At 42.7% G+C, this 144,179-nt stretch overlaps 5 protein-coding genes across 10 annotated transcripts in view; 3 read left to right on the top strand and 2 right to left on the bottom strand.

The window, feature by feature from the left end:
• The first annotated feature begins 13,149 nt into the window (after positions 1 to 13,149).
• LOC310860368 (fetuin-B) lies at positions 13,150 to 22,300 on the top strand. The gene is made up of 7 exons (XM_083767238.1): positions 13,150 to 13,492; positions 14,077 to 14,187; positions 14,360 to 14,447; positions 14,971 to 15,137; positions 19,969 to 20,076; positions 20,707 to 20,787; positions 21,364 to 22,300. The coding sequence occupies exons 1-7, from the start codon at positions 13,271 to 13,273 to the stop codon at positions 21,877 to 21,879; spliced, it is 1,293 nt and encodes a 430-aa protein (XP_083623364.1). The 5' UTR covers positions 13,150 to 13,270; the 3' UTR covers positions 21,880 to 22,300.
• Positions 22,301 to 25,128: 2,828 nt separating this feature from the next.
• Positions 25,129 to 46,105, top strand: LOC310860185 (G-protein-signaling modulator 2-like). 2 transcript variants are annotated; one of them, XM_083766978.1, is made up of 15 exons: positions 25,129 to 25,266; positions 33,530 to 33,751; positions 34,083 to 34,218; positions 34,804 to 34,943; positions 36,335 to 36,458; positions 37,053 to 37,168; positions 37,445 to 37,600; positions 37,793 to 37,901; positions 38,411 to 38,573; positions 38,956 to 39,026; positions 39,481 to 39,666; positions 41,036 to 41,201; positions 44,053 to 44,238; positions 44,321 to 44,427; positions 45,042 to 46,105. In XM_083766978.1, the coding sequence occupies exons 1-15, from the start codon at positions 25,241 to 25,243 to the stop codon at positions 45,207 to 45,209; spliced, it is 2,076 nt and encodes a 691-aa protein (XP_083623104.1). In that variant the 5' UTR covers positions 25,129 to 25,240; the 3' UTR covers positions 45,210 to 46,105. The 2 variants fall into 2 exon arrangements, with proteins under 2 accessions (XP_083623104.1, XP_083623105.1); XM_083766979.1 differs by having other exon boundaries at positions 44,339 to 44,427.
• Positions 46,106 to 47,220: 1,115 nt separating this feature from the next.
• Positions 47,221 to 53,578, bottom strand: mcoln3b (mucolipin TRP cation channel 3b). 2 transcript variants are annotated; one of them, XM_083766386.1, is made up of 14 exons: positions 53,501 to 53,578; positions 52,309 to 52,526; positions 51,475 to 51,651; positions 50,733 to 50,886; positions 50,244 to 50,322; positions 50,009 to 50,105; positions 49,601 to 49,700; positions 49,357 to 49,469; positions 49,071 to 49,220; positions 48,865 to 48,966; positions 48,324 to 48,446; positions 47,664 to 47,870; positions 47,436 to 47,572; positions 47,221 to 47,305 (listed from the first exon to the last, which is right to left on the bottom strand). In XM_083766386.1, exons 2-14 carry the CDS (start codon positions 52,522 to 52,524, stop codon positions 47,260 to 47,262), a joined length of 1,701 nt encoding a protein of 566 aa, XP_083622512.1. In that variant the 5' UTR covers positions 52,525 to 52,526; positions 53,501 to 53,578; the 3' UTR covers positions 47,221 to 47,259. The 2 variants fall into 2 exon arrangements, with proteins under 2 accessions (XP_083622512.1, XP_083622511.1); XM_083766385.1 differs by having other exon boundaries at positions 47,238 to 47,572.
• Positions 53,579 to 54,440: 862 nt separating this feature from the next.
• dnai3 (dynein axonemal intermediate chain 3) lies at positions 54,441 to 85,268 on the top strand. Of its 2 annotated transcripts, XM_083767184.1 has the most exons (23): positions 54,441 to 54,548; positions 54,663 to 54,710; positions 55,234 to 55,293; positions 59,780 to 59,964; positions 60,697 to 60,801; positions 60,942 to 61,097; positions 62,228 to 62,427; positions 62,902 to 63,018; positions 63,628 to 63,818; positions 65,012 to 65,136; positions 66,066 to 66,155; positions 67,074 to 67,166; positions 69,757 to 69,879; positions 71,981 to 72,054; positions 72,251 to 72,401; positions 72,590 to 72,686; positions 78,058 to 78,182; positions 78,447 to 78,510; positions 79,289 to 79,419; positions 80,299 to 80,503; positions 80,818 to 80,909; positions 82,070 to 82,192; positions 85,013 to 85,268. In XM_083767184.1, the coding sequence occupies exons 1-23, from the start codon at positions 54,500 to 54,502 to the stop codon at positions 85,226 to 85,228; spliced, it is 2,820 nt and encodes a 939-aa protein (XP_083623310.1). In that variant the 5' UTR covers positions 54,441 to 54,499; the 3' UTR covers positions 85,229 to 85,268. The 2 variants fall into 2 exon arrangements, with proteins under 2 accessions (XP_083623310.1, XP_083623311.1); XM_083767185.1 differs by lacking the exon at positions 66,066 to 66,155.
• Positions 85,269 to 100,510: 15,242 nt separating this feature from the next.
• Positions 100,511 to 144,179, bottom strand: part of syde2 (synapse defective 1, Rho GTPase, homolog 2 (C. elegans)) — a 55,647-nt gene continuing 11,978 nt past the window's right edge. For 2 of the 3 annotated variants that reach the window (XM_083768154.1, XM_083768152.1), the window contains exons 2-8: positions 141,543 to 141,841; positions 139,527 to 139,959; positions 128,145 to 129,346; positions 121,899 to 122,025; positions 109,540 to 109,721; positions 109,054 to 109,285; positions 100,511 to 104,665 (exon numbers count right to left, since the gene is read on the bottom strand). In XM_083768154.1, the coding sequence (XP_083624280.1) occupies positions 103,851 to 104,665; positions 109,054 to 109,285; positions 109,540 to 109,721; positions 121,899 to 122,025; positions 128,145 to 129,346; positions 139,527 to 139,959; positions 141,543 to 141,841 (3,290 nt within the window). In that variant the 3' untranslated portion in view covers positions 100,511 to 103,850. The remainder of the gene's footprint in view (positions 104,666 to 109,053; positions 109,286 to 109,539; positions 109,722 to 121,898; positions 122,026 to 128,144; positions 129,347 to 139,526; positions 139,960 to 141,542; positions 141,842 to 144,179) is intronic. The other variant, XM_083768153.1, reaches the window with a different exon arrangement.

Genomic DNA, 144,179 nt, shown 5'->3' on the forward strand with positions numbered 1-144,179 from the left:
GTTCATCCTCAAGGCTGAGTTAGTGGTGCTTTTAAGTGCCAACATCAAAGGGGCCTGTCTGTATGAGTGCATAAATAGGCTTTGGGGGGGTGAAAAAGTTTCAGTTGTCGTGAGCTTGATTTCCAGTCGGTTACCCAAGGTCACAGATTGTCTGTGTGACTTTTTTCTGGCCTGTCTCACTCGCTCTTTGCGCGCGCACGAGCACACACACACACACACACACACACACACACACACACACACACACACACACACACACACACACACACAGCAAATTGCACTCGACTGCAAAACTTTATGGATTAGCTTTGATATTATAGCGCAATCAGACCTAGTTACAGACCTAGTTACTCGCGGTTGCAAGTGATATGCAATTCATGGTGCTGCCTCAGAAGCCACAATCCATTCTTCGTGAAGTCACCCATGAAGATTTAACAGCAGCCTAGCTTTTGATGTTTTCCTGTAAAATGTCATGGCAGCCCGTCAGCAGAACTGCCACTGTGAGTGTCAGTGACCTTGTATTGCTACATAAGGATCATTCCCCCGTGTCATATGGATCAAACTTATCCGCTGAAAAACATGGAACTCTGTGGATGGTTGTTTCGTAGAATTTGCGGCTGAGGAAACAGAGTTAACTGTGTGCAACCAAACCGAACCAAAACTAAGAGTGGAAAACAGCGGCCTTCAATGGTTCACAGAATGCCTGTGTGCCAACAAAGCACACCATCTACACTTCCATGTTCTGGGTAAGCCATATCTCTCACCCAACACTGCAGGGAAATCCCAGTGGGATAACCCATTTGTTTGCGGTTTATTTGATTCAGTTGTTTTGAGTTCTTCATTGACACTAATGACTTGAGATCCTTGCCTCCTTAGCCTGCTGGCAACATATAAAAGAAATCTGACGCTGATCAGCCTAGTAGTTTGCGATATTAGCTGCGTGCCAAGGCAGTCTTTTTCACATTTTGTGAATTACTTTTCAAATTTCACTACTACTACCCACAAAAAAAAGCCTGACGTTTATTATTGTGAGGTGGAATTGTTGCCGATACTTTTACAAGATCAAAACTGCCAAATGAAACAACATATTATTGGAAATGCTGGTGAATGACGTTTTGTCTGACATGCCTGTCCAGTGCCATCATCTGCTCGCAAATGAGGCAGGCGGATGTTCCTCAAGCTGCAGACTGGTGCTCATGGCTATTGTTGTGAAGGATGCAGCACACTCACAATCACAGTACATTTTGATGTGTGCCCGGTTGTAAGCCACTTACATTTGTTGGATTCATAATCCGTGTGCTTCAGTTAACACCAACCCAACTCTCTAAAGATGCTAATAATTTTCACTCGAACTGCATGCGGCTAGTATTAGCAGTGCACTGGCATTTGTGAATAGCCTGTTCATTTGCATATAAAGGGTCCACTTTTGTGTCACATGTATATTATCTGATTTCAATATTGTATGTGCAAATGGCACCAGAGCACATTTGCTTGGTAGTGCAATTAGGGGTTGCATTTCACCCTGTTTCTAGAATTACATGGTTTCCTTTTGTCTTAATTGTGTCTGTCTAGCTGCCATAAAAGCCGCTCAATCCTTTTGAGAATTAGTCTGTTTTAACTTTAAATTAGTTAGGCTACCGAGTGTAGGCTACAACTCTGAGACCTCTTTTCCACCGGTTGGTTCCCAATGGGTCTCTGAAAGAACATTTATTCCATGTCATGCTTAAATTATCCAATTAACCACTTAAACCACAGCCTTTATTCTGGGGAATACACCTTCTCAGAAAATAGATCTACAAGCTCACTGCGCATCGCAGCAAAGTTAATGTAGAGCAAAAAACTGAAATATAGAGTATAGAGCCCTGGATTAATATAACAAAACCTAAAATATCATCATCCCCCTTGGTTAATTGTGGGAAAAGTTTAAGCCATATTTCTAGTAGAATTATTCATACTATTCTTTTCTAGATGTGTCAGCGCTTCAGACTGCTGTGCTGTGGGAGCAGCAGTGGCCAACAGTGACTTTGTATCGCCTTAGTATCTCTACAGGATGACATATTTTGGAAGCAAGCAAGCAGAGAGCAGATTACTCTGTCCTCACATCAAAAGAGGTCTATATAACTTGGTCCGTTGAGCTACCAGAACGAGTCCTCCGAGCAGATCCAGCATTCTTATCTCTCCCCCACAGACCTTGTGCTTTCTGCTGCAACACAAACTGTCTGGCAGTAATACACACGAACACACAAGCACTGCTGCATTGCTTGCCCACATACACACATACTGTAGAATGTAGATGCACGCGTTTGTCTCCAATGTACTGTACTCTGGCCTATGCTTGTGCATGCAGTGCACACACCCACACAAAAACCACCAGCACCAACCATGTTTGCCAATACGCGCAAAGTGTTGTCAGGCACACACGTCACACGCCATGTCTGGCATTCACATGCACACAGTCACACACACACTCTCTGATATTAGCTGCATTTGTTATGCCGACTAGTCTGACTGAGCTTCTCAGTCTCTGTCGAGTAGCCTGTGAGCGTGCTCATCCATTGGTCGATTAGTCCACCGTTTCAGTTACTCACCTTGGACAGAATCAAGCCCACTACATACTGTATGCTACTGCATTTGGCGGCAAATATCTGGCTTCAAATAAATGCTTGAGTTATTCTTGTTTTGTTTCACCCAACTCTTAATCGGCTTCAGGGATAAACAAAGCAGCTATAATACAACATACTGAATAAGAATAGAGGCCAGATCGTTTTTGCAGGAGTGTATGTCATGCAGGAAACAATACTTTAGTACCCTGACCTTAGGGTGACCAGATCCAAACTGTTCATTTGAGGGACAGAAATGTCGCTTTTGTGGGACGGGGTTAGAAACGTATAACTTAAAGGACCACTTCACCACTTTTCAACTTATCATTCATATAACTGGTCCTCACTAATGTCCATGATAAAATACATTCTACTCTATTCCACTACTGTGTCTCATTAATAGGAGGGGTGTGGGCAGTTCAGAAACCTGTCCATGTCCACCAGTGACATCATCGTTAGGCAGATTTGTTTTTTAGGGGCTCCAGCCCCTCCTATACACAGGTTTAATGTTTGTCTTTAGTTCAATGTTTGTTTTGTAAATGCCATTGACAAGGGAAAATTTACGTCATAATGTGCCTCATTACGACATATTGTCTCTCTTTATTGTTAATGGCGTTTAATGTTTGTGTTTGCACAGTTTGTTTTACATCACCATTACATCACCTAATCAACATGAGATAGACTTTAATATATTAGCGCCCCTCACTTCACACGGGTGTGATTTTTAGGAGTTAAAAAAATATATATTTAGATTTGTATTATCGTGAGAATGATGGCTTCCATTATCGCATTGCAACTTTTCAGGAATAGAAAGCCGCAGTTTCTATTAGCTTAGATCATAGGCTCTGGAGGGGAGGGGTCAGAAGGCCCCGCACTATTGGGAGATGACTAGTTTAATTATTTTCCCGACCCGGCGCTGGTTATAACACCGTTCCCATTTTGTTGCACAATCGTATCAGACAAGCTAATAACCAACAATCATCGTTCTTTGTATATGCTGGCTGTAGTAAGTGAGACAACAGCAGGGGCTCGGGCTGCTGCTGCACGTGACTGGCTGACCAGGGATCAGATCTGAATACTGCAGCGAAAGTTAGGCTATTTCCCCATCAGTTAAAGTGAAAGCCGAGAGAGCACAAAACGCATCAAACCACCTTGGACTCAATGGTGTGAGTGATCATGGATTACTTTATTCATAGAGGTGAAAACATGCGATTGAATGTCATTGTCATAATGTCATTCAGAGGTCCATTAGGGTTTGGGTCCATTTTGTCCATCATATCATTTATTATCTATAATATGAGGTTCTGAACTTTTGCAAGTAGGCCTATGAGCTTGAATGTCCCTTATTAAATAGAAAGTCAGGACATTATTACTTTTACAATGTAGTCTTTAACCAGCTGGTGCTTATTATATAGTTAGTTAATTAAATTCCAAGAAGCCCGAGGACTCCATCCCCAAAAATATTAAAGATGGAGTGCCGTGATTTTTTTCCACCCTAAAAAATGATCATCAGGTCTTATTGTTATATAAGGAGGTATCATTTTTTCAAAAAAAGTGAACAGTATTGGTTAAAATGTTGTTTTTATGTGGGCACCCACACCAGTTCATTAAGTAAGCCTGGTTCGCCTGGTGGGTGGTGATGGGTGGTGATCCATCTGAACTAAAGCCGCACTCACAGCTGTAGTTGTATGATGAATGGGGGGGGGGGGGGGTAGGGGAGGGGCTGATAATGTGACTATATTACTGTTTATTTCATTGGCCCGTTTGACTGTCAAGGGTTCAGCCTCCAGGAAGAAACCCTAAATACAAAGTTAATACACCATTGCACATAAAAACGACTCCAGGGTGTCAGTGAAGTACTGTCACCTCATAGACACTTGAAAAACTTGAAAAATAAAAAAATTGTGGCACTCCATCTTTAATAATAAATTGTCCCCGCACTTTTGAGCACCTGTCAGCGCCCCTGGCTTGGATTCCCCATCGATGATGTCACTGGTGGACGCAGGTTTTTGAACTGCCCACTGCCCTCCCATGGGACAAAGACCAAGTAGAAAAAAATGTGGCATTTTATCATGAATTTGTTTTAAAATTATAATTATGGGGGTGTGGTCGACTTAAATGACCACTGTTGCCAAGGGATATTTATTTTAACAGGCTTTAAAAAACATCTTGCTCGAAAAGAGATATGAGAGAGCTTTAAAACAGAAAGCCAAATATTGAGACTTAAAAGTGTTCAAATGCCCTAATAGTTACAGTCACAATGTGGAACAGGGTCTCAATTTGTGGGACAACGGACACCTGAAAAGTCTTGGAAATTAGGGCCTGTAAGTAACACGCAAAGGGGGACTTCTGGTCACCCTATGGCAGCTGAGCGGGCCCACAATCATGAAATTATACATAGTCATATTGCAAACCTTTTTTTTTTTTCTAAATTTTTATCCCACGATTTTGTAACCCAGTTTTCTTTTCACCCAGTGCCAATTATCTAATGTAATCCTGGGCGCTACACTTCCTCTGCCAACCTGGGGGGGCAGCGGACTGACCTCATGCCTCCTTCTATGCATGAGGAGTCCAAGCTGCTTCTTTTCACCTGACAAAGGGGAATTTCCCCGGCCGGACGTAGCGCGTGGAGGGAACACGCCGCCAGTGCCCACAGCGTCCCCAGCGGGAATCGAACCCAGGACCTTCTAGCTGTGAGGCGACAGCACTACAAACTGTGCCACCGTGCCCATATTGCAAACCTTTATTAAAGTTATGAAAAATACCCAAATCAAAAGCTATATATAGAGCTTTTTTACATGAGAGCAGGAAGATGCATAGTTATTATTAATTAGGCTTCTCTGAATAACTTACCCAGTTCTGCCTGGGGAACAATCTGTAAAGCAACACACATCACTATCCGCTTACCCCAAAACACTCAATACAGACACACAGTCACACACCGACATCTATTGGTGAGACGCTCACATTACAACAGAGGAATCACCAGGTTATGTGACAATGAGCGTCAAATAACTTTTTTAAATGAATGAATGAATGAATGAATAAAAAATAAAACAATATAACTACTTCATTACAAGTAAAAGTATGGAATTCAAAATGTAATCGAGTAAAAGTACAAAACTATTCGTATCAAAATGTATTTAAAGTATGTATACAAATCTCTTGAAAATAGAAGATCTACACCCTCACAATGCATCGCATCGCGACACATTGTGAGCTTGTAGATCAGCTATTTTCAAAATAGCCGAAATGTATAGGGCTGAATGGGGGCACGTTGGCACAGTCGGTAGTGCTGTCGCCACCATCTATTCTATATTGGAGAAGTTGTACCCAACACATGGCAAGAAACCCAAAGCCACAACAGCTACGTCGCTATTGCAACACCCACAACACCATCTTACACACTACACCCACACACACTCACACGGCAGTGACGTCACACACTTACCTTCGCAGTGTTGCAACGCTATCTCCTCCTATCGCGCCGCGGCGCCGAACGCCAAAACTCGACACCACCCGCAAAACACTGGCACTGCCACCAAAAATGCCTCCCTTCCACACTCACGCCGCCAATGCATTTGTTTACTACAAACATTATCGCCCGAAGCACCCACACCCCCGGAACACTGTTGCCCTTTCACCACGCTAAATTCGCCAGGTCTATGCAAGTGAGCACAAATTACATGTGAGAAAATTCATTCACAAGCCCACAAATGCCATTCAAATGCCATTCAACACACACTACGACTCGCTTACAATTCGCAAACACTGCCCTGTCTTCTAATAGGCCCACACTAGCTCTCAGAATCTGATTCTGATCTCCCGCAGGAGAAGAGAAACGAGGAAGGGGAGAGGAATTGTAGCCTCACGATTTTGCTTATTCCTTCTAAATCTCTGTATATAAAATTTAAATCACTCAGCGAATCTCTTAGTTACATCAACATTGTTCTTTGTCAGAAGTTGGTTTGTGCTAAGTATTCACGATTACACAGATCGCATTGGGCTATTTCGCCTGCAAGCCATACTGCAGAGTACTTTTGATTGCGCACACACACACACACACACACACACACACACACACACACACACACACACACACACACACGCACGCCTGGCTTGCACACACACACACACACACACACACACACACACACACACACACACACACACACACACACACACACACACAGGAATAGCCATGCAGGCTATACGCGGCGCCAGCAAGACAGGACGTTATAATCTTGAGTTTCATTAAATAACTGTCTTTCTCCGCACGTGCGCACACAACATTATTCAAGTCAAATGCGTAACGGCAATATTGGGCTAATATAGGCTACCAATACAGGACGTTATAATCTTTACTTTCATTAAATAACTCTGTCTTTCTCTGCACGCGCACGTGCGCACACAACCTTATTCAAGTGAAATGCATAACGCCAATATTGGGCTAATATACATTGCAGAAAATAGTTACAAAATTTAATTGAGGCTACATACAGTGGTGTCCCCTTCGTCTGTACCAGGCTGACTTCTATAGGTTTTGAAAGGTACCTTTCTTTTTTTTTCTTTCTTTTTTCTTTATTTACCCAGGGAAGTAGCTGAGCACAGGTGCTCATTTTCAGCAACGCCCTGCACATCGAAACACACACACACACACTTTTTTTAAGTTATTAAGTTAGGGAGTTTCCCTGGTTGGACGTAGCGCGTGGAAGGAACACGTTATTCCAACCAGTTCCTTTCCCCTCCATCAGGCGCCCCGGCTGGCCAGGGGGAGGCAGTTTAGTGACCAGGATTACTGCATTTTTTTGTGAGGGTACCTACCCTAGGGGACACGGGGAGAATTGCCAACCCCGCCTTCGGGTATGGGCACTGATGATGCGGAGGAGGAAACACGCCGCCAGCGCCCACAGCGTCCCGAGCGGGAATCGAACCCAGGACCTTCTAGCTGTGAGGCGACAGCACTACCAACTGTGCCACCGTGCCCCGTAAGTAATTTTTTTACTCTTTATTTTATTTATAAAGAGTATAAGTTTCTTTTTTTTGTATTTAATTTTGTTTTACTGTATGTGTGCGTGTGTGTGTGCATGTGTGTGCATGTTTTTTTGTGTGTTTTTTGCGGGCCCAGCCCAGCTGCACGGGTTTCCTCATCATGAATCCACGGGTCCGCCTGCAGTTCACGCTCCAACCACTAGGGCCGAGTGCTTCAATGCTGGAGAGCCTCACTCGGGGATTGGTCGCCACATTTCCACTGGGGACGCTGTGGGTGCTGGGGGCGTGTTCTCTCCTCCACGTCAGTGCCCATACCCGAGGCGGGGTTGGCGAAAGGGCCTTTCTGTGTGGAGTTTGCATGTTCTTCCCGTGTCCCCTAGGGTAGGTACCCTAACAAAAAACATGCAGTAATCCTGGTTTCTAAACTACCTCCCGCTGGCCAGCCCGGGCGCCTGATGGAGGGGAAAGGAACTGGTCAAAATAACGTGTTCCTTCCACCCGCTATGTCCGGCCGGGGAAACACGTCCTAAACCTAACCTCTTTGGGGGCTGAGCGTGTGACTGGAATTGCCATTCTTGTAATGTACCTTCACCTACTTAACAGCAGGGTTTATAGCTTAATTCACACTCTGTACAATGTGTCCCTTCTGACAAGAAGTCAAGACCCGATTTCCAAGCTAACTGCATCTCAATCTAATTGGCAAGTGACACTGTTGTGCCAAAGGAGTATAAATTAAAGCCTGATTTATACTTTGTCATATGGAGCATGAATTGAGCATAAGCCTTAGTCATCTAAAATGATGTTAGACTGAATAACTGGGACACTCTGGCTGGTCCTCTTATTCTATTTTCAATCACAGAGGCTTCTAGGTGGAAATGAGACTCAGGCCTGAAGGGGTCGACGTCCTTCACGAAGTAAACAGCAGAAGTGTGAGTTCTGCCCAACCTTTGGTAACAAACAAGTTATGTGGTGAAGTGTCATAATGAGGGTTTGTGGAAAACTCTGAAATGATCTACATTGACTCAGTGCCTAATAATCGACAGCAATCTTTTCTTTTGTCAAGTGAAGTGTCACATGATATGACACTTTTTCACTGAAGCATAAATTAGGCCTTTGGTTGTAAAAGAAAAAAGAAAACGTATATGGGCATAGCTGTGGTAGCTATTTTCTGGTTCCATATTCCTATTTGAAACACTGGGAGGCAGCACAATCAAGGCACAGCAAATAGTGTAGAGGACCACTACTACATCACCATCCAAGAAAAATAGAAGGTGTATACAGTTCATGGCCATGGGATCAGTCCATTTTTGACATGGAATCCTGTGCTTGATTTCAAAAGTAGATAAGTTAGATCAGAAACATATGTTTCAAACTTCCAGGCCAAGGCTTTATCCATTAGAAATGGAATATAATCGCATCTTTGATGTTTTTACAAACTTAACTCCCTGGACAACCAGTGACTTCCAGGAAAGTGGCAACCGAGGAAGGTCGGTGACGCTGGAGAGAGACAGCTGACCTCCAGGAAAGACTGGTGGGGTAACAGGAGCCAGCAACCCCTGTTGCAGCACTCGCAAAAGGGCAAGCACCAAGCAAGCTATACAGATCGTACAAATGAGCAATACCCCCAGAGTCTCCTGAGAGGTGCAAGTGAACGCGAGCCTATCGCAGGTGTTCTCAACGTTTTTGGTTGGGGACCCCCGAAAATGCTTTGGCCATGTCGTGTGACCCCTGCCCCACACCCCTCCCCACCACCAATACAAATTGACCACTACAATAACCTTAATAATAGAGAAAATACATCATTAACTAGAAGAAGTGCCCCTCTGAGCACAGGTCTCCAACAGGATTGATATTTGGATAAAATAATATATAATATTATATAATAATATAATAATATATTATTTTTTATATATATATTTTGGGGACCCCCCAAAATAATTTCGGGACCCCTGAGGGGTCACGACCCCCAGGTTGAGAACCCCTGGCCTATGGAGTCCAAGAGGCAGACAAAGCCTGGCACAGTGAGGGCTCTAGTCATCACTTTGTCTGTGTGACTTCTTGCTCATGGTGGTAAGAACACCAAGGTGATGATCGTCAAAAAATCTCCCATGGGGAATGGCTGCGCTAGTGAGAGAGAGACAGACAGACAGACAGAAAAAGAAAAGAGGTGAGTGTTTGTTTGTACAGCAGCTGAATCTCAGAGCTCGCCAGCGCATTGCAGCACTTAAAGACGAATGTATGAAAGGGGGGGGGGGGGGGGTCGAAGGAGGAAGGGCATGGGGGTGTATGGAGGAAGGTGAGAGGGCTCATCGAGGCATCGAGGCACCATGAGACATCAATCGTCCGACCTGAACAGCACAAGCAGCTTTCCTTTGGAGGACAAAGCAGTCCGGGTCACACTGATGTATGGAACCACTGTTGAATCGTATTTGTTCAGCTTTTTACACATTAGCTTTTTACACACTGCTGCTGCTGCTCCACCTCCATCCTGACTCTGAGAGGAACTGCTTGGAAAGGCCTGCCTCATTAATCCAGATCGAGTATGGGTGGATAGTAGCAGGCTGTTCCAAACTAAAGCACTTATAGTTTAGTAATTCGTTTACCTCTGTGCCTGATAAATAAAAGTTAAAGAGTCAGGACAAAGACGCCGCTTGCCCTCTCATCTGAATCACAGTTCTACAGTTTCACAGTCTACCTGTGTCCCTTTTATGCCCATATATGGAGATCTCTGTATCTGTCAGTCCTTGTCCCCTTAATGCCCATATATGGAGATCCCTGATGTACCGGTAATCAATATGCCCATATATTACAATGTCCATATATGGGCATATTGGTTGGATCGGTGGTTCTGGATCTGGACAACTGGACATCCCAACTACTCGACAGAGGGCAGTGGGCACCACACCTGGCTCTGCACCACACTCCCTCCAGTCCTTGCCACTGTGAGTGGTGAGTTTGAAGTCGGTCTGTCGGACTCTGCCCCATATATTCCATGGTGGTCGGATCTGTGGCTCTGGATGACCGGATCTCAGTATCTGTCAGTCCTTGTCCCTTTTATGCCCATATATGGTGTCATCAGTATATGCCCATACAGTATATGGGCAATTGGGCACGCTCTCTTTTGTGCCCATATATGGTTAGACAACACATTCTATTTGGGCTTGGCTGCATTGGGAACCCCTTGGCTGGGTCATAGTGACATACGCATGATGTCAGAGGCCGGCCGGTCTTCCCTTAAGCCAATTTTAATACAGGATAAAAGCTTTGGTTTTGCATTATTGGTTTTTATCATTCATTTAAGCTCACTAGCAAAGCAGCAGAAACAGCAGAGTACAGTTGAGGGGCAGGCCCACTCGTTCTCCCACAACGGCTGTGAAGATGAAACATCTGAAACAGTCATGTCCAGCCCTTGCATCAGGACCATCTACTTTGCCCGTTTACCAGCCCAACCATGAACAATACTCTGTGTATCCTGCCTACGTCACTCTTGAGGGGGGAATGAAGGCGGGCCATACAGCGCCCGCGCAGTATTACACGCAACCCTGCGAGATGACGCTGTCAGCTGCCGCCACAGGAGACAATGCCTTTTTTGAACTGCATTACCCCGACTCAGGTGTTCCAAACCTTCCTCAGATGTCGGTCAACGGGCAAAGCCTTGGCTCGAGCCTTTCTCAGGTGGCAACCGTGGTCAACAACAGCCTTCATCAGATGGCCACTGTGCAAAGCACTGGTTCAAGTCTTCCTCAGATGTTCCCCGTGCACAGCCCTGGCTCAAGTGTTCCTCAGATGGCCACCACGTACAGGAGACACCAGGAGCCTGCCATGAGGACGCTCTATCTGCAGAAGAACAAGGAGCAAGCCAAACGCCACAGAGAGAAGAAAAAGGAGTATCTGAAGTCGATTGAGAAGCGTGTCGACACACTGGAGGCCGAGAACAAGAGACTGCATCACAGGGCGCAGTACTTGGAGGCTATCTGCCGTGAATTTGATTATTCTGTAGACCATATCTATAGACCACATGTATAGACCACATCAATTGTCCGGTGGTTATTTTCCAATACATGTCCACGTGCTGCCATGATTACAGTTAGAAGACATAGTTCAAGGGGAATTCAATTCACATCCTCAGGGTCTCAAACATCCATACTGTATATGGGCATAAAGGGGACACAAGACGACAGACAGATATCGGTACATCTAAATACATGGGATCTAAATTTGGATATATGGGCATGCCCTTATATGGACACTGATCCCATATGAGTGACCATATAAGGCTATAGTGGTTGGTCTCGGACAGTAACAAACTGCAGGTTGAAAAGGCCCTCAGCTCTGAGCACCTGAGCATCTGCACCTGGCTCGCTGATAACAAACTATCTTAATATCTTTACACCTGGGAAAAACTGAATCCATTCTCTTTGGATCAAATAGTAATCTCAGCAAGGAGATCACTGTTTTTCCCAGTTTACCTCCTTTTATGACGATTTCCTGTTTTTGGTTATATAGAAGTGTATATTTGTACGTCTCTAAATCTGATTAATTGAAAATGGTGGACCCTATTGTAAACAAGTGTAATGCGTTATGGTGTCGTCCACTCAGCTAACAGTTTTTGTATTGAGTTGTGCTTGAAATGTACTGTAATTCTACAAACTGTTAATAAATACTTCCATCAATCAATCAATCAATCAATCAATGCACCTCATGGTACCATAGCATAGCACCACAAAGGCCTTAAAAACAAGGCTTCAGCCATCCAAAACAAAATCAGGTTACACCTACAGTACAACTCATTTAACTCCTGCTAATTTTGCTCGGGTAGGATGGATCAGGGTAGAGGACAGAGTACAGCAAATTGCAATGGGCCTGATCTACAAGATACACTAGTACACCGTCACCACAAAGACAAACTACAAACTACAAACTACTTCTTCTACTACTTAACCCAGATTAGGCTCAAATATTCAAGCAAATGTTCTACTGCTATGCCACCAAAATGTGGAATGCCCAGTCATACAACAGTTTGACTATCTAGCATAACTTCAGTATGGACTAGTAGAAAGGTGTGCTAGTATACTATAGACCGATGCGTCTCAGGGGCGGACAGCCAGACATATATCTCCTATCCTATCTGAAAAAGTCCATAGACATGTGACGTCACAAAAGCCAGACAAGAAGGTGCTGGAGCAGTTTGGGTGATTGGAGCCTTTTTTATTTTAATAGCAGGGTACCGAGCACAGGAGAAAAAGGCAACATTTCAATGTCAGATTACTGTGCTCTGCACCCTGCTATTAAAATAAAAAGGCTCCAATCATCCAAATTGCTCCAGCGCCTTCTTTATTCACTCTGTGAAGTAGACTTCAAAGACAGAATGGGATTACCCAAAATAGAAATAACACAACATAACAAAAATGGGCTGCATGTATTGGACCCTTTTGTTACACTATACATAATGTGCGTCCGTTTGAAAACGATGTCTCAGCCAATGATTTATGTATATATATTTCAACATTCATTCACAATTTATTCACAAGCTGGCTGCTACCATCGTAAACTTTGTCCTTGGCTTCTGTTCAAAACCTTTTCTGTTTTGATTCCAAAAGTACACTCCCCGGGGACTAAATGCAAACAGAACAGAACAAACTCCAGCTGCTTTTCTTCTACTGTGAACCACAACCAACATGGAGAAATCAACCTGGATATTACCCCTGTTATTCCTTCAGCAGCTGTGCGTTTATGGTGAAGGTGTGGGACTGGCTCCCATTGAACTAGCTCCTATTCCTTGTAATGACAAAGCTGTGGAGAAACTCTCTCGTCTGGCTGTCACGTACATCAATGAGGATCGGACAGACGGCTACAAGTTTGCCCTCAACCGTATTGCTAATGTTCATCTGCATGCACAGGTTAGTACCGTATGCAATGTTACAAAGTGCTGATGATCTTCCAAGTTGGATTCAGTGACTTGTTCGTATTCAAGAAAAGATTCATTTGTTTTCTTTCCTCATATACCAGTAAACCAAAGGGATACCTTTATAGAAATGTAGCTACTGTTCAATAGAAAGTGTCTATACAACTAACAACAAACAAACACACTTAAAGACATTTATTAATACGATTTAAGAAATGTGTCTCTGCATCCTCTTTCAAATGTCTCTTGGGATGTCTGCCACTGGCCAGGTCACCTCAGTTCAGTGTCTCTCACGACTGGGACAAACACTATTTAAACATAATGACTGCTGCCTGGACAGTACTGTCAGGCGGAATAGAAAGCTGGCGTTTTAACTTTTTAATAGTCAAATTAGCAAGGTATTTTGCCTGCCATCACTATACAGTACCTTTCGCTCTCTATTGGAATCATTATACTGTGTGTGTGTGTGTGTGTGTGTGTGTGTGTGTGTGTGTGTGTGTGTGTGTGTGTGTGTGCGTGCGTGTGTGTGTGTGTGTGTGTATGTGTGTGTGTGTGTGTGTGTGTGTGTGCGCACGTCAGGGTCCAGCTGGGAACGTGTATTACTTGGACCTAGACGTGTTGGAGACAAAGTGTCATGTCGCCAACCCTAAACCATGGAAACGCTGTGACATCAGAGCTTTCATGGAAACGGTAGGATATACAATTAGATTGTTGTTGTTTAACACCATACTGCCTGTTTAAACAACTCAGTGTCCTGACCTAAAAGACCACATTTCCTGTGCGTTTCAAAAACAGACATGCTTCATACAGTATATTGTTTTATGTCTCCTCTTCACTTCACTAATGGTCCTATTGCTTGCAGCAAATCTCTGGAAATTGTAACACAACCATTCTCCATACAGCAGAGGGCTACTCTTACCTGTACAGCTATGACTGCACTCTGGTCCCAGGTACAGTAACATCAGCATGAACACAGATTCAAATAGTTGTATACAAAGCCCCATACCATATGTCAAAACAATATAGCATCATCACTATTATGGAAATATAGCTTATATGTTGAAATGTGTGCTCAAGTGTTGTAAAATGTATCAAGGAAGAAAGAAAGAAAGAAAGAAAGAGGTTTCTAGATTGTACAATTGTCGACAAAGTTGATGCTTTTTTCCTACAAATCCTGCCAGACTCGGGCCCTAGCTGGGTCATCTCAATTTGCCCACTTTATTAAACTTCAGTATGGCCCTCTGGAAGAGGAAGTAAATTCTGCCCACCCATGCCATAGATTATGATAATATTATTAAATGTATTGCCTGTCATTTTAAACAACCTGGATATTGGATGAAAGAGGACTGGAGAACTAATAATCAGATTACATGAATAGAGTTGGGATAATCAAAAATTACGGTACATGATCATATTTTGCAGCAGGTGATCATATTATATTTGTTGTGAATAACCTCCCTGACTCCGGTGCAGACCCCCCAGAGATGTTACAGCAGACATGTCCGACCTGTCCTCTCCTGTTGCCTGTGGACAGCCCTGACGCTGTGAATGCTGCGGCAGTCACACTGCTTTCCTATAAGAGACAGTCTACACTAGGGGCAGAACTGGGGGTGAAGACAATCACTAGAGCTGCATCACAGGTACAATTAAACCTCATTTATACCGTCTTGCACCTGTAGAGGGAAGATGCTGGAAGACCCAGGGGTCTTCCAGCATCTACCAGATTAAATGACCCAGTCCCGTTGATCAAACTTAGAAATAGTAATTAATACGCATGAGACCTATATAGCAAGCAGGTTTGAGCAGCAATAGGGACAGAGTATCTACTCAATATTGTAGGAGCCACACGCACATCTTAAATTCTGGCCCTTTTAAACTTTATTTAGGAGTCTGTTCCAAACAATAACGTCATAAGACGGATTTCAAATATTCTCCTGGTACTGTTTATCCAAAATGTTCTTTCCATGTTCTTTCCTTCGTCTATCTCCCTCAAAACATCTGGTGAGGTATGGTCACAGGCCAAGGCCCCAGTTGGAAACCATGTACTGCACTCATGTACTGATATTATACTGATTATATAATTATATATTATATTACATGTACTTTTATTGTTTACCACCAAAGCAGCTGATTTACAAACCCATATACTGGGACATAGTATATTATTACTAGTAGTAATCAGGTAGGTATATTGGTGAACACCTACCTGTCCTGCCCATATGGAAAAAAAAGTAGAAGAAACATATGTTGTCCTGTTGCCTCCAATAGTAAGTATTTACATTTTTGTCTCCACCAGGCCGAAGGCATGTGGGGAGAGTATGTTTTGCACTCCGTCCGTCCGTGTGTCCGTCCGTGTGTGTGTCCGTCCGTCCGTCCGTCCGTGTGTCCGTGAGCAGCTAATCTCGGCCACCGTTAACCCGGTCGATGCCACATTTTGCACACACACTCCCTGGATGCCAACGATGAACCTCTGCCCCAAACTTTCCAGAACGGCCTGTTATAGCGCCACCAGGAGGCCGCTTTGTGCAAAACAAGTTTTTGCACAGTACACCTACAGATTTTCTCCAAACATCACGCAAATTGGTACACAGTCTCTCTAGAGCCATTCAACGAAACGGGTCTTTCAGATTTCTCACACTCCATCCTGATTGGTTAAGATTGGCTTCCAAAGTTCACAGGAGTGCTCAGTTTCAAACAAAATGCTGCAAATCATGAACACATCGCGTGATTTCCGTGAAATTGTGCACCCACATTCCCACTAGGCCGAGGACGAAATGCCACATGAACAATTTCAACTCAGACTCAAGGTGGCGCTATAACTGGCCGAAAAGTGTTTTTACCTCTAACTGCACGGATCTGTGGATAACTTTGTATGCCAACTCCCTAGAGGCCAAGGAAAAACCTTTGCCTGGAATTTTTCACATCTGCTCTTTATAGCGCCACCAGGAGGCCCACATATGTAAAACACATTTTCTATTATTACTCCTTCAGATTTTATCCAAATTTCACGCAAATCGGTATACACTATCTCCATAGTCATGTGATCAACACGGAGCGCCACCATTTCCCATCTTCCATCCTGATTGGCTAAGATTGGCTTCCAAAGCTCACACGATTCGTCCATTTCGAAAAAAGGCCACAAATCACAAACACAGTGTGCAATTTCCGTTAAATTATACACGCACATTTTCACTAGGCCGAGGACGACATGCCACAATCTTTTCCTCAAAATCAGCCTCACGGTGGCGCTATAACAGGCCAATTCCTGTTTTTAGCTATAACTGCATCGATCTGTATACAACTTATGTATGCACACCAAGGTTATTATAGTTAACTATAACTAACGAAAAAACGAAAACTAGAATTAAAAAAACATTTTAGTTAACTGAAACTAAACTGAAACTAAAATAAATTAAAAAACGATAACTAAACTAAAACTGTATTGTGTGTTCACAAAACTAACTAAAACGAACTGAAATGATAGACAAAATGGCATTCGTTATCGTTTTTTTATCAATATTTATATGCCTTACGGACATTTAGAATATAAACCTTTTAAATGAATTCGGTTCTTTTCCTTATTTCCCGAGCCGTTTTTACGGCACTTTTCAGCACCGTAAGGCAGCATGTCACAACGCTTTACGACCCGTGTTTACATTCTGCAGTGCAGCCCCGTGGTCGCTTCAAGTTTTAATGCTGCTGCTTGCATCTCGCAAAAATGGCAAAAGTTGGCAGAAAGAGTGGCAAGACGTCCGGTTTCACGCCGGACAGTCCGGTTTTAGAACCACCTGTCCTCCTCCCAACTCAACCTCTGGCCGGACACATAATTGTCCGGTTTTGTGTGATATACAGTGCTTGTGTCATAACTGTCATTTACGTTGTCTCTGTATTAAAATCTCCGCAGAGCTGCTCAGCTCCGCAGCGAGCCAGCCACACTCCCTCTGTCTTAAAAAGAGAGAGGAGACGTTGCCATGTCCGCTTAATTATAAGCGACTTTGGCCTTGTTTTATAAAATAGCCTACTAAGCCTAGTCAGGCTTCTTTTGGGCTTGTTTTCATAGACATGGTTGCTTGTTTCTCTTCCAAAACCTGTCAACACTGCCAGTGGGATGGTCTGTTTGTTTTTTGTGGAATGTGTGTTCTCACAATCACTTTAGTATAGTTAATGCAGGGATAAATAAACCAAAAATGCAAAATGAAAAACTACATTTAATGAGCAATATGGCTCGACATCATAAAGAAAGGGAGGCTAAAGCACTGTGAACATAGGCTACTGGCTTCATTCTATGTCCCACACCGATGACCATAAGACTGTATAAAAAACCCCACAAGAAAGAGATTCAACATAAAACATATCTAAACATGAAATAAAATAAATTGATTATAAAAGGAATGACCTTTGTGGTACCCCATCATTTAAAAAGGTTAATTGAATTAGCAAATATATGTTCTCTGTGGACATACTGCTGGAGATGATGGTGGTGAAAATCAGGTGCGTGCAATAGTATAGTAATAATAATAATATCTGGAATTTTATAGCGCTTTTCTAAACACTGTGTGTGTCTGTTTGGGGGGGGGGGGGGGGGGGGGCTGGGGAGAGAGCCCCGCAAAAGTGTCCTCCTTTCTGAGGTCTTGCAGGTGGCCACCACAGCCCAATATGGGATTTCTTCGAATATGACTGTGTGGGAGATGCAAGCAAGTGCCTTGTGGATGAGGATGGGAAAATATGCGAAGTATGTCATGGTTGATTGTCCAACAGAGACTGAATATATATACTTTTAAATGGTATCTTTTGTTGAGTTTTTATTACACAATACTTGCTCTGATCTTTTTTAATCCTATACTTCGTTACAAATAAACCAAAGTACGAAAAAACTAAAACTAAACTAAAACTAAACTAAAACTAAACTAAAACTAAGCATTTTCACAAAATAAAAACTAAACTAAAACTAGCAAACCCGCTCTAAAAACTAACTAAAACTAACTGAATTAGAAAAAAATATGTCAAAACTAACTAAAACTAAACTATAATGAAAAAACCAAAACTATTATAACCTTGATGCACACATGGAAAAACATTGTACCTGCATCCCTCCAACACGAACCTCCGGCCCAAATCTTCCTCAACAGCCTGTTATAGCGCCACCATGAGGCCACAACCTGACCTGCCCTGGTGGAGACCTGTGCCGATTGGCACTTTGTCTAGTTTATGTATGTAATTTACATGTATGACATGTAAAGTACATACTAGATTTTATATGTGAACTCTTGAAAGTGGCCCATTTCATACAATCCTCATATAAGACAATAAAGTGAATTATGTATGAATCAAGTAAACAACATGTATGTGATCTATGAGGTAAGTACATGGCAAACTGTATTTTCCTTACATGTTCCATACAATGTTTGTAGTTTTAAATTATATGAGATATATCCTTTCCATATATAAAATGTATATGTAATGTATATAAATATATGTATTTTATGGTTTGTAACCATTTAATTTACAAGAAAAGTATGCTTCTTTTATATGATTTTTATAACATTGTTATATGTCAGCCAATACATTATACCTTATAGTTATAAAAAAACATATGTTTTATCTATGACTATATATAAGTTTTTATATGTGAAGTGTATGATAGGTATAAAAAACATTACGCGCTATAGACCCCTGGGAGATAGTTGCTGAGATGGAGCACCACACCTACTATACCATCAGCTCCAAATTCTTCCCGCATCACTTGCCGCACCCAAGCCGTGCTACTCATACGCTGAGTTGCCAGTGCCCAGGATCGAACCCACAAACTTTTGGGTGGGGGGATCTTAAATAATGTAGGAGTCATAAAATGTAAAAGGGAATACAACTCATTATTTTGTCACCATGTTATTTCATTGTAAGGTTTCTATACAATATCCTATCAGATTTTGGTTTCACTGATGTTTGCCCAACTCTACAAGTTTGACAACACACAATTACTAAGGATTTTGTATGTGGATTTACTGCAGTAATTATTTATAAGTTCATATATATTTCAATTTATACTAATTTACTAAGAATATTGTATGTGGATTTACCGTCACATATAGTTCTTATAAGTTACAAAATTATATAGGTTTCACTTTACAAAAACGTACTATGGCTCTTATATGTGCTTTGACTGTTATATATAGTTCCTATAAATGACAAAATTATATAAGTTTCACTTTACAAAAAAATACTATGGATCTTATATCTGCTTTGACTGTCATATATATTAACTACAAGTTTCATGTAAAACATATACAAATTTAGTTATTTTTTTTCCATATGGGTGAAGTTAACGTTGGTTGTTTCTGAATTTGGGATTCAAAATCGGAAACTACATTAACAGAAAAGCACATTGTCGTGTGTGTGTGCAACTGTGCATGTGTGTGTGTGTGTGTGTGTGTGTGTGTGTGTGTGTGTGTGTGTGTTGTGTGTGTGTTTCAGGTTATACCAGTGAAGGCCAGCTTTGTAGAGTACACAGTCCAGGAGTGCCCAGAAGGACTGACGAATTCAGGCACATGTCAACGTATCTCACTTGAATCTGACACAGAGGTAGGCCTACAGCATACAGTAGAGCGGTGGCTCTCAACCTGTGGTCCAGGGCCCACTGATGGGCCATCACGATATTACAAGTGGACCCTCAAATAGAGGGCAAAACACTACGATTTTAATCATAATACAACGTTTATACAGTATAGAGCGTCACAGTCCCGCCCCCGACGAGCGGCTCGGAATAGAATTTCCCATTCATTTTTGTCATTTCAGAAAGTATTTATTTAAAGAACTGTAAACCCAACTTGGATGGTGACAACTCATGACAATAAATAAATTAAATTGGGCTGAACAAATAATTAGAAAGAAGAAAAAAAGGGCAGGGTACAACACTTTTTGTTGTTTTTCTTCTTTCTAATTATTTGTTCGGCTCAAAAAATGTGGTTTATTGTCATGAGTTGTCAGTTTGTCATCATCCGAGTTGGCTTTGTACGAGGCTTACAGCACTTTAAATAAATACTTTCTGAAACGTCTATTGGAGAAATGCATGGAAAATGCATGGTTAAGTAATCAATTAATCAATCAAAAATTGCCACTGCTGTCCCCTGCTGCAAGTGTGCTGAATAAAAAGCATTTTGTACCTGCTATTTCTTGACATAGGTGGTTTCCTTTTCAACCCTCTCTTTTCAGACTGCGGGTTTCTGTGCAGGCTCCATGCGTGGGGACATCCATCCTGATGTTCAGGTGTCCTGTGAGATGTACAAAGTACAGGTACAAGCAATGGTTGTCAGTCTTTGTTCCACAACAATCTGCTTCGTATACATTTTTTCTTGTTTCTTATTAATAGTAGTAATTAGAGTAGCCATGTAAAGCCTCAACCACATTACATTATGTACAATGCTGAATCTGATGATAACTCTGAAAAATAAAAACAATTATAAAAAAACAAGAATTGATGACATCAATTCATTACCAGCAGCCTTATGGCTGAGAGGTCGGCTAGAGGCAAAAAGTGTGTGGTTGCCTAGAGACGAGGCAGCCAATCAGGACGATAGAGTGTCAGTACAGCCAATGAGAAACATAGGTCTCAACTACAGCAAGTGGCCGTGAAAGCACAGCAGAGAGAACATTGACCAGCTGTGGTTACACAGCAGCTGCCATTTTTAAGTAATAAGTAAATCACCCTCAAAAAGTTATTATGTTTTCTTATCTAATCCTCCATACTGTTGGGGTGTGATGTCATAGTGTACCTGTCATTGTGTTTAATCCCACTGGAATTATAAACGTTGTTATATAATTGGCTGATTTGGCTCGCTTTGCTTTTGCTTCTCTCCCCTTCTTCGTTAGAACGTTGACATCCTCAGACCAATGCAGCCTCAGGGCCATGACCTTCAACCTGACCTCATGATCCCGACCCAACCATCTCTGATTCCTGACCAGGGAAATGATGCCCAGCCTGTTCCATCCGATCCCACACTGCCCCCTGCTGTTCTTCCAGAGGTCCCAGCACCCTTTGTCCCAGTGCCTTTTGACCCTGTGCCCTTTGAACCGCCAGTTCATTCCAAGCCCTCTAACCCTTTAAGCTCCTCGTCTAGCGAGTCAGATGAAAGCGCAGACTTAAGTACCGAACGACAACCACAACCGCCACCATCTCTGCCTTTTGTCTCATCCTCTGAGGAGATAGGGGGCCCCGTGGCACTGCGTCCCCCCCTTAACTTCCGCTACAAGAAGACGTATCGCAAGAAAAGGCAGGCCTTGCTGGAAGCAGCGCCGCCTCATTCCCCCATCTTCATGTCCGTTTTCCCCATTGGTTCATCCCCTTTCCGTTCCTGTCCTGGTCCTTCCAGGTATACTACAGTCTAATTGGTGTTGCATGCTGGCAAAGTTGGTTAAAGATATGAAAGGTAAAGGGGGGCAGTTAAAGCTCTTTTCTTAGATTTTCCCTCTAAGGCAGATACTTTGTGCAACTGAATAACTATAACCTTTGCCTTCATGTAAAATTGTTGATATATACTAAAGCAATAGGCAATTATAATTATATTACTAGCTATCACTGTGGTTCTTATTCTGATATTGCAAAATATATATTTGAAAAGGAATGTTTCAGTACTTGTGCAGAGCTTTACATATCTGGCACATATTTTAAGCACATTTGATACCAATTATGTTTTGATCAAAACGGGGTTATACCACCGTAAAATACCAAAATAAAACACTATTAGTGAAACATCTACATACGTTTTCTTAACTATTCAATAAAAGTGTTTATTGATGAACAAATTAATTTAACTCTTGATGTCATTACTGGATTGTGACTGTATGTACTGTGAAGATATGTGATGATGTGCCTCATTGTTGTATGAGCTGCCGGCTGCCCCTTTCAAATGTTTTCACACAGGCAACTCACCAGTGGTGTAGCCTAGCTCTGATCCATACGTAGCTCTAATTTTGCATTAGAGCTATGTTACTATCAACTTCCGTCGCTCGCATGAATGCAGACCAGCCTCTCCTCTTTAGCATAAATAAAAAGAACGCTTTTGCTACTCACCAAAACAAAGGCGAGTTGTGTCATTAGAAAGCCTACTTTCCTTAGTGGACGCACTCTGAGCCCCCCACCACACGTATAAACTGTACTTTTTGGCCAAAAGGGGATTTTGTTTCCACCGAAAAAAAAAAAACATTTTTAGTTACTCCGCTGCGCCCTCTACTGATATTGCCCAGAGAACTGCCTCATAGAGAATATTTTTCCTCCGGTGGAAAGAAATCCCTTTCTGGCCAAAAAGTACCGTTTATATGTGTGGTGGGGGGCTCAGAGTGCGTCCACTAAGGAAAGTAGGCTTTCTAATGACACAACCCGCCTTTGTTTTGGTGAGTAGCTAAAACGTTCTTTTTATTTACGCTAAAGAGGAGAGGCTGGTCTGATTTCGATTTGAGATTTAAAACGGAAAGTTCCATAGCCTTTACTGCGCATGGCAGAATCGTAGAAGCAGTAGAAGGCTATGGACCAGAGCTAGGTGTAGCCTAGGTATTTTTTACTTTACAGGAGTATTTCCAATCTTCAGTAATTTACTTAGAACTACTCTACACTAGATCTCAGAGACAAATTATACTTTTACTCCCCAATCCCCATAAAGTTATTTGAAAACTTTAGTTACTTTATATATTTTGATTATTATTACAAACCATACATTAACAACCGCCCTATATACATTTCGGACATTTGAAAATAGCTGATCTACAAGTTCAAGTGGCAGAAATGTACAAATACCTCTGCTCTACAAATAGAAGATCTACAAAAATGTGAGTACTTTTTCGACCACTGCAACTTGCAAAGCTATGATGGACATTGTGGAAAGGATGGCTGATGGCACAAGGCTCCACAAAGTATATTTTGGGGTATTTTATTTACCTCCAAACGTTCATTAGACAGTGCAAGCTGGCAACAAATACAAAAATAAACACTGGCCAAGATTACGTTCCAAAAATAGGAAACAGAAATGAACACTTATAGCTACACTTAAGAAGACTGCTGACAAGCTATGCCTTCCATGAGGACCTGGCAGCTCTCCCCAGATGTTATTCCTGGCTAGTCAAACTGTCAATCTCCACAGTTCTCACTTGCAGCATACCTGCTCTTAAACAGGTGGGACAAACCAAGCCAAATCACAGTAATTGGTATCAATAACTCAAACAACAGGCGAACCAAGGCCCCTGGGCTTTTCACTGCTTTTCAAACTTATTTTCAATAAATACAATTAAATAAATGTTTCAGGTGCCAAACATACAATAAACATGCAAAATAACATGAACAAACACCTCTACAGTGCTTGGCCCCTTCCAATTAACAGGATTACATTACCAGCACTGCAGAGGAGAGACAGGTGACCAAATGAATATTTAAAGTATTTTAATCCTTGCGTGTTAGTTTAAAATGTTATGTCAGATGTATGTGCATAGGGCATCTGCAGAATGTGCTCTAGAGGATTTCTGGAGGGTTCTGGTACCAAAATGTCATTCTACAAATCCTAGTGGACTTTATCTGTGAGAAATGACAGATAGGCCTATATTGGCAAACAGGCAAGTTGGTGTTGTAGGGCAGGCCTATGGAGTTCATCATGGTATTGGGAGGTATTCCCTTTGAAGATCAGACCACTAGACACAAGGGAAGACCAGAATTCATCTAGGGAAGCGGATGTCCACATCTGCTGCAGGCACGCTGGTGAGTAATGAGGCCTGCTTTTGACCGGCAAACTGCCACAACGGCTGCAGGGAAACGAGTGCTCTTATGGTTGTGCTGCATTCCAGTTTGGAAAGACAATCTAAGCGCAGGCCAGCACTCAATCTGTCTCAGGTACCCAATTTATATTTAGACAAAAACAGAAAGATAAGATGAGGAATTATCATTGTTGCACAATAATAATAGGAAAGGAGTTTTGACCAGATGAAGAGCCTTGGCTCGAAACGTTGTCAATAAATTTATCTTTTGGAGCATCTCTTTTCCTATGTCACTTTTTGAACCCAGCACCTCCACTAAGTGATGTGTGTATTTTACTATAGTTTCTGTACAATAATAATAGCCTATTAAGAAATAAGAATACATTATGACAAAGAAATATACTTTGGAATACCACAATGTAAAAGTTGATTTAGAAATAAATGCAAAAAGCTCTGTGGGGCCATTGATAAACAGGTAACGGGCCTCATGAATGCAACTGTGAGCGTAATATACAACCAGGCCTGTAGAGGGCAGACTTGACCCGCTTGATTCAGTTGATTGGGGACACTCCTCAGACTCGGAGATCAGACAGAAACTATTTAAAAGTTAATATTAATATGTAGTTGATGATGCACGAACTAAACATATGCTTTTGTTGGCTTATTGTTGCTATGCTTCATTCGCTAAAGGAATTAGGACGGCAACTCTTAGAAGAGGATTAAATATAGAATATAAATCAAAACCGCCCAAAAATCTAATCGATAAGAAGAACGGATCACAGTGTTGTAGAATTTATAGAACTACTAGGCTAGCTGGTGGCTGGATTTGATTTCAAGGCGTGGCTTCGCTTCTGGCTTGTTTTCTAGCTCTGCTTCTCTGGGATACCCGTTTCTTTATTAAGGTGGGCAACTGGCTGCTAAACATCTGCATGGAAGCCAAACGTATTAACTAGGTAGCTGAGTTATTATCATCCTGGTCCCTAGCTTGTCCTTGAAGGCATACATTCATATGGACGGGCGCGCGCACTTCGTGAGGTAAGATTGTGTTTTGTTTGTATACTGCAAACGTTACTATTACGTTTCTGTATTTGTTGTAATGCTGTCTCAGGTTTCTGTCAACTCGAACTATTACTGCGATGCGGTGCCGCAGCCAAAAACATTGAAAAGTTCACTTTAAGTGGAGTAACTTAGATAACAGAAGTGTGTACAAACTTGTACACCAATAAACTAGTGTCTTCACACCAGTTTTTCCAGTGAAAGAACGTGTGGCATCATGTTCTGGCTCCAACGTCCCCGTTGACTGGAAAATCGCGAGGAATTATGTAAAAGTTCATACCAAACATGTCACTGATGTCAGCGGCATGAACTGATCCTACAGGATATTAACCATGATCCCATAGCATAGATTAGAATATAGGTCCTTGCTTGTTTGAGCACCTCGTGTAAAAAAAAGTTTTTCATTTACCTTGGTCAAACTCAATGGAGCTTTTGTGGGTTTAGGGCACGACTCCAACTTCCTTTTAACCACTTGAACCCGAGCATCCCTTGGCTTTTGGGGCGAACATTCTGCAATAATTTAAGCAGGTCTGTAGACTGGGAAACGTAGGCTCCCTCGCCGCCGGTGTATCCGGGACCGCGCTACCCCGGACCTGACCTCAGGGGGACACGGACCCCCCCGGTCAAATAAGGTGGTTATTTGGAATTGCAAATTGCAAACTATCCACTCAACGTTTCCACTCCACTCCAGTCCAGTATGACGCTTTAAAATAGTCAAGATGAGTCTATAAGCTATAGGAGATAATTATTTATATTTCACATCATTTGTCAGTCACACAGGAGCAGCACAGGCCACCAAACTTTACATAATCTGTGTTACCTCTCATGTGAACTTTCTGTACTGACCTCAACCCCAGTCCCCAACCCTGAAGGAAAATAGGGTTGATATTTGAGAAACATATTGTAAGTCGAACCTCCATGGTACTATTTGTTACAACAGGTTATTGTTTTGTCAATTCATTCATCCTGTCAGTTTCAAACTTTCTATTATACAGTAACCTATATAAGTTCCCTATTTCTGAGTGAGTTTATTCAATATGAAACAAGATGACCAAATGCAAAACAGAAACATTTCCTGTTAAGGGCTGTGACCAGCTATATAGTATTTATTGATGGACTTAGTAGGTAGTTTGTAGTATAAGGAAGAGTCTACTGACTTTAGTTCAGATGTAAATTGGCCACTGGGACATTTAGTTTGAATTTAATTGAAATATTACATGCAGTTACATCAGTGGCCCTGAGTTGTGTTGGTTGGGTAATGCCTAGCCATGGTTCACATGACGCTCGTACTTCACGAGCATGACAGTCATGTTTCAGGGTAATCATGACAGTCATGTTTCAGGGCTAGGTAATGCCATGAGTTGTCATTTACCAGCATTAGGTGAACACATCCTTTCTCGTATTTCATCTCCAATTTCTAGAGTGAGGCGGGATAGAGAGGGATTGAGGTGTCAGGTGTGTTGTTAAGGTCTACTCTAGTCTAGATCCTCCCACTCTGCCATTGGAGGTGGTGTTCAACTTTCACTCGGAAGGCTTAGTTTCAATGAATTTGAGATCGGTCTATTTCGAAAGCAACAGAGACACTTTGGTCACTCATTTTGTCGTGTGCATTGTCGTTGACAGGGATGCCTCATGTGTGTCCTCTGGCTGTGTTTATTCAGGGTGTCACTAGGACTGCTGAACTGCCCAATATACTGCCATGTATAGTGGCACTTTTCTGGACAGGGAGGTGAGGGAGCACAAACTTCATGCGCGCCACAGGTAGGCAGTGGCACTTGACTATGCATCTCTCTGGTGTTGTACAAATCCTAAGAAAAACTAGCTGATCAGGTGTGAGATTTGACAGGACTAGGCTATGCTTTCATTGTACACACAATGACTATTAAATGGTAAATGGTGTATTTATATAGCGCCTTTATCCAAGTTGCTTTACAGAGATTGTGCATTACATTCACCCATTCACACACCGATGCCGGAGGAAACCATGCAAGGCACCAACCTGGTCCTGCACATCAGGAGCAATTTAGGGGTCCAGCGTCTTGCTTCGACACTAATTCTGGGGGAGCCCGGGTTTGAATTGGGAACCTTGCGGTTCCCATCCGGTCACTACCGTTGAGCCACTGCCGACCCCAACTATTAACATTAAGCCTTGTTTTAGCTGACCATTGCTTATTTCTTTCAATGTGTTGGAAGTCTTATAGCCTACAACTTTACATGCCTGAAATTCAGATTTCATAATCAGGCCCAGAATCACTCTATTGTCTCTCAGTTCCTTGATATTCATTTTAGCTTAAATTACAATTCAAGTATCTGGTTTATACTAATACTCACTGCAGTATGGCATCTCCTTGTTAGCGTGAATGATTTTATTAGTATGAAAATATTAGTTAGATAATTTCTAAGAAGAAAAGGGTTGACAATGTCATTATTGCTGTTGCTGGTCATTGTTTTATTATACAAATCTACATGTAAAAAAAAAAATCAACATTATAGTTATCCATTTATAGATGGAAAGAGGGAGAGAGAGAAAAGGGGAGAGATATGCAGCAAAGGTCATCATGAACAGGACTCGAACACGCGACACTGGCATGCGCCAGGACCACTCGGCCAGCGGGCGCCCGGACCAGTTAGTTATTGACCGGTGTTTACTGTTTACAAGGCCAGTCATGATAGGCTGGGCTGGACCATGTCAATATTTTATCATGTCAGAATTTAATATAAAGAGTAGATATGAGACTCTTTATGTGATCGTTTGGTTATGAGTTTAGTTTACATAGATTAGCCTTTCAGCAGAACTTGTGAATGGCCAATAATATTTTGGGAATATTTGTGTTGACACCCTACTACTTAATGGAAGCCATATTGAATATCTTGTTGTTTGTCACAGTAAAACCCTAGTCTTGTACTGTATTTATTTTCCAGTTCACTGCAAATTAAATCACTCTTAAATTAAGCCACTCAGCTCCACAGAAATGCCTACTGGATGCATGTATAGTCAAGTCAGTAGCACATTGGTATAAATTCTTGTCCCTATAAATTCCAGTTTGATGCAGTCACCTGTCTTCTGTACTGTACATTATAGATACTGACATGGATGGTCTGAATAGTCGCTACTAGCAGATTTGGTGGCTAGACTGCCTACAATCAACAAAAAAAATCCCCAATTTGCCTCGGCTGTACTACAGAGGGCCCTTGGAATTGTAGCCATACTAGCCATACAGGCTAAGCCTGGGCGATAAAAACTGTAATAACGCACAACTAAAAAGACTTACTTCTTTTCAGTGCACCAAATATTACAATTCTTGCCAATAAATATGCAATAAATAATAAATAAGTTAAACAGTGAGCAAAAATACAAATCAAATGCAAAATGTGGTCAGCAAAATAGCTCTCCCAGCTCACCCTACCTCCAAATTCAAACAGCCATCAGGTGACCAGGTGGTGAGACAGGTGAGTGCCATTATTTATAGCCGCTGGAGGTGACCCACAGCCTCTACCCCTCACATATCAATAATTCAATCCAGTGCACAAATACAAATAAACACCCTTTTTGGCTCCTACACTAGCCAATGTAGCCATGCTATATTAGCTGTGGGCTGTGTGAACTAGCTGGCATCATTGTCAATTGAGGTTACTGTGTTGTTATCACCTGGCTCATCTGAGATTCAATTCGAAAGCATGATCAAATAATTGAGAATTAGTTTTTACTAGTCCTTACCCGTTATATTATTGCCCCCCCCCCCCCCCCATAAATATTTAATTGCAGTTCATTTTAACTTGTATAATATATTTGTGTGGGGTTTTTTTTATGAATAAAACAGCACTATAACATGAAACTATTCGTACAAATGCATGGTAGGGAAATATGTTCATGGCAAGGACCACAGCATTTACACTTATTAGACCACAGACCCCCATTTGAAAAGTATGAAGGCCCCCCAGACATGCACCACAGAAACTATGGACAGTCACACAGATACTCCCAAGTGTATTTTGTGAGTCGCACAGATGAAGTTATCGGTGCATTTGTGTCCAAAATGTGCACAATTCTGAGCTCTGGCTTGAGAAAACTCATGGCTTTTGCAACCTGTGATGTTGTGAGCTTGTAGATTAGCTGTTTTCGCCGGAGTGCGCACTTTATCTCCCCAAGCATGTTTTCGTAAGTGTAAGTGGATGGGTAATTGTAATGCACTAATAAATAAATTATTAATCAATAATTTGTAAAATTGAAAAAAGGGCTTCGTTAAGACCTCCATATTATTATGGCCAATGCCTGTGTGAAAAGTGGGAGTGATTGGTGCTGTCAGTGAGGAGCTACGGCAGTGTTTCTGACACACAGACAGACAGACAGACAGTCATTCATTCGGTTGTATGATAAGGAACTGATTAGAGTGTTTTTAGCTCTCCTGGAGGGGACCTTGCGTTTGTCATCCTAGTTAATTGGGACAAGTGGATTTCTCTACATAGGCCACTTGGCCTTGCCATGGATGTAAGGGTGGCACCCTACATATGTCCATGGCAAGGGAGTTATATAATGCAGTGAGTGACTTTGTTTCTCTGTCCTCCATCTGGTACTCTGGTAGTCGAGCCCGCGGCACACTGCCAGACTGGATTACCAGCCAAGGTTCCTGGACTGATGATTAGAGTGCACCTCAGTGACCTCACTTAACACGGTTGTGATTTTTATTATTTTGAATCATACCTTATACCGTATATGATTACACAGGAGTATAATGATGACAAACCCAGGACAAAGTAAATGCGCCCTCCCACCCTGGCAGGCAGGCGGTGACTGACTGTATGATGATTTCACAGGCTGTTAATAACATGGTCAAATAAAATGGTAAATGGTGCATTTACCGGTACTCTATTTCGCACCTTTATCCAAAGCGCATTACAACATGCATTTACATTCACGCATTCACCCGCTGATGGTGGGGGAAACCATGCAAGGCACCAACCTGCTCATCGGGAACAGTTAGGGGTTCCGTGTCTTGGACACTTTGACACTAACACAGGGGGAGTTGGGATCGGACCGGGAACCTTTTCCCAAGCGGCTGCTTTACCTCCTGTCTGAGCCACTGCTGTCCCGGCTGTTGTTTCAAAGAGCATTAGGACTCCCCACAGCCACTATAATCACTATTCATCCTCAGGGCTAATTGGAAGTGACACACCATCAGGTGGCTCAGAGACACATGCTACTGACTGTGGGCGGAGGTGTCAAGAATGATAGCTCTCTCCACACTAAATCCATCTGACCACCCCGTTTCTCTCTGGCCACCTCTACGATGGAATAAACCACAGTTAAGCTACAATTAACAAGACTATGCCTCCTCACTGACAGTCGAGGTGAGTTGGAAGTACACAGCAGATTAAGTCCTTTGTTTTGCTGCAGGTTGGCATGGCACCTTAAGAGACGGCAGCAGAAAAGGAAAACTATTTTAATGGGCTAGTGTGTCACTGTGGTAGTGTGCCTTTATGTTGCGTATGCTCATCAAGGAGAGAAGCTGAGGGCTGCATTTTTCTTATCTTCACCGAGTGTGATTCAGAAGCTTAAGATGTCTATCATATCACGTTGTCTAGAACGTATCAGATCAAGAGGCATAGAACGTATCGGATCAAGAGGCTCAGACAAGAGGTATGTGGGTCAGAAATTTGATCTATTTGTAGTGAGATATTAATTAACTTTAAGTTGTATGGTATTTTGGTAGGACTTATTGTCTCCTCCATGCCGAAGGTATGGGGAGAGAGTGTGTTTTGCAATCCGTCCGAGTCTGTGTGTGTGTGTGTGTGTGTGTGTGTCCGTCCGTCTGTGTACAGCTAATCTCCAGCACCGTTAACCCGGTCGATGCCAAATCTTGCACACACACTCCCTGGATGCCAACGATGAACCTCTGCTCCAAATTTTTGAGAACGGCCTGTTGGAGCGCCACCAGGAGGCCGACCTTTGTAAAACACTTTTTTTAATATTACTCCTCCAGATTGCAGCATGCAATTTACGTGAAATCTTTCACAGACTTTTCTACTAGGCTGAGGAATATATCCCACCCTTTTCACAATGGCCTATTATAGCTCCACAAGCCCACAACCTCACCTGCCCTGGTGGAGACCTGTGCCCAGCTGGGCAATTTATCTACCGGTAGTTGTGTCTTGGAATCTCAATGTGTTCTACCGTAGTAGTGCATCCTACATTTTCACTATGAACTTGTCCAAAGATTATAAATTAATTAAAGTCTACAGTTGTCACAGTACTTCTCCTATGGAGATGTTGTATGTATTGAATTGTACTGTACGTGTGTCATGGATGGAGCAGGAGCTGTGGGGTATCTGTCTGCCAGTTTAATTCACAAGAGGTGTCTTAAGAAAACGGCCAATGACAAGCATGTCATGGGATTTTTCTTTTTAAGACGCTTTATCAACTCCTGAGCCAGTTTGTAGTGCCAAGGGACCATGACTGTACACCAGTATGATGTGTGTGTGTGTGTGTGTGTGTGTGTGTGTGTGTGTGTGTGTGTGTGTGTGTGTGTGATAAGACGTATGCAATTGCATTGCTTATGTAATCCTTTTGGCCTCTGTAGCACTTGCACTTTTTTCTAGGGGATCAATGTGAGCGTCACATTGTAGCCTGTTGTTGGAATTGTTTTAAATTCTGACTGAGTTGTAGAATAACTGGTTTTGATTTACTTTGTATTTATTTTTTTTATGGGCAGAAGGAGGGGAAAAAAGAAATGGTCTTAAATTCCACAGGAAGGGCGTGTAAGATATAAGATGCTGGTCCTCACCACAAACACGTCTGAGTCTACTACTTTGTGTTCATGGTGAAACCTTAGGCATACATTTTCATTCCAAGGTATTTTTGGATTCTTTGGAGTTCCCTTACACAGGAAATGGAACATCCTTTTTAGCCTCTCATTGTTTGTTGTTACAAACTGTCTAAAAACTGTCTACTTGCATGAATCCATGAATGCTGCCAATGAGGTAAAGGAGCTAACGGTGGGGATTTTACAGCAGACTCTGCTCTGACACCCCTCCTGCATGTCTTAAAAGCTGCCAGGCTGGCTCAGTAATCATTGCAGAATAAGTACAGTATTTTTCTGTCCCATGACAATTATTACTTATTCCTTGGACAGATTTCAAACAAAATGTATTGTATATCCTTTGATATTTCTGTGACCTTAATTTAAACTATTAATGTCGCCTTCACACCAGGATGTTATAATGTGATTAAAACAAATCCTGCTGCGTACTGTCGAAAGTGTGCTTTGTTTGGCAGGTGTGAAGGCTCATTTGAATTCTGGTGCGCATCAAACAATCTCATTCTAGTTTGCCAAACAATCAGGGGTTTCATTTCGCTTCCAAGTGCACCTGACTTTGATTCACTGCAGGTGGGAATGCAGTCCGCTTCAAATAAAGTAAATGAAGCAAACAATGCGGCAGATGAATGAGGAGTAAACACAGCAGAAGGCATATTTTACAAAGCGCGTTACCGTGGATAGACGTGGTCAAATGAGGACACAACTCAATGAGAGTACTGTACATTGTAAATGTCTGATTCATTTTGCGCTCATGTCTCCACTCTCCGCTGTGCCTCCGCCATGCCTCCGCCATGTGCCCAAAAGAACAGTGCGCGCACACACTCACAGTAACGTCCAGTCCCCGACGACCCACTGCATCCACGTTATCCTCATTTTCCGTCCTAACTATTACTCCAAGTATATTTTTAACACCATATATTTAGTTTATTAATTAAATGAACACATTAATAAAGTTCCTTGCTGTGGTTCCCTGCTGCGGTTTACTTGACACAGTGTGAATGCAAACGCAGCAAATAAAAAATGCAAGAATGATGCAACTTCACCTCCCAGTCGCACAGAGTCTACCGAAGTACAGGTCTGAATGTGACCTTGACTCTCGGGTCGAGCGGACTATATGCTGCATGTGACTCCCCTACTACTCTCTGCTTGGTTCTCGTTTCTCCAATACTACAATACTATCAAAGTCAGAAAAAGTGTGTGATCTGAGCTGTACTTACATTTCCAAACTCTCACAATATGTATCACATTTGAAATGTTACCTGTCTTCCCGGTTCAGATTTATTTTCTCTTTTTAGTTTTTCTTCAGCATCTTCAGTATTACATTTTGTGTTGCTTCCATCGTTAACTGTTTTGTTGTTGGATAAATGACTTGTACATGCTTTCAGCTACACTGAGTACTCTTTCCCTCCTGATCATCATCTCTGCAGGATGGAAGCATCGTGTCTGGAACTAGCTCTAGAAGGCGAGAGGCTGTGTAAGGGTGGTGACTACCGTGCTGCCGTCTCTTTCTTTGAGTCTGCTATCCAAGTTGGAACAGAAGACCTTCAAATCCTCAGTGCCATTTACAGCCAGCTCGGCAATGCCTACTTCCACCTACAGGAGTATGGTAAAGCACTGGAGTACCACCGACATGACCTCACACTTACCAGGTAAACCGTTCCACTACCTTATTTTCACTGGGTAACCTTTCACTTGCTGTAAACAGTCCCACAATACAAGCTTCCTGTCATTAAATGCTTATTTCAGAAAAGGTTCACAACCTTGGTGCAGTTAGCTAAACACTGCCATTGTCATGAGTGACCTTATACAATAAATAGTATCCGCTGACATGATTTACTTTCATTACAAGATAAATAGTGTGTTGTTCACACACACTGTGCATTTTGAGAAATTGTGTTTGTAACTGAGAGTAATCATTGTAATCTGAAACCAGTGCAATGTCATTTTTTTCATATCAATCATAGTTTGTCTTTCCCCCAGGACGATAGGGGATGATGTTGGAGAAGCCAAAGCCAGTGGTAATCTTGGCAACACATTTAAGCTTCTTGGCAGGTTTGATGAAGCAGTAGTTTGTTGCCAAAGACACATGGAAATTACCAGATCCATGTATGATAGGGTGAGTATAATAGAAAATAATCCATGTTAATTAATGTCATTAGTAATGCAATTGGTTTAGGATTAGGATTAGTTTAGGATTATAGGAAGCTATTTTTTAGATGTTCAAATTCAGATAACAGCCATTTGATCAAGCCATGTTCCATATCCTGCAGAGAAGAAGCACATCAGTTCTGTGGTTTCTAGGTTTGTAATCGAGTGCTTTGAGTGAATGTGATGGCATTCAGTCATTTTAACATTCATGCTGAAAGCAATGTGGTAAAAGGTGGAAAAACTAAAAGAAGCACATTAATCTTGCTCTTTTTAAAAGATGGACATGTGGTTAGAAGCCCAATTTGCTTTGATTATGCTTTTACAATTAAATTGATCCTGTGATGTTGTTTTAAATCATACCACAACATGGCATCCAGCCACGGAATAGTTTTGGTACACAGACACACCATGCCTGTGGAACAGCTGCGTATCAGCATCTTGAATAGCTTGCCAGCCCACTTGCAAATGGAGGGTCTGGCGTCAGTGTATTTTAAGTGTATAATTACAATGTTGGTTACTCTTATTCAGTGAAAATCTTATGTGCATGCTGTAGGTTGGACAGGCTCGAGCGCTGTATAATTTCGGGAATGTTTACCACGCCAAGGGAAAGAGCATCTGCTGGATTGGAGCTGAGCCTGGCGAGTTCCCAGAAGAAGCCAGGATCGCTCTGAAGAAAGCCACAGAGTACTATGAGTGAGTTGGTGACGGTGTTTGCGCCAGTTCTAAACATCTGATTTTGATTTGATTTAGGGCTCCAACTATCAATTATTTTCTTAGTGGTTTGTTTGTTAATACATAAAAAAAGATGATATATCAACGAATCAATGCAAAAGCAATCCCATTTTGGACTGAGGCCGATTCTAAAAAAGGCTTCTAAATCCTGCATACTGTACAGAACCCCAAAAGGGGTTTCCGCCCCGGAAGGGTTAAAACACCAAAAGGGGTACACACCCAGAATGGGTTAATTATACACGACTAAATCGATTAGTCTGATCAACCACTTAAGACCAGGGGGGCAGTCAGCCAGATATTTTGTGAAGCCTCATTTGAAATCGGTAGTTCATATAATGGCCTCTTGTGGCGCTGGACTGGACCCAAAAAGCCCCATAGCTCCATAGAGGCCCATGTATTTTGGCCCAACTTCACCTAGACTGTATTACCTTAATAAACATGGCCATGAATACTTTCTTCTTCCAGTCACTAGTTTAAAGTCTAATTTCTAATGTCATAATATTCTTTTTGGAAAATTATGGTCCCATTAATTAAAATAATGACCATAAAGTCGCGTATGTTCTGAGGGGCGTGGCTACCGTTACCGTCTATGATCGGGATTCCCCTCCCACTCAAGAGTCTTCTCCTCCCACTCGAGTCAAAATAAAAACCAACGGAGAAGAAGGGGGGAAGTCCCGCCTCGTTGTCTGGGCAGCCAATGGCCAGCTGGACCCAAACGGAGCCTGCCAATGGCCAGCTGGTCCAAAACGGATCTAGAAAGATGGCGAATTACATGCAAGGGATTTCAGGCTTAATTTTACGTTCATGTTAGACCCGGGGAACGCTTTGTCCATATTTTTTACAGTCTATGCTTAAGACCCATTTTATTTTTCACCAATATATTGGCCATTATTTTATCATTATTATTTTATTATTTTCAAAGGTTTTCAAAAATAACAGATCAACAACCTTATAACTTATTGTGTTTGTGACTTGTTGCAAGCTTGTAGATTGATGGTTAATCAGTGAGCTAGGATTGCATTAATATGTAGCATACTCAATTCACTGCCTTGAAACCAGATTGGAGAGAGCAGAATGGCAGGTGGGCTGGGTGTGATCCACTCAATGTCCTTAACATTAAACATTTTTAATATATAAAGTGCAGGGTGCGATTCAGTCACTCGGTCTGATTTCAAATGGGGGAAATTATTACCCCCAATGCTGGATGGAGCTGTTGGCATTTTTTTATGTTTATTATATAGTTTATAATGCAAACGTTCTGAATATGAACGTATCAAAACTACACGTATCTGTCATAGTAGTTATGTGATAATGTAATAATAGTTGTGTGCTTTGTGTTGGTGCTTCTGAAGAGCAAACCTGACCCTGGTGACGGAGCTGTGTGATAATGCAGCTCAGGGTCGCACATATGGGAACCTGGGTAACACCTTCTACCTGCTTGGGGATTTTGAAAACGCAGTGGCTGCCCACGAAAAGGTTGGTACTACATGTATGTGTTGTCTGTTGCACATCTGCAATGTCAGCTACCGTAATTGGAAAGGAGAGGGAAATGATTACATACTAGCATATTTAAAAATGTACGTGTTTTAGATTATTGTGCCAGTTGAACCACTTTCAACCTGGTGTCCCTATTTTGGACGTCATATTTCAAAGAAATATATTCAAAGCTTTGTGTTCTTTAGCCATTTCTTCACAATAGGCTTCAAAGCTTTGCGTTTTTTAGCCATTTCTTCACACTAGGCTGAAGGTATGCCTAAGTGAGCGGTGCTCTTTGGCCCGGAAAAGTCTTGGAACCCCTGACCTAACCAACACCCATTAAATTGTTGTGTAACCTAGTTATTTTTGCTTAAAGTTACATTACAATAAACCTTTTTAATTTAGCTCTTTTTATCATCTTGTTTTTATCATCATCACTAACATTATCCAGATGCATTTAGTATTTTATCCCCCCCAAAACAAGTGGCTATGTAGGCATTTCTTTCCTTCTTTCTTACCTCAAAATGTTTCTAGTTTATATTGACCATAGTGGTAGACTGTAATGTGCACCCTACTGTTTTCCCTGGTTGGCAGCGCCTGCAGATCGCTAAAGAGTTTGGGGATAAATCTGCTGAGAGGAGGGCCCACTGTAACCTTGGAAATGCATACATCTTTTTGGGCCAGTTTGACAAGGCTGCTCGTCATTACAAGTGAGTTTACAGGACTTCTCCTCTCCCCTTGTGGTAAAGATTGCCAGGTTATTTTTAATGAATAATCAAAGTATTCTGATTGTGGTTCTCAGTTGCAGCATTTCAAAATGTCTGTCCTTTATTACTATCTGTACTATATACACAGACAATACCTCTGTAGTCACTAGTCAGCAGGGAGAGGAAGAAAGACAAAATATCTGATCATGCACTGTCCCCACCCAAAACATTCCTCTGACCTACCTCTACTCTCCCCCTCCCCCTAATTTTGCCCCCTAGGAGGACTCTGCAGCTAGCCAGGCTATTGAAGGACAGGGCAGTGGAAGCCCAGGCCTGTTACAGCCTGGGCAACACCTACACACTACTCCGGGACTATGAGAGGGCCATCGATTACCACCTCAAACACTTGGTCATTGCCCAGGACCTCAAAGACAGGTACATGCCACAGGCCCCTAGTGTTGAACACATTGCACGGTTATCATACCGGTTCCCTATTTTCATTTGAATCCTTTCACTATTCAGTTACTGCACAGTGTATGTATGTAACCCTTTCTGCCTTCATTGTTTGCTTTACCCATACCCAAATTGGGAGTTACTGGCTCATTTCCCATTTCTGTCTATCTGCAGGGTTGGAGAGGGCAGAGCATGCTGGAGTCTCGGAAATGCTCACACTGCCCTGGGGAATCACGAGCAGGCCATGCACTTTGCTGAGAAACATCTGGAAATTGCCAGAGAGGTGATTGTTGACTGTTTATTCATTGCATTCTTTGTATGAGAGCACAATCAGCTGTGCCACAACCCCACCTGGTGGGCATCTGGAGAACAACAGGGAACCGAAAATGAGTGCAAACAGACAAAATAACTACATGCTTTTGTGTTTGTTTTGAATGACATTGAGAAGTGGGGAAAGGTTGAGAGCTAGTCCATGACACACAGAAACTTTCACAATATCGCATTCTTAATCTTGATACAGAAATTATTAGTTTGATTGGTAGTGTTCAGTTGAGTATTTGTGAAAATGTGGCAATAACTTAACATTTCTGGCAAAGTTTTTCATTCTCAAGACTGAGCCTGATTTATAGTTATATGTGCCAAAAGCAGCATAGCTTGTTCATTTGCTATTTACTGTACTGAAAAAAAGAATCACCTGTAAGCAGTGGCACTGACACCAGCAGTGTGTCTAATTTCCTGTGTTGACGTTTCAGTTGCTGTCTTACTCAACATTTCATCATGTCATTGCTCTAGATTGGAGACAAAAGTGGCGAGATGACAGCAACGATGAATCTGTCGGACCTACGACTGGTTGTAAGCCTCAAGTCCAACACCAACAGTCACTTCAACAGTCACTGCAACACCAACACTAACAGCTCTGCTCTGTCGAACCACCGGGGTTACTACCCCCTCTCAGGTAACTGTACAGTGTCATTTCTCAGTGTCGGCTCCCGGGACCAACACCGGTTCAAATGGACACTTAAGGGTCTGTAACTCCAAGAGTGTACAATAGGTTATCTCCAGGACCCCGATCCTCGCAGTAAAATCCAGTGTTAATTTAACTCTTGAGTGGGCCGCAGCTGGTCCCCGGACCTGATGTTGAGAACCAGTGGGTAGGAACACATGTTGAAAAGTAGCAGCAGTATAGTAAAAAGTAGCATTGAATAGTTAGAATTACACCAAATTGGGCAGGTGCATAGAACAAAAATAGCATATGTTGAAGAATAATGCAGTCCTACATACTGCTGTAGCAGTGATGTTCCCCTGACGGAGGTCTGGGTGTGGTGTCTTTGTTTCAGGTGTGGAAAGCCAGTCAGAGGAAGGAGACGGTACAGAAAACGTGGGACCAAGCCCTGACATAAATCCTGCTGTATGTATTCATCCATTCCATATTTAGTATGGAACGACACAATGCACAGTTCTACGCAAGGGATAATGCTTACAATGCAATATTATAAGAGAAATGAATGATGCACAAAATAAATCAAGAACATGTCACGAAGACATGACTAAATTATAAACTCTATTATCCCCACTTATTATTACATGTCAGGGATTAAAAGACAAGCTTTTATTTAGCTTTTTTTTATATTTAAAAAGAGTCCCTTTGCCTGTTTCATATTTCTGTTATTGCCATTATGAGGCTGATTTAGGGTAAAACATTTGCAAACTTTGTTCGGCTCTACTGGAAGAATAATATATGTACAACTTACTACAGAGTAGTGAGTTACAGTAGCTCTTGTTTGAATCAAAATCGTATTAACATACCGTGTTCAGATGTTCTTTGTTTTTAACATCAAGTTTCGTGTATAACTGATGAACAGGAACAAGATGAAGATGATTTCAACAAATCTCCCAAACATAACTCGATCAAGGCTTCAACCAAACGCTTCCTCTTCCACCGCCTGAAAAGCAAGAAGCAAAAGAACAGCAAATCTCCTTCCAAAGACGAGCAGGAAGACAGCAACACACCTCCATCTCCTGAGCTGGCCAGATCAGCTTCACCTAAGGTACTGTATTTCTTTACCACTTTCAACCTGGAGTCCTATGTTGGGCAAGTCAGACTCATTATAGTCATAGCCAGATTAGCAGATCTACAAGCTCATTACCTGTATATCCAGTGGTATCAATTCAGTAAAAGCTAAGGTATGAGATTTTTGCTGTTATTTGACTCTTTTTGCTATTTTCCTCCATTTTATTTAGCTTATTTGACTTCTTTGACATTTCCAACATTCATCAAGAATACATAGCAGGCAATTGAACGTCGATCCCAGATACAGTTGTACCAGCGCATGCACAACACAAGCCACAACCAACAATAGTCCTTGACACAAAATAGTTTGAGAGCCACTGATTTAGAAGGCATTTGTAGAATCGGCCTCAGGTCTTAATGGGTTAAATGGTGCAAGCAGGCACATGTAGGTCTGAGTAACCTGGACAGGAGTAGTCCAGGTTGTAAATTGTAACCAGGTTTTAACAGTCCACTCTCCCCTTTCTTTATCATGTACGTAGAACAGCGGTTTTCAACTGATTATGAACCAGGAACCACCACCCAGACTAAGAATCAACCTAGGGAGCTTGGAATGAAATATTGAGGGCTTAATTTAATTGGTTAATTTGAGGTGAATTAAATCAAGTTAACAGGCATTATTTAACTAACATAATGCTAGTGGCCCAGAGCAAAAAGATTGAAAACCACTGATCCATTCCTTTCCCACGGTTGCCCATATTATGTTCTCTTAACCTTCCATATTTAACTCACTTGAATTGATTCATTGCAACTTATATATGACGAGCAAGCTGACACATGATTGGTGGTTATATCGCCAAACCAGTCAATCCGGTACACTTTCCCAGGTCATTTAGTAGTGCACTACTACTACTACTTCAACTAGTCGTCGATAAAAACAAATCTTCCAAGTTCCTACATTACTAAATGCATGGTCAGGGACCACATGCAAACCTCTGATGCAGAATGTATCTTTGTTGTCAGACGTCTATCAGTTGTGTAGGGGCACTGACTGTTTCTTCATTCATATAACCCTGCAGGAAATACTTAATATAATATTTTTTATTAAACTTAAAATATATTGAAGAGCACTCTTAATGTTAAAATCTTGCTTCGTTGTTGTGCCCTGGTGGTGCAACTGGTAAGAATTAGAATCTGACACCTTTCTTACTGACACTTTTTTATTTTCATTTTATCAAAGCAGAAATTATTGTATTAAAGCAGAAATACCGATAATTATTTAAAAAATATTTGCATGGCTGTTGTCGTATGATAGATGACAGGTTTGTCTTATATTATATGTGGTAGCTTGTGTGGTGTTTTGCTTTTTTTTTTGCTGTTACTAAAACTGTTTGTTTACCTATTTGCAGACGAGACCGCCAGACACGCTGGGTGAGGATGACTTCTTTGACCTCCTGTCACGTTTCCAGAGCAACAGAATGGAAGACCAAAGGTGCTCCCTATTGAACGGCCAGAGCCACCTCCCTGCCACCCCCTCCCCCTCCTCGACCACCCCACCTGTAGCTGTGAGAAAGTGTGAGTTTAGCCTCCTCTGAATCTGCCTGACCTCGTCTTCTGCCTTCCCCTCATTTTGGAGTAAATGTAAACCTTCTGTCTTTAGACCCTTTCCACACAACGGTTCGGGCTGTTACCCGCACAAGTTTTTAGCCGGCATCAAAGTTTCGAACGTCCACATTGCGGTTATGTTAATTATGCACGTCATCCAGACGAGAGAGGTAGCGCTCGAGATACCAGAGAAAGCAGAAAGCTGTAGTAGTATAGGCTATATTAGAATAGACATGTATGTTGATGTAGCCTATATTGTAAAATATGCATTTAGGATTTTAGGGCCTGGTCTCCTCCAGGGCTGTTGAAGAGGGGCGCAACAACGCAAGCGTGAAAAAAGAAAAGCTAAACCGAATCCAGGTCTGGTGAGTCGCGGTCATGTGCACGTAACAAGCACGCGCACAACAAATTCACAGGACCGCGCTCACGTAAATACGCTTGCGTTGTCTTCTTCGAGCAAAAACGCAGGTCTCATTGAAAATTAACTATAGCCGCGTTTTATCGCTCCCTGTTTGCACGGCCCTTTACACACAACATGACATGAAAGACAATGGAGATGACTTGACAGTGGAGATGGCGTCTTGACATGCAGCAGAGATCGACGGTATAGTTGAAGGTGAATCAATGTAAGGCTTATCTCATGGCCCACGTTTATTATTATTACGTTTATTTTACATCTGTTCTCCGAAAATAGCGCATCTACAAGCTCACGGGCTGCAGATCGGCTATTTTCGGAGAAGAGATTTATAGACATGTGCAAATATAAAATAGCTGTGATACTTATGTAAGTGGTTATGGTGAAATAAACCATTAGCACTTAATGAACAAATGCACAAACAATATTAAAAGCTTCCCTTTACACTACAGGTCAAAAAACACCATTCATTCACATACAATATACACAATATTACACACAAGTAAGACGCGCAAACGCGTGAAGCGAACGCAGCTTGTGTGTGTGTGGTTGTGTGTGCGTGTGTGTGTGTGTGTGTGTGTGTGTGTGTGTGTGTGTGTGTGTGCGCGTGTGCGTGTGCGTGTGCGTGTGTGTGTGTGTGTGTGTGTGTGTGTGTGTGTGTGTGTGTGTGTGTGTGTGTGCTACAGCTGCGCCCTGTGTGTGTGTGTGCTACAGCTGTGCCCTCTGGTGGCGGGCGGGTGGTGTAACAGTGGGACAGACACACACACAGACACACAGACACACACACAGACATTCAGCCCTTGCTGTCATAGTAAGTGGCTCACTGCGTTCGCAATTAATCAATAACCATTAAGCAATTAATACCAGTGAGCTGGCGGTTATGAAAGGCTCGTCGTAAACCTGCATCATTTTAAGTAAAAAAGAACGTTTCATGTTGCTGTAAAAAGCCGGCTGATTATGGACACAGCCATCAGTTGTTTTAGAGATGGAAAGCCTAGTGACGTGAGGTTAGTTTGGAGGGGACTATGGCGTCACTGTTTCAGCAAATGGGCGGCATTCACTGTACACACGAGAGATGACAAAGTAGCGTCTCCGAAGTTTGTCACTCTGGGGGCAGATTTAAAAAAGTGCCCCAAAACGCTGTCTCCGTGTGGCAGAAAGGGCAGATCGGCTAATTACTTGTGCGGGTACGTCCTTGTCTGGACAGCACTTTAGAGGAATCTCACAACATGTTGAGCTTGTAGAAACTTGCCATTTTTGAGAAATGTGGAATATGGCTGCAAGAGCATTGCATGTAGAACATGAGCATTCTTTGAGGTCAAGTAGCACTAAGTGCAAGTTGTCAAATCCCACTCAAATATGATTTTACAGTTACTCCTGTATGATATGAATGCATCATCTGCAGTTGTGCAGCAATATACTTTTAATACTTATGTATATCTTACTGTATTTATTTACTGAATTGTTCATGTTCTAATTTCAAACTTCTTAGTTTTTGTGTCCCTCTGCTCATCTCTTTCCATGTGTGCATAATGTTCCAGATTATACATGAAGTTCATTCGTAATTTCACTCCTGAGTGCTTTCTCCTTGTTGCAGTATTATGTGTGTTCTTGTTGCAAAATAACATTTTCATTGTTTTGTAAAAACTGTGGTAGAAAGGGTAGAAACATTATTTTGTATCATGGCAATGATGTTTCTCTTTGCATTCTGTCTAAGCAATTGTTATTTCTTCTTTTTTTTTTTTTTTTTTAAGATATTTTTTTTGCGGCTTACGCCTTTTTTATTGATTTTTGAAGGGACAGACAGTAGGCTGACAGGAAACGGGAGAGAGATGGGGGGATGACATGCAGTAAAGGCCGTGTCGGGTCCGGGAGTCGAACCCGCGGCACACTGCGACTGGATTACCAGTCCGGTGCCCAGACCGTTACGCTACGGCCTGGGCCCACAATTGTTATTTCTTAAATTGTTTAACTTTCAGTTTGGTTAGTGTTCAATGTCAGGGGACTACGGATGAAATTTAGCATCTTTGTTAATTCCGGTGTATTTACATTGCATTTATTTGTAATGTTAATTAATATGCTTGTCCCGTCAAAATAAAAATAAAAAATAAGTAAAATAATAATTCTGATGAGAGCACTCCCACAGCAGAGCATCAGCGTGGATTTACGAACGCACCATGTGAATAATTTTCTAAAATGTTTAGTTACAAAATATGCCAAGTTGAAGTGGTTAAGTGTAACTCTCTAGTAGTGCCCCCGGCCTAAAGCAAAGGTCTTCAACGTTTTTCAGGCCAAGCTGAGAGAGAGATGAAGCAGGGACCACACCACCACCTATTAGATTCATGTTAAATGTGTGTTTTCAGGCATTTAACAACTTAAACGATAATTGATATCTCTCGTGTGAAGGTATTTTGGGCGGCGAGACGGCGTCCCAGGAACCCGGTCATTTCCTGGAACAGGTGGCCAGCTCCCAGGCCCGTCGGCGGGACGACCAGAGGGCCAGCCTCAGTCATTTTCCTGGTTTGCGACTCAGCATCTCCGAACCGCCTCACACACCGCCCACCTCCAACACAAATCCAGGCAATCCACAAGGTAATTAAAGGCCGGGGGTTTTGAACGCTGTGCCATTAATGTTATCTCCTTTTTTTTTTACATCCATATTTTGGCCTTCCAGGCCCTTCCTCCAACACAGATCCTCCATCCCTCTGCCAGCGTCTCGAGGCCGACTCTGAGCACCCAGATGGGGATGATGTCTTCTTTGATATGCTTCTCAAGTGCCAGGTAATGTCCTACATCAAGACTGAGTGTCTCTTAGTAAAGGCCCCGTTTAGACTGGTAGCCAAATCCAGCCTAAATGTAATCGGATTTATGACATTTCCAGATTGGAATATGATTTGTTTTATGAAGTGTGGACAGAAAAGTCACATGGAATCCGATTTGAACAAATCCGACTTGAGCCTCATTCAGAGGTGGTTTCAAAATGTAATTTCTAAAGATGCATCTCAGTCTGAACGCTCTAACCACCCTTTATTAAACTGTCCAAGACGTAACTTGCAGAGCAACCCGAGCGCCACTGGCGTCATTAGTGATAATTGATTTAGATTTACGAGAGCGCAAGGGGTAATCATAATGAAAATAAAACAATATTGCAGCATAAGTATTAAATAACTGGCTAAATGATACGTTGTAGAGGTTGTTGGATACAAAACTAAAATGTGAAAACTGAGCATTTTTTGTAGTACCGGTATTTTCTTTATTCCTGAGGAGAAAACGATCACTCTTATCGGGAAAAATTTATTGTTCCATCTTTAACATAGAATATGTACAGACATCTAAGTCCCCAGCATGTTCATTGAGGCTGCTTCTTATCGCTCATACTTCTTTCCCTCTTTCAGAGCTCCAGACTAGATGACCAGCGATGTGCTGCTCCACCTCCTCCCACTAGGGGTCCCACAGTCCCAGATGAGGACTTTTTCAACCTGATCCTGCGCTCACAGGCCAGTAGGATAGAAGAGCAGAGGGTGCCACTGCAGCCTGGCTCCACTCAGTCCAAACCAGACTGACCTGGCACATCTCTTTGACATCCATCCAGTGTTCCTGTTCTTCCAAAAGCTCTACCATCGTTTATGTCCTGACATACATTACATGTCACTCAGCTTACATCTACTACTGATGCCTTTCAGGGATGCTATGAAGGATACGGTCCGGAGCCTTTGGTGTAATGGACATTTAGACTATATAATCAAAAGAAATCTCACTTAATTTATGTAGTAGCCTTTGTTTTGTTTTCTCAGCACCACTAAGGCCTCTACTCTTAACTATGCAAGTTAAATTATGCCACTCCGATCAACCACCAAACCTAGAGGATGTAGTTTGTTTTTCTTTGGGTTTCATTCTGTATCCTGAGATCAGAAGTGATGGCAAATATTTATAATCACAACCAGGGTGAAGATTAAACCACAGCCTTTCAGGAAGTACCCAAGTGCATCCTTCAAATCAAAAGGAAGGACATGTTCATTGCTTCTCTAGGAAATTAAATTTGAGACCCAGCTTCCACTCCTTGGATTTGTTTTGCGGTCGATTTCTTTTGAAGAAAATACCATATACAATTATGTAGACACAAATGTGCAATGAATTGTTCAAAGGGGCTTGGCCTTTTTGACCAGCTCAAACCCTCGAGGATTTTTGAATTAAAAATGTGAGGGAGAAAATGTCTTTTTATATTCACTACTTCTGAAAGAAATAAAACTCAATTTATGTGGAAAAACTGCAATGTTTAACATTGTGCATTTTATTCAACCTTGATTTATGGATACAGTAGGATTTCTCCTGTTCGAAAGGCAACACTGCAGTCTTAGTGGCTGGGTAGCAAGCCATATTGCTGACTGTAGCAAAGTGTCATGTGATTCTTTGCCAGCCTAACTACACCCAGCTAGATTATAGATGTACTGTGACCAGATTTGACTGAGGGACTGCCATTGGATCTTTTTAAATTCGTTTTCATGTTTCATGAAAGCATGGAATCATGGCTTCAAATTGACATTGGTTCAATTTGAGATATGATGTATGTCTTAGAGAAAACAGGCTTGAAAGGTTCACTTCTGTGGACTAACATTACACCTAGCTACATCTTTAAGCATTTATTTCAGACATGCTCTAGTATGTGAAGTCTGCCTGTGTTAACTCATTTTGGATTAAAAAAATAATAATTTCAGTTTTTCTCCTGTACAGAATGGCATCCTCATGTAGACCCAAACCAATGGCCCAGATTTAGAATATAAAAATCCAAGAGAAGTGCAATACAAGTACAATAAATTAGTGATAATTTATTGCACATAATTTATTGCACTTCGACCTTACTTCTTTTTTAATTACACAGCTTTATTGGAGCTTAAAATCTGAAACAGTTCATGCTTCAATAGGCTTTCGGTATTCACATTCAAACAGGTATTATGTTGCTTAGTCAATAGTCTGTGAACACAGGCCTTTCTTTAAAGTGCGTGCAGATGAGTATACAGTACATGTAAAACAGAAATTCTTCAGAAGGAGAGCCAAGGTTCAGGCACATGAAATGAAAGAAGCCTTGTACTCAAATCTTCACCGAGCCTATCTGGAGGAGCAGCAGAAGTTGAAAGGAAAAGTTCAAGCAGACGAGATGCTTAAAAGCCTGGACGACTATCCATGAATTACAAACGGAACTTGCTGGAGTTGAACGGGATGATTTTAAATGCCACTGAAGCCAAAGCAACGTGGATTGGAGTCACAAGGGAGACGGCTGATAACAAAAGACAAATGTATGAACTGGAGATTCAGAAGAAACAATGTGGACAAACTGGACAGGCTCAACTCTGAGACTCGCGATCTTCACAACATTGGACATGCTGAATGAATGGAAGCTTAAGGAGAAGACAAAACCATGCAGTGTATATCTTTCTGCACAACACATGTATCTAGAGGTGGTGTTTGAGGAGCATCATGGAGACTATACTGATGCTTGTGAGAGGAATATATCAGACATCACTTTGAAGCTTCAACTAAACTATGAAAAGTCACTGTGTCACACCCGCCTTGTTCATGCACAAACTGCTGTCCCAGTACATTGAGGAATTGATGTCATGCCTCAGAGTCAGAGGTCAGCCTCTCTTCATGTTCCTTGCATCTGAAAGGAAAAAAAAAAAAAAGTTTGACACTTTCACAAAATGGGGAAAAGAAAAAAGCCAGACTACATTTCCAACCCCTTGAAAGCAATCTTTGGACCAAGTAACACGTGACCTTTATCCATACAGTACCTAGGCATGCAGCAGTTAAAGAAGCAGCCACTCTTAGTTTTGTCCTTTAGTCGGTATACCCCCGATTTTGGTTGATCTTTACACTCCGACAAGAACCATTGTACCTCAGATGTTGGATCTCCACTCTCCTGTTGTTGCTAAAGATATGAATTAAAAAAACTTGTCATACAAACTTGGAACGTGAGGAAATGGGGCTTAAATGGTTGTCTAGAATTCATTATGTTTTACCTTGATGGTGTCATAGGTGTTGGTTATGAGAGTGATGAACAGGCTCAGGATCATGTAGATGAAGAGAGACACAAAGGTATAGAGGTACACCCTGCTGAAAATCCAGATCAGCCTGCTTTTATGTTGCATGTTCTTAAAGGTGGGGAACATGTCGTCACCATTGATCAGTGAGAACAGACACTCTGACACGGTGTTCAAGGTCCGGAACTAGGTCAAACAAAAGAGAAATAATGTCAGCAGGGTCATCAATCATCGCTTCATTTTCAGAGTACTGCATCAGCTCTGTTGGACTTCTATTCTATTGTGGTCCTGTCAGAGTAGCTCAGCCTGAAGCCCAAAAGCCTAATCTACCCTGACCGGGGAGATCTCTCTTCTTGGCCTAACAGTAGATTGAGTTTGAATCTTGAGAGACTCATTTCAGAGCAGAAGAAGTTGGAACACAAAACCCACCCAGGGAAAACTAAATCCACCAGGTGAAACCAGAACCTACAGATGGAGCTGGGAATAAATGCATAAACCGGGTTGGATGTGGCATGTGTGACAATGGAATAGGAATGCTTAACTACTTGAACCCTAGCGTCCCCAGTCTAGAATCTAGGCATTTAATAATGGGCAAACATTCGCCCAAAATAGCATAGATATAATGTGAACACTACTTGCCTTCTCATGATATGGGCCAAGGACAATCCATCCACAGAAACAGTAGCTCAGGTAGATTATCCCAGCACAGCAGATAAAACGTATAACATTTGGGAAAGCAGCCCTTAGCGTCAGGATGAGAGTCTGGGAGATATTCACAGAGCAGAAACAACACACTATAGAGAACTAGATCCCCATACAGTACAGAGCTGTAGTGTCTAGTATACTGCATGTAAAAAGTCATAATATCAGTAGGCCTATATGAGAATGAACAATCATGAAAAGCTAAAACTAACTCCTGAGAACAAAACACATTGTTTATATCAAAGTAGCTTTATTATAGTCTAGTATTATAAAAGGTACAGTGAACACACCCACCAAAAGTCTTTATGTATTCTGCCTAGTGTGTGAACACCCTTAGTCTAATCATTATTGCAATGGCATCATACGGTTATTGATTTGATTGCTGCTATTACTTTGGGTTTGACACTCAAAAAGGAATCATATCAAAGGAGCAAACGTATCAAAAATGTCTCAAACATAAAAAAAGACCCAGTCTTACATTGTACTTTTTAAAGTAGCCCATATAGCGGATGACGCCGATCCAGACGAACATGGTGCCTGTGCCAAGAAAGATGCTGCACACGTCATAGCTCGTCAGTGCCTGAAAGAAAGTGTGCAATCAGACTGGCTGTTACTACATCCATTTTTAATTGACCTAGAAGTTATCTTAGCCCTAATAATAATAATAATATAACATTGAATCACCTTGGTCTGAATCTCAATTTTGAGAACTGAGCCAATGATGGTCAGTGAGTCACTGAAGATGATCATTAAATACCAGCCATTTAGAAACTCCAATCTGTCTGACCAGGAGACATCTTTACCATTGTGGTTCCTGTAGTAGATTGTGTACTCCTATGAAGAATAGAGAGGGGAAAAAATACAATGCAACAAGTAGTTTTCTATAAGGTAGAGAACATTGTGAGGGGTGGTAAAAATCACAACATGGAGTGACTACCATCTTATGTTCATGCGTGTTTAGTTGACTTACAAACTGCAGCTGTAGCCCATTGAGCACAGATCGAGTGCAGAGGGTTAGCGATATGATGCACATTATGATGATGAAGCAGTCAAACAGGACTGTTATGTATATGCTTCTAGCATCTGAGAACACAGAAATGTTGATTACTTTTGTTCTTTATAATATGTATGTGCAAGTATCAAGACTGCAACCTTACATAAACACGGAAATTCTGCCAGACCGCAGATGCCTTCTTACACTAGTGTATACTTACATACCCCGGTTACTTTCCAGTCTCTACATTCATTGATCTCCACATCATTGTCCAGGTCAACCTTTATTCTGCCACTGTGGGCTTGGTTGTCGAAAAAGATCTGTTACCCAAAGTGGTATTCAAAGGGAAGCAGATCATTTTACAAAGGATTACATTCAAACAGGCAAACCCCATTGCTCAACATGCCAAACCTTGTAGCTCCACACACTTATGAAAGATCCCTCAAATAGTTGTCCTCCAGTTAGCTTAAATGGATTATGCAATGAAACGTACATACCACATTGTATACTCATGTATAAATAGTAAATACCTCACAAAACTATTGTTACTTGTAAAGCAGCAAGAGAATAATCTGCGTCACATGGAAACAAATGAACTCGAGCCACAAAGACGGGTCAAGTGACATACCGTCACATTGAAGTCATAGCAATCTGGCAGCTCTCTGTGTCTCACTGTCTGCAGGTTTATAGCCTTGAGGAGAAAGGTGATTGTCACAGACAGCAATCTGAAAGTCAAATCAGGCAGGCCAAGTTAGGACAGACAGGGATTGTCACTCGATTTAATACACCAATAACCGATAACGATGTTCCAGTTTCTCTCACACACATACACACAAATAATATAAAATGAAGTGTTTACCAACCTTTTAAAAGGTAGTTTGAAAGTTACCGGTAGTGCATCTCTGGCAGACTGATGGGACATTGGATAAATCTGCAGGCAGTCTAGGAGGCCGGATGTTTTTTATTATTACATTCGAATGGGAATCATTTTTCACTTATCCCATTATTTAATTTCAGGCATACATAAGTATTTCATCAAATATAAATAGAGGTGCTCCGATCAGGTTTTTTTGGGTACCCCCACCTTCCCCGGCACCTTCCGCAGCACTGTGGCAGTTTACGGTGCCGTGGCTCCTGACGTGCGTCGTCGATAAGACACATGCATAGCTGGTTAAAACTCACCTGTGGCTCCCGACATGCGTTGCCGGTTAGAAATCACCTGTGGCTTCCCTGTGAGGTTAGGGTGTCAGACTTATGTGCCGGAAAATGCGCACACATTTGCAGTGAAAATGGGCCGATCACCGATTGGCGGCCGATCGGAGCACCTCTACTAATAAATATCCATATCCTACCAGTTTCCACCGTGGCATCTACTTCAAAGGTCTCATTTCCAGGATAGATGGTACCATTGCTGTAGTATGCTTGACACAGAGACATGGGGGTGTACATTCCACCGTTCATCTCATACTCATGATTTCCTACAGAGATGTTGCGAAGCCGTCCATACTACAAATATCAATGATAGAAACCCCTCAGATGGCATGTACAGTACTGACATCAAACTTGCGTAAACACACGATGGCCACTGTACACCATAAAATATGCAGTGTTATGATCAATTTGTTTAAAAAAAAATACACTCAGGATTTTACAGCGTACCCTTTCAAACTTAACCCGAGATAAAGACAGCCTACCTACATGATATCCACAGAATACCGGTAATTGTTTTGTCCTGAAGAGTAGTTTTATTTGAGATAATCTTATCTGAGCATAATTCACTTCAACCGTAATTTAAGCATAGGCGAGTAGTGACCACTGACCAGGTCAAAGTCCTAGAACTTTATAGGGGTTTCGAAGTCCTAGAACTTTATAGGGGTTTCGGCTCCTGAAGTAATAAGATTCCATCAATAATTGATGACAATACAAAACAAAAGGTTCGTATTGTCACGCCACCAAAACATAAAGATTCAGGAATAAGGAACTACTTGCAGACTTTGACTTCCAAGGGGTGTAAAAATATTATAAAAAGTAACAAGCATGACATCATTTTGTAGTTCGAATAACAAGAAACCAAACAATATTGCCTCCAAGTACCTGTTCAATAATGAAGTAGATATGGTCATAGACATCTGTCTGTTTGTAGAGAGCATATGTGTCGATGTAGGCCATACCTACATCGACATAATCTTTCAGGAAGAGGTTTTTGAATGTCATCAGATTTTCTTCCTTGAAGGTGACAACCATCTGGTTGCTCAGTCCAAAAGACACCAACTGGCATGAGAACAATTGAGTCAGTAACACGTACAACTTCAACTTATGCTTCTAAATAGGGATGGGCAATGAATCTGTCATCAAATCGGTATCTGCCGTTATCGGCCTTAAAATGCAATATCCGTAATATTATATTGGTTTTAGCAGATATATTTCATAATAATTAGGTTAAAAAAGGGGGGGGGGGGGAGCCTGTTACGAGGAAGGCTGCAAATTCTATCAGTGTTTTCTGGGGAAGCTTTCAAAAGAGTCAACAAGTTTGAACATTTTTAAATAAAAATATTACATTCAAGCTATTTATGTTGGGATATGGGCCAAGATTAATAACAGTGCAACTCTAGTTTTGGAATAAAGAGGCATTGCTTTTTTCAAATTCAGTGTTTTCAGAATGGACAAAATTATAAAAATGTAATACAGAATGAGTCAGATCATATCGACATCGGTTATATCGGTTATCGGCGATAACAGCAGCCAAAATGTCTCATCAGTACATCCCTACTTCTAAACCAGTGTCTCTCAAACGTTTCCTTTGGTTCCATGTTTGCCAGAGTTACAAACCCGTACATGTCCATTTGGTACCCCCCTGAGGGCCCCTGGACCACTGTTCTAAACAGCAGTCACAGACCCATTTGCTCAAACCACATTAGAATGCACTACCTGAATTGTGATTATGGCGATTTTGATGACCTGCAGGATGAGTTTCCACGGTTTACGGCCACGAGCCTGGTACTTCTCGCAGGGGTTCATGAAGTAGTATTTGATCTTCCTCCTGAGGTTCTCTACGTTCTCACGGTCCAGGTTCTCCCAGGAGGGGAGGCCATTTGTCCCACACACTGATGAGTACAGGTCACTGGACTGAGTGGACTCCTCCATGTCTGAAATGACATGACGCATGGAACACATTAACATTTGAGGAAATAGGCAAATGTGGGAGACATGATGTCATGAGGTACTACGTGGCTTAAACATCTAGGCTATAATGTTACGCGTTTACATTTAGTTATTTGAGCTACATTCTAGAATAGAGAATGAAGCTCAAATAACTAAAAGATGCTATCAAAATATCTGTGGTGGGATCAAACACAAGTAAATACCCCCCAAAATGGTTAATAAGTTACTATAGGCTATATACATAACTGTACAGAAACTGAGCTTTTTGTTGACTTGGATTGCCATTAAAATGCCAGAGGGCAGCCAGCTGTATCAGGTATGGCTGTTGCTTAAATTGCAGTGTTCAACAGTTCTTTAATGTAAATGTCTGAAAAATACACAAACATGAATCCAACATATTAGCCAAGATAATGTGTTTAAACAATACACCTGCAGGTTCACTTGGATCCACTAAAAACATGTGGAATACTTCCAAGGTAGTCTCATATCTCCCAGTCTCAACAGACATTGGTGAGACAGTGATCAGTTAAATATGATGATAGCTTTGAAAGAAAGCCTCTCATGAGTCTCATCAAGTTGAAGTTGCATATGTGAGGCTTCCTCATAGTTATAAGCTGTACGTGAATTTAACTAACTGAGGTCCTTCCTTGGCCTGAAAAGCTGGTGTTGAACGTGGACTGTTTGTTGTTTTGCAAATTGTAGGCTATAATTAACTTTACCTCCACTAGAGTTTGTCTAAAGTTTCAGGGCTTCAATCATTGATTCGAACACTAGTAGTCTTACCTGAGCTACCGTGTGAGCCGTGCTGAATAATAAACAGCATCTCGCGGTTAGATAATTTATCATGATGATCATCTACCATTGCGTCTAATCCTAGTCATCTATTATGCTACACTATATCTGACAGCACCATGCAGTCCAGTGGATAACTAACAGTGGTGTGGGTAACATCACTTACCTTATAACGTGACGTAGCAGGTTAGTCAATGTCAATTTGATTGATCGCCTCCACCTGTGCACCTGCGGTGGATCCTGCCTTCCTTCTGTTCTGTCCAGTCCTCTCTGACTTCAATTATGGGTTTCACTTGCTGATCGGTTGGTATTGATCCATATTCAACTGTGCTGCACCTGTTCTGAAAGCTGTATTGTCTCTTCCCACAAAAGCTCACCAGACACAGACAGGCAAGTGAAAGGGTCATGAAAAATTAAGTAGATCGAGGTGTGCCTTAAAATGGTGGACGTGATTGGCTGTTGAAGCTGTCAGTATAATTTACCGATGTAACTATAGCAACCACACTAAACAACTCCAAGGATCTCGGCACGACAGCACTGCAACTGCAACTGCAAAGATCTGAAGGGTAATTCTTATTAGTGCACCACGTACGTAGCCTATAGCCGCTATGTTCTCTGTTGTGAGTGTGGGTGTATTTCTGAAAGAACATATTATTAACTGTAAACAGTGCTGTTTACTGTTTAGATTAAATTGGTCATAACTCTAGTCATGACTCATAAGCTACATATAGCCTATAGGCTACTCAGACCCCTCAACCCTGCACTCTAGTTATTCTGTTGTTATTGTTAACATTATTGTTTGCATCAACATGTGGACAGGCCAGTTGTTTGTTAGCAACGTGTAACTTTGTGACGTTATTAAAGAAACAAACAAACAAAAAAGGCAATAAGCTTAATTAGAAGTAGCCCACTGTGTACCATGAAATTCTATTCGCCCCAGTGAACGTTTCAGTTATATACCACAAGATGTCGCTCTTGCATTGGGAATTGATGTATCAAAACTACAAAAGTGGGGTAGTCTGCTGTGTGTAAAAACGTATTCATTTTCATAAGAAGAACGTATAAAAAATATATGATAGGATCATTCATTATTAGAATGACTATTCTAGATAAACATGTCATTACTGCCCCTTACAGTATAGTCAAGCCTCCTACAGGAACAAACATGCCCTCCAAGATACGAAAGAGCGCTGTCAGTGCAAGGAAAAGCAAAAGTGAGCAAGTTGACTATAACATTAACATTTATACACATTTATTTACGTTTAACAATTACCAATTAAAAGCGATATTGCTAATACAAAGGTGTCTTTCTTTCATTTCACTCTTAGACAAAAAGGAAGATTTGTATTCTGACATGGAGAGTGTTGCAGAGTCTGGTAAGTTGTAAGGAATAGAAGCCTTGATGTTCTCTACTGTAACATTAACATATAGAAAAACAGTACGCCTAGTTTATTGGTGGTAGCTCATTTCTCCCTTTTTCCTGGTTACGAAAAGAGCACACGAACCATCCAACATACTGCTTACATGTCTCCCCTGGTATGATTATAGATTTATTTGTATTTTCTTTTGAGATGTAGTAGGGCTAGGGCTTGTAGCAATATCATACATTTAGGTGTGAGGTGGGCCTCTCAGGAGAATAAAATACTTCATATAGTTATCTTAAGCATTACATTTAATTAAGTACAATTGTATATGACGGTCAAGTGGTTGTGTGTGCTTGTAGGCCTATCAAAAATAAAAACGCACTGTCAACCAAATGCAGGTCATCATTGTCAGGCCTAAAGAGCTAGCCCTGGATGACCATAAAAGGTCTAGGTTACACTCAGTGTTCAAATGGACTGTTATATACTACTAAATATCTTTAATACCAAGGTGGTTTCCTTTTATTTTCCACTTTAGACCAAAAGGAAGATGTACTACTTACACCACCTTCTGGCATGGGGAGTCTTGCAGAGTATGGTAAGGAAACTTTCCTATGTAGCTTACATGTGAAACCAGCCAGTATATTTACTGGTTACACATGTCTGACTGTAGATTTCTTTCTGGGTGACAATACTGCTTCCACTGTGCTATATCCAATAAAAGCAGAACAATACAAGTGTGTAACAGTAAAGCCCCCAGTTATTTTATCCATTTGTAACTCTAAGAGTGTACAAATGTAGGCTAACCAAATAGACCCATAAGGGTTACATTTGTACACTCAGAGTTAAATTACAGGTGGTGTAAGTGATATTTGTTGTTGTTGTTGTTGATATAAGTGTTAAATGTCTCTATATTGCAGTAGTAATCACCAATATAGAGTGTTCAATAACAGGGGGTCTTCCTGTTTCTTCAGTTAGCAGAAAATACACTTTCAGGTCAGGATAATAATACAAAAAACATATATATCATACAGGATAAGTATGTGATGTTGCAGTGATTAAATAAAACCAATTTGGACCTGGAACACTATAAACATGCAGTTGAGAAGTTGTGCTTGTGGAGTTATATCTCCTCCTAATTGGATGAAATTGGTATCCCAACCTGAAAATGTATTTTCAAAATGTATTTCACTTTTGAACATACCGTAAACATTTAGTAATAATAAAATAATACACTACTCAAAGAAGTAGTTCACCCAAAAAAATCCTAGGCCAATTATTATTGGCTCAGGAATGCGACACAAACAAAACAATCATGAATTCAAGTCTTCATGAGGTCTGCCTTTTGAAAGAAAATAATTAATTTTGTGGGTGAACTACTCCTTTAACACATGTTTTACTGTGTAGTATGTCATGTCAACTTGATGACTTAAATGAAGTCATCAACATGACTCACTATAATAATGAAGAGTGGGAAGATGAGGGGAATTAAAAAGGAAATGAGATGCCAAAGGAAGTTGAAATCACAATAATGCAGCTGGCCTGCTATGAGGTCGAGTGGATCAGTAACAAGCTGTCTGATATAAACTCTGTAATCTAAATTGGTTCATACAGCTGCAGTGTTCTTGTGTTTCTCTACTGATTCCCATGAAATTCAATAAACCATTAGCAACCTGAACTCTGCTCTCTGAATAGACCGGCGGAGTGTTTTAACACAAAGAGTCATGGGAAAACAATACAGTTGATCTCCAGTCAGTTTTCACTATAAGGTGAACATACTAGAACAAGGTGAAAACAGTAAATTGAGATGTTTTGACGTTTAGTTACCTGCTTTGTCTGATGATTATTATACCACATACCATAATACATTTAAAATAATATTGACCTAAAATGCAGTTAAACCCTTTCAAACAAATATTGAATTATACTTGTATAAACTTAATTATCCACAAGTCAAGACTATGATAAAACAAAACATTGTGAGTAGTTCTTTGTCATTGTCATGTCACCCACTAAAAGATAAACTCTAGAGACTGTGCCACATTGTGAGCTTAGGGATCTGCAAAAAAAATTTCTTCTTCAAAATCTGAGAAATCTTGACCCATTTTCTTTTATGGGGGTACCTGGAACAAAATAATTTCAAATGGAGGCCTGTGGCCAAATTCATATCAATTTGGTTGTCCTTGACATGACAATGTTTGAGATCCCACTGGCCTAAGGCACAAGCCTGTTTTACTATGAAGTGGTGATGTAATGAGCATGACACGGCCCAATCATCAGAGCTATCTATGAGAGCTATAGGAAAGATATATGCATTCTTCTGCTGTGAGCCCATGTATACGGTTGCATAGCCTTTGGACATGCACATGTCTACAGGTAAGCTTATTATCTCTACTCACTCACGGTTCCTCATTGTTGGGGTTTCTTTTATATTCAACGGGCCGGCCCTGAAAATATGCTTTTGGTCAAATACGGGTCAAACGAACAGTGTATCTTTTTACCGCAGATTAGGTCATATAGCTTTTACGTGGGTTGGTCGTAAAAATGGTAATAGAAGAGTTCTTAAAGTCACTTTGTGGTGGTGGTGGTGGCAGCTAAGATGGGAAGACACACTCTCACTCTCACGCACACATACTGTAAACAGTGAACACACACACACACACACGCACGCACGAACACACACACACACACACACACACACACACACACACACACAATTTTGGCCCGAGGATGGTGCTAAAGGAAATATCAGGAGGTCACTCAAATACATAGAGGTCATCTTCCAGGGAACGTGAATGTGTGCATCAAGTTTCATGGCAATCTGCCCTTTAGATTTTGAGATAACTTGTGTGCAAATGGAAAGTCAGCTGGCCTATGATTAATCTCCCGGGAAACATGAAGGTGCCCAGAAATCTCCATGGCAGTCCCAGCAGTAATGTTCGAGATTATATCGTTTGGGACCAAAGACTGCCATCCAGCCATCCTTAGAGCCCCACCACTACCAGGGCTATAAACAACATGAATTGTCTCAGACTGTATGTTTTTAGTAAAATATGGTCTGTGCAGCACAAACCAGGCCCTGACTAATATAGATCCCCTGTGTGTTTGTGATATAACTTTTGAAGGGTGTTATACAAGGCTGTGGCACATTGCACCTCATCCTGTCTTTATTCTCTCGAGCAAATATTTCCCATGAATAGAAGTGCCAAACTTGACACATTACTGTGTGAAATGAAGGGTGTGAGTTTCCACTACAATGATTTTGGCATGGGCCCTTAGTGGTCTGCGTAGAAAAGGCTGACACACCCAGTTGGGAAGTGGTTACTTAAGCTGTACTTCAGCATTCCCAGCGTCCCCTGAGCAACCTTATGGAAAGACTTTGAAGAGACCACAAGCGGGATGAAAACTATCATTATGCAAAGCCTTGTTTACTGTAGCGTGCACTGGACCCAGCCGATGCTTATATATCCAAGGGAATCTCCATACATTGTTTATTGAAACGGTGGCTGCAGTTCTCTCATGGACCTTTACATTAGTGCAACATACTGGTCGAATGTCTTAACTGGGCCGATTATGTGTATTGAGTTTATAGATCCATATCTTGACCCACGTAAAAATATGATGCAGCAAAAAATTGTTAGTTTTAGTCATTGGATCCAGTCTATGATATTGCAGGTAATGTATATATTGCAAGGTGGTCCATCCCTCAGGGAGGGGAAAGATGAGGTTCACAGAGGTTGTATGTTTGATCAGGAAAGCAGGCGTGAGACTCTGTCACTTTGTGTAGGTTGGGTGACTCAATGCTAAGCATTTTGCGGCACCCCCTTTGTACGTATAAGGTTGCTGTCGGTGGGGTGCAGTAGCTGTTTTGTATATACATCTTTAACTCTCTTTTTGTGTTATTGTACATTATGTGTTTTAACTTTTATTATAACTGTAGTCACTTCTTCAGTCTGCCATAATTATGTTAACTGTTTTCTGTGCTGTAAATTGTCTGTTAAGCCTGATGTATTAGTTGCGCAGCAGAGTTGCGCACCGAAAATAGCAGATCTACAAGCTCATAAGCCCTCCTATAGATCATCTACTGTATGTTCGGTGTGCGACATGACATGCAAACCGATTATAAATCAGGCATAACTCATTCTGTTTTCTCTAGTGTGATACTTTACAATCTCTTACCTTCATTCAGCATACATTATATATGTTGAGCTGCTCTGATTCTGTAACCACCTCTTTTTACCTCTTGTTTAAATAAAGACAAAACTACTGTAGAAGCTGAAATGCCATGCTATGATTAAAACAAAACAAAGGAACAGACAGAAGCAACAATTGAAAGGGGGCACGGTGGCACAGTCAGTAGTGCTGTCGCCTCACAGCTAGAGGGTCCTGGGTTTGATTCCCGCTGGGGATGCTGTGAGCTCTGGGTGCGTGTTCTCTCCTCCGCGTCATCAGTGCCTATACCCGAGGCGGGGTTGGAGAAAGGGCCTTTCTGTGTGGAGTTTGCATGTTCTCCCCGTGTCCCCTAGGTACGCTTACAAAAAACATGCAGTAATCCTGGTCTCTAAACTACTTCCCCCTGGCCAGCCGGGGCGCCTGATGGAGGGGAAAGGAACTGGTCAGAATAACGCGTTCCTTCCACACACTATGTCCGGCCGGGGAAACACTCCCCTGTCAGGTGAAAAGAAGCTTGGACTCCTCATGCATAGACGGAAGCATTAGGTCAGTCCGCTGCCCCCCCAGGTTAGCAGAGGAAGTGTAGCGCCCAGGATTACATTAGATAATTGACACTGAGTGAAAAAATGGGTTGCAAAATCGTGGAATAAAAATGATATAAAAGGGGGAAACAAATAAGTGACAATTGTGACATCCAGGTGTTTTAGCATGCTGGGATGCATACACCATGTATTGTAGGTTAAAATCCCGATAACCTTTGAGTATATCACAGCCATTCCATGAGCCCACCTGTCTAGTGTACCTGTGCGGTAGCCTATCTAACAAGTAGATTATGTAATACATTTTCCTATTAAAGAAAAGGAAAGATAGAAAACGTTAATAATAGCTTGAGTGCTTCCTGTACCACCAAGGTCACCCCGATGACATCCTCCCCATGGTCCTGACCTCAGCCACCCAGGAGCTGTTTGACTGTCGTGCCGACGAGGACGTCACAGGGGACAACCCCTACAAGCTGCTGAGAAAAGACGACATAGTACAGGACATGAAGACGAGGGCGGCGGTGTCTGATTTCAGCCCTGTGAAGCAGATTGTGCTGGTAAGACTCATCCATTGTCACACAGTACCACTCAGACAAAACCCCTAAGCCATGTTGAAGATGCACAGACCCTAATGTTGGAGGACCATGGGAACGAGCTTAGCATCCCACTCACTCGGACAATCTAGGTCACCGTTTGTCAACCAGTGGCTCACGGACCACTGGCTGTCCAGAGCACAATTACAGGTGTTCTTTGGCAAAAACTAAAAAAACTAAAAAACAATTATGTTGACATTATATTTTTCAAGTCCATCAAACTTAAAAAAAAAAAAAAAAATGTTTGAACTAATGGCCGGAGAAGAGCTTATTAATGAAATAACAAGCTTGTAGACTGTCTATGTTCGGGGCGAGACACCGGACTGCAACACATAAATCTGGTGTTGGGTCATTAATGTTAAATATAAATTTATATATATAGTGTGTGTGTGTGTGTGTGTGTGTGTGTGTGTGTGTGTGTGTGTGTGTGTGTGTTTGTGTGTGTGTGTGTGTGTGTGTGTGTGTGTGTGTGTGTGTGTGTGTGTGTGTGTGTGTGTGTGTGTGTGTGTGTGTGTGTGTGTGTGTGTGTGTGTGTGTGTGTGTGTGTGTGTGTGTGTGTGTGTGCGTGCGTGCGTGTGTGCGTGCGTGCGTGTGTGCGTGCGTGCCTGCCTGCGTGCATGCATGTATATACATAAATATGTTTTATAATATAACGTATGCTGAATGTATCATCTATGTATTGTTGGTATTGTATAGGATTACCCAGAAGATGAGATCCTGCTGGTGTTTGACTCAGACTTCACATATGGACAAAGCTTCTACCTGGTCCTCACGCCAGAGGCCAAGGAGAGAATTCTCGGTGTAAGCCATGCAAGTGTGATGCTGATGATGCTAATAATGCTAAACATTAGTTACAGCACATGAGGTTTTCTATTAGCTAATAGCATATTATGTAATGCCCTCAACAGCAATCTGAACATCTCCTTTTTCATCCCCAATAGTTGCCCAGCCCTGCTCTAGAGGCTGGAGACGAGGAGGCCGTTGAGGATGAGGTGTCTGAAGTGTTTGTCCAGAAGAGCCCAGAGCCCCAGACATGGATATCACTGGGCAGTGAGCTGGAGATAGAGGGCCAATCTGTCACAGAGTCAAGATCAAAGGTACTGGACAGTAAGAGGAGTTACATTAACACTTTGTGTCACTATTAAATAGTCCTATCAAATTTTGATAGGACAGTAGACCGACAGGAAATGGAGAGAGATAAGATGATGAGATGGAGAGTGACACGCAGCAAAGGTCATCGGGATCGGGATTCGAACCCGCAACACGTTGTTAGGCGCCCAACCGCTTGGGCCTATTTTGGGGCTCTTTGTGCCATTATTATTGATAGGACAGTAGGCTGACATGGAAATGTGGAGAAAGTGGTGGGGAGCGACACACAGTAAAGGCCGTCGGGATCAGGACTCGAACACGCAACGCTATCAGGCTACATTGAATGTAGCTTAGGTGTCGTAGAGGTCCGGGCCACATTAACACTTTTTTGCAGCACAGCCGTAGAGTTTAAAGCAGAAATAACATGCATTTTAAAACTTTTTTTTATATTTAATATCATATTGTCTATGTCCCTCAAACTTATTTATAATGGTTTCCTCAATCACCACTCTGATATAACCAGTCCTTGTCATTTCTTTCTGTACTTTGAAAGCAGTTTTAGCTGCAGTACCACAATGTCCTGAGGTGGTGGGGGTGCTGATATGCAGATTATTTAATATTTGATGCTAGATAAAACCAGGCTTGTTTCCATTCCATGCCAGCTTGGAAAATCAACAATGGTGGACATTGTAAACAAAGTGGAAATGCAAATTTGGAACTGAAGACTGAGGAAGAGGAGGAATTATACAAAGTAGGGTGACATTGATGACATCATGATGAGGCCAAAATCAGTTGAGCTCTTCCTGAGAGCAATTTCCATTAAAGCACTTATGATATGAAAGCCTGATTGTTCAAAATTGGTTATTTGTGGGGATAGAAAACACATATGGGAGCCCCAAAAACACAAAATAAATTGAAAAAGTAGAATTTTATGCTATAGGTCCTTTAACGGCATGTCCTCCTGTCTGTAGCTATCTTACTTTGTGTGAATGAAGCCACACAAATCACAATGCAGCGTTTAGTGCAAAAGACTATATTCATGATCATTATTTGAATGGATCAATTCTTTGATTCATTAATCAATGAGTTGATTGTCTCCGTACCATTTTACGCCTCTGATCTCTTCGCCTCCAATCAGCTGAGGTACAGGTTCTCCAGGATAAGGAGGGAGTTTGGTGCGCCTGTTCATTTTTCTGACCGGAATGTGGCAGATGCTAAAGATGGCTTCATAGAGTGTACTCCTTACCAAGACCTCAACTTCAGCATCAAGCAGACCGAGAGGCACTATGGGGTCCAGGCCATCTCCACCGTCCAAAGCTCCAGCACGCAGACACAGTGGTACAGTCAGTGTGCTTGGAAATAATGACGCATGCTCATGCTTTAATCATCATCTGCAAATTTCATCGAATACAGGTTTTATTGCTTAAATATGACTAGCTAGCACATCTGCAGTGGTTGGAAGAGGCCTCCCTACTATTCCATTTTAGACCCTGATTCATGGTGTAGCCCTGTTAAACATCAATGTCTCCCCTGGACGATCAAGTATTTAAAGGTTGGTCTCCCACTTGAAAGACCGGAGTTCAGATCTCGGGTATAGGACATGATTTTTATGTAATGCAGCTTTAAGACATTTGCAATGCATATACTGTACAGTGCATTTATTCCTGCTTTTGTACCCTCAAACTGAACGTCATAGTCCTATAATCTCTATGTTCACCCGATAGCATTAATAATACGATCATCTGTCTATCTCTATTGTTTAATTGTATTCCTACTCTACTATTCTTACTAAACAAATGTACCTTTTTACAGGAAATATCCAAAGAATATGTGCACCCAGTATGAGCCACGAGAGTTTAGCGAGGAAGAAAAAGAAAGGCTACTTCAATCTGAGAATCTGAAGAATTTCATCAACTCTGTGGCCTCTAGGTAAAAAGGAGCAATTCAGTGATTGATGTGTCCTTCAGCTTCTTCTTAGGGGCAATATTTTAATGTATGGGTTGAGTGAAAGCCAATTCAAAAAGGTATACTTTACTGCACGTGCCTCAAGGGGACCAATGAACATCCATTATTAAAATGTGAGCCGTGTCAAGATATTCACAGGTATATTAGGACAATGACTCAGACCATTTACCTTGCCAGCCACAACACATTTTGTATTTATGTGCTTGTCTGTTCTTGCCAGACCTATAGAACGATGCCTGCAAAGGTGAAACACTGCGGTTTCAATGCCGTGTAGGCCTACCATAAGCTTTGTAAACAGTGGTTCTCAACATGGGGTCCAGCCAGGGAACAGTTGGGAACCAAATGGACCCTAATGGGTCTGTAACTCAGAGAGTGTTCCATAATAATAATCACTGACATTTGGCCTCACTCACCACACCCTGTGTGTTATGTACATAACTGTGTGTACAGATTGTTGAAATAAAAGATCATGATCCACATAGAAAATCTTTACTCATTTCACACTCAAGACATTTAAATGGAAGAAAATAGTCTGCTCACCATTCAAATGAGTTTGTCAATCTTTTATTGCAGGTTTGATATAGCCATCCAGCAGAATGAGATTATGGATGTATTCTTCGATGACCTCAAGGCCCTGAGTGAGGAGGACAGTAGCTTTGGAGGAAAGACTGACACTCACCTAAAGGAGTATCAGTCCTTCACAGACCTCAACTACAGCAAGGAGAAGACCATCAGTGACATCAAATGGCACCCCACCATCAACGGTGAGGTACACATGCAGGTCACAAAAGCTTTCTTTTCGTACTAGCTCAAATAAAAAGGTAGTAATAGAGGGTATGCGCGTGACATCATCATCAAACCAGGAATGCCTACTGAGTGGCAAAAAACTACTTTTCTGGCCTTGACAGCCCAAACATCCACACAGAAAAGTCATATCTGATTGCATTAAACAACGTTAAACAATGTTAAACTCACTTTGCATGTTGCTTTGCCACTCGATTTGCCACTCGGTGTGCCATTCACTTTAAGCATGCGCATACCCTCTATTCCAGAATATATGCTCAGTAGGAGACAGCTTGTCGATAAAGTGCTGTGGTGCAATGCACACTGCCATGTGCCCGTTTTTGAAAAAGGTTCAATATCATTATAGATTTGTTATTCGAGATGGATGTACATGTAGCGCTTGGAAAGAAGCTGTTCTGGAACTGTCTTTTTGGGCATTTAAAGACACAATTGTGTACGCCTCATCATAGCAAGGAGATGCTTTTGAAGGTTCTTGGTGCACTAATTATTTCATGGGAATGGCACTAATTCTTTCTCTCATGGGATGGGAATAGCTCTCAGAGAAAACTAATCATAATAAAAGGAAGAGCCGTGAGCCGTGATGTTTTCAGCCATGTTACACTACCAGTCCATACAGTACATTTAAAAAGCTACTAGATACAATCTATATGGCGCCTTTATAAAAAACTATAGCACACTACTATCCTGGGAATGGTTTGTCATTGGATGGGTCAAGAAAGAAGTTATTGACTCTCCATGCTGGTTGGCTACTTGACTTGGATCTGCCAACTTTGTCAACGTTATCATCACGATGTCCTGGTACATTGATTTCTAGCCTTTTATTTACATGGGAAATTGTGATTCCGCCAGTAGGCATACAGTACATGCTGGAAAATTACCATGACGTTTTCACATGAGATGGATTTAAAAATTTCACACCATAATTCCTGCACTTTGGCAGAAGAGACAAAACCAAGACAGCCATAACTTCCTGTATGTGTGATGTGGGTGCCCTGCCGTTCCTTTAGGAGACGGAGGTCGTGAGTAATTCCAATTTCCACTTTCCCAAGAAAGATTAAGAGAGGACGACTGCGGTGGGAGTATAGTAGAGGGGTGTTCTGTCCAGTGAATTGACGATGATGTGTGGTCGGCTCTCGGCTGTGCTATACTGTAGGTGTGATAGCAGTGGCCATGACAGAGAGAGTGTCCTTTGAGGAGCGGATCGACCACTCTACCAAGCTGCTCCTCAACCCCTCCCTCATTCTCTTCTGGAGTTTCTCAGACCCCATCAACCCGCAGGTATGAGAATCACTCCTCTCTCATTTCACTGTCTATATTTACACAGCCACAAAGGATTTAATTCTTTCGTCTTTTTTTCTTTTTTTTCTCTCTCTCTTGGCTCAGATCTGATCTGGGTGTCTATGGGACCAAAACACAAAACACACTCAAGATCCTTCTTTGCCCTTGTTAGACAGTGATGAGAAGATCAAATGCACTCCACAAAGGGTTAAAACGTAGATTTGTCTGCTCATGCAGTTACACTCTCTCCCGCTCTCTCTCTCTCTCTCTCTCTTGCTAAATCCTCACTGACAGCTTACAACCAGTTTCTTTCTCTCTCATGTCAGATCTGCTTTCAGATGACCTTTCATAAGAAATGGCTTGAAAGACTTGCTTTCTGCTGTCATTCATCACCATTGTTTGGTTTGGCAAAAGTAACGGAGGTGCTCAATCAATAAAAATGAACTGCAAAACTACTCACTGAGTAATGTGAGTTGTGCATGCACGCTCTGCACTGCTGCATGCATCACGGTTAGGTTTCACTGTCTGGAATGACTATGAGAATAGCAGTAGATCCTGGATAGAGAAACGAGAGACATTATATATAGGGGGGACGGGGGACGACGACATTTATTTAGTTCAAGATTTCGTTAAAGGATTTAACTACTGGAGTTCATTTTTGCAGCTGACTTAAATATCTCCAAAAGAATGAAAGCATAGCACTGAAAAATGAATGCTTTTGTAAAACAATCCTGCAAGGTATTTTTTCACGTCTGGTGAAATAGGATCATGCCGTATATGCTTGGCTTGCAGGATTAAAAGCTGAACTTTGTATGGACTAGAATAAATAAATACTTGAGATGGCAGAGACCCAACACATGAAAGTCTCCACTTTGAAATGTAATATCTCTGCAATGTGTGTGCGGGTTTCTCATTTGTGTCGCTCACAGTTGCTGCTGGAGTGCCCAGACGACGTCTTTGCCTTCGAGTTCTGCCCCTCGGATCCAAATATTATCGTTGGCGGCTGCATGAATGGCCAGGTGCTGACCTACACTCTCTGCCTGCTTGCCTGTCTACGTAGCTACCTGTCTGTCTATCTATCTCTCTCAGTTGCTCCTTCCCTCGCTGTCTCCCTTTCCATCTCTTAACCACATAGATATAGACCCTATAATGGGCAAAATAAGGTGAACATTTGCCAAGAATAGCTGATATAGAAGCTGACAACACAACACGTTGTGGAGATCTTGTCTAGTTGAGATTTACTTTAGAGCAGTGTTGATTTTGTCTACTAAAACGACGAAAAATGTTCGTCGACTACCTTTTTCCACTGATGAAAACTAAATGGAAACTATGCTATGATGAAAAGACTAAATATACTGACAATTTCGTCAACAAATAAAAACTAGACTAAAATGTTAGGAAGGGACTAGTGGACAAGAGATCCAGTAAGTCATTTTACACATGGTTGCATGCAGAAAATAGCCGATCTACAAGCTCGAGCTTGTAGATCGCCTATTTTCAGCAAGTGTAAACAACAGTCATTACGATGACATCAAAATACATTTTAGTCGACTAAATCAACTGTAGATTTAGTCGACTAAAATATTATGATATTTAGTCAACTAAAACTAGACAAACACTAAAACATTCCAGGTGACTAAAATGTGACTAAAACTAAATGAAAACTATTCATAACAAACATTGAGACACAACAAACATTAAACCTGTATATGGGAGGCGCCCCTCAAAAATATGAATTACATTTAGAGAATAGGCCCGCCCTATCAATATGCTATTCATAATCTGCTCTCTATTGTTTCCATACGGAAACAAGGTGTAGTTATGATGGATGGATACAGTATGGGTGATGTGCTTTATGGCAGGATGTGTGCTTGGCTACAGTTTCGCTGCAGGTAATTGATCCCCAGTAATTGACTTTGCATTGTTTGTCGTCTCAGGTTGTCTTATGGGACATTTCCGCTCACAGCGAACGGCTGCTGGGGATGCAAGCTGGCAGTGGAAAGAACACCTCTGTCAATGCCCACGCTTTCGTAAGTACCCAATATCCTCCTATGAGTTGGTTTTAAATGGCCCTGGGGTGCACAGTGATGCCGTAACAGCATCCGGCATGCGTGCTGTTGCCATCTGTTACTCTACTTCCTCGACTGCTGGTGATGGTGCTTTGGTTTATATACCAATATGGATCATGGCTTTATTAAAGACTTGAATTTTGGTATATTTACCGTAAGGACAGGCTGTGCTTTCCAAAGGTGCTGTATGACAGGGAGCGTTGATGATACGCTGGTCTCTCTCCTCATCCCCAGCCTTTCATTAGATGGGAATGCAGTGCCCGACAGTCCTTTTCAAGCCAGCCACAGCTGTCACAACTAGTTCCAACTAAACTACTAATGGCCATGTGCCTCGTCTCTGCTACTTTGTAGTTGAAAGATCGTAATCACTCCTATCGGCACAGTTTACAGGCAGCCTAATAGTATTAATAATAACACTGATTTGCTTTGTTTTTAGCGGTCCATGCATAAACTGCTCACTCAGACTAGAAGGACCTCACTGATATGGGTTCTGCTCAAAACCTCAAGTAAATCAACAACACAAGTGGTTGTGTATTTCTTGAATGTATGATTATCTAAATGCCAACAACCCAAACAGTTCAGCTGCTTGACAGATTGCATGTAATAATAGTCATCGTCGGTAAACCCCTTATGAATCAGTATTTGTATTTTTACTTTTCATTTTCCTTAGACGGGTGGTGTAAGACCGGAAAGGTGGGAGAAAGTCAGGAGATGAAATGTGTCAAGCGGTCATATTTACCGCAGTCGAACCCACAGCATTGTGATTACATGACAGTGACTTTCAATCACAAGTGCACGACATGTGCCCACTGCACCACCCAAGACGGCCCTCAGTAAACTAGTACTGTCCCTCAAAGCCTAACCTCCGCTGACATCTTCCACCGGGTTGCTGTGCTTAAATAGACACATATGCCACCATCATCCAGCCCTCGTTTGCTTTGTGTGTTTTTTATTGCCTCTGCTTTGGAACAGCTGTCTCTCCCTCCTTCTCTCGCTTTCTTTATCAACCTCCCACCGTCCCTCCATCTTTCTCCTCCCTCATCCTCTCTCTGGCACACTTCCCTGCTGTCTCGCCGTCTCTCGTCTGAATCCCATCCTCCACGTTCACGGTTCACCTCGCTCACCCCCACCACACACACACACACACACAGAAACCACTTCCATTCTCTCTGCCCCTATTTACTCTTCATTCTCCGGAGTCAACATCATCTGCCCAAATTGTCCAGCTGTTACACAAGGCAATTGTCTCCCCCCCATATGTGCTATCCCACGGCAGATAACATGGGCAAATCAGACCAACACTCCCACCCTGTGTGTTTGCAGTGCAAACAGTAGCAGTGTTATCTTCTAAAAGCCATTATGTAGGCGCCTAGCGCAGCAGAACGGTGCTCTCCAATAGCACCTGTTGCTAACTTATCAAGTTATCAGATGAAGAAAGCCAGCTAGGGTACATTTCTGTTTTGTTCCCACTTATTGTACATGATATATCAAACAACAGGTGCTCAACAGCAACAGCATGGCCCAGCTAGTAGTCAATATATACACAGATTACACACACACACACACACACACACACACACACACACACACACACACACACACACACACACACACACACACACACACACACACACACACACACACACACACACACACACACACACACACACACACAGTTACCCAGCACCAATTCCAGTGCACTAGGGTGGATTTTAGCCAGTGATCCCTTTTAATGAGAAGCAGACACAGTGACAGGCAGCAGAAAAGCCAAAGTACAAACTGGAATCACATGCAGAGATTTAGACTTTCAACAAGAGAACGCAGTTTTTTTCTAAACAGCGTTCTCTTGTTCAAAGTCTGAGCTGGTATTTCCACTTAGTGAATTTGACAATGTGTAATAGTTGTGCCTAGAAATCTACTCTATCACTGGCTTGCTCTTTGACTGTTTATTCCATTATGGCAGTGGCAGTGCCATAAATATGGCCATTGTAGAAATTCCACTTTTCACTCCAAGATGCAAGCAATGCCACAGCAAGTGCTTGCTTGCGCTATACTGTACCTGTCTTGTTGGAAGGAAACTATGGTCACAGCACAATTTTATGGTATACCCAGTTAGACTAAACTATTTGGTATTTTGAATATTTTACACGGGTTAAACACTTGAAGGATCGGCTATAAACAAATATTTATTTTAGTGTTTTTCTCATTGCAATTGTGCTTACTATTCGAAAAAGAATAAGGTGCTGCAGACGTGGCAGTATTAACAACTTAATAGCACAAAAAAGCAACTAACATTGCGATGTGTTGTGGGCTCGTATTTAAAAGAATATTTTATAGATGTTTTTGTATAGATTTGTTTTCACCTACATGCCCAAATGCCAGGTTGAAAGTGGTTAAATATGGAAACATGATGAGGAAGGTGGGGTAGGTACTTTATGGTACCACTTTTGGAAGCTTCTGCATTTTAGGACTGAATTGTCAGAGGTCTCCAACTCTCCATCCATGCTGTAACATTCAATACTGCATCCTTTCTTTGTGTCTGCCCTCCCAGAAGGACTTTGAAGAGAAAAGAGAAAGCGAGACCCCTGTGGTGCGCTACTGTGCCGTCTCTGCCATTGAGAACAGTCACAAAGCACCAATTACTGATGTCCAATGGCTGCCGGAGACCTTTGAGGTACAGGGGTCGTATTGGGGATAAGGGCTGAAGGGGCCTGGAGAGTCAAGAGAGCAATATTACTGTAGATGGAAGGAACTCTGATTACTTGGTGCGTGAGTCATTAATGGAATGTTACAGTAGCAAAGATTAGATAACTTGTTCTTCTGTCAGGGGAAGATGTGATATGAAGTAGAATTAGCCATATATACTGTTTATACATATCTTTGTAGATTTTTACTGTTGAGTATAAATACATCGTGATAAGGTGTTTTATTTGTAGGACTACTTCTACATCCTGGTGAACATTGGATACATTGTTCAGTGATTTCTTGATCTCAGGCCCACTTGGCTTTGTCTTATCATATCTCTAGTAAACACTTTTACAAAGTCTCCTAATCACCAAGTGCAACTCAACACATACAGTAACAGATGCTTTTCAGCCTTCACACCTAATTCATTCGCTGATAGTAAAACACTTTTGACTTAAAAGGGTTCTCCATCTAATTTTGGGATAATGACTTCAGTGATTGTAATCCAACCAGGCTTAAAAGCCCCTTAACCATAAACAGTAAAGATCTTGACAGAAGGTGGGGTGCCAGCGGCCACATGAAAGGAGGTGATAAAGGTGAGAAGCCAGTGGCGATAGGCAACACAACACTGAAAAGGAATGTGGTTCTGGGAAATTGTGTGGCATGTGCTTTATGGAACATAACTGGAATTGAAAAATATGATGGGTCATAATCACGGTTCGATTTGCATTTTCTTAACCCACTTAGGCCCTATACTACACTCACTATGCTACTATTTCTTTATCTTGAAAAAATTAGGAACGTCATGGTTAATGTGGTTAACATATTTTTGTATTAATATTTTTTTAATTCTGATTATCAGAAATAAATAATAAATATAAAAATAAATATAAACATATTTTCCCAAAATGAATTGCATGTATGATGAGTAGTTTATTTCGATCTTTAAGAGGGAGACATTACACAAAAACTTACTTTTTCTTTTTTAGGTGATCGAAAAGGCATAGGCAGAAGCTTAAAGCTTATTAGTGCCTATCCTTATCTCAACGTATTCCAAAATACTGTTGAAGATATGCATAACTTGAAGATATACTGTATTTTATTCAGTCATATCCCCACCAGTGAAACAAATCAAGAGAGGGGGTTATCAAAGGCAGAGGCATGCTCCCCCCCCCCCCCCCCCCCCTGACTCCAATTGCCTTAATTGGCATCAGTGGCACTGCTGACATTTATAAATATTGCTCCTTGTCAAAATACCACATGGGGTCAGTTGACTCCGTTCTGAGTTCTGACATTAATCCTCTGACAGACACTGACAGATGGTATTGGAGGAAACCACATGAAACCCATAATATGACATGCCATTATCACCAGGCTTTTCCAGCAAATCTTATTGTTGGGCTCAGTGAGGTGCATGCAGCAACCATGGCTGACAGATACAAACAAGTCCCTCACAAGTTTTGAGCAGGATACCGCAGCACTGCAGCACTTGCAAAACTCCACTGTATCTCCATGTTTATCCCTCAAATATCGTGGTTTCTACATCATGACATGACAATAAATGGTGCATTTATATAGCACCTTTATCCAAGGCACTTTACATAGATTGTGCATTACATTCACCCATTCACACACACATTCATACACCGATGGCGGCGGAAACCATGCAAGGCCAGCCAACCAGCACATCAGGAGCAATTAGGGGTTCAGAGACACTAACTCTGGGGGAGCCCGGGTTCGAAATGGCAACCTTGCAGTTACCATCCGGCCACTCTACCCCTGAGCCACCGCCGCCCCCAATGAAAGCACCACTGATCTGAGACGTTTGGCTGGTTGGGATTTTGAGGAGTTTCGTAAAAAGCTTGTATTCTGTCACCGTGCAGCCTACTGTCATACATCAAAGAGTCATAAAACACACAGACAGTCATCTGTTTAAGTAAAACAAGGCAATCATCAAAGTGCCTCCAGGGAACATACAGTACATACTTACATACATACTGTACATAAATCTACGCAACAGCCTTGTTGGTTCTAGGAATAGTAGGTTCTACGATGTTGCTGATTCCTTAACCCTCTCCATGGCTTACTAGGTGACGAGGATGGGGGTACCGGTCGAGAACAGCAATAATGTATGTGTTCAACTTGTCACCTGCGCCCCCGACTGGTAAGGAGACATTGATCATAATGAAGAACTGTCTGCTCACAACTAATGCAAGGGATGTGTGGTTGATTTGAATTATGATGTACAAGTATGCCTGTTCATTATACTGATTGAAATATTATCATCTGTCTTCATATTTGGCCAGTAATATTTCTATATGTCATATTTCTTGTGTTTCTATTTCATGTCCTCTGTACAGTTGTGTGATGTTCTGGGACATCCGGGCTTCCCAGAGGGTCACCCCAGTGACAGACAGGAAGCAGAGGGTTGAGGAGAAGATCCTGGAGAATCCCCACGGTGTCCCAGAGACATTCAGACACCTGGACCTGATCTGGAAACCACTAGTCCGGGTATGATATACTGTGATGATATACAGTATGATATATACTGTATAGCCAGCCAGTCATTCATGTGTACAATATGTCTGTATGTCTGATCAGTTGATTAACCTGACACAACAAGTTTGTGTGTGAGCGTGCGTGTGTGTGCCTGTTAATACTTGTGAAGTTAAAATTGTTCTTCTCAACACATTTGGCAGGTTGCTCTGCCAAAGATTGATAACAGTGGGGAATACAGCCCTTTGAAATTTAGCCTGGAAGACAACAGCTGTGACAGTCATACAGGTAGCAATGCAGGTGAGGGAGTACATTTCTTGTGTTTATCTGTCTCCTTCTCCCACCTCTGCTCTTACTTTTAGTATTCACACTAATTCCTCCATTCTTTACATTTCCAACTCTGGCCCCCCACCTCCTAACCTTGCCCATCTTTCTCATTCTCAAAACATGCATCACTTACTTTTCATTTGCATTCCACACAACAAGGTGGGAAAACCATGCATGTGTATAGCCCATTGTGTAAATGAAAAGTGTGTTCTTCTTTCGTGAATCTCAGCCTGGACCACTTGGCCAGCGAGCGCCCCAGGCCATACGCTTGTAGACAAGCCTTCAGAGACAGAACGGGGCAGCTGCCTTGTTGTGCAGCTGTGACTGGCTGACTGACTGACTGACTGACACTGACTGACTGACTGACTGACTGACTGACTGACTCATTGTCGAAACATGCAACATGCAATCACATACTGTGTGCACATACTCATACAGTATGCTGCAAATGGTGATGTGCAGGTAAAGTGCTTTACAGAGTCGAACATAATCGACGCAGAAAGCACTAAGCAACGGAGATAAATTCCTCCCCTTGCGTCCGTCAGTCTGGGAACGACCCCCAATGCAACGCAAGCAGCGGTCCTCGACGCAAGCAGAGGAAAGTACCCCTGGCGAGCTTTGGCAGCAGAGAGCAAGAAGGCTTTTCCTCCTCTGCTCGACCCCCTCTTTCTGAAAGAGGATGACACTTCCGCCGGCACCTTGAGTTGTAAACGTAAACACGATCGGCATGGATAGATCACATTGAAAGTTAAACAGGACAACATGACATCGTTCGAAGCACAGCTTTGCAAACTCGTCTATGATTATCAGGCCTGGACTGGCCACTGGACGTAATGTCCAGTGGGCCGCCCAATGAATGCTTTAATATTTTTTTGGGCCAAATGTCAGGGATGAAGTTTTGACCCAGTCCAGCCCTGGTGATTATCAGTCCCGAATGGAATCCGCGGCCGCGGTGTTCAGACGAGAACTCTGTGGAATTACAGTGGAGGACAGAGTGTGTACAAGCTCTGATAGTTGTGTATAATTTATCGTCTCCTATGCTTCCATCCTGCAGATGATCACCCACTAGTAATGAACTTCATGTCGCATAGCTTCCTTTGACAATAAATGGTAGACTGCATTGTTTAATCTGCCCTGTGTGAACGCAACATATTTATATGTAGCCTAAAGAGTACATGAAAGGATGGAAAAGAAAAATCCTATTTTACACAGCTGGTGCCAAATGATTAATTGATTACATCACTAGCAAAAGACGCAAAAATGGGTCAATTCAATTAGAATAAACACGTTTCAAGCTTGCAAGGTGTCGGTGTGAGCTTGTAGATTGGCCAGCACAGGCAGTGGTATATACTTCAATATGATAATATAGTGAAAAACTAGTACAGTTATAACTGCATCTCAAGTTTCTCAACTCAAAACAAACTAAAGACTAAATTTGACTGAGGGACTGCCATTGGATTTTTTTGAATTTTCGTTTATTCATGTCATATGAAAGCAGGGAATCATAGCTTCAAATTGACATATTGGTTGTTCAGTTTGACCCACCAGTTTTGGAGATATGGCTTATAGAGTACACTTACACCTAGATACATGTTTAAGCATTTATTTCATATTTACATGTCGATTTCAGCTCTGACACTTATTTCAGACATGCTCTAGTATGTGAAGAGTCTGCCTGTGCTATAAACTCATTTTGGAAAAATAATAATAAAAAAAGTTTTTCTCCTCTGGTGAAAAGCTGTAATTTGCACGATGGCAGTCTCTCAGTCAAATCTGGTCACAAATATAAAGTTGCACTTGTGTCAGTACAGTTTGTACATTCTGTCATAGCTGCCATCTAGTGGATGAATAGTTGATTGCACATTATAGACCGACGCAAGCCTACATTAGCGACGTAACTTACGTAACCTTGTGTGGGTTTTTTTTGTGTACGTTTTCTCTCACCCCTCCGCAAGGCAAAACGGACTCTGTCGAGGCCTGTTCCCCATTTCCTCAATCTTGTGCTCTTATTTGCTCTGCTTTAGGAGCTGTCTACAGTAGGTAATTGACCTGACAGAGAAGTGAAGTCGAGAAGGAAAGTCCTTTCATTTGCCAGGATATACGCATTTGTCTTTATCACCTCGAAAGTCGAAACACAACACTTTCATTTTTTCAGGAATGACTCACCTTCCAGTTTACCAGTCCTGCCACCAGAACAGATATTAGATCACAAATATGAACGATGGCTTGCTGTATTGTAACATACAAGTGAGTCAATTCAGCTCAGGTCCGATATGAAAAGCCAACGACCATGACGTATGCGGAAGTGCTGTTAATGCCTGTGCTGTCACCCATTATACGTCACTCACCTCACCTCTGCGTCTTCACCCCAGCTTTTGCCGTTTCCGTTTCAATTAGGAAGCAAAATATTATTCTAAGCCTGTGTAATAAACATTATTTTTCTTCAGAAGTGTTAATATTGTAACCGCAGTGCTGCAAAAACTCTGAAATGAGCCCAGAATGTCCGCGTTCTGTTCAACCACCGTGGCTGCAGCCTAGAGACAAAAGGGTCAAAAGCTCAAAACTCAAAATCCACCTAATTTGATGGTTGCAGTGTCCAGGTTTGGCTGAACTTGCATTGTCTATTGTATATTTACTTCTACTTGTTTTCCTTCTTTCAGCAACACGCATGCACGCACGCACGCACGCACGCACACACACACACACACACACACACACACTCACTCAGAAGCTGTGAAGGTGGGTCAACAAAATATATCTGACATCCTACTGTTTTGAAACATTCCGAAAAAAACAGTAACAGTAACAGTGTGTGTGTGTGTGTGTGTGTGTGTGTGTGTGTGTGTGTGTGTGTGTGTGTGTGTGTGTGTGTGTGTGTGTGTGTGTGTGTGTGCGTGCGTGCGTGCGTGCAATCTAAGCATGTGTGTGTGACACTGTGTGTGTGGGTGGGTGTGCGTGCGTGTGGGTGGGTGTGCGTGCATGCTTGCGCGTTCGTCTGTAATCTAAGCATGTGTGTGTGTGTGTGTGTGTGTGTGTGTGTGTGTGTGTGTGTGTGTGTGTGTGTGTGTGTGTGTGTGTGCGTGCGTGCGTGCGTGCGTGCGTGCGTGTGGGTGGGTGGGTGTGCGTGCATGCTTGCGCGTGCGTCTGTAATCTAAGCGTGTGTGCATAGCATACCCTGTATTGGATTCTGCTCTGGATCAGTGAGCTCCGTGATCAGTGAAGCAGCCCCGAAGTCCACTTTCTCTTTCTTGCCCCTTCTTATCCCATTCTCGTCTCTCCTTTGGTTTCATAGCACTTTATTAAGTAATACCTACCAGACAAGGCCCTCATAGTCGTGGAGCATTAGCCTTGTTGACTGTCAGCTGTTTGTAATATCTACTCAAGGCCCCTCAGGGCCAGAAGATGTTCCTGTGTGTCTCGGCTGGTCAAGAAGAGACCTGCCTTTGTCTGGCTGAGGGTCTGCTGCCATAAACAAAGCTTTGGAGGCTGGCAGTTATAGAATTAATATGCTTACTTACTCAGGCAATAAATCGGCTGCATTTTTCAGTGATCCTGGAGCGGTGTAATGTTTTTTGTTTTTAATGAATCCATTTGTGATTAAAACCTCTGTGCTTCTTAAAAACATTTGACTCATATCGCATATTGGTAAACACCACCGCCTCCCTGCTTCCCTTCAGACACGATATCGATAGGTTACAAATGTAAGACTGGTTATTTGTGTATTACGAGCAATATGACTCGCTTATGGGAGAGCGCCCCCTGGCGCGATCCAGACAATTCTTTGGCTGGATCAAGGTTGCACCAGGCGTCAGCAGGGTACCACCTCTTTTTGTTTGTGCTACAGTACATAAGACACTTCCGTGGCCCGGTGCGTTATTCAAGATAAGCATTTTCCTTCCTCGCTTATCATGCAAGGAGGGTGTTTCGGTGAGATATCTTGCTTGTGAGAACTGCAAACACTGAGAACTGCATGTTCCAGGGGAATCAGAGTCACATCCAGTCTATAAAATCTGGCCAAGGGTGAAGACCAGCTTGCCACCGCACAGATATTTTAGATAGTAATCTGTTTAAAATGGGCCCAGGATGTAGATATCGCTCCATAAGAGGCCAGTCGCATCTTTTCCCATAACTGCACCGATCTGCGTAAAAGTTTCTATGCACACTCCCTAGAGGGTAGAGGCCAATTAAGGGGAAAAGTCTGCCCTGCATTTTTCAAATCTGCCTTTAGCAAAACATTTGTATAGACGTGGGTTGTATCCGTTATGTTGGCTGTATTATTTGTATCTTCACACATCTTAACTAGGGGAAAGTGTCCGTATAGAGTGTGTGGCATGGGGTAATCTGATCTGACCTCTGATAGCTAATCTAACGGAGTCCGGGTGGGATGTGGTTGGGAACAGCCCGCTGATAAGGGGGTGTGAACGGATTGTCCTGCACTGTCCCTGACAGACAGTAGGGCTTTTGTGAGGGAAAAGGCCACTTCTCTCACCGCTGACCCTCACCGTTCACCTTTACCTTGCTCTCCCCGTCTCTCCATAGCTCTCCCGCCCTCTTCACCTTCTCTTCTTCTTGCCCCTCTTGCACACTGCTTTTCCAGTACGCACCTCACCCCACCTTCAGGTCCTCCTCTTACTCCCCTCTGTTCTCGCTAGTGATGGTCAAATAGTCCTTTCTATAGAATCGGTTTTGTGTTTTGTCACAACACAGTCTTACAACTATAAAATATGCATCCATCTCTCCAACAATATCAAATGTTGTATTAAGTATTGCATAAACTGGATATATAGAATCACTTTTTCATCTAATTAATTATAAATGGTTATTGTGTCCCATTTATTATACTAATTGGTGTCCTGGTGAAGTCTAACTAATGAATAAATACAATCTGTGTATTTATACCTACACTGAAAGAGCATTTGTGACCAGATTTGACTGAGAGACTGCCATCGCGCAAATTCCAGCTTTTCACCAGAGGAGAGAAACTTTTATTTTATTTTTTATTTTATGAGATAATAGCACAGGTAGACTCTTCACATACTAGAGCATGTCTGAAATAAGTGTCAGAGCTGAAATCGACATGTAAATATGAAATAAATGCTTTCAAGTCTGTTTTCTCAACTCACTGTTTTCTACAAGACATTACTCTATAAGCCATATCTCCAAAACTGGTGGGTCAAACTGAACAACCAATATGTCAATTTGATGCTATGATTCCCTGCTTTCATATGGCATGAAAAAACGAAAATTCAAAAAAATCCAATGGCAGTCCCTCAGTCAAATTTAGTCACATTTGTTAAACTATGTTGACCTCATGCCCTGCCTCCCGTCACTTGTTCCCTAACAGACAGGGCCCACCTTCATGCAGAGAGGTCAGAGGTGGCCCCGGAGTATGGCCTGCTCAGAGCGCCCTCAGCCAAAACACTGAAACCTCTGGAAGACATCAACACCAAGCTCTATGTCGGGACTGAGGTGATCCTTCAATAAGATCAGCATCAGCTCGTGTTGCAACATTAAGCTGTCGTTAAACTGTTTTGGCTTGTTTATATCATTCAGTTACACTGGTGTCAAGTGACTGAGCTATCTAACGCATACAGTATACTTGACCCAACATAAAACCACAATGCAACATTATATCTATTAGTAAATTAAAGGGATTGCATACTACATTTGCAAAAGTATTTTTTTTTTAATTGTAGTGTTCATCCTAATGTTTAACATTTCAATATTTAACAGGAAGGCGGGCTTGTTTACACTGACTGGAAGTTGGAGAAAGACATTGACACAGGGAGACTGCACAGTGAGTATGCATGGACTACACTTATTAGTGGCAGTGGTGTTTATAGTGTTTGAGGCTTCATTCAGTTAGTTTTGGGTTGCATACAGTAGATAAGATTTATTTTACTGAGGTAAATAGTATTCATGAGAACATTTGTCTCTTGAAAAGGACAATGTATTATACATCTGTTTTGCCAATCATATCCTGTCCCAAGTTCCAACAGACATTGAGCCAATCAACCTTAACTATCATTAAGTTGATATCCTCATGTTGCTTTAGAATGCCAAAGGAATGTGATTATAAATAGCCTCTTGTCATAACACAGTGTGCGTAGGACATTTAGTTGGACATAGAAGGTAAATTGCTCTTTGTAATGAACTGCTCTCAGCATGTTTTGCTCTCGATTAGTGATTCATGATGGGAAAAATAAGCATAGACATTCATGGGAAATGTCATTGTACTGTACAGGCTTCCTTAAAATGAATTTCTTATTTGGCCATGCAGTTATTACATCAGTACGTCATGACATTGAGTGCCAGGGCGTCTGGTACACATGGCATACCATCCATCAAAATATAGTACAATTCAACATTGATCAACACATACTGTAGACACAGCATGTCTTTCTCTCCCTCTCTGTATATCCATGTCTCCATTGTCTGTGATTTATTCCCTCTTGAATACTACTGTCCATAACCAGTGTGATTTATTTGCCGTCTGTGCTGGGGTTGTGTGGAATTACACAGGATATATTTTATAGTCTCTTTCTGTCTGTCTGCCTTTCGGCGCTCGTCTCTAGGTACCAAGCCTACTCACTGTTTCAACGTCCATGACGGGCCAGTGAACACCGTGCGGCGATCGCCCTTCTTCAAAGACATCGTTCTAACAGTTGGCGGCTGGACATTTGCCATCTGGAAGGAGGGAGTCACGGTAACGACAGCGACCGGCCGCCGCAACGTTAAGCATCGCATTTCAGTACATCTGAACCACTGACCCTGGCACGACTTCTAAAGCACAGAAACAAGAGATTTCTAAACCGCCGCGACTCTAAAATATCACCCCCCTTTGACCTCCAAGGTTAAATTTAAATTAAATTGTTTCCGTGCCATTGGGGTAATTTGAGCCATGGAGGCATAGAAGATTAAATGGATAGCACATAAGGCTTGAACCCATTTGATAAGGCTGACCCTACAACCCTCCCCCTCACTCAGATCAGATCACTCAGATCAGCCAACACAGGGAGGCTGGCAGAACCTTCACTAAGGAAGAGGAAGAACATCCGCACACCACTTTGTAGAGCTCCGAGACTTACTTTATTTTAAGGCAAACAAAAATGCATTTTTGTTGCTTTCAAAGGTCCCAAACTCTTCTCCCTTCTGGCTCCAAAACTATGGAATGAACTTCCCATTGCAATCCGAACTGCAGACTCACTCCCAAAGTCCCAATCTTCTGCCGTAGTCTGAAAACTCACCTCTACGGACTCCATATTAGCCCGTAGCACTTGCCGTGGCACTTGCTCTAGCCTCAGCGACCTTACAGACAGACTATGCAAAGGCTAAATTTGTGTAATTTAGATAGCATTTTATGTAGACATAGCACTCTATGGTGTATACTCATAGGTTCCTTGTACTTCCTTGTTCCTTTCTACTGTTAGACGGATGTTAGGTTCTTAGCTTGCTTATGCTTCTTGATGACTATTTTTATGTATTTGATGTATTACCATGTTTTTGTCCTTACTGTAAGTGCGTCTGCTAAATGCCTAAATTGTAAATTGTTATGACATTTTCTAACCGTCCCTCCGCCCTGCAGGTGGGCCCAGTCATGCGGTCGTCGTGCTCCCAGGAGATGTGCACGGTGGGTTACTGGTCCCAGTCACGACCAGCCGTCTTCTTCATCGGAACAGAGGACGGCAACGTCCAGGTGTGGGACCTGCTGGAGAAGTCCCACGAGCCGTCGCAGGTCCAGAACGTCTCCCCGGTCAAGATCACCTGCATCAAACCCTGCATAGTCTCCTGTGAGTCCTCCCTTTGTCCTTGGGGCCTCTGAACGTCACTTCTTGCCTCTGCTGCGGCTACGAAAACCATTCTGCTGCTGTGTGTGCGTGTGTTCGTGTGTCTGATTTATATCTAATTGCATGCCCGTGTTATGCACCGAAAATAGCAGATCTACAAGCTCACAATGCGTCACAGCGTTATGCGCTTTGAGCTTGTAATCTGATATTTGGCTTCAGTGTTGGTGTGTGTGTGTGTGTGTGTGTGTGTGTGTGTGCCTGTGTGTGTGTGCCTGTGTGTGTGCCTGCGCGTGCGTGCTTGTGCTTGTCTAACACAGCCAAGCAGCACCTCCTGGCAGCGTCCGATGAACATGGAACGCTCCACATACTTGAGATCCCGTGGACCCTCCGCAGACCCTCCAGTAATGAGGTTAGACATTCCAATCCCCCCCTGTTTCACTTAAAAGACACCCGTAACAGATCAGGATTTCTTAAACTCTGACAATAAAGAGTAGGATAATACTGTATGAGGGGAAAGTCGTGTTTTTTGAGTGGTGCAACCACTCCTATAGACAGCTATGTGTGTCCCTGGCTGGCTGCCTGAGTCTGTCCCTGGCTGGCTGGGTCCGTCCGAGCACAAAAATAGCGTTTGGTTGGTTTTCACCACCAATGTCACTGTTGCGCAGCCTAACACACACACATTAACTGATGATGATTTGGGGTGTGACAGTACAGTACAGTGACAGTACAGTACAGTACAGTACAGTAGAGGGACCCCCTGGGGACCCCACAAGGTAACTGTCATTTCTCAACCATTTCGGACCCGGGCGGCTCTCCGGAACCGGGCCGGCCCCCTGGGCGCATTCCTGTGGGTCTGGAACTCCACACGGAGTTGCATCACTCACTTCACAGTTCACACGGGTGTGATTTTTCAGATATACATTCGTTATGAACAAATTGAGAGCGGTGAAATGCTATCAGCATTCAGCCACTCATCAACCACTGCAGGACGATGTAATTAAAATAGATTTGAGCATCATTTAATTATTTATACTGCGTCATACTCCGTTCACTCTAGCGGTGACAAATTAACAGGCTACAAGTCATTTTCACACTTCAGCGGCGACACTGCAGCAATGTAGCCGCCGGCCACTCTGTTATTAGCCTGGAACTCACCTATGCTTTTTATGGCATAGGCAGCTCCCGGCAGGATCCGCCGGGAGAAACTATGCGCAGCTGTGCGACATGAGACTAATTACTTAGAGCGACAGAGAGAGAGAAGAGCGTGTGTGTGTACATGTGTGCGTGTGTATGTCAATTTTACAAAGGTGCAGACGATCAGAAATCAGCAGAGAGTGAGCAATGTTTGCGCTACTCTATGCCGAATTGAAGTGGACTCAGACCATCCCTGGAAATAAAAACGTCTGGGTTTCCGAGGCTACTCTGTTATTAGCTTTTGTTGCCAGTAATAATGTGAATGCAGTATCAGCGTTGTCCTGATCTAATTTACTTATACAGTACATGCAGACCTTGCTCTTGCATGCTACTAATGTTCTCTCTCCCCCCCCCCCCTCTCTCTCTGCATTGCAGAAGCTGAGTATGAGTAAGTACTTTGAGAAGGACGTGGACAGGCTGCTGTATTTCAGTACGAGGAAGACGATGCAGGCCCAGGAGAAGAGGCACATGGAGGTTGAGGAAATCCGAAAGAAGAAGGTGAGAAATGGATTTTATCCATATGGTATTATTTGTGATATAACTTAAGTGTTGTCTTTTCTGGGTGCTCGGGTGGAGGAGCAGGGGACAACATTTCCTTCCCACCACCGTGGAGACTCTTGTTATTCAAGTCCCCAAGACATCAGGGAACGACAGCTTTCTACCTCTGGTCCGCCCTGAGGCAGGACTCCAGAGAAGAAGGGAAGATATAACCTCACTGTCAGCTCTGTAGCAGTGGCCGGCAAACTGCGCTCTTCTGGATCGGACCAGTGAAGAAACACAGGGAAGGTGTACAGTATTTGTTAAAATCATGCTTTTATGTGGACACGCCCACCAGTTCATTAAGTTTGCCTGGTTTGCCTGGTGGGTGTTGATAGGTGGTGAATGGTGATCCACCTGAACTGAAGCCACACCCACAGCTGTAGTTGTATGATAAAATGTTTTTAAATGAAGTTGTGATTTTTATTATTTTATTGTAAAGCACTTTGGTACAACTTGTTGTTATTTAAATGTGCTATAGAAATAAAGATGGTATGGTATGGTATGGTATGATAAAGGGGGAGGGGTTAGGGGACGGGCTGATAGGGTTCAGCCTCCAGGAAGAAACCCTAAATACAAAGTTAATACACCATTGCACATAAAAACGACTCCAGGGTGTCTAATGAAGTACGGTCACCTCATAGACACATGAAAAACTGGAAAAATACAAAAATTGTGGCACTCCATCTTTAAAAAATAACATAATGCAAACAGATGTACACCACACAGGGCGAAAGAAACAGAGACCTTTAAACTCAAGACACTGCCCACACTGCCACCTTTAGATCTCCATATATGGAGCAGACACATAACATGTGTTGATCTGACCTCATCAAACCCTGTACACTTAACATGCTCCTTATATGGCCAGTACAGAATTAATTCCATGTTGATCTGATAATAATAATCTACTGAATTTATTCATTAACTTCTAGCTGAGTGAAATGAACAACAAATCCCCTCTACCTGTTTGGTCATATCCACATTACTAATGATCTTTTTTCGGAATATTATTGAGTAAATGTCTTGATAGAACCAATAGCAATAGTCATCCAAAAATGTTGTTACAACATCGTTGATATTACATTCTGTGGTTAAAAAAAACATATTGGAATATTTGATGTCAATATGACTCATACTAGTCCTCAGGCTTATTGCGGTGATGCCAGCCCAGTCTGAATTCCCTCGGCAGCTGTAAACAAATCTCTGCATTAACCAGTATAAATTTGCAATCAGTTTTGTGTTTCACTTTGACAACCTTTGCATGCATGACTCCTCTCCTCTCTTTGGAATAATGGCTTCTATCGACCCAGTCAAAAGTGCTGAGGCCAATTCTGCAAAGTTGAAACTTTAAAAGCAGGAAAAGACCCCCCCCCCCCCCCACACACACACACACACACACACACACACACACACACACACACACACCCTCTCTCTCTCTCTCTCTCTCTCTCTCTCATAACTAATTCATTCAGATGGTTATTTGATCTCAGTACTATGGAGAGCGTGGTTATTGACAGCCGATGCCTGATAGTTTATCTGAATGTTGTTTTTCCCTAAACCAACTGAGGCTACATCTCCAATTCTCCATTGGAGTATTCAGACCTTGAAAGTCTGGGATGACTTTCAGCATACATTATAATGCTGCTATTGTTTTGGACCGTCATTTTGGTAGGAAATGTATGTCCTCTTTGTATATCTGTCTACTCATTTGAGTAAAGTATTGTCAGTTGGGTAAAGTATTGTTAGTTGGGTATATTTTAGAAGCTTTTTAGAAGCAATTGGTAATTCGATGTGTTCACTGTTGTGTGTTTTTAGCCAGACTTTGTTTTGGCACAAACGTTTTTCTTGCTATTTCCGCAAGTAACACAGTTGTAGTATAAATCAAGCTTGATTATGAATAATTATCCTAATATTCCATGTATTCCATTCAGTCATGTGAAATAACACAGGTTCTATTTTTGTTCCCACATTTGTTGTTTCTTAAATGTTCTCGTGGTCTTCTGAAATAAAAGCACAAGAGTTACTTATCTCGCAGAGCTTGACAATATGATTGAACATGAGTATAGTAAAGTCACATATTTTCAAGCAAAACAGCAATCATTCATTCTTGTTCCCAAGTCCCAACTATAGCTTGGCAAATTTCAGCTGAAGTTGTGAACACACTATTAACTACTACGAGGTCAAATACTTTATGACAAGACACCACAGGAATGTCAAACAAACACTACATTCCAGAGTTGAATGCACTGCATCTCGAGAATTGATAAAAATTCTTGAGTGTGCATTTGTTTTCCTCTGTGAATTTATTTTAGTTGTGCTTTCCAGCTGTGATAATGTGATCACTTGAGAAAACAAACTAACATTGTTACCCTCATAATCTTATGATGACTAATTTGAAATATACATTTAAATTAAAATGTATTTGAAAATCTCTTTTTGGTTCCGACAGAGTACTGTATAAAGTAGCCATTATGCGATTGTCTTCCCAGTATATTCTAATTCTAATTCTAATAGTTAACATTTCATGTGCAGTTAACCACTTAAAGTAAGCCCTATACACTTTGCCATACAGTTCATCTATTGTACAAGCTTTTTTTATGTTGACATATACTGTACAGTATACAGTATACCAATACCAGACTTTTAATTGTAACAGAGTATTTCTACATTGCAATATTGATACTCTTAATTAAATACAAATTGTGAGTAGACCTACTTTTTCCACCACTGAAGATAAGTAATAATTGATCCAGCTTCACTCTTGCCTTTTCTGTGCAGGAGGCCATTGTGCCGGAGAAGTCATTGGAACAGATGGAACTAGAGATCTCCAAGGAGTATGACGACTACTGCAGTCTGGAGGAGGCCATTCTCAGGGACATGGCTCTGCCGTCAGACACACTGAATAGCACATCTGACCTCTCCCTGTTCTTCTTGCAGTCTTCATCACACAAACATGCACACATGCACACGTACACACACAACCGGACATTGTGAATACCTTTAAGCCTGATTTTTGAGTGGTGCAACCACTCCCTTAAGGAGCTATGTGTGTGGGTGGGTGGCTGGGTGGGTGGGTGCGTCTGAGCACAAAAACAGCATGGTTGTTTTTCACCACCTGTGCACAACCTAACACACACACAAACACACACACGGACATATTAACTGTATATATGGTGATTTCGGGTGTGCCAGTACAGTACAGTACAGTGACAGTACAGTACACTGTACCAGGAAGTTGTACATGCACAAAATGTGTGCATGTACAACTTCCTGGTCTCAACTGCGCATGTTTCTTTCCTTCCATGGAGCACCATGGAGCAACATGGTGTCGCCCATACGGTCTTCCCGTCTCGTCCTCTTTAGACAGTCCTTGACGGAAGGCAGGAAGAGCATGCAGACTAGGGGAGCTTAAATACCCCACACAATTGGTCAGCTGACTGCCACATCAGCGAATTACATGTGGGTCTTGCAAACACTGAATACACCCACATGGTAATGCAGCATATTAACCCCTTGAGTATAAGCATGTACCCTTGAGCACAGCATGGAGCCGAGTATGCCTGTCTGAACTAACTCTGCAAGCTACGTATAATATGTTTTTGAGGGGTGCTATCCCCTCCAACAACTGGCTTTCGTAAAATTCCGTCATATGGCAGTCAATTAAGTCTATGGACTTCTATTGACCTAAAAAAACATCACCCCACGTGACCTCATGTGGCAGCCAAGTCTATGTATTTTCGAATGTTTGTTTAGAGAACAAAACAGAGTACGATGTACATTTAAAGTGGTGCCCCTCACTTCACATGAGTGTGATTTTTGTTTTGTTTTTCTGCTACAAAAAGGTTTTGCCAAATGACATTAACATTAGTAAGATATACTCGCATCAGCAAGTGACTTTTCACGTCCCCATGTGAGATCTGATTACCGCGTAATGCCATCCATTCGTCCCCTGTTCACCATTGTTCCCCTGGAGTCAGGCTGATAACATACACTCTGGAATATCTCAAGGATCTGAACTTGGCAGGAAATCTATTCACAGTGCTTTAGTTTCACGGCTCGGCTGTCATATGAAATATTAATTGCCTCGTGTTCGCCTGCTATTGATTAAACACCATTGATTCATGCTCAGTGCTATAGCACAGGGAGGGCACTCTACACGACTGGCACATCGTAAATTATCCCCCCCAAATCAGTGGAGCGAAAAAGTCAATTTTAAGGTACATTGTTTTTCAGTCTTCAGAAACACTGCAAGGGGTAATAGTGTAGCCTACAGTAGTGGTTCCCAAAATGGGGTCCGGGGACCCCTAGAGGTCCTTGAGAGAGTTCCAGGGGGTCCCCAGCTAAATGATAATTAGGAACCAAATGGACCTTTATGGGTCTGTAACACAGTGTACACATTTGTACACTCAGTTAAATTAACATTGATTTTTCAATATAAATTGAGGGTCCCAGAGATAGAAATGCCATTCAATGGGGGTTCATAGACTAATGCATGTCAAACTGGGCGCCCTTGAAATTAAACAGGTTGAGAATCACACCATACAAATCTTCTCTTATGGCATATCTTTTCAAATGGGGGTCCGCGGGGGAAATTGGTGTCAATTTGGGGGTCCTTGACATGAAAAGGTTTGGGAACCACTGGCCTACAGTATAGCTATAGCACTACGCTCCACATAATGGGCAGCAGTGTTGCTTGGCTGGTGGTCATCAGGATCTTAATATGTACTTGTTAGATGGGCCATTTTTGCATCTGGAAGCAGTACTGAGGCTTGTAACGCTTGTAAAGTGCAACTAAAAAGTGCTTGATTCACCAAAGGAAATTACACCAACTGAATATGTTTGTTGCTGGCAGCCTTTTATACTCACCTGAAGCAATTAGTTTTGACTTTGGACTCAACCATGTCAAGGTGTAGATTAATATACACATACATATTACATCAATGATTACATTTTAGAGAATGCCACGCCACACATTGAGCTGAACTACACCAGTAATGGTTCTACTACAACAATATGCTTAGCAAACCCCCCTCTGCCATTCTGACTTGGTCCAGCCCAATTACACAACAGCTCATGTGCTTATGCAATTAATCAATAAATAAAGGGAAGTGACCTCTCTGTTACAATACTAGTCTGTACTTCACTTCACTTTGTAATCAAAATAACCAATGCAGTAGCCCCTGAAACTTAAGAAAACTGATGGGTTACATTGTCAAAAATAATACTTTGACTCAGTACTCCACTGGCAGCTGTGTCAAACGAGTACCCACACCTGAAGCGGTACTCACTTCCTTGACAGCCTCATTAATATTGTATGTCAGCCATCTTAGCTGTACTAACCAACACACAGAGATGACTATGGGCCAGAAAGTGTCCCTTCCTAAGTCATTTTCCAATGGAACACCCCCATGATGCTCCTTCATGGGAATAGAATAAGGAAAACTCACAGCGATCCATCTGAGGCCAAGGGCAGCTGAAGGGGGCGAGGAGAATCCAGAGAGATGCAGTGGTGGAAAGTAATTAAGTACTTTTACTTAGTACTGTACTTAAGTAAAAATTTTGAGGTATTTGTACTTTACTTGAGTATTTCCAATTTCCAGTACTTTTACTTCTACTACACTGCAGCTCAGAGCCAAAATTTGTACTTTTACTCCATTACAATTATTTGAAAACTTTAGTTACTAGTTACTTTGGCGATTTTAATTTTGATTAGAAAACATACATTAACCACTTCAACCCTATACATTTCGTTTCGGCCATTTGAAAAGAGCCGATCTACAAGCTCACAATGCGTAGATCTTTGAAGACGATACTTTTGTACTTTTACTCAAGTACATTTTCAATTCCGTAGTATTGGTACTGGAGAGATGTGAATGGTGAAGGGAGATGATTGTGAAGGGTGATGGGGAGGAAACTGTATTTTGCAACACTTTTCTTTTTAAGATGATTTTCCTCTTTTGTATGTATCAAATACACCACATTTTGTGACATCATAACCCTAACTAACCCCTCCCCCAACAGCTGTGGGCGAGGTTCAGTTGGGTGGTGCTAAGGTGAAAACCAGGTATACTTAATGAACTGGTTTAACACTTTCTGTACACTTTTTTTTATTTAAACATCGCCTCCTAGTTACTAGGAGGAAGTTGTTAACTTGTTTTTCAAAAAGGTATGCAGTTATATGCCTACTAGGACCTAGTATAATCATAGTAGCCTACCTGATGATCAAGTTTTGTGTGTGTGTGTGTGTGTGTGTGTGTGTGTGTGTGTGTGTGTGTGTGTGTGTGTGTGTGTGTGTGTGTGTGTGTGTGAGTGTGTGTGTGTGTGTGTGTGTGTGTGTGTGTGTGTGTGTGGGGGGGGTGAAATCACGGCACTCCATCTTGAAAAGCCGCAAGGAGGAAGAGCATAATAAGTGTGCTTGTGTGAGCAGCACTGGTGAGTGAGAAAGGAGGAAGAGCATAATAAGTGTGCTTGTGTGAGCAGCACTGGTGAGTGAGAAAGGAGGAAGAGCATAATAAGTGTGCTTGTGTGAGCAGCACTGGTGAGTGAGAAAGGCAGAGGATCAGGTTGGAGTAAAATATAAGGCACAAAGAGAAGAGCTGAATGAGAGAACAGTGGAAACTGGGTGCACAATGAGAGAGAGAGAGAGAGAGAGAGAGCAGGGACAACGTTAGAGAAAGAAAACAGAGGATGGGGGGCCCTCCTGAACGGAAGTGTGATACGCCAGTGTCTAACAGATTAAACGGCACATGGCTGACTTCACTCCCTCCATAACTCATTGACGAGGACAGACCTGTCACAGAGTGGTGTGAGGAGGAGAGGGAAAGGAAAGGGCTTTGCCTATGAGAGCGCAAACCAGGCCAGGCGTCCATATGGCCCCTGAGGCACCAACAAGGCCATGGTGACAAAAGGGGCCTCTCTCCTCTCCGCTCCTCTCCTCAGACCTCTCTGGGAAGTTTTGTTTGCGGGCCCCTCTCCTCTCTGGCGCCCCACTCTTTCTCCCAGACCAAACTCAGGAATGTGCTCTTTCCCTTCTGCAAGGCAACAGACATATACCGTAATATGCGAGGGATTCACCCTCGCTGTTCCAGGTGCTCCCTGGCTGGATTAAGCCTAATTTATACGACTTTGTCGTACGACTGTTTTTCAGTTGACAATCAGTGTGCAAGGCAGGCAGCACACAACAGTAGCACGGCCATAAACCCACTGACCCCGCTAGTGAGGAGGGTATTCATAGTGTCAGACCTTCCGCAGTTGATTTCTTCATCTCTAAGCCCACGAGATTTCCCAAACATAAAAGAGAAGAGAAGAGAGGTGTGTGTGTGTGTGTGTGTGTGTGTGTGTGTGTGTGTGTGTGTGTGTGTGTGTGTGTGTGTGTGTGTGTGTGTGTGTGTGTGTGTGTGTGTGTGTGTGTGTGTGTGTGTGTGTGTGTGTGTGCGTGTGTGTACATGTGTGTGTGCGTGCGTGCGTGTGTGTGTGTAGGAGGGGGCTACATTCCAATTTTTATCACCAATTCTTGAAGGTTTTCACCCCAAATCCTGGGAGACAATGCAAGCAGGTGCTGGACAGAAGGGGCTATAAATCTGGCCAGCTGAATTAAGCCATTGCCTGGGCATTGTTCAGGCCTGGCCTCCTAGCTTCTCCTGCTGGGGAGGAGGGGGTTATGGGGTGGGGTCTTCTAAATCTCCCTTTGCACGGGTACTCGCACATTTCACACATGTTCATCTTAGCTCACCCCAACTGCTGGGGGCAAACACACAACAGCACAGTCAAACACACCTCCTCCGACCAACATCTGAGGCCACATGTTGTGACTGCTCGCTCCAGGCTATGTCGTGAAACAGCCCATATGACACAAAGGAAAACTAGATAAAGTGCCCCTCGGGGCACAGGTCTCCACCAGGGCAGGTCAGGTTGTGGCCTCCTGGTGGCGCTATAATAGGCCAATGTGAAAAGGGAGCCATTTCTTCTTACGCCTTGGGTGGCAATTGGATGATTTGAGGCATTTTGTTCCAAAAATGTGTTTTGCAGAAATCCACCTGTTGGTAGCGATATAACTGGCCAATGTGAAAAGGGTTGGATATATTCTACACTCTACAGCCTAGTAGGAAAGTCAGTGAAAGATTTCATGTAAATTGAACGCCGCATTCATGATTTGAGGCTTTTTGTTCAAAACGGGCCAATCCTGCAAACTTTGAAAGCCAATGTTAAAAGTGTGTGCAAAATTTGGCACCGACCGGGTTAACGATGCCGGAGATTAGCTGGTAACAGACGGACACACACACACACACACACACACACACACACACACACACACACACAGACTCACTCACACACGCCTTCGGCCTGGTGGAGACAAATTTGAGCGGTTGCCACTGAGAGAGAGAGAGAGAATGTGATAGATCAACATGCAATTTATTTTGAAGAAGGTGAAGTACAACAGACGAGTTTACAAGTTTTCAGAATATGTACTGAAATCTACAGTGTATGTGATGAATAGGCACTATTAGGCCTATTCTCTCTGAAACCACTTATCCTGCAAAAATGAAGTAAGTTTGGGGTCATGCAATATGCGTTTTCACCATGTATCGTAAAGCTGTGTCTGTCTTTAAAACCCTCGAGAGGTTGGTGGTAGATTTCATTAGTTGACCCCTGACCTCATAAGAGATCAGGTGGCTGGGGCACTGCTTTGGAATGTTCCCTCTTGACTCCCTTAATTTTCTAATTTGAAAGCTCTGAACAGTTTGGATTCTTGGGCACCCCCCAAATGCATTTGGTGCATTTTGCATCTCCAATAAATAATCTGTCATCTAACATACAACGTATAACATTAAATATCTGATTATATACACAATAATTTCTACTCAATATAACAGCTTACTATAAAATATCTGTGTATACCTATACTTGAATGCATCTTGAGAATTGTCTGACCGATTGACTTCAAACTCGGCATGTGCATCGCAGAGGACCCGTTCCCAGTGTTGAGTCGGTCACGCGGGTACTTGGAATGATGCAAGTTGGAAATGCATGCCCCAACCAGATATTCAATGCAGATGTCAGAATGTCAGAACAGGCCAGCTTCGTATTATGGACACTGGGCAGGAGCCTTTTTGGGGAGGTTCTGGACAACCGTGAGTTCGACCGACTCGACACCAGGCACTGCACCCCCTGTAGTGTGGTGGAAAGCGTGTGTCGAATTAGAAGTCGGTGGGGCGAACGGTTCTTGAGTTACATGCATTACAGACGTACACACACGCACACACACACACACACACACACACACACACACACACACACACACACACACACACACATACACAACACACACAGAGAGAAGAGAGACTTGGTGCATTTATAGTTAGATTAAAGGGGAATACCACTCATGAGTCTACTCTGAGTCTGCAGGCCAAAGATTACACTATCCCTATGTCACTGCCCAGCTAACATGTCCATCTGGGCCCAATTGGGTTTTCACAAAGGGCCCACCCGTGTTAGCCCATATGGGCTTACGTGGGTTTCTAACTGGATCTTAGGTGGTGTCCAATATCTAAAGGTCCCTGGTTCAATCCAGGCTTTCGGCAGTTGAAATGAGGTACAGAAAATCCTATGACTCTTAGGCTGATCTCAATGGGTGAAAAACTAGATGAACAAGACCAATTTCAGGAGAACAAAACAAACAAAAAAGCAGTGTGAATTGTCTGGAACCAGTGGCTCAGTGTGTTAGAACATTGGCCACATGATCGGGATATAGTGAGTTCAAGCCCCATTCAGTTCTTTACTTTCAAGACCGATTTACAGAAGAACAAAACAAACAAAAAAGCAGTGTGAATTGTCCGGAACCAGTGGCTCAGTGTATTAGAATGCTGCCACTTCATTGGGAGATGGTGAGTTCAAACCCCACTCAAGTCTTTACTTTCACGACCAATTTCAGAAGAATAAAACAAACAAAAAAGCAGTGTGAATTGTCTGGAACCAGTGGCTGATTTCCCACCCCCCTAGGCCCGTTGCAATCGATACAAACGTTGCAGACGAGGCCAGTTGAGCCAATGGCTGGCTAACCTGGGTATATATCTATTGCCAAAGTTTTATTTCTTTTAACTGTTATGGTTGATACACATTTGGTTAATATCACTCTTTCTGACCCCTCTGGTCTAAGTAATTCCGAATTCGAACTTCCAACTTCTGCAGAACCTGTAACTGTATCAAGTGAGCCCAATACTGTAGATCCTTTTAATAACTTTTGTAATAAGATTTTCAATCTTATTGAAACGGATGCTAATAATAAATATAACACATGCATTGATCCTGACCTTAATTGCCTCAAATATGCAAATCACTATAGCGATTATTTCAATGTGGGAACATTTAACAAATTATATGAGAGTACCAACTCCCTGCGCTCACATCTGTTTTCTACTTTTCACCTGAATGTACAGAGCCTAAATAGCCCCAATAAGTATGATCATCTCTCAAGTTATCTATCCTCAATGAATAATGAATTTTCAATCATTGCTCTTTCAGAAACATGGCTTTCAGAATCAACCAAAACACTTTATGATATGTCTTCATATAATGCTGTTCACTCCTTTAGATCAGAGAGAGTGGGAGGTGGTGTGTCAATGTATGTGCATAACGGGTTTCAGTTTTATGTTAGGGATGATCTTTCTTTTGAGCATCATTCATCTGATGTTGAATCTGTTTTTGTTGAAATTCCTTCATGTTCATCTTTTAATGGCAAGAACGTTATTGTGGGGTGCATCTATAGACCCCCCGATACCGATATAAAAACTTTCAATGATATTCTGACATTAACACTAGACTTAATAAATAAAGAAAATAAGTTATGTTTCCTATTAGGAGATTATAACATTGACTTATTTAAAAAGGATAATGCATCAACTGCTGATTTCCTAAATACCATGTACTCTAACTATTTTTATCCTGTAATCAACAAGAGTGACCAGTTCTTCTGCTACTCTTATTGATAACATATTCACAAATTCTTTGAACAATGTATCTCAATCAGGCATCCTGTTGACCGATATATCAGACCACTTCCCTGTTTTCTTCCTGTCCTTGCCATTTAGAAGTGAACATGAGAGATACAGCGATACATTTCGAGTTTTTAACACTAGGAATAGGGAGAGGTTTGGGAGTTTGATTCGTAATATTTCCTGGGATGATGTTTATGAGTACTCTGACGTGCATCTTGCTTATCAAACATTCATTAATTTGTTGACTTCTGTCTTTCATCGCTGCTTTCCTTTGGTTAAATCCAGGAAGAAAGCTGGGGAAGGTCTTTGGAAACCATGGTTTACAACAGGTCTCCAAAAATCCTCTATTCTGAAAAATAAACTATATAAAAAATTCCTTACAAATCCCACTCCACTTAATTCTGCAATTTATAAAAGATATAAAAATTTATTTAATCATCTACTGAAAAAGTATTTTTCTAACAAATTCAGAGAATCATCAGACATCAAGTCCACTTGGAGAACTATTAACGAACTTCTCAACAAAAAAAAGTCTACTGTACCCCTCCCATCTCAGTTCAAGGATGGTGAAAATATGCTAAATGATCCTGTTGTAATAGCTAATGAATTCAATATGTTTTTTGCAAAGGTAGGTTCTTCTCTGTCCAAGGATATGGGAAAACCCAATAGTAATCATTTAGATTACATTAAGGGTAACTTCCCTACTCTCTTGAAATTTGAAGACACGAACGAAACAGAAGTTTTGGAATTAATTGCCAACTTGAAGATATCAGCAGCTGGTCATGATGATATAAGCGCATCATTGATTAAACCAGTATCTTCTTTTATTAGTAAACCAATTACCCACATTCTCAACCTATCACTGCAATCGGGGGAGGTTCCAAATGATTTAAAAATAGCCAAAGTTATTCCTTTACATAAATCTGGAGACCCAAGACTTTTTAATAATTATCGACCAATATCAGTGTTACCATGTTTTTTGAAAATTTTGGAGAAACTGGTCTACAATAGAATGTTTAACCATTTAAACGAGTCGATGTGATTCCTCCAACTGCGCCTTGGCCTGCCCCGGGGTGGGGTTTCCTCCCAGTGGGACGTGCATCGAGGGCCTTCTAGGGAGACGCTCGAGAGGCATCCTAACCAGATGTCCGAACCACCTGAGCTCGCTCCTTTCCAGTCTGTCTTGCGTGACTGAACACCCTATCTCTAAGCTTAAGGAGGTGCCTCATTTTGGCCGCTTGTATTTGCGACCTTATGTCTCACACTTCATGACCATAGGTGAGAGTAGGTTCCTGCTGAGAACCATAAACAGCACATATCAACATAAACCAGCTATAAAACAAATGAATCAGCAGTCTGTCAGCATGATCTGTACAAAAAATGTAACAACCTTGAACCTTGAATTATGACCTAAAAGCGTGAAAAACATTTGTAATTTCAGCTCGTCTGTAAGGCAAGCTGCTCCCTATTTCCTGGTCAATGTTTAAGGGGAATTTCTCCCTGAGAAGCTGACATTCCATTTTCTTTTTTGTATCTTCTTTTTTTTTTTTTACCCCTTAAGACAGAAACCATGCAGTTCTGTTGAGAGGTTGAGGAAAACTCAGAGAGGCCGCAGCTGATTTCATATTGTGCTAAAATACCAACAGTATCGCTCCACTTCCTCTACAGAGAACAAAGCTATCGCTCAGTCTCACATCAGCATGACGCTAAAGGACAGATGGATGATGAATCACTGAGCATGGGTGAAGGTGTGCCACCTGCAAAGTTATCAAACCAGGGGAAGGCCCCAATCTTCTCACTGAGCCGTCGCACAGCTGCCATCAAGGCTTCTCCTCAGTCTCACCTTTCACATTTTTCTCTCCTATCAAGCGGAGCTAACCCAAACCCTTATCCTGTCCTCACATTGAAAGGAGATTGCTCTCTTCTGGAGGAGAGAGAAAGGGAGAGAGGGAGGGAGAGAGGTGATGAGCAGCTTACTTCTAAGAGGGATTAGCCTTATTAAAATGAAATAGTCTAGTCCTGAGTGACAGAGCAATGGAGGTGGAGGGCGGTGGGGTGGTGGAGAGAGTGCACCTACGCATGTTGTGCGAGGCCTGGCCCCTGGCATCTAAGGAGCCGCTTTTCTGTTTTCCCCTTCCCTCCATTCTTCACTTTCACCTCTCGCTCTCCTTGTCTTCTCCCCTCCGACCTGCCTTCCCTCTGGTACTCTCATCATCATAGCGGTCCAGAACAGGGCTTCTAGCAGGGGGATCTGTCATCGCTACGTCACAGATCTACCCCGGAGCCCTCAGATGAGCTGCCAAGTACAGGGGCCAGCCTGTCGGGAACAAAAGACCCCCCCCCCCAAAAAAAAAAACACATCAGAAAGGCTGGGACTTTGGTAAAATGTGATTAATAGCCTTCCCATTGAAGGGCAGTGCATGTATGGAATGTCTGTCCAGGGCTGTTGCCTACAGGTTCCCAGCAATTACTTATAGGCTTATAGCAAGCACATGTTCATAACAATTGCATGGTTAGTAATGTATTGGGGATACATATAGCTTGAATCAACAAAAGCCTATACCTGAACATGTTCACTGACAGATCGAACATGCTCAGTATTTCTTTGAAATGAATACCTAATTGTATGCAATGGTAATTTGGACATTTCAGTGGGGGCTCTGATCAGGTTGACACCTTACCATTATATGGAGTCATCTGTTCTATATTGGAGTAGTTGTCACGTGGCGCAAAAGTGTGTCACTAGCCAATGAAAAGATGTGCCCATGATGTGCCCATGTGGCCTGTGGCCACTAGCCAATGAAAACTCAACCAACTCAACCAAGCCACACCCGTCACTAGCTCTCAGCCCCCCCCTCCCTCTTTGGCTGCTGTAATGTGATCTCCCCTATGGCTCCCTCTCCGCAGAGAAACCTTACCTATAGTCGCCTCACCATTTCGCTTATTCCTTCTAAATCTCTGCATTTAAAATATAGGTCGCTCAGCGAATGTCTTAGTTACATTAACATTGTTCTTAGAAACTACTTGGTTTGTACCTAACTACTACGATTAGACAGATCGCGTTTGTTATTTCGCTACTGCCAGTACTTCTGATTGCACGCACACACACACACACACACACTACCCCGTGTCCCACACACACACAACACTGCCGCGCGGATTTAAGCTGTCAAAACTATTTTGTTAAAGTTACATATGACAGACACTTGCCTGAACTGTGCAGCTGATACAGCATTGTCATATTTAAAAGGCGCTTTATAGCTTCTCTCAGCTCAAAGCGTGTATGAATAAGGAGATAAATTAATAGCTGACGTTGGTGGGAGGACGTCAGCTGTGTGTGTGTGTGTGCGCGTGCGTGTGAGAGGGAGATACCGTAAATAGTCAGCAACACGTTAATTTTCTACTTCTACTAAAGAAAGATTCGGGGACATAAATTGCGCAAAATACTGTTAAACATGACGGCATCAGCCTGCTGCATCCTCCTAGCTGTTGTGTGCTAAGCTAAATCATCATACAGAACAGTCAACACGGCATTGACCAGGGTTGCCACATTGACTGAGAGGGAAACAAGCAACCAGGTCTATGAAAATGTTAACAGGCCAGATCAAGTCAGAAAATAAATCTAGAATAAGCAACAATATTGCTGACTGTCAAACATCATTGTCCAATGTTGTTTTACAGCAGTGGTTCTCAAACATTTTCATGTCATGGACCACTAATATTCTATATGTATATATATTTATATATATATAATATATAATATATATATTTACTATATATATTTACTATATATACACACCGGTATATATACAGTGTACACAAACCGTATATCTAGGTGTGCCCCGAGATTTTTAGGCTATGAAAAGTGTGCCCTGGGACAAAAAAGGTTGAGTTAAGCGGTGCCCAAAAGGTAGATCACGATCTACCATTAACGTCAGATCAGGGGTTTTGTCGGCCAGCGCCAAAAATGCTCCCCGACAGCATAATCGGAGAAAATACCGGGCAGTGTGTATGAGCCATAACGTGTTGACTACACTACACTACACTAATAAGGACACATAATAATAACTAATAACCCATCCGTTACTACATGTGGAGTCAACTCCCGCAATTTCCTTCTTCCCATAGTGCGCGGCAAAGTAACTCTGGGATGAGCGGCCGCGAAGCGGCCGCGAAATTCTAGTATGTCATAGATGTCATAGTCGACTGATGTGATATATCTCCTACCCAGCAATATACAGGTCCCTACCGTCCCTTACCATCCCCCACACCCAAATAAAAGCTTTATTGAGGGGCTCCTATGTCCAGCTTTTAGTGTATGTGCACAAACTTTGTCCTACACAAACATCAAATCCCATTGACAATGAATGGACAATTTTGAGTGTTTGAGTGGTAGGCCCATCTCACATGAGGGGCCATGATACTGACCATGATACTGACCATGATATTGGCCATGATACTGACCATGATATTGGCCATGATACTGACCATGATATTGGCCATGATGACCATGATACTGACCATGATACTGACCATGATGACCATGATACTGACCATGATACTGACCATGATACTGACCATGATATTGGCCATGATACTGACCATGATACTGACCATGATATTGACCATGATACTGACCATGATATTGGCCATGATACTGACCATGATACTGACCATGATATTGGCCATGATGCTGACCATGATACTGACCATGATACTGACCATGATACTGACCATGATATTGGCCATGATACTGGCCATGATGACCATGATACTGACCATGATACTGACCATGATACTGACCATGATATTGGCCATGATACTGACCATGATACTGACCATGATACTGACCATGATATTGGCCATGATACTGACCATGATACTGACCATGATGCTGACCATGATACTGACCATGATATTGACCATGATACTGACCATGATATTGGCCATGATACTGACCATGATATTGGCCATGATACTGACCATGATACTGACCATGATATTGGCCATGATACTGACCATGATATTGGCCATGATACTGACCGTGATATTGGCCATGATGCTGACCATGATACTGGCATGATACACTTTCGAAACATTGCTAAGGCCTGGAATCAAACCTTATATTATCTCTCTCCAACCACTAGTGTCCAGTAAATCTGAAAGAAATGTAATTGTGTAGGCAGAGTGGCAGACCTCAGTGTGGTCCAGTGGTCGGCTACTACTACAGCACTGATACTGAATCAAAGGTCAGTAGAGAGAGAATATGGGGATAGAATGGAGGAGGAGGGGAGAAAAGGTCTGGTTTCACATGCAGGTGGCTGTCAAGGATGTTTACCCAAAGAGACAGACTCGTATCTCTCTAGTCTCTACTCTTCTGTTTCCCGAATTAGAAATGAACAAAAGTTCAGTTCAGTTCACAGACAGACAGGGTTATATTAAGTGGCGGCTATAGCTGAGTAACTAAACAGGCTCCATGACATTATGTCTACCTCTGTGTCTTCATATGGGATTTCAGTAGAACAAACCAAACAGTGTTTGTTCAGGGTTAGGGGTTTATTTGTATATTTTTTAACCATCACATGGCTGTATATAAATATTATACAGCAATTTGAGGAAGAATTCTGTACATTTGTATTTTGTAATAGGTGTTACTGTTACACAGTTACCTGGTTTCAGTTAACCCTTTGCACTGAAACAGGTTAATAGTTCTTTCTTTGATGGTTGCATAACTGTGCTTATAACTTCAATAAGGCCTTGAGACTAATGGTGCCTGACAGACAGGAACATTATACGATGTAAAATCACATGCACCTTCCTTCAGATTGTCAATGAGATGCTTGGCTCTGTCTCCACTGAAATTCAAGTCTGTACTCTGTACCGTAGGTTCACTGAGGGCGCGTGCTGCTGATATAAAAAAAGGGATATAAAACAAAGAAGGGCCTGCAGGCATGCATGCACACTGCACTCATGGGTACATTATGTACCCTGAAGCTTTCCATGGCACATCATACTGTAGTAGTAGTACTAGTAGGTCGACGTGACAGCCATAAAAATATGATATGAGCATATTATTGTATGTACACATAACAAAATGGTGAAAACCATTTGCTGCTGAAAGGTGTCCGGATAGTCTGACCTCTTTAGTTACCTGCCAGAAGATGTTTATCAGCCACGCTGGAATCTCTCCCAGGCTGGGTTTTCATGGTAGTATAATTAACAGGTGAAAAGAAATACTTCATATTACTTTGAATAGGTACAGGCTATCCAATATGGTTACGGTGCTGAAATTAAACAGTCTACTTTCATATGCTAGCCTACATTTGGCAAAGGTTACCATAAAATAGATTTGTTACATAACTTCCAGAACGGTTGTAGTAAAATGAATGGAATGGAGGCCACAATTAAATCACAGCCTTACTACAGCAGATTTTACTGGACAACTCAAAAGACAGATGTATCCTGGGAATGTCCCTGAAGCTGTGCACTGTGCTGGGAGATTCCCACAAGCCACCAAGGGCAATTCCCAGCTTAATTTATCTCTACTCTATGAGGCTAGGTTTCAGCTGCTCTTCCATTACAAAGGACATCTGAAAGCTTGAGTCCAGTTTCAACTCTCTTATTATCTATCTATATCCCATTCATTCTTTATTAATAGCAGAACTAGATCTACAAGCTGTGTAGATCAGGTATTTTTGTAAATGCAGGCATTTGAACAATGGTAATGCGACTCTGTTGAGTATAGTTCTGTCTATGACGTATGCATTTTAAATAGATTTTCTGAAACTCACGTTTGGATTTCAATTGTTTAAATCAATGTTTTTAACATTGATTTAACTATTTTCTTCAGCTGCAACCTTTCCTGACTGTTCCTGACAGCAAGGTCTATTTCACATATAGACCACATTTTACTTTAGATGTTTTGAGGTACCAATCCTGTTGCTGTATTCTCATATCAATTGTACTTGAATTCACATTCTCTGAAGTAGCATTTAGATAAAAACCAATCACCAATAAACCATTAAAACATCGACAACATATTGTTGCTGTCGGGCAGAAACCTCCCATCGCCATATTCTCGATTGTGGTTTTCCCCCCAAAAATGAATGCCCTACTTGATCATACCACAGTATCACAAAAGCATCCAAAGTAGCAGATCTACAAGCTTGTATATCTTATTTTGCCAGTTAAAAATATATATGGTATAAAAGAATGCAGTCAAGAGGCACTGCAGGCAGCTCGCCTGCTGTGCCGCTGTGCAGGAAGATGAGGAGGCTGCATGTGAACGTGAAATAATATACTTTAATATGACCATACATTTGTCGGGATCAGTACAAAGTAATATTCTGCTGGGTGATGCTTTCCTTGTTGCTTTGTTTTTTTCTCTCCAGGGGACAGACGGCACAGGAAAGTTTAATCAACGACACGACGTGTACGCATACTGTATACGACGACATGCTGACATGTGATAGGCATAGAGGAGAATGGCCTGTTTTGGATAATACAAGACAGGAATGCATTGATTGACAAACAGGAAGAAGATCACACATTGAAAGGATCGAGCCAGAGGTTACACTTGACTGCTTTCCTCCCTTCCTTGAAGTAACTGATTAGACATGATTGGCAAAATCGGCCATGCAAGGTTGAATTATGCTATTCATGCAAGACTAGCATAAGCCGAATTACAGCACAGGTTTACAGGTTTTGTTTTGTTTCTCCCCTTTTGAAATGAGAGATCTGATTCTGTGTAATATCAAGGCAATACTGAAAGTACAAATTAGTGAAAATGATTTTCACCTGCGGTGTAATAAATCCAGCCAGTGCCAATGTCAGTATGGGTTGTGCTCTTTGTTCCAACAAGATCTTGGTAATGTTTAAAAATACAAATCTGTTAATATTGCTAACCAAAATTTCAAGTGGAGGATGAAATGGGTCCTCTCCGTACTGTCCTCCCAGTTGAACGGGCAGACAGATGGTTTGAAAGGCACCCCGGTGACAATCAATTTCACAAGTCCTTCTCAGACCTAGAGGGCACAACTGACAGAGTAGGCCATGGAGCAAGTGTCAGATAGCCCGTGGAGCAGGACCGTTCAGCTATAGTAGAAGCTATAAAAGGGTGATTGCGGTAGAATTTTGGCAATTATACACTGGATATAATTTGGAATTAAATGTGGCAAGTTTCAGGGCAAAGGGAGTTGAACCAACCTTGGCCCTCATTTTGAGCATGAGTCTGGCCTCTACAACACGTTGTATACTGACAGTCTGACTTCAAGGAACTGAGTTTGACACTGTTATCCTGCCTTTCAGTCCTCTGGAGAAATGGTTCTCAAAACATCTAGGGAAATGGTTCTCTGAGGGTCTAGGGACCCTCAGAGTTCCTTGAGGGGGTTCCAAATAGACCCTTACAGGCCATACAGAGTAATGGGGGTCCTTGACATTAAAGAAATGTTTGAGAACCACTGCTCTAGAGAAATGCTTGAACGATATGCATCATCCATATGAACCAGGTGAAGAAATGTGCATACTTTACATAATATAGTGTCGATACACATAAATATCAATAACCAAGGCAGATGGGAAATAATCTTATGTCAGTAAAGCTTTTGACCATGCAACGTTCAGTACCTTAAAAAACAAAAACACCAAAATGAACATAGCTTAGTCCACCAGAGACAACAAATAGATGTCAAATATGTACACAATATAACAAAAATAACAATATCTCTTTCTGCAAGAACATCTTTATCATATATTTTACAGCTAAATTTGTACCATTAGTCCAGCACATAAAAATGTGAACAGGTAGCATGAAGGGAAGAAATGCAACTGTTACTACGAGTCAACACTATAGAAGATCATTGGGAGCATTTAAATACACCATGGAAACATAAGCTGTAAAAAATAATATACTCCGAATACATTTATATACATATATATGTTAAATACTGATCATTCTGAATCCCTGGATTGCTGAAAATGTACTTTTGACTATTTAGGCAGCAAACTCATATTAGCCGAAGGCTTCTGCATCTGCAGTAACCATTTTAACTGCTGCTCTGCAGTTTGTGTTTCACATTTGGCTTTTGTCTCTTTCATGGTTTAACGCGCACCATGCCAAAAGGTGGGGTCGTTGGGAAGAGCAGAAAAGTGCTGGTCTTTAAGCCTTTTCACTTGTCAGGTCGATATTACATCACATAAAATGCACTCTCTCTTTAGTTGCCTGCATAAGATGAAATGTACTATATATCTGGTGTGCATGCTTGTACAAGCAGAGACAATCTAACCACATAATAACTCCCATCCCAATGGGGCAGGTGTGTGTGTGTGTGTGTGTGCGTGCGTGCGTGCGTGCGTGCGTGCGTGCGTGCGTGCGTGCGTGCGTGCGTGCGTGTGCGTGCGTGTGACTGTGTTTGTGTGAGTGTTGATGCACGTGTTCATGTGTAGTTTCCCAGGCTCCAGTACCCTAAGAGGAGGTTTCAGTGGCTGTTATTCCATCATTCAGTCCACAGCCAACATATTGCTGCACTATATACCGACAATCTACACTACCGCCTGCCTCATAAGTGCATTATTGTTGTACAACATTTTGAGTTTCGTACCTCAATAGAAAAGCTTTCTGCTGCCTTTAAGGGGAAATCCACTCTAAAGCAGAATTAACATAGGTTATTTCTATGATCTTCAAGAGTTAACTCCTAACTCTTGACCCTGTCGTTGAGGCACAACTGCTGGGAATGCAATGCCAACAGTGAATATGAGACTGACTTTGTGGGTAAGACAGTAATCAGTAACATTTTCTGTGGCAAACACGACACGCTCATTCTATAATGCAATAGAGCACATTCCACTATTCTGTTCATGTTCACAAAGTCTTCAATTTACTGTCAAGAGAAGCCCCTTGCATCTTCGCGACAGCGCTGATTGACAACTTCAGTTTTTGGCCTCCTAAGACTGACCTAAGACCACGAGACTGGCATTACGATATGTCTAAGATCACAAGACTGGCATTACGGTATGTGAATTTTGTTATAGTGTGGATTGTCCCCTTAATGTACCACCTTCACACAATTAAGGCACCTTTTACACCCCTGGGGGTCAATGGGTTCTTCTAATAAGAAGAGAAGCAACAATAACAAAACAAAACAAAGATCTGGACCAAAACACAACAAAAACAACAAATAGCTGACAGGAAAAAAGGGGGAAAAGCGGAATGTTTAGGGGTAGGTAGGACAAAAAAAAACAAAAAACAGAAGTGCCCCTTTACATATCTTTTCAACTCATCCACTTGATTTGTGCAGGAACATACAGCACCTTACACCATTGCCATGGTATCATCACAGAAAAACACTCCTGAAGCACCGTGATAGGGTAAGTCAGACCTGCCCCCAGATACCCCCCGTCCGCCCCAAACACACACACACACACACACACACACACACACACACACACACACACACACACACACACACACACACACACACACACACACACACACACACACACACACACACACACACACACACACACACACACACACACACACACACACACACACACACACACACACACACTTTCTTTCTGTACCTTACGTGTGTGCACGTTTTAGTGTTCGTGTGTGGTACGAGTCAGTACCCTACGTTGAGCTTGTTCTTGTTTAGCTCTCTCTCTAGGTTGCCTATTAGAGTGTCTATGCTCTCCTGCAGGTCTCGGAGGTTGACCCTGTTGCTGAGCACCGGGCTAATATCCTGAATCTTCATGTAGGCCTGGTAGGTGTGCTCTTTGGGAAGATGCGGGGGGAGGATGTGGTCACACACCCTGTCGTCGTCATCCTCCTCCTCCACCTCCTCCACCTCTTCCACCTCCTCTTCCTCCCTGGGCTGACTGTTGCCTGAACCATCACTCTCGCCGTGCCCTTCCTCCACCTCTTCCTCCTTTCCCTCCTCCTCCTCCTTCTCCTCCTCCGCTGGCCCATGCACTTCCTCCTCCTCCTCCTCCTCTTCCTGCTCCTCGGGAGAGTCAAACAGTGCAGAGGTCGGGACGTCCTGTTCCCTCTCCTGTGCTTTAGAACCTTGTCCTTTATCTGCCTCTTCGTCCTCTCCTCCCTCCTCTGCCTGCTCCTGCTCCTCGTTGACACAGTCCGTGTCCTCGGAGGCCACGTCGTCGTAGTCTGCCTCCTCCTTGCTAGGAAGCAGCATGAGTTCAGGAGGGAAGTAGCACTCTCCGGCGCAGCCGCTCCAGTCACCGGCGTAGCGGTTACTGGGGCTGTCCAGGCGGCCCGGCCGGGGCCTCAGGACGCCCGCCATCTCCGCGTCGCTCAGGTTCAGCACCTGCGGGCGCTCTTTCCTCCGTCGGAGAGGCGGGATTGTCAGCAGGTCGGTGGTGGTGTCGAGAGCCGCTGCTGTGGGAGTAGGGGAAGACCGTTGGCTGTATTCGTCTGGTACTGTGAAAACAGTCAGGAAGACAGGATAGGACAAAGTCAGAATGTGAAGGTGAGCTATTTGATCATCATTATAATTATTATAATTTAATATCAAAACATGCCTTAAAACAAAAACAAGCCTTAACCATATGAGTACCATAAATGTTAACAGAACAAAATCATGATGATGATGAGATGAACCATATTGTGGTCTCCAAAGACAGTTTTAGACCGCGACGGAGGGGCGCCGTAAAGCGAACGAGTTGCCATGTCGAACGTTGCGAAGTTTGCTTGAGCCGACTCAGCCCCGTCCGATTTGCACCCCGATGGGCACAGAATAGTAAATCCTCGTCCCCCCTACAATGAACACAGCAGTCTCATCACAAGCCGCGACGCTCCTTCCAGACCCTCCCACCAGGGGGGGGAAAGCTAGGTCACGTCCTGGCTTGTGGCGTATTAGATTGACGGGCGGTGGTAGAGGAAAAGTCATGGGATCATGAAAATCAACAAGGTTTGTCCTACAGGGATCATGAAGGTGCACAGCGAAATTCCCTGGCAATTGAGTCGTTTTGTTTGTTTGTCACATTTGGTTTGGGACCACAGTGGTGGACAGATGCATGGACAGCCAGAAGGACACCGCCATCCTTCAAGGCCTGCCACTGCGGGACTATGAGGTCCAGCTGCTGTTGACCATGTGAGCACACAAGAGGTCCTGTAGCAGAAATAACATCAGACAACATGCCATGCCATGCTTATGTTATGCCATGCTTAAGACAAGTATGCATGCTGAATTCACTCCAACACACACTCTTGAAACTTCTCTGACTTGTCTCTGAGGTTTAGCTTATAGGCTTTATTTAACTTTCTTCTGGGGTCCTCGGTTTTCACTACTGTTTAAACTAAGGTAAATAAAGCTATAACATATTATGCTAATAAATCAAAAAGATGACTTAATCCCTCTTTGGACAAGAGAGTAAGATGGATATACTACAAAAATAAATAGTAAAAAAACACTTCAACAAAACCAACTCCAACACAACTCAGTTACCTGTCACACTCTCTTATTTCTCTCTGTGTATCTACACTTCGACACTGCTAGCTGTCTTTTACTGGATAAGAAGGGAACAGAAAACAGAATAGCATTAAGAGGTAAGCCTGTTAGACCTTGATTGTAATTCGGGAAATTAAAAGACTTTAGACACACCGTCGACAAGAAAGTTTCAAAGTATAACGGATGCTTCCTGATTGTTATCAAGTCATTCAAATAGTCAGGAGCAAGCAGCAATGTAATGTGGTTCCTTTTGTTATTTCAGTGTCACTGTAAGTGATAAAAGGCAATGTGCCTTTTATGGACATCACATGCTCTTGCTGAGTCTCTTTACTGTTTTGAAAAGACATATAATACCACAATGTTGCATGATTTCATTCCCAAGGTTGGTTTAACACATTTGTGTTAAAGCCACCACTTAAAAATACCAAGGACACACGCGCGCACACACACACACACACACACACACACGCACACGCACACGCACACGCACACGCACACGCACACGCACACGCACACACACACAATGTCCTCCACCACATGCTGTCATACACTGCCATCGTGCGATCCACACCTGACCACCTTCTCAACAGCAACCATGCACTCAGAACACAGCTGATGAAGCACATGGCGCACACACACACACACACACACACGTATCCAAACTCAAATTCCCCACATGTGATATGCCTCCTTAATATAACATGTATCTACCAAGACACAATGGTGGTCAGTGGTCTGGTCACACACAAACATAAAGAGCCCCTTGACCTGACAGAAAGTACATCTGTCATGTATCCTCACGCTCGTCCAAAGACGCACAGACTTTGAGGCCCAGAGAGCAACAATGCAGTGGATGGTTGGTTATGCGTGTGGGGTGTGAAGAGGCGGATGGAAATATCCCATAATGGCCATGAAATGTTAGGGTGAAGTTTAGAGGGCTGAGGGCTAAGGTTAGGCCAGGAATGTCTTTAATTATAGCCCAGCCATCCTACGCTCTTGAGCAGGGGAAGTGGACTGAAAGGAGGTAACAGAGGGGAAACATTGCATTGAAGCCACGCTGAAAGTCTGATCAAGGTTAGAATTTCTCACTCATTAGCTCATTAGCCACTGGTAGCCAGACATGCTAGAGCAGACTTATGTTATAGTAAGGACTGTTATAGGCCGGGTCATTAGGCACTAGTAACTAGACATGCCAGCGCAGACTTATGTTATAGTAAGGACTGTTATAGACCCACACGCACATCTATCAAGTACTAAATACCTATACTATATGTTCCCACACAGTGTGACAACCACACATTATTATTGTAATACAAGTTATGAATATTTGTATTATTTTACCACACACACACACACACACACACACACACACACACACACACACACACACACACACACACACACACACACACACACACACACACACACACACACACACACACACACACACACACACACACACACACACACACACTATATTAACCACTTTAAAACTGGTGTCCGTATTTTGGGCATGTCATGATAGGTGAATAATATTCATGTATTTATATTCTTTCCGCACATGTTCAAAATTAGTTGGCTATTCTCACTATGAATACAGATTTTGACTTGTCCATTGGCACAAACAGTTTGAAAACCACTGCTACAGACAGACTCTTCTTCCAGCTGCAAGCAGTTTTCTTACCAAAAAATAAACAAATACCTCCCTTTTTTACGTACATAGTAAGCACTGTCTGTCTCATTTTGCACAGCTTCACTTGTACTTACCTATTACTAGGCTACCAGCTAATATGAGACTTATGAATGCTGACTTATGCTCCTGTGTATGCTGCTCTGTGTGTCCCTCAATGCTGTAGGTGTTAAAACTTTCCACAGTACTGGTGAGAGGCTTAATATTTTAGGTCCTATTTGTTTGTATGTTTTACACTTGTACCATTGTTAGCCCCTCCATTTAAACACGGTTTTAATTAGTCAGTTAGAGATGGTGATCTTTGTTAGTGATGATGAGCAAAATAAAAAATTAAACACTCAGTAGAAAGTGCTTTCCCCCCCCTATTAAATGTTATGACTATACAGTGAAATGACCAACAAATAGCCATGCCTTGCTTTGCACATTTAGAAAAAGATCAACAAAAACAAAAAAACACTTTTAGCAAACTCGGCCAAAAGGAAATAATTCACATAGTCACATCTTTATGCTCAGTCTGTCTGCCTGTACACAGTCTAGATTATAACACTCTGAGGTTTGGGATAAATGTGCCTCTCCGTCCTTAGACCTCAGTAATAACATCCACTGAAGCACACGCTGACAGTGACAGTTAACACGTTCATTAAGGGGTGACTGGAGGGTGAATAAATACAGTTGAACATGTACACACAGAATGTGTATATAGCATGTGACAGATGAACAGCAACTTAATAACACAACAAAAGATTTTACGCAAGGAATATGCTTAATGCTTTTGACCATTCCCCACTAGGTGTCATCTCTCATATTCATCTCAGACTGGTTGGTTGTTTCACATCTCAATGAACAACTGCAAGGAAGGGACAGCTGTGGCCAGCATGCAACTGTTGGACAAACGGACAGATATCTAGCAATTGGAGGATGGCTGGTTAGCTCTGGATATCAGTCCCCTGGCTGGTGATTTGTCCAAACAAGACAAGAGAGCCACACCTCAGAGGTTTGGTTCATGGCAGGGCTTTACTCGCTTGGCTCTGATTGGCTCTGTCCTTTGTGGTTTGCCATGATGAAGCACACTGTGGCCGAGTTCCATCTGCACCGGATCAACACAGATGGTGGCCAGTGGCTATCTGCCGTGCTTGTGCCAGTGGTGGTGGGTAACCTCAGGGATCAAAGCACCCCCGGCCCTTTCAAGGTTCTGCGTGGAACTAAGCCACAGAGCTGGTAGCAATTTGCACGATACCCCCCCCTCTGGCAGAAAGCGGTGTGGGCAGGGCATATACTGTACTGCACGCAGAACAGCTACAGTACATTGGAATGTACCGGTAGATAAGTGCGCAAAACAATATTCAGATAATGACTCAAAAATGAATTAGACCAAGGGTTCTCAACCCGTGGGTCGCGACCCCTCGGGGGCGGGGGCGCGAGACATGGCCAAAGCATTTCCGGGGGTCCCCAGCCAAAAACATTGAGAACCCCTGAATTAGACCACTGGTTCCAAAGTGGTCTAGGGACCCTCAGGGTTCCTTGAGGGGGTTCCAAGTGGACCCGTACAGGTCTGTGATTCTGAGAGTGTACAAATGGAACCAAATGGGCCCACTTGTACACTCTCAGAATTATGGGGTTCCTTGGCATTGAAAAGTTTGAGAACCACAGAATTACACTCAGACTCACCAGGCCATAGCTGAAGCAGGTAGTGCAGAACCTCAATGTGCTTTTTGAAGTGCAGGGCACTGGCCAGCTCCTCAGAGTCAATAAAGACTCGGTTAGTGTGACACGAGGCCTCCTGGCGTTGGCTGAGCAGCACTGGGCCGAAACACACTGCCAGGTTCTGGCAGGTCATCTTGTTCACTTCCTGGTAGGATGCCACCAGCTTCAAGTGGTCTAGAAGTTTCCGCAGCGTTGTCTTGAAGCACACACAAAAAGACCCCACTAATGTTATTATTGTTAGAATTAGAAAAATATAGTTTTAGTAGCAGAAGAAACAATTTATTATAGCTGTCACAATAACCACAAAGCTCAATCCACACGCAACATGTTGTTAGCTCTAAGATCAGATCTTCTTAGCAAGCAACGCAGTCATGCGAAGGAGTATTATAGACAATAATTATCAAGGTCACTCTGGGAACCAGGGACAAAATGAACATAGTACTTCCTCACCCTCTCCACGTCTGGTAGGATGTCCAGCAAGCTGACCGTGTGCTCCGTGTCTGACTGGTCATTCTCACAGCCCCCTGGACCAATCCTCAGAGGTCTCCTGGACATGGACTCCAACACAGCCTCATATAACTGCTTATCAATCAGAGGGAAGGGCAGTTCTCGTAGATAGTCCTTCAACACACCTGGAGAAGGAGCGAAGGGGGGACGAGAGAGAGAGAGAGGATGGGGTAATATGGAGCGGAGAGAAAGACGGGGAAACAGAGGCAAGTCGTGTAAGTTCAGGTGTGTTGATGGTCATTGGTCACAAAGACATGTTTCCACCAAAGACTCGAGAAATGGCATACTTTGGACGAGCAGAGGAGTAGGGGACGAATTTTCAGTTGAATGAATAAACAATAACTCATCGCATGGGCAACTTAAACATTTGGCACATTGCTAATAACGTCAGTGTAGCTATTGATAGATCTTTTAGATGGCTGGACATGATGACATACGTGGTTACTGTAGCTGCCAAGAGAAGCTGTGACGGGGGCGTAACACTGCAGCCAGAGTCATAGGCATTAGTATAACATAACTTTAGGCGTCAGAATGTTGGGAGGCCTCATTGTGCTCGTGTGATTTCACACCTGTGTTGTGTCGCCAGCGTCCCGTGGACCAGACCAGACAAACATGAAACCCCATACTATCGCCGCTAATCCTCCAAAATATTACTGCCATGTCTGTAAGGGAACAATAAAAGCTGTTGGCAGCATGACAATCCTTTGTGGTGGACTTCACCTCTCATTTCCCTCCTGCCTGAAGATGCCCCACGTTTACAGAGCAGAACATTATTACGCTTAATAATGTCCGCCCCCTGTATGATTTAAGAGGAAAATGCCCGTTGTGTGATTTTGGTCAATGGGAGCTCCTTCATAATGACTTGCACAATCACTGAGCACTGAACAATTCCCAGGCGTTTTACAAGTTCATCCCATGCTTGCTATTTACAGCACGCTACAGTATATGACTCACTCTATGCCTGTTGACATCCCTTTACGTCTGGTAAGGAGAGCTGAGGGCAAAACTTAACACGCTCACTTTTTAATCCCCTTAATCCCCCACTCTCCTCTCCTAAGGGAGTCTGAGGTGTAACGCTTTCTAGTCTATTTCTATCTGGCATTGTGAATGTGAACCCCTTGCCCATTAATCTTGGCAGAAAAACGAGACAAAGCGAAGACTTGAAAATTAGCCTGAGATTATGGCGCTTCTGGGTGGCAAAATACCCACAATTCCTCTCTTCTAAACAAGTAGGTTGGCATGTGAAGCCACTGCACATGGGATTGGATGGTGTGTCGAAAGGGGGATCTAAATTCAGTTCATTGTTACAATGTTCCAAGTCTCAGGTTAGCTTTAGTTCAGTTCAGTGGAATTATCCTTTTTACATTTGACATTCAACTCAGTAGCCTACAACATGACTGAACCAGTAATCACTAAAGCCTCATCTAGAATCAATGCCGTAAAAGTATTGAACAATATAACAACAACAGGTAGAATCGGTCAACAATTTCAATTTCATGAAAGGTTATATGGCTTATTTCTGTGTCAAAGTTGTTTTCTAATAACTCCTCCTCCTTCTTCCTTCTGACCTACAGTATATACAGTGTCATAAAAGCCTGTGTCCGTGACAATCTCCACTTAAACAAGGCTAACAGCAGCTCTGTTTTTCTGCTCAGCACTATGAATTCCCCCCCCCCCCCTTCTCAAGACTCAACACGTTTCAACAAAGCAATGCACAGCAGACAGACAGAGGGAAAGAGATAGCGAGGCGCAGAGACACACAGAGAGAGAGAGAGAGAGAGAGAGAGAGAGAGAGAGAGAGAAAGAGAGAGAGAGAGAGAGAGGTGCATTCCTAAGGCTACGTACGTACTGGTGGTGGCAAAAAGAAAAAAGGAAAGCCAAACAACTACGTCTGTCTGTTGTGTTGTGTCAAGCAATCAGGGCAGGCACTGAGCAAGCCCTCTCTGTGTCAGCTGAATTCACAATGACGGCTCTATGGGTTCACCGTGTACCCGATGAACACCACTGATACTAAACACAGATGTTTATTTAGTTTGGGGGGGGGGGGGGACCAGAAAAGTTGCATTACCTTTTTTATTCTTGAATACACAGGCTAACATATTATTATCTTAAGGACAGTTTGGTATGCTCAGAATGTGATGTGACGAGATAACGTCTTTACAGAAGACTCCTCTCAATGCCTCTGAGGACGTGCTGATTTCCACAACAAGATAAGACAAAAATGCTTTATGACAATCACTCGGCGTCCCGTTATCAATCTATTGTGACCCTGTTGAGATAACTGTAATCAGGTCATTTCGTCGCTGAAAGCTAAATTACCTGCATGGATGCAAAATACTGTAGTATGTTTTTTAACTTATCTCGTTTGGGGCCTGTGGTAGTGCAATGTAAATACATGAGTGTTAATTTACCTGTCAGTGTACAAATGGTGTGTATGAATAAAATGCCAAGAAATGAGCCCAGGACATCCGCGTTCTGTTCAATCACTGCGGATGCAGCCTATAGAATCTGACAAAAAAGGGTTTTAAAACGGCACCGAAACAGGAAGTGGCTGGCGGTGAAATCCAAGCCCCCAGTAAGGCTGGTCAGCGTTGAAGCTGTGAGACGTAGTGGTGAAAGCTGGGACTGCAGGCGGACCCGTGCATTTATGACCAGGAAACCGGGATTTAACATTGAACGCTCGTTTGCACTTTTGGTGGTCAAATAGAGAAGTAGAGCGTTCTTCCAATGGTGAAATCCCACAATTTCTTTCTTCCCATTGGCTACGGCCGATCACGTGACACGTGCGTCGATACAGTGCAATGCATGTTGGATTACAGTTGCATGATGGGAAGCAGAGTTTTAGTGTAACAGCAATGTAACGTTATTGTTTTTGGACGCGTGGCGTTAGATGTGAGCGCAAACCTCTAGTTTTCTACAAATGGAAAGTCAAGCATTTGTGGACCTCAGTGACCTTCACGTAATAACCCCTAAATGCGTGTCATTGTACGGTGAATAGCGAAAATACATCTACAAACTCCCAACGCATCACATTGTGACTTTAATGAGCTTTAATTTTAAATGTTTTATTTTTTATTTATTTTTTATTATTCACAATCATTTTTTAAAGTGGTTGAGTGCTGTGACTGTGAGTTTACACATCGTGACAGGCAGGCCAGCCCAAATCAAAGAATGCACACTTGTTTTAATAAATTGTTTCATGAAACGACACGTCCTAATTATGCGTACACATACGACCTCATTCTCAATAGACTGAAACAACATGCATGCATAGTAGGCTCTTTCTATTTCCATGTTTTTATAAACACAGCAGTCCAATGGTCCAACTGTGTGTGTGTGTGTGTGTGTGTGTGTGTGTGTGTGTGTGTGTGTGTGTGTGTGTGTGTGTGTATGTGTGTGTGTGTGTGTGTGTGTGTGTGTGTGTGTGTGTGTGTGTGTGTGTGTGTGCGTGCGTGTGTGTGTAGTGCTCTAAGGTGAGGAGAATACAGCCATTGAGGTAAATCATTAGCCTGTTATGAGTCAGTGCCTGTGTTGACTTTAGTAAATTAACACAGCGGTTCCCAAACGGCGTGCCAATGCACACTGGTGTTCCGTGAGACAAGTCCAGGTGTGCCTTAGGATTCTGTGACAACCACACATTATTATTATGGCAATGCACTGTAACTGTATACAGCTATACACAAAGTTACGAGTTGTGTTTATTCTAAAACGGATCGTTCCATTGGTTGGCTTTGACTTTGAGTCCTGTTGTAAAATATTCAATAAACACACACCTAGAACCGCATGGATCAGCTTCGCGCCACCAACTTCTTGTTTACAATACTAACAGCTAGTCACGCCATTTAGTTTTCCCTCCACGGAACGGTAAGAGGAGCGCTTAAGAGCGACTTCCTTGTTTGTGGAGGCAGTTGCAGGTTCTACTTTCTTGTAAAAATGAATTTTATTAAATCATGTTGCCATATTTGGTAACCATTTTAGAAAAGCATTAAGCCACGCAAGGATTTTTCTTCCCGTTCTGCTTCTTCATTATTTTAGAACAGTTAAGGGGTTTTAGGCCCAACGCAGCCCCTTAACGGTGATAAACTGCAGCCTCATGTGGCCTATTGCTTTAATTCAATATATCAGCACTGGTTTCCCAATAGAGCAAATGTTATATACCCTAAATAATTCGATTTTAAACCACTTTCAACCGGCTGTCTCTCAGACATCCAGCATTGCGCACATGCAACAAGTACACACCCATGTGCATGAGCACGTGCACGCACGCACAGTCATGAGGAGTGAATAGGAAGTTGTGTTCTGCAGGTGTTACACGCTGTAAACATTCTGAAAGGTGTGCAAATGGACCCAAAAGAGACCATTTGCACACCGTCAGTTCATTTAGCACTCAGAATGTTACTTGTGCACTTATTTTCACAGCCGAGCTGACAACAATATACACACTGTGAGTGTGCTGTGTGTCGCACGCAAACAGTCAGTAACTGGTCCTTCACCGTCCATTACCATCTGAATTCAGACCACTGGGGGCCATGGTCATACAGATAAAACATATCAAATGAGTGTCCATGGCCTGCTGCATATCAAACAGGGGGTTCTTGTTAATAAGGTTGATAATCACTGATTAAGACAAAGTTAAATTCCAATGTCAGCCCTCTATGCGGCTGACACCCACTGACTCCTTGCACCTTAATCCATGTCCTAGCAGTACCTTGAATAAGTCCTTAAGTATATATAATGCATTGCACAGTACACAGCGGCTGCTATGCTCACGCACCTAATATATACATTATCTCAGGTACTATGTGTAAATATATTTTTGAGACCCTTTGGTCGTACAGTTTGTAGTAAAGCTTGTAAATAAGCTAAGAGAACTTTTGGGTTTTTGTTTGTGGCAAAAGCTTCTAAAAATGTAAGAACCACACAGAAGAAAACCCTTTACCTGTACATTTGGCTTTCTCCCCTTACCCCCCCACACACACACTTTCTCTTGGAAAAAAGACATGATGGGAACTATGCACAAAAATTAATTTCACACACTTTTTTATCTGTAAAACTGTGATGTGACAATAAAGCTGATTCTGATTCTACAACCAGTTAACACCAGTGAATCCTATTGTTGCAAACCAGGCCCGGCTCCACGGGGTTGCCAGAGGGGGGCTGGGAACCTCTTTAGCAAATTCTGCCCCCTCAGTTTAAGTTGTATGTACAGTACATATTGTTTTACTATATAATAATGATGTGTGCCACCTCGTCATTTTTCAACTGCCACTGTCATTTCATCCTGGAGCCGAGCCTGTGGCAAACAGTGCAGTAAAACAAACGGATGACAGTACAAACATGCAGAACGTCAAAAGATTCACCCATAATCCACTACAGCAATGTGTCAACATAGTGCACTTTTACAACACATCCACTATAAATCTCAATTTTTTTCCCACACGACACACACTTTCTTCTACGTTCCAAAATGTGCCACCAAACACTACAAGGCACACAATGCAATGGGGCACGGCTCTCTACCTTTGACCTCTTGTTCAAACAAAGCAGCAGGTCAGTTCGCTTGTCAGTGCTGCAGCCAGTGCCTCACCCACAGAACAAATGGGGACTTGTTCTTTCATCTCTTCCAGCAGGACCACCCAACCCCTCCTCCCTCCATGCCATCCGCTCTGCACACCCTCACAGCGCCAGACTAGGGCAGTGCTCCTCTAAACTCTTTTGGCTCAGGGCACCACCCTGTAAATAACTTTTTATAACTGAACTACACTGTTAATTCTTAGAACCTTATGTATTATTGGGGACGGTACGTGAATGTTAATCTGACGTTTACCAAAAACAGACGATCTACAAGCTCACTACACATCACGTTATCGTTGTGGTGCATTTTTGGCAAAGAGATTTGGGGCTAGGCTTAACCCTAATTTTTACTATTTTATATAACCTTTTAAAATAGTTCAAATAGCCGATCTACAAGCTCACAATGTCTCGATGTAGATCGGCTAGTTGAACTATAATAAAAAAATCAAAATATTAGAAAATTGCGAATACGTTTAGGGATAAGGGTGGCGCAAGATGGAGCCCTTACCTAGTGTAGATTAGAATGTATCAAGGACAGTGCAATTCACGTGAAGTGATATTGATGAATTCCAATATTAGTATTCTGTGGCACACCTGGACATGTGTCACGGCACCCACTTTGAGAACCACTGGACAAGAGGACCCATGTGAGGGGAGGGGATCGTTAGTCCAACGTTCCAATAATCCGACATTACTAACTCTACCCCAAACCCTAAACCCTAACCGTAACCGCACGTGGAAGCCACGGATGAGACTAACCGGCCATGTACAGTATGTCGGACTAACGGGACATGCATTTGACTAAAGCGTGCTCCCCCATGTGAGTGTGTAAGGCAGGGTATCTATCGTGCAATGTGACGTGGTGTATAAACCACGTTTTAGCACCCAAACCAGATGGGTAAATTCAGCCTGGCTCTGGAGGTCTTACTGTGCACTTAATACTGTATTCTTTCCATAGTGTTCTCAAATTGATGCTGTAGTTTACTATGCTATGCAGATATGTGTTGGTTAATTGTTTCGATTTCATTTCAAGAATGTTATTTAGACAGCATGTTGTTGCTGTTGAACAGATACTAGGTTCATTGTTGACCTGGTATCCTAGTTTCCTTGAGGCACTACATTGTTCCCTCTGCACTCAAACTCTATAGTGTGACTATTTACCCTGTTGTTTGTTGACTAGGCTTTGAGTGAGACTTTGCTCACTCTGATCCTGCCCTTGTCAGTCGCTCTGGCTAAGTAAGAGTGTCTGCTAAACGCCTAAATTGTAATTGTAAAATATAATGTAAGCAGCAGTCATCCAGGTACTCGACTCCCGACCCATATTTGAGGAAGTGCTGCTCACGGTTGGAACGGTATAACCATGCGGTTGCACTCTTTTTTTGGTTCGATTCCAGGTCTGAGAATCATATTGCGCGTCACCACCTCCTTCTCTAAACCCCTTCGCTGTCCCGTCTCTCTTTCTACGCTGTCCAGTCAATGGTAGAGACGAAATGACCACGGGAATAATCATAAAAACAAAAGAATGAAGTGCTGCTCAGATACACACATGGGCCTGAAGCTTTTTTTGTGTGTGTGGTGAAGCCTGCCTGCTTCACTAGCTGGCCCAAAGTTCAGCTAATCCCCCATGCGTGAGCCAAATACCATCTGTGTTTGTTCGGCAACAAAGGGGGCACTTGTTAATGACTTTCCATGTCTTCACTGGGGCAAGGCTGTAACGCACAGCCGGGGTGGGGGGCTGGGGGGAGTAGGGGGCGGGGCAAGCCACGGAAAAGACATGTCAGCAGTTCCAGACCGCAAAGTTAGGATCAATAACTGTGCTGAAACAGCCTGGAACTTCCAGTGGTGGTACTCACATTATTTACTTAAGTAAATGTATCAATATCTCAATGTAAAATTACTAATAATAATACAAATGTAGCTTATTGGAATAAAGTTATACTTAAAACTACCAAAAGTCAAAGTACTTGCAATGTCCCATTTCACAAGTTTTCAAAATGTACAGAAAATCTGAAATCTTTAGAAAATAGCAGATCAAAAGCTCAAACGTGCTGACGTGGTTAATGTACCGGTATGTTTAATTAGTAACTAAAGTTTTCAATTAACTGTAGTGGCGTAAAAGTACAGTATTTGGATCCGAGATGTAGTGGAGTCGAAGTAAAAGTAGTGCAAATTGGAAGTACTCCACTAAAGTAAAAACAACTCAACATTGTATTTAAACACATGCGGTACTTGAGTAGGCTACATGTACTTTATGCCGCTGGAAACTTCCACAAGCTTTTTAGTGGTCTCAAGACACACACGTCTCCTTTCATCCTGCAGAGGACACGCGTCTGAACTGATTCCCCGTCAAGCGCTGCTCTGTTTCATCTGAAAGTCATCCAGTGTCGTGTTTCCACACCAAGGCCAAATGGTAAATTAGCCAAGACTTGATCATACTTTAATGTCAATCAGTTTGACCGCCTATAAACCTGGGAGCCATAGTAGGATCTAGTAGGATCCTATACAGTATAAGTAGGGGTAATGAAATATGAAATGATAATATATGTCTCTGAACCCAACGTAAACGCTGTTGAGATGGCCCCTGGCGTAGGCCCACTTAGGCCTTCTGAGGGGTGGTGGGGGTTTCAAGAGTCTGTAACTTTACTTGTTGTGGTGCTGCTGATCTGATCCCATGCCAAACAGCTCTACTACACAGTGAAATCCTCAGTATTAATTCTTACTGTGTAGACTCAGTGTAGACTCTCTAAAACACAAACCTACAGAGGCTGTTTAAACTGGAATATAAACGTATTCCTCTCTAGAGCTATACAGATGACACACTCTCATGTTATGAGAATAGTAAACGCTATAACACAGTGTCACCCGGCACTGCTGACTGAGACAGAGGAAACACTATAATGTTGGCTCATTAAAAACAAGCCCTAAATATACAAATTGTTACTACTATGCTTAGCACAACAATATAAATGTATATTGTACCGAAATGTATTCATCTCAAAGTTCTCACTGCCTGCTACCAAGGTTAGATTCTGCAGCACAATCTGCAGTCAATTACGTTACAGATAAACCAATCCAGAACGAGGAATATTTGTGAAAATGATGTTCCTTTGATTAAAGGCAAAACATTTCATCCCAGCTGCACAGTTGCATGCAGCACAAGCTGCATAGTCACTCTGTGACCAATTTGATGTTGTGCCACTGAAACCTAATTTATACTTTGTCATACGACTGGCCTGAAATAACAGATTGAAAATCTGTTAAGTATAAATAAGCTGGCATGTTTGAAGTAGTCAAAAAACACAGAAGTGACTGCAGAGTGAAGATTGTGTTGCTCGTCTTCATCATTCAGAGCACGGCAGTCAAGTTTGGAAGACTTTTTGCGGTTCATTTGAGTGGATTGTGATTTGAAACAAAGGCTTGTGATCTTTCATAATGGAAGGCCACGCACTGAGCATGTTTTGCAAGCTTTGGATTGAACTTTGACCCCTGGATAATCCCTTTCACTACCTCTGCTTTTAAAATTAGCCGTGTGACATGCCAGCCCTCTTAACTCATCTGTTTGGCCCGCTTTTTAAGCCTAATTTATATCCGTCGCACAATGGTGCTACTTTCCCAAAATAACTAATTTGCAAGCTAAGCACGCGACATGCCGCGCTCAGCTGTTTATTAATATTGTTAAACATCTTGGTAGATAGATAGACAATTATTAATCATGTGAGGGAAATGCAGTTGTCACAGCAGCACTGCAGTATGAAATACAGGACAGATACAGCTAGTGTAAAAAGATACATTATGTACATCTAAGCATAAACAGGTAGCCCAAAGGAAGTATTGTGTACTAAATCTTTAATCATATTACTTTTTTTTCACTCACTCACTCACTCACTCACTCACTCACTCACTTGGTTCCATCTGCAACACCCACTCGCTTGGCAGAGCAAATTTAGACAGCAAGCAAAAACCAACAAGCCACGCTGGTGCTGGCCCTTTTTTCCTAACCCGCTCAACTGTTAACTGTGTTCTTTGCCCTGCAATGCAAATGCATGCGGATCAAAGCAGGCATGATAGGAGGATGCCTATATGGGGCCTCTTCCCAAAACCAACAGCAGCTCCCACAATGCCCAGGGGCTTCCATGGTCTTCCTCTTTTTGTGGGAGAAAAAAAAATCATGACCAAGTAATTTTTGACCAAGTAACCCCCCCACCCCTTCCCACATGTGTCACAGCATCGAAATAAGTTTCGATCCATGACACAGTTGTTGTTGCAGGCTAACGAGTAGCTATCAGTTGTAGATCATTTAAAGTTGCAGAAACAGAAATTGGGCAAAACATCATGCCCAGGTAGGCATGCTTGGCAAAAATGGCACAGTCGTCGTTCAATCAATCTTAAATGGGCCCAATATGCTTTCATATAGGGGAAACAGAGTTGTTGCTGACGTCCAAGTGGAAAAAATGTCAGGGTGGTCAAAAGTGGGGGGGATGAAATAACCTATCTGTGAGAGTGGGGGTGTCGCGATGTACTCACAGTGAATGGTGGTGACCCGCCTGGATACAACTCAAGGGCAAGGCCCATTTCCCATTTCAATGTCAAAGGTGCAATGCATGTGTATTTAAATAGTAATTCAACAATTATGTTTAAATAAAACATTACCCGGATAGAAGCGGCGGGGACAGTGCTTTTGGGAGAGAACATTTTCATAAATCAAGGCCAGGCTGCTGTGAGGCTTAAAGTTTAGAGTCTGTATCCTTCAACAACATTGTTTACATTTGCCTTTCCGTCTCAACTAAGCCTGTGGTCCTCATTCTAGGAACAGTATAGAGCATGTCTCAACCAGGGACCTGGACAAAAATATTGACCTGAATGTACTACATGGCCTGGTTTGCATGTGTGCGTGTGTGTGTGTGTGTGTGTGTGTGTGTGTGTGTGTGTGTGTGTGTGTGTGTGTGTGTGTGTGTGCGTACACACGCGTGCATGTTTCCCTCAGGCAATGGCCTATACTGGTATGTTGACTACTGGAATGCTTTTACCACAAACAACACGCATGCACGCACACGCACGCACACACACACACACACACACACACACACACACACACACACACACACACACACAGATCTCCTATCTCCAGATAAAGAACATTACAGAGAGGATAATGCGGGTGCCTGCATTCAGGATTGTTTATTTGTGTCGTGTGAGGATTATTCGTATATTTGACAACATCTTGCACGTTGAGTTTTCACAGCTCTTCTCTCTACCATCTACATCCCTTCCAGCTCATCTCATCCCCATCATTCTGTCTCAAAGAAAAACCAATTGTTCCTAATATTTTGGATACAGTATATCATTTGTTACTCTTAGACTCATGTCTTAAGTACCAGGTCTTATTACCTAACTTGAGTAAACTAAAGACCTGGAGGCGTGATCAATGCCATTTGTGGCCAAAGAGCATTGACCACGCCTCCAAGTCTTAAGTTAAGTAATAAGACCTGGTACCTAAGACACGCAAAATACAGCCCTTAGACTGTACAAATGTTGGTTACATTCTAAGAGTTACATTATATATTAAATATATATAATATATATTTAAAACCCACACAGAAGAAAACCCTTTACCTGTACCTTTTGTGGTAAGGTATGGACTAGACTAGAGTCTAGTCTAGTTCATCACTGTATGAAATAGTGGAGGAGAAAGAGTAGCATTTACTCTGAGACTGCACATACTGCATATCGTCTGTGTCGGTGTGTGTCCATAACTGTTAAGCTCCAAACGTGTTGCTCAGTTCATGCCGCAATTCAAACTTGTACTATATACTTTCGTGTGACGATAGTATGATCAAGTAGGGCGTTAATTTACCCCAAAAATATGGAGATAAGAGGTTTCTGAGCGACAGCACGATATGCCAGCAACGATATGCCAGAGTCCATGTCCGTCAAATAGTCCTTTAGCACAGTGGTTCCCAAACCTTTTGGCCCGTGACCCAACCCTCGCCGGAACCCTAACTAGTGAAAATAGCAGATCTGCAAGCTCACAACCCATTACTCTGCTAAATGCGTTGTAAGCTTGTAGATCAGCTATTTTCACTACAAACATTTGTTTTCTAATTTATGGAATTGAATTGATTTTTATTTCATTTCTTCATGAAATTACTGATTAACAAATCTTGAATTTGTTTTGAATTCATGAAAAATTATGCTTTTTTGGGAATGTATTTTGAAAATGTTCATATCATAATAATTAAAAGCTAAAATGTAGGAAATAAAATAAATAAAGGAACCCATAAAAATGTGTTTGCGACCCATAAATGGGTCTCGACACCGTGTTCGGGAAGCAGCCGGTTAGCATAATACCGAAGCCCCTATCTGTGCCTGAGCCCACCATGAACCCTGACCTGCTGGATGACATACTGTACATAAAGATGTGAAAGTTACACGTGTGCATGTCACTGGGTGAAATGGACAATTATTGACCATGAGGGAGCTTCCCAATCAGCCCCCCCACCCTCACAACGCGTCACGCGTTGTGAGCTTGTAGATCTGCAATTTACGGAGCGTGACTCCGGCATGCAACTAAGTATAAATCAGGCGTTAAGTCGTTCAGTTCAGGTGTGTGTGTGTGTGTGTGTGTGTGTGTGTGTGTGTGTGTGTGTGTGCGTGCGTGTGTGCGTGCGTGCGTGCGTGCGTGTGTGATTCAGATCTCCTGGTTCAGAATGTGGTGGTTATGGGTTTACCTGTGATGACATTGATGTCCGGATAGGTGTTCTCAGACAGCTCCACAGTGTAGCTGTCTCTCTCAAAGGCCTCGCGGAGCTCCTTCTTTACGGCCGCAGAGCCACACAGGCGGTATAGACCCACCACCTGGAAACACACACACACACACACATGCACGCACACACACGCACACGCACAACACAAGTAGGTCAAATAATACTCGCGGTCAAAGAGTCTAGCAGTCAACTGCAGAGGCAGACATTTTTACAACCCTATCGATCAAATTCAACTTCTATCCAAACAATGTGTAGCTGGAGGGAAGCCAAAACTACTGCAGAGTCCACGTGCCGGTCTCCCAACTCTATGATATGACAATCCTAGGCAATATGGTACAGTAGGTTTACTAGGTCAATGCTGTTTTAATCAATAAATATACAAAATGTGGCAACAGAAAAGCTGCAGAAATCTAAATCTAAATCTTAAACTCAGTTTGGACGTAACCTTGCATGTTCTAAGCTGTTACTTTTCAGGAAATGGAAATAAACACAGGGGGCTATATCTTGCGCCACCCCTTAAGCCTTATCCCTACACTTATTTGCCATTTTTTACTATTTAAAAAAACCTTTTAAAATAGTTCAAATAGCTGATCTACAAGCTCACAACATGTAGATGTAGATCGGCTAGTTGAACTATTTTAATAGGTTTAGGGATAAGGGTGGCGCAAGATGGAGCCCAGGGTCTTTAAAAAAAAATCCAATGGATCCACATAATTTAGTCACATGCTTTTATTAACACTTTTCATTGGTTAAATCTTTTGACCTAAATTCTGACAGATTTAATCATTTTTAACTTGCCGTCCCTATTTTGGCATTTGCTTGCTCTATTTGCAATACTTCGTGATCACATGGATCCGCTTTTGTCGCTGTTTTGCAACAGCTGGAAACTACTGGTAGACAATCTGTGAGAAGTTGTAGATCTGCTATTTTTGAATAGCCAAAATGTTAACGGATAAAATGTTTTTGATGCTATATTACCATAATTACTTTTCCTGTGGACTTCCTGGAACCACTGTTGAGAACCACTGTCCTATCTATTAGAAACGTACAATGTGCTGACACAGCCGGAGACCAATAACCCTTTTCAACAGGCAACGTGCTAAAACACATTTATTTTAAACACGTACAAACAAGGAGGGGAAAAAAATAACAAAAACATACTTTGTAATGCTACAAGCCAGGACTCTCACTATACGCTTAGTCGCTTACATTGAGAAAGTTTGACCCTGGCGTCGGGTAGGACACCTACTTGACACCTCCTTTGTCGACGACGTCAATAAAGTTATTTGAAGCAGACTGAACAGCGGACACTGGATGGATGCGCCACCATCTTTATTGGAGTTTGGGCATCGTCACAATTACCTCTGTCCATTGGCAACAACAGACATAAAGTTTGGGGTTTGTACTTTGTAGCTTTAAGCACTTAAACTTAAAGCCACTTAAAGCCACTTAAACCCTTTACTTGGTTGACTGGACCGGAGACCCTCAGGTCTCTACACTGACGTTTCTGTTGTATGCTCTACATGAAATGTCTTCGCGTAAAATAGCCGAATGCGCTACTTTCTGTGAGAGAATAGAATACGCATACTGGGATTTAAGTGGCTAAAATATATCCATAATGAGCTGTTTGCCCTGCTGATAATGTATTGTTTTAACACATCTTAAATGCATACGGAAAAGAGGCTCAGGGTCTGTGTTGTTGTCACAAATAATAACAGACGTGTGGAAAATGACACATCCTGTTCAGGAGTGACGACAGGGCACATAATGTTCTCACTTAAAACTGACAGAGTGGGGCTAACAAGCATTTATAGTCCCTCCCCACAAGACTGCAGGGTGACCTAAAGAAACTCCAGAAATAGGTTTTACACGTTGGTATGATGGTATCTGATACTGGAAGAGAGGATAGAGCAGTGGTTCTCAAAGTGGGCTCTAGGACGTCCCTAGAAAAGGAATACATTATACATGTATATAGCATCACATTTTAATCACTTTATCCATGATTGGATTTAAAAAATAGCAGATAGAAGCTCACTGCGGGTCACTTTGTGTAGAGAGAATATTATTCTCTCTTCCCTGGCACAAAACATTTTCAGATGGGGGTCCGGGGCCACATGCACATCAGTTTGGGGTTCCTCCTTGACATGAAAAGGTTTGAGGAACACAGTCTTGCTCGATGGTGTCACTTGCTGGAAATGACAGGCTAACAACACGACGCAATTGATTGCGTTGTTGGCCTCATGCGACAAAGTATAAATTAGCCTTAATGGTCTCCTTGTTATGTTGGGATTAGGCTCAGCTAAGACATCCCATAATTTCTCCTACATGTGTCTGTCTGGTATGTGGCATACCGGGCCAACTGTTGTGGTTACCCTGGCAACACATTAAGTCAGTGGGCTGTAAATGGTGAGCCGTTTGCACACACACATGCACACGTACACACATGTGTGTGCATGCCCACAAGTTACATCACACACAGACAGTGACAGACAGACACACCACACCACACACACTCACACTCACACTCACACTCACACTCACACTCACACTCACACTCACACTCACACTCACACTCACACTCACACACTCACACACACACACACACACACTCACACACAGGCTCCAGCATAGCAACACCAATAAGGACCACCCGTCCCATGGGCCAAACTATTTGTGAGATCTCTCTGTGTAGTAGTTGAGTACTGTTTTCAAACCTCACACGAGAGGCAGAGAGAAGGACAGATTAGAGGGATTTGGCTTTGTGTGAGAGTAAACAGAAGTCACTGGGCACAATGAACAACAAGTCCATTCAGAAAAAAAAGAGCCTTTCTTTGGGGGTGAGCCCGGCGCAGGCGGGGAACAGCTGTTCCAGAAGTGGGCTTTCCCTTGTCGGCTGCCGCAGTCAGGCAGGCAGCACACAGCACCAGCTGAGCCCTGTATGCTGAGCCCGAGTCCCAGACAGGCAGCAGGCAGGCAGCACACAGCACCAGCTGAGCCCTGTATGCTGAGCTCGAGTCCCAGACAGATCATATCATCACTCAGTAGGCGGATTTCTAGCTTCCAGAGTCGGGAATCCACCGACAAAGTACAGATTTTGTCCAAGTGTAGATGTTCGTTTTTTATTATTATTTGTTATGGAGCAAGTTATCTGAAAGAGGTTTGTTTACTTTACATATTTAGATTTCCAAAATGTATTATTTATAATTAGAATTTTAGAATAATATATTATTGCACTACTTTTCTCATTTCAAAGCTGCTGCTAACCCCAACCCATGTGATATATTTTGAAGAATGTTATTGGTAAGAGGATTGTTTTATTTGCTGGTATTTCTATTCTTCCTAATCCCTAAACAATTCCTAAGGGGGTTATCTTCTAAAAGGTTTATTTGATTAGATTTGGGATATTTCACTGGATTTGCTCTGGTTTCAGAGTTTATGTCAAAGTTTGTTATAGTGTTATTTATTAGAAGATTGATTATATTCTTGTTTCATACATTTTGAGAGACTACTTAGTGCTGTTGATTCACTACTACAATTGTGACCGTCGCATTTTGGAGCAAATCTGAAAATCTTGGCTAAATATATATTTTGGTTGTGACTTTTAGCTCCCTATAATTTGTATTCTTTGCAGCAAACAATCCATATTGATTGGGCCCTTGCACAAGGGCAGCAAAACAGTCAAGTGACCTTGATAGACAGTAATGACATTAAGTGACTGTATGGAAAGCACATATATCTTTCTGCTGGGATCAGCCAAGTTATTTTTGATTAAAATATCAAAGTACCCCAACAGGGAATCTAATTGAAGACTCTCTTTGAAGACTCAAGTCAGCCCACTGAAATGTGTCCTGTAAACATGATTGTCTAGTCACCAGTCTGTAAACAGGTGATCTGTCCTCAAACGTCATTTCTAATGACAGAAAGGTGATGCATGTTGGAGCGCAAACAAGTGCATGCACACTACTCAACAAGCACATAAATGCATGTAGCCACAAATGCACACATGTGTAGTTGTGTACATATTAAATTCCTTACACTTTGGTAAGCAACACAGTAATAATACTTGACTCCTCAATTTAAACAAAGCAAACAGGAAGGCAAGTGGTCTGCAAAATAATAATAATTTCAGATGTGTAACTTGTGGGTGGTGGCTGGCTGGTCATCACTACAGCTGCTTTTTGAGAGTGTTCCTGTCTCTTTAACAAGCACAAAGAGCACACACACACACACACACACGCACACACATAACACCATCTCTTCTGGCACAAACATTATCCATGGTCTTTTCAAAACAGCCACAATCATCCAGCATCTTAAAAGCTTGGAGGAACCCTCCCTCGGGACATGAAATTCTGAGAGGCTCAAAAAGGGTCTGTTCCATTAAAGATCTATATAATCATTTGTAAAGACATACTGCTACACGCCTGGCCATGCGTGCCTCAGTAACAGCCTTCAAATTCCTCAGGGATCTAGTGTCGAACCCACTGTTCTGTACCATGGAGCTGCCTCAACGCAGGATACTACACTGACAGCCTGCCCAAAGTCAGCAAAGGACAGAGAGAGAGAGAGAGAGAGAGAGAGAGATTGGAGAGAAAGGGAGAGAGAGAATGACAAAGAACTTGTACATACAATTTAGAGAAAGAGAGAGGTTGCCAAAAAGAGACACGCGGTGGAAATGAAACAGAAAAACACAAGCTATAGAAAGAAGCAACAGATAGGAGATATCATCTCAGATATGACACAGATCAAGCTATAGAAAGAAACAACAGATAGGAGATATCATCTCAGATATGACACAGATCAAGTGCTACACACAGACTCTGAGCTGAGCTGATAGATTGTCTCTTTAACCATTTACAGTAAACCCCATTGGGCATCCGTATTATGGGGAAAACCTTCACCGAAAATAGCAGATCTACAAGCTCACAAATGCAACGCAAGGCATTGTGAGCTTGTAGATAGGCCAATTATCGACAAAGATATTTAATTTCCCCTAGGATGGAGTCCATAGGGACTCCGGTCAACCAAGTACAGGGTTTAAGTGGTTAAAGCCACTAGTGAACAGAGTGCTAGCTGGACCATGGAGACAGTAGTCAAGTGAGTGTGGCCATGTGGTGATGTGGACAGCCCCTCTTGAGTTCCACTGATAGATTGTCTGGAGGAGACATGGGGGGGGGGGGGGGGGGGTTGGCTGCCAGCCTTCCCCCCAAACAAAGGACTGTGTGCTTCAGCACGTGTTGTGTGCATTGGCACAGAATTACATATTTTAGTGTTAGCGTTGTTATGTATGAGACCTCTACATGCACCATTTATCTTACGGTAAGCTTATTGAGAAATTATGATGATGATTATATTATGATAATAATAATAACATATTGACATTATTGACAATTTTGTATTATCCTCCACCCGCTGTTGGCATTTATTTTTTTGTCGCATGGTATAGCATTCTGTGACGGCCTTCTCCTGCACATAGTATTATTCTAGAGCCTTCAGGTTGTAGGTCATTATTGGCGGTCCAAAACATATTTATGAATAATGAAGTGTTTGGAATGTTCTAACATTTCGTGTACATCTTTTGTTTTCATATCAAAAACTGAGATACAATCGCCCAGTTGTGGGTCGTGGCAAATTATTTGTGCAAACAAATGATGTGCTACTGCCATTAACTCAAACACCAGTGTAGTCTGGAGCCCTGTGCACTCTCCATTCCATCTTACCATCATTATAAATAAAAAATCCTCTCTGTCCTTTCTTATAAATAAATAAATAAAATTAAAAAACGAATGAAAAAAAATACGGCCCCTCATGTATTAGAAGGACAATATCAGTCACCAGAAACAAGGACGGGTGTTTCCGCTGTATCTATGATGATGGTTAAATGGACGTTACAAATTGGGTTTGTATAGGAAGGGAATAAATGAATATTAAATATCTAAATACTGAATCAAGCAACTTAAAAACTGCCTGGGTGGAGTGGACGATAAAATGACCCAATTTATTTTTCTGAAAGAAATATCCCTTTGTGTGTGAAAGAGATAGTGACAGAGTACTACGGAGTATAGGGAACTGTATCTGGTCAGACAGCCACAAAGCATAAACGTGTATCAATTGTATAAATAAACACCCTGCTATCACTTCATCTCTGGGCAGACACTCAGCAGGCAAAGGGAAAGAAATCAATGAGCCACAACAGGCAGATGTACCCACCTGGCAGCCTCTCTTTTCTATCTCCGTGATGCAGTTCTCTATGAGCAGCGGAACCATGAGTCCTGTGGTCTCCCGCTCCACCACCCTCCAGGCCTCCACCCCGAACACTTGGGGCTCCCTGTCTCCGTCCGGGCCCCCGTCCAGCGAGTTCTGCCAATGCTCCATCAGGTTCAGCTTGACGTAGATGAGCCCCCGTGGCTCCAGCTTCACCGCCAGCTGGTGGGAGCGTGTCACCCTGAAGAGAGCCGGCAGCACCACCGTCCCATGACAGCAGACGCGGTTGCGCCTCGGCGTTGGCTCCCAGCTGAACACCACCAGCTTCAGGTGCTGCGCGTTCTCCAGCTCGATGTTGAAGGTGTGGTCCATGTCCAGGAAGGTGGTCCGGCACGTGAGGAGCGCGGTCCGCGCCTTGTTCACGGAGTCCACCTGGATGGCACAATAGACGTCGCGCGAGTCCACGCGCGGCGGTTTCAGGTCCTCCGCGCCGTAGAAGTGCAGGCTCATCAGGCCAGAGATGTACTGGGTACACTTGGGCTGCTCCGTGAAGCTGTAGTGCCGGAAGGCGTCAATGTCCAGCTCTGTACCGTGGAGTTTGGGGCTTGCTCCTCCTCCTCCACCTCCTCCAACACCTCCCGTCCTCTCTCCTCCACCACCCGGAACCGTCTCCTTCCCTTTCCCTCCCTTGCCCTCCGTGGAGCCGTGCTTCCCGGACTTGGCCACCAATTCCGGGGAGTCACCGTCGCTGAGGTAGCCACCTTTGCTGGCCGACTTGGAGCCTCCGCTGCTCTTCTTCTTGCTGTAGCTGTGCTGAGTGGACACGCTGCTGTCCAGGTGGTAGCGTGAGATCACGTTGCGGCTTGCCGCCGCCGTCTGACCACTGCCAGAGGCTGGCAATCGAGGGCCTATGTGTTGCTGCACGGCCTCTGCCGCGTTGCTATTGGTTTTGGGAGAGTGCGCCCTGGGCTCTGACTGGCCGCTACCGTTGCCATTGTTGCTGTTATTGCTACTCGGCATCCCCTTGACACTGAGTTTTCGACTAAGCTCTGGAAGCTTCTTCATCTTCATGGAGAGTTTCCTGACGGTGCGTGGGGACTTGATCTTGTCCGGGAAGGAGGACCAGTTGATAGAGCTGCTCTTCTTGACAGGGTTGGGACTGGATGGAGGAGAGAAGCCCAACAGAGAGGGCAGGAGCTCAGGAACATCTGCAGGGTTTAAAAGGAAGAAGAGACAAAATTAGGATTAAACATGTTGGATTCTATGCTTCAGGAGTGAATGAGCTATGATGTGCTATATGTGTCCATAACCTAGTGGTTGTAACTAGTAAGACTGCATCACACCAAGGGCATGACATCATTGAAACCAGGCGGGTGTTTTAACTTAAGTTTAATGGCCATTGTTATTTGACAGTTATTCTATTACAGGAGTCTGACGAGGTGACGTCAGGTTTAGCAGATAATTCAGTTGCAACCCGCACCTGAAGGTTGATCTGTCTCACTGATGATGTTAGCTTTTCATTGAAATGGTGGATAATGCCAAATTCGTTTTTGTACACTGCTAATTCTATAACAGACTCCATGAAAGAGACTTTGCTTGGTCTCAAAAAGCATTTCATTCAATTAAATAGCAGCTAAAATCACCTGGAATGTCATTAGCAAAGTTAGAAGAGGGCCTCCGGGAAAGCAGACCTCCCCATGGAGTGGGACACCATGGCTTCAGGCTTTAGGAGCTAGTATTACTCGTAGACATTATTCGTGTTGTAAAAATATCCATTTGGAGTGGACCTCGCAGGCAGTTGTGCTCTAACTAGCGGTCTACCTTGTGACATGTGAAATGTGAGGGTGTAAAGTTGTATGGTGTAATGACATGCCATTGTTTAGTCTACACAAGATTGAATTGTGGATACCACTCTTGAAAACTGTATCTGTGTTATTTTTGCAGGTAATTTCCCCAAACAACAGCCTGTTTCACAGGCTTCACTATAAGTCTTTCAACTTTCCAAGCAAGCAGCACGCATACTGTAGATACAAGACTATTATTATTATTAGTAGTAGTATTTGCTGTTTATCAACAGCAAAATCATGTCCCCCATTTCTTAATATTATGAACAGTTTAACCAGAATTTGGAAGCTTTTTTCCCCCCATAATGTAATTGTTTATCAGTGTGTTAATTGTGGCTCCAAACTACACTGTATAGATATCTGTGGGCTGGACTTTAGCTTCGGAAGTTAGCCAAGTTCAGTTAATCCATCCGTCCACCAGAGAGATACAAGAGAGAGAAAAGGGGAGAGGGGGGGGGGGGAGAGAGAGAGAGAGAGAGAGAGAGAGAGAGAGAGAGAGAGAGAGAGAGAGACAGAAGCCAGCCACAGTTCGGATGATTAAGTGGAATTTGTCAAATGATGGACGTCCTGCTATACTACTCTAAACCTGTTTCAAACTGAAAAAATACAGAACTTTAGCTCCTCCAGCTCTCTGCTAATAAGATTTCCGCCTGTCTTTTTTACCTTTTTTACACATTACAGGGAATTCCTCGCTGCGTGGGTTCGTTGGGCATGGGGGCTGGACCATGTGACTTGGCAGGGAGGAATTGGCTGTCGCCATTCTTTGGCCAAGCCCTGGGTGCCATAAACCGCCTAGTGTTAAGGCAAATCACACTAAATGCTTTCTTGGGACTTGGTTTAAGACGGATGGGCTATTTAGACATAGAAAGAATACACAAACGAACTTAAGTTCATTTTGCATTTCCAACTTCATGTGTAATTATATAATTGCATTTAGCATTTACATTGGCTAACTGTTTCTTATGAATTCACCACTGAAACAAAGGAGAGATTGAGGGAGAAACGGAGAAACAGAGAGAGAGAGAGAGAGAGAGAGAGAGAGAGAGAGAGAGAGAGAGAGAGAGAAAGAGAGAGAGAGAGAGAGACAGAGAGAGAGAGACAGAGAAAGAGAGAGAGACAGAGAAAGAGAGTGCTTGACCTGCCAACATCACCAGCTCTATTTTCAGAGGGGGCCTGCTGTGCTATTCTAGTGTGAGGGGCTGAGGGAGAGAGAGAGGGAGGCAGAGGAGCTGCAACAGGATGGAGAGTAAAAGGGGTAAGATGGGGGGCAGAAGCAGGGCAGGGAATAGCAGAGAGATGGGGGACAAAGGCACCCCTTGTCCCGGGACTCAGATGTCTGGCTGGCCAGTGTACGACCAAACTGGGCTGGTCTCTGACATTCCATGCCAAACCATGTTTAGCCTCATTTCCCTTTAGCTGAGTAGAATTCCCTCTCACTGCTTCCTGCCAATAATAGACACACAGAGACTCTCTGAGAAGGTGAAAATGGGTGGAGTGGGTTGAAGGTGTAAAAACATCAAACAACATCTGGGCGGAGGCCACGTAGGCAGAGAGGCTGGGTCAGACCACGTTTTCTGTGTCTTCACCGTGTACTTCAAGCAACAAACCAACATGTTATGTTGCAAATGCTATTGAAATACGTATATAAGTGATATATACTGTATATATAGATTCCTGATGTCATCAATATTAGTATATGGATATATGTCAGAACCTGTTCTGACATTCCATATGTTGATACTTCCCCATCCATCCTTCCTCTTCGATGTCTCCCTTTTGACTGATACCTATCCATTCAAACTCTAGACGGGCCTGCCCCAAAATTATTTGTGAAGCCGCGCCAGGCAGCTGGCGAAAACTAGGCCCGGCCCTACCTGGGCCGACCTTGGGTTGCGTCTTACTTGGGCGTCTTACTGGTTATTGTATAATGAGTCTATGCAAAACAAATCATGCATTAAAACTGTGCTTTGTCAATAAATTAAAATACATTTTAAAGTAATCGCTATGTTAACATAACATAAATAACATTTGCGGCTCCCGCAAATGTTATTTAATTCACCCAAAACATACTTTTTTAACTGGGGATCATATTGTTTAGAGAAATGAGGCACAAATCAAGCTTGTTTTGAGGCAAAAAGAAGATATTACGATTTGAGCAAGAATATATATTACGATTCTAAAAACGGCGTTCCCATAGACAGCATAAGCCAGCGGAATTTTCATTTCCGTTTCTTTTTTTTTCATTGCACCCAAACCGAAGGGTCTTACGAGCGAGTAGAGGTCATGTGATAAGTGACATCACATGACTCCAAGTTCTAGACCTCCAGTTCCAGGATAAACAGTAAATAAAGTTAAATTAATGACATAGTTCAATGTTGAAAATGAGTGGTATTTCCCCTTTAAGCAAGTCATATCAACCTGGGCCATGTCCATTTTTCATACTTAGGCGTTGTGAGACAGATCCCATTACAGAACAGACACCTTTGACAAAGCTAATGACTGTTGCTCATGTTGTCCTCCGAAGTTCAACATACACACGCACGCACGCACGCACGCACGCACGCACGCACGCACGCACGCACGCACGCACACACACAGTCACAGAGTGGCATCCTCCATAGCCAGTGTTGCCATGTCCGCATATTATAAGCAACTTTGGGTTGCTTGTCAATATTTGTAGTACGATTTTTGGGGCTTGTTTCTATAGTGTAGTTGCTTATTTGGGCTTGTTTCGTAATGTCGTTTAAAATTTCTATATATTCAGATCTAGATTCTCACACATTTTCATGTCAAGGATAAATGTATTTGTCCAAGGACCGTCACCCTACACCTAAAAATATTTTGTGCCAGGGACCCCCTACAGGCCCATACCACATATGTGTTGTTAAAATGTTTAAAAAAGATTCCACATTTGTTAAATTCTTTCAGAGCTTTTCAAAAACGTGCTCATTTACAGTCGCTCTCTTTGGGCTTGTTTTCATGGACCGGGCTGCTTATATCTCTCACACAATCTGGCGACACTGTCCGTAGCCTTTGGCATTGTACCTTGTGGCAGCAGTCAGGAGGGCTACCCGACACCTCACTAGCTGAGGTTCAGGGCCCACGGTTTGACACCCAACCCTCAGGGGCCATGTCCCCGGGTCAAAGGGCAAAAGGCCTGCATTCCACTGGGTGACACCTGAGCTGGGACACCATGTCCCACCCCATCTCATAACACTCTATTTGAACACATGCGCACGCACAAGGGCTGCACAATTAATCGAAAAAAGATCGAGAGAGATGGTTTAAGACAGGTTTAAGTCAAGCACTTTGACAGTAGTTGGCTCCAGGTTCCACATTTTGAATGTAGTAATGTTCAGCAACTACTGACTAAAGACAACAAATATTTCCATGGAAAAAAAGTTGAATCGTGATCTCTCAATCGCGAAGAAAATCGAGATTCACATTTGAGCAAGAATCGTGCAGCACTAGCACGCATGCACACACAAATGCAGAAACAGAAATATATGTAGGCTTAGGCTACCATAAAGATATTCAGAAAGCACACACACACACACACACACACACACACACACACACACACACACACACACACACACACACACACACACACACACACACACACACACACACACACACACACACACACACACACACACACACACACAAACACACACACACACCTTGACCCTCAAGGCCCACCCTGTGCACTCTCCCTCTGACACCTCTCAACAAAGCCCACAGGAATGTACCACTGTTGATTGCTCTTCTTAATGCTGAAACCCGACAGGTGCAGAAGTAGGGCGTGTCTGTGCTTGCGCGCGTGTGTGTTGACAAAGTGTACTATACTATAGGTTCTGTTGTTTGCATCACTAATATTCTCTTGTATTTGTAGAATGCGCACAGGGATTGTACAACTTGAGTAGTGACTCAATACCAAATTACATTGAGTGTGTGTGTGTGTGTGTGTGTGTGTGTGTGTGTGTGTGTGTGTGTGTGTGTGTGTGTGTATGTGTGTGTGTGTGTGTGTGTATGTGTGTGTGTGTGTGTGTGTGTGTGTGTGTGTGTGTGCGTGCATGCGTGCGTGGCTGTGTGCGTGTGTGTGTGTGTGTGCGTGCGTGAGTGTGTCAGAGAAAGACATTTCATGATAAGCTTTGGAGGAGACAATAATCTGCTGTCCTTGATTACCCCTGTACTGAATGGCATGTGTGCGTGTGTGTGCGTGTGTGTGTGTGTGTGTGTGTGTGTGTGTGTGTGTGTGTGTGTGTGTGTGTGTATGCGTGTGCGCGTGTGCGTGCGTGTGTGCGTGTGTGTGTGTGTGTGTGTGTGTGTGTGTGTGTGTGTGTGTGTGCATGCATCCTTGCAACTTTGCACATTAAACATGAGAGGAAGGCCCAGGGAGCATTGGCAAACAAACAGGGGGAGGGAACATAAATGGTTGAATGGCATACTTGTCCCATGGTTTCTCCTCTCCATGACCAAGGCCCAGCCAGCACTGTATTGGTTCCCCTCCTTTGGCTCTAAATCATTAAACACTGGAAGGCCTTTCAGAGGCCGCAGGAGCCCAGGCGTTTCATTACAATGGTTACAAAACCCCTGCTAATATAGCCAGGCATGCAGGTCCTCTCGCTAGCACAACATGGCCCCCTGCCAGCGCAGGCCTCATGTAGCCTCGCTAGCCTACTGCTACAGGCATTCCAGCTTCTCTGTAACTCTAGCAACAGAGTGTCAGCTAATTCTACAACACCCCACGGCCAGAATGGCCTCCATGCACTATCCAGATCAAAACAACCACCAAAAATAGCATGGTATATGTGCAAATTGCACTGCCTGCCTGTCGTGTTGTCCAAGCAGCACACCGCAAATACGTTTTGTTAATTTAGATGTGTGGATGTGGATACAAACAGTCCAGTATATTCTGAACTGAACGGAACTGTTTTCCCGCTGGTCAATTAGACTAAAATAAACTAAAGTAACTAGGCTAAAGTAACTAAACTAAACTAAAACTAAGCTAAACTAAATTAACTGAACGAAACAAAATTAAACAAACTAAAAACAGCATACTGACTCTAGATCCATATGAAAATCATAATTCAAAGACCATTCACTGGCTCTTTTTTCTCTCTCTTTTGTCTACTGTCTTTTGTCAACTGTACTGGACATCACTGGTCATCACTAGTAAAGTATACTATAGGTGTCAGCCCACTGAGCTGCCCTCAGTGTCCATCGAAAATCACATTCGTAATCTCCCATTTCAGATTACATTACAACACAGACCTGAGCTCGCATGTAACTCTAACATCATGGCTAATCCTAGAGCAGGCCAGCCAGCCTCTTCACTACACAGCACTGATGAAAACAACCCCAGAAATAGCTGTGATGGCATTCGTGAGCAATGACCAAGTCATACAGTATAGGCTACTGCTCAAATAGCCGCTAAAACTGAAGATACACTTTGATTCTAAACACCCGGCACACACCCACGGTCCCTCAATCATTATTCTCCACACAAATTGAGCATTCAGATGAACAAAAAGCTGGTCAATAGCAGCACATGAGGAGTCTGGGGTGCATCCGGCTAGGGAAAGAGAAGCAGCCAGCCGGACAGAGGAAGTCCATCATCTGCATAGACTCCGCACTGCCTCATTAATTCAGCAGAGTCTCGGATTCACAGTCGAAGAACGAAGGATTCATACATTTGAGCATTGAAAATAAAGCGGGGTCTGTGCAGGCCCGTCTTCACAAAGAGAGAACATCTGAAGCACGAGATGAAGAAAGAGGAAAAGCATACTTAAAATAGCCATACAACAGCCCTCTTTTTCAGTTCAAAGCCATGCTTCGAAGGTATACATTCGGATTCAGGAAGAAAACATAGAGTATAACAGATGTGTTAGGGGGTCAAAGTGTGCGATGCAAATAACTAGTAAGCCGTCGCTGCCCCTGTTTGAACCTGTAGTGGGTTAGTAAACCCTGGTCATTCCGGTTTGGCTCTAAAGACCTCCAGGAGACCGGACTACAGAATGCTAGATGGAGTTAAGTGACATAGAAGGCCCTTGTTCATTTAACTCCAGCCCACCACCATCCCCCAACCCTCCCAGTCCCAGTCCCAACTGTACATGAGGGGCTGGTCTGATGCATTCTCATCCACCCGATTCTGACACAGTCTAGCCGCTAGACAACAGCCTAGTCGTGCCACACACACAGACAGACACAATCTGTCTCTCACACACACACACACACACACACACACACACACACACACACACACACACACACACACACACACACACACACACACACACACACACACACACACACAGTTTATCTGATTGACTGGTTGGTGGTCAGAGAGATCCACAGTAAAACCCTCAGTGTTCGAATATCCATTCGTACTGTAACTCAAAGAGTGTACAAATGAAACCAAATGTAATTGTACACTCTCAGAGTTAAATTAATCCCCCTGGTTTCTATCAAACAGCCACTTACACTGCGACTATTACTATAGCTGCTACGAACCCGTGTGTGTGTGTGTGTGTGTCTACACGTGATTCCACTGTGATGACACGCAGATGAGCTTGCTTTTTGTTGGGGTGAACTGTGCAACCCCCCACAGGAGTCAACCTCAGAGTCAACACGGGGCACGGTGCAGTTCCGGAGCAGGAGGGCAAAAAAACAAAACACTTCTGTCTTCTCGTTCTCACAGCAGCCATGATGCGCTGTCAGAGAACTCAGGCCACTGCTGTTCTTATGTTACTCTATGCTCCCACAGCATCACAATACATTCCTGAACTATTAGGTATCAGGTAGTAGCACAGTAGTAGTATCTTATATGTGACCAGATTTGACTGAGAGCTGCCATCGTGCAAATATGGCAATATGGAAATATTAGTAATATTAGTAATTGCCACTGGGCAATTACACTAAGTTACACTTGTATTACACTTCCTTGAGACCAATTCAAATCCCAATCCTGCGTGAAAAGACTTTTCACAACGGAGACTTTTGCCACACCACGGCGCGTGATGTCACCGAAAGATGTGGCTTTTGTGGCCTATCAATGAGGTTGGAGCTGTTTACCAGCTGTCAATCAAGCTTTTGTCCTCCTCAATGCCATTCACACGATTAACAAGGCCAACTCTCCTTTCCCTGATGATGTAACACACTATATGATCGTCCTTTATCTGACCACTAAGCACGACATCCTGCTGTGTTTAGTGGTCAGATGGGTGGACCACGGATGTTTTTGAGATTTTCAAGTGGACCCTGATCCAGAAACCGTTGAGAAATACTGCAATACTGCTTTAAATTTAATTATACTTTTTATTTGCATTATTTTTCCAAATAAAGTGGCTTTTTCTCAGATGATTAGTAGCCTAATGGCCATGGCTGCCACCAGTGAAAGTGTTGATGACAGCAACAAAAAAACAAAGATGTTAAATTTGAATGAAGTATAACCAAAGAATTCAGCCTCACATTGTGTTCAAACCAGCATAAATGACGGTTGCGTGCCACAGAGAAGAGTTGTGAAAAGTTGTAATTATGGGCTCAGTCTAAAAAGACTAGCGTTCCAAACTAGCGTGTTGCCACATCAGAGACGACAAAACGGAGGAGGCACGTGGAAACAAACAAAGCTTATTAAGAGACAGGGGTCTGCCTGCTCGTTCGTTGTCATCATTACACCAACACCACACTCCCCAACAACCTTCAAACACACACAGATGCTGCACTGTTGCTTTAACACTACGTGCCATGGCACTGCTTCTTTTCAATCTGCACACAGTAAGAGCACTGTTTTAGCGAGCCAGGCCCCCACAGTCACTCTGCGACAGAGATTTAAAAAAGAAAAAAGGTTAAATTTGGGACGTAAAAAGTACTACTGATTACAAAGTTTACAGGCGTCTGTGCAAGCTCCAGTAACAAGTAAAAGCTGTGTGTGTATGTGTGTGTGTGTGCGCGCGTGCGTGTGCGTGCGTGCGTGCGTGCGTGCGTGCGTGCGTACATTTGCGTGTGTTTTTCTTTTTCCCTCCGGATTGCCAACTCTAAATTCCACCTGGCTAATGTCTGTCTGAGTTTGGCTAATGAGTGACACTGAGCTGGAGTGATATGATCAAACAGCCAGGGCTTCTGTCTGCTCCTATCACACTCACCATGAACATGAACACCAGGCTGAGGCTAGAGAGGTTGTTTTCAGTGTGTGGAGAGACCAGTGGTGTAAGGCGCAAGTTCATTTAATTAAGTACTGTACTTAAGTACAATTTTGATGTACTTTTACTCAGTGGTGGGAAAAGGTGCTCAAATCCTCCTTAATAACACTCTGTTACAAGTAAAAGTCCAATAATCAAAATTTACTTGAGAGTAAAAGTGCTAAAGTATAAAATATACATAAAAGTACCAAGCGTAAAAGTAGTCATTACGCACTGCGCAATGAGTACTTTTACGACTTGCGCAAAAATTCACCAGTTTTAAAAATCTTATTATCTAGTATTGAAAATTGGAAATACTCCAGTAAAGTACAAACAACTCAAAATTGTACTTAACCACAGTACTCAAGTAAATGTACTTACTGAATAGTAACTAAGAACATTTACTTGAGTACTGTACTTGAGTATTTCCTTTTTTCTGCTTGACTACATCTCAAATGCAGTACTTTTGACTCCACTACAATTATTTGACAGCTTTCGTTACTAGTTACTTTGAAGATTTAGATTATCATTACAAAACATACCTAGATCACTTAAGCCCTATTACAGTATATGCTTTGGCTATTAAAAAACAGACGATCTACAAGCTTGCAGATATAACGCGTAGCCTGCGACTGCAAGCTAGTTCAGGCAGATGCACTCGAGAGGTTTTCCTGCATGTGCAGCACTATGTGGGCAATGTTTGTATGTGTCGTGTCAAGCAGCTGACCAAATTGGCGGTCTTCTTAAGCTCTCTTGATTAATTGTAATTCCTCTTGCTGTCATTGCCTCCACTGAATGTTGTATGCACTTGGCTTGCTCTCACACTGCTACCAGGTTGTTCTGTTGTTGATATGCATGCATGCGTGTTCACCGGATAAAATTGTCTTGGACATCCAGGCGCAACAGACAAGTTCCGAATATCAACTCTATTTGGGAGGCCATGACATGACAACGTTTTAAAATCGTTGAGAGCTTTACGTCAAACAGAGAAATACAATTATCACTCTAGCCTCGGATCATTTTCAACAGGAGCCCAAAATGACTGAGGGCGGGGTAAATATGCCAGCTGATCCTTTGATGGGTGACACCAATCAACATCAGCAGTAATTAGAGCTCATGGAGTGCACAAAACCACATACATCTGCCCTAGACAGACTGGCTGAAAGACATAACAACTGGCCCTGGAGCAGAAATCCAGAGAAAAGGGGTTGTTAAAATAGATCATAATACTTTTGATACTTTTAATACTTTTTTCAAAACCACAAAGGCAGGCTGGATGATGAACGGGAAAGAGGAGGAGTGAAGGTAAAATAAAAAAGGAAGCATAGATGTCTTTCTTTCTTTTCTTTTTTTTGCCTTACCTGTAGCTCTACTGGAGGAGGGCCCCCCCTCGTCTTGAGGCTTGCACGCGAGCATCTGTCTGTGCAGATGTACTGCCTCTGAGGAATGCGTGGCATTCCCCTGACTCCCATCTCCTCCTCCACCGCCGCCGCCCCCCAGGCTTTCCCCCGGCCCCTCCAGTCCAGCACTGCTGGAGCTCTCAGAAGGCCTGCCATGCTGACTCGCGTCTCCTCCGCCCTTGGTGCTGTGTCGCCTCTGGGGGGCTTGTTGTTGAGACTCCTGCCGTGGTGGTGGAACCAGCAGTCTGACGGCGGGCCGGTGGTGGCCCGTTTGTAGTTCCTCGTCCTCAGGGATGGGGTTGTACCAGATCTCGCCTTCGTCGTCGGCGTCGTTCTCCTCTGCCGGGTCCACACAACGAGGCTGTGGGGCCACCCTGGTCTGGCCGACGCTCACCTAGACAGAGCGATTCAAAAGAGGGCCGCGGGTCATCGCAGGGTGAATATTCATCCCTCGTGGGGCTGCCACTGGTGCCAAGATTTTTTTTTAAGGAACATTGCCATTTTCTAACCTCACCTAATGGGTCCTCTAATCAGAATGTTCACTTGTTGTGGAGTATAACATTTAAAGCATGTTCTGCCTCGAGTCAGATCAGCTGAATGAGTTAAGAAATAACGTAACGTGCCGTATAACATTTCCCTGGGGACCCCCTGGAACTGCCTCAAGGACCCTGGGGGTCCCCGGACCCCGAACCCCACTTTGGGAATCACTGCTCTATGTAATCTGATCTTTATAGTCTGATAAACTATTCTCACGTAAATAAATCTTGTTTAAAAAACAATCTGCCTAACGATGATGTCATTGGTGGTCGTGGAAGGGTTTCTGAACTGCCCACAGCAGAGTGAGTGTGTGTGTGTGTGTGTGTGTGTGTGTGTGTGTCCGTCCAGCTGATGGTCGTTAATGTCAAAGCAATGCTGTTTATGCACTGTCAAATAGGTCTAGGCCTACATCTATTCTAAGGTAGCATATACCTGTTTAGACACATTATCCTGCTCATTACTGTGCGGAAATATACATAAATATTCGTGTTTGAGCACAAAAAGCATTTTGAGAACCCACAAATTTCCGCGCTTCGCTCGCACACTGTGCGGCCCCCCACACACAATCATTCTACAGTTGTGGCCCCCGGCCTAATCTAATTGAATACCCCTGCCATAAAGCATTACACTTGTTTACAAGAGGGTCCACCATTTTCAATTCATCATATCATTTTGTACACTATGCACTTCTATAAAGCCAAAAACAGGAAATCATCATAAAGGAGGTAAAAAGGGGGAAAAACTTATACAGTGAGGGGGGAAAGGGGTGGGGGGGGTGGGTGGAGTCAAGGGATTTACATGTCTTAATGACAGTTGGTAGGGCGTTCCACATTTTTGTGGCATAGGAGTGAAATGAATTTAGGTGGACCCTCTTGTAAACAAGTGTCCACTCGCAGTTAACAGTCTTTGTATTGAGTTGTTCTTGAAATGTAGTGTAATTCTGCAAACTGTTAATAAATATGTAAATCAATCAATCAATCCTTGTTTGTGCCGAATCTGGGTTGCACATGGTTTTTTTAACTCCCTCTGTTGTGTTGCTGGCATGATTAGACTGACTGAGCGTCACTGTTTATTATGATACACTTTTCATTTCATTTTAAAAAAAAAAACATAATTTTTTTAACCGCGGTAATGAACCCGATACCGCGGTATGCGTTACATACCGGCGGTATGGCGGTATTGCGGTTATTGCACCCAGCCCTAATTACCAGCCAAGGTGCCTGGACCGCTGAGCCACGGCCCAGGCCAGAGTAAACACATTTTGATCAGGGAGGTGTCCCATTAAGAATTAAGAATTTAAACTTTGAGGAAACAATCAAAACCATGATACGATGCTAAACAACTAGAAGGAGCCACCGTGTTCAGCAAGACAGATCACAACAGTTACCTCTGCAAACTATGACCCAGCCGTTCACAGAGGACAAACGTTGGGAGACTGACCTGGGGCAAGTGCAACCTAAGTGGCCGTGAGGGTGGGCCTCCGGGGGCTCTCAGATGGTCTGGGGACGGGCTTGGAGGAGGCGGCTGGTGGGGGCCCGGCCCACTCTCTTCCTCAGCTCCCAGCATTCCCTGGGGCTCATCCTTGGCACCGTGGGTCTTCCCCAGGGAGCTCTGCTGCAGCCAGTTGCGTTTCTTGGAGACGGTGATGGTGTTGTGCGGCGGACGCCAGAACGACGGCTCGTTGGCCCTGCCCACGTCGTGGCTGTTGGGGTAGGGCCCTTGTACATTCTCAATGAATGCTGGAGTGAGGGAAGAAGGGGCCGAGATAGAGAGAGAAACAGACAGGCAAGGAGACTGGGTTAAGTCTGACACACACTGAAATGCCAGAAGAACATCTCTGACAACTGACATTAAACAGTAAAATCCTCAGCGATAATTTATCCATTTGTAACTAAATGAACACCCTTATGGGTCAATTTGGTCACATTTGCACACTCCCATGAGTTGGGAGGGCTGAGGATGTTACATTGTGCTGTTTAGTGTCCAAATTACCAAGTCAAATCAAGCTATTCCCATTAGGCATAATAATGGCCTTTATGTCACCTGAATCTGTATCATGAAACCAGACATTGGCAGTGGCGCAAATCTTCATTATAATGGTATCAATCTGTTTTATTTTAGCTGATTTCTAAACAACAGGAATGGAATTCTAAAAATTCACTCCCAGGTCTTTTTAAAATGCCAGTTACCATGGAGCCTACCAGAGCAAACTAGAGAGGAAGACAACATGACACACTCACACACACACACACACACACACACACACACGTGCGCACAGCTGCACACACACTCAAACGTGTGCACACGCATGCACGCACGCACGCACGCACACACCGACTATCTTCATCATCTGCCACAGTGTGATCCATGTTGTTGCTTTTCCTCTGTCTCAACTTTCTGCCGAACCAAAGACAAACTTTCAATTATGCTACCACTGACGAGCCCCTGGCTGGAATACATGACCTCTCTGCCCTGACACGTTACTCTCCGATGACTTCGCATCTTGGTAATGTTGGTTTAAAATAATTATAGCCTGGATTTAAACTGTGTCACACAATGGTTCGTCGCATTGCAAGCTTGTAGATTGTACATTTGCCACCCGCACACCGCTGTACGACAAAGCACAAATTAGGCATATGATTATGACAGGGTATTCACAGCTGTGAAAATAGAGCAAGGAGAGGAGGGAGCAGGGGTTGACAATAAGTACAGCCACTGGCGATAAGTGTGTGCATTCAAAAAGGGACAAATAATAGAGGTGGTGACGTGGAGCCATGCCTTTTTGAAAGACTCCATATAAGTCCCAAGTCAAAACAATTTCGCTCGGTTTGTGTGAGTGTGTATAGTACATTAGTATGTGTGCTTGTCGTTTACCCAACAAGATAACAGAAACAGATGGCCAAAAAACAACAATCATTTTCTACTAATCACAATGTAACCGATAGTCTTCTGTGTGTCATTTCTTCTCCATGATACAGTGCTGACAAACCGTGGGTTGATGAGCAGATGCAAGGAGAGAAAAACAAGCCCTGTGCTTGCGAGAGGTGCTGAGCGCAGGGTCTTGCTGTAACATGCACAACAGGCCTGTGTAAAAGACTGTTTTGATCCTCAGCTCCCAGACGAGCCCCCCTCCACATGCTATAATGATAACTTCTCTTTTCCTCTAGGAAATGCATACATCCACTAAATTACAGACTCGTACTTTGGAATATTTTCACTTCATGAAAGCAAAATACATCGGATGTCCAGTGTGTGTGTGTGTGTGTGTGTGTGTGTGTGTGTGTGTGTGTGTTGGTGTGTGAGTCAGTGATTGTGCGTAAACGACAATTTAAAAACCTTGTACAAAATAAGTCAGGATAAACAATAATAACTATAGTATAGTCCTTTTTCAATTGAAGAAACGGAATTCAACATAGGAAAAAAAACATTACATAAGCGCTACTCAGTAGATTGGGACTAAGGTGCTTTTTTGCTTGGTTGCTTTATTGACACAGGCCCTGAAAGCACAGAGAGCACAAGATTCGGTGGTGCGAGGGCTCCGCTGGGATTAGTCTTTCCCTGAAAGTCAAGCAATCCCTCTGAGCTGCAGGCTCGGCTTTCTTGTGATCTGTAAGGCAACTTTATTAACGCTTCAAGAGAGTAACTGTTGACTTGCAATAAATGCTGCCATCTCTGCAGCCACAGAATCCTTTAAACCCTGACCCCTGAGTTCCTCACACCACAATAGAAGGAGTCTTGAAGCGAGTTGATTTCCCCACTTTATAGAGAACCCATTCAGCTTGATTTTTTTGCCCCCTCCTCTTGTGATTACTTGAGAAACCTGATAGGCGGGATGAAAATGACTCTGTAGTGGATGTCGTAGCCCCAGCCTTCAGCCAATTTACAGTAGATACGAGTAATGTAAAACATTTGTCATGGTTAGAACAGAAGCCAGCTTTGAATACACATTCCTAATCTCCATAGATAAAATAAAAAAAACTCAAAGCCTTACAAAGAGTGAAATTAAAGATGCCGCCATACCTATCTGACTCCTGTTACAACTTAATTTAAACAGTCAGGATAGAACGCATATTTTTA

Source organism: Protomyctophum parallelum (assembly GCF_964188405.1).
Source record: "Protomyctophum parallelum genome assembly, chromosome: 6".
Taxonomy (NCBI): Eukaryota; Metazoa; Chordata; class Actinopteri; order Myctophiformes; family Myctophidae; genus Protomyctophum; species Protomyctophum parallelum.

Bases quoted from the DNA above. Each gene is read 5' to 3' on its own strand.
- LOC310860185 (XM_083766978.1), top strand. From the start codon at position 25,241: ATGGACGGGCGCGCGCACTTCGTGAG. The intron at 36,459-37,052 runs GTTGGTACTACA...CCTGGTTGGCAG, and splicing joins CAGTGGCTGCCCACGAAAAG to CGCCTGCAGATCGCTAAAGA. The intron at 39,027-39,480 runs GTATGTATTCAT...ACTGATGAACAG, and splicing joins GCCCTGACATAAATCCTGCT to GAACAAGATGAAGATGATTT.
- LOC310860368 (XM_083767238.1), top strand. From the start codon at position 13,271: ATGGAGAAATCAACCTGGATATTACCCCTGTTATTCCTTCAGCAGCTG. The intron at 13,493-14,076 runs GTTAGTACCGTA...TGCGCACGTCAG, and splicing joins ATGTTCATCTGCATGCACAG to GGTCCAGCTGGGAACGTGTA. The intron at 14,448-14,970 runs GTACAGTAACAT...ACTCCGGTGCAG, and splicing joins TGACTGCACTCTGGTCCCAG to ACCCCCCAGAGATGTTACAG.
- dnai3 (XM_083767184.1), top strand. From the start codon at position 54,500: ATGCCCTCCAAGATACGAAAGAGCGCTGTCAGTGCAAGGAAAAGCAAA. The intron at 63,019-63,627 runs GTAAAAAGGAGC...CTTTTATTGCAG, and splicing joins ATCAACTCTGTGGCCTCTAG to GTTTGATATAGCCATCCAGC. The intron at 72,402-72,589 runs GTATGATATACT...CACATTTGGCAG, and splicing joins TCTGGAAACCACTAGTCCGG to GTTGCTCTGCCAAAGATTGA.
- mcoln3b (XM_083766385.1), bottom strand. From the start codon at position 52,524: ATGGAGGAGTCCACTCAGTCCAGTGACCTGTACTCATCAGTGTGTGGG. The intron at 51,652-52,308 runs GTAGTGCATTCT...TTCTCATGCCAG, and splicing joins TCGCCATAATCACAATTCAG to TTGGTGTCTTTTGGACTGAG. The intron at 48,447-48,864 runs GTAAGACTGGGT...AATATCTCCCAG, and splicing joins GCTACTTTAAAAAGTACAAT to ACTCTCATCCTGACGCTAAG.